Below are 144,179 nucleotides of genomic sequence, written 5' to 3'. Positions count from 1 at the left end.
ATGTAGCCTAATGTACCATCTCTAAGTATGTGTGTTGCACTGGATTTTTATATCCTGATCATCAAGAGTGGTGAGTATTCCTAAATTTTTTTAAGGCAATCCAACTATCCTGAGTCCATTTAATTTTACCCAAGAGTGGCCATGTCTAATTTTCATCAAGTTGATTGCATGTCATTATTTTTAATAATTAAATTGATATACAGTATCAGTAGTCAGCAAAGCAGTAGTTATTAATGAAAGATGGGCATAAGAAGAATGTTTCTAGTGGCCACTAGGAAAATGTTTTTTTTTTCTGAAACAAAGCTAGCTGACTTCTGGACTGTGCATTCATAATAATGTGTTGGCTGACTATTTCTCAAATGCACCTTTTTGGATAGCACCTGGGCATTGGTTTGATTTAACTAACATATGCATATGCTATCTTGTTATATAGGCCAAAGTCTGTAATTTAAAATAAATGAAGCAATTTAAAGTATACAGCAAGTGTCATGGTCTCCAATTTCCCTAACTAACAAGAACCAGAATTGGGATTTGAAGTTGTACCCATAACCACCGGCACATCAAGCACTTATTAGGAGTGGTAATTCAGAACAAATATAAAAAATTACAAGCATAATTTAACTCTACAGCAAAATTGTGAAGGATGTCTTATAAGATGGATCCTTAGTAGAGACGGATCTTTAGTAGATGTTTGTCCCAAGAGTAGATATGTAGTGCTGATAGTGAAGAGGCAAGGTTATCTTAAGTAAACTAGCGCAATCCCACAGGACCCTCTGTTCAGAAGCAGGCACCATGTTTGTGGTTAAATGCTCAGTGTTGCCATCTTGAAGCCCTTGGTAATTGTATATTGGAAGTTGCACTTTTTAAGTGGAGGGAGACCGATGGGGCAATGGAGTGTGGCAGGGCACTTGGAGCCTCTGTGTATGTGTGATCCCACCTCCTACTTTTTCTCAGCTCTCGAGGACGGATTCTCAGGTTGTGGCCTCCCTGATTTTACCCAGTAACCACCACAGCGCTCAGTCCCTGGCAGAGGTCGGGGCACAGGTGCCGGGGGCCCGGGCTGGGTGCATGCCACCAGTGCCATCTGTAAGGTGCAGTCGCTCTGAGAGTGGCCTTCGACCTCAGGTGCTGCAGCACTAAATAGATCTGCCTGTGGCGGGCTGAGATCATGGGAAGAAAGGAAAAGCTTTTTCCCTGTGTTTTGATCAAAGGGTAAAATGATTTCACTTGCAGTTTTCATTGGTCCTTGAAATTATGTAGCCAATTCTGTGACGAGGAACAAAAATCAGGTCTTCTAAACTAAAAGCAAGGTCAGTATTCTTTCCAATATCCCCTGTTATAAAATTTCCCAACAAAGAGAGATACTGTCAAATTGTACATCCAGCTCATATCATCCCACTTGGAAAAGGAAAAAAAAAAATTAGGTGGGACCAGAGTAGGTTACTAGGTTAATGGTGAATGGATCATCTAGGCAAGAGAATGGAGGCTACAAGGCAGAGGGCATGCCTGGTCATTGTGAGCAGAATTAAAGTACTCTAAAAAAGTTTTAAAATGTTATGAAAACATAAAATATTATGGAGGTAAGGTTAGCCTAAGCTGTTATTAGAAAATAACTAAAGTAAATTGGAAAAGAAGAAGGGCCAAAGATTCACTGCCATTTTCATTCATTTCTTATTTCAATATGCAGCTGTGGAAAGCCTATGATATGTGTTCATAAAAAGATTCACTGGAGCTTTGTTTGGAGTTTGAGGGAGTCAATGAGGAAAGAGTGCGATTGGATGGCAGGTGCCATCTGTATCCACAGCACTTCCTCTGCGCTGCAGGCAGCAGCAGGTAACGGTGGGCAGCATGTCCATTCATACAGCAAACACTAAGTATTTCATGCCAGTTCGTTCCTGACCAATAGCACTACCCAAAGGGAAAAGACTCATATTATGTTATGCGACTTTGCATGGAAGGCAGTCTTAGAAATAAATAATGAAAATTCAAGTGCTATGTTGGGGGCATCCTGCTGGCTGGAGAATTGGAAGAGGGAATCACCAGCACTGCTTGAGAAGGATAAACTGATTCATTGAGGATTCACCAAGTTTTTCAAGGTACTCGAGGGGTAGCAATGAGCACAGGGTGGAGAAGCCACTGAGGGCTTTGCCAGGGTTGTTTGTAATCACTTCCTGATCACCCTCTCTTGGTTGATGGAATATTCACATTCTCTCTAACTTGCTAGCAGTTGGAGTGGGCAGTGGGAAATCTTCAGACATGTTTTAAGAAAGGGAATATTGTGACCAGAATTGCAACCAGGCAGAGGTCAGACAGACTTCAAGTGTTGGAAGACTGGAGACAGGGAACCTTGGAGGCACCATTGCAAATGATAATGAAGTCTAACACCCACAATGGCTGCTCAGAGAGGCACTTTATTTGAGGGATATTTAATGATCAATGACAACTTTAGTTCTTAATATAGTATCAATATAACTTCATCAACAATAGTATTCCATTCTTCTATAGCATATTATTCTTTATTAAGTGGCATCCTGCATTGTTCTATTTGATTCTTACAAGCCCTTGTGATAACTGGTAGATAAAATAGCCATTATCATGGCCATTGAATTCAGGGGATGAAGCTAAGTTAAAGTCTTTCCTGGGTCAGAAGCTTAGACTTCTTGATTGTCATGAGACTTTACAACTTAAGTTTTCACACTTTGTGTGCTAATAATCTGTGAACTATATTATTCTACATTCTGTGTACTATTAAATATTTCAGTATTGTATTCCTGTATGTCTCTCCAAATTCTGAAAAGACACATTATCTAAGGAAGTCTTTGGGAATCACAGCTTCTAGTTTCAGTGGTAAAAATTCAAATATATGATGAGGTATTCCCAATGCCATGAACTGGGCCCTTAACCCAGATTAGATTTTTAAATCAAGTATGAGTATGTTCTTATTAATACTATAGCTATTTTGAGTTTCTCATAGGTAAAAATCTTAGTGTTATTTTCTTTTTGGATGAATAAACAGTTTCTCAAGGAATGATTTTTAATTTAATCAGTATTTTAAGCACTCCCATATGCATTAACTCAGGAACAGTACAAGTCTGCAAAGGGAAAAACAACATTGCCCACAGTAGTTCTGTTTGTGAGCAAAACCCATAACTGCAAGGAAAGGGGACTGAGATTGAACCACAAATACTTGTTCAGATTGTAATTGTTGTTTAGTCCTTACATCATGTCCAACTCTTTTATGGCCCCGTAGACTGCAGCCCACCAGCCTGCTTTGTCCATGGGGATTCTGCAGCCAAGGATACTAAAGTGGGTTGCCATTCCCTTCCCCAGGAGATCTTCTCGACCCGGGGGTAGAACCCTGGTCTCCTGCTCGACAGGCAGACTCCTTACCACTGAGTCATCTGGGAGGCCACTTAGTCTTCCCTAAAACCTCAGCTTAAATGAATGTGGACAAGTTAAGTGATTCTCCATTTTTCCTTCCTAAGGGAAGTTAATTTCTTTATGTGGTTATCACAAGCCGATGCACACTGAATTACAGAGCTCCTCACTCTGCTAATTGTTGGTGTGTATAATGATGCACCTGTTAGTCAAGAAATCCCTTGGACACAAAACTATTCAGCAAAATAGACATCCTCAAACAGACGGAAAGGCCTTCAGAATACTCTTGCTGAATTATGCAGGACTTCCTGGTTCCTGGTCATTAAAGGCAGTGATAAAGCAGCTGTCACTGAGTAGGATGTTGTCAAATAGCCCCACAAAGAATAGAGATGATCACCTGAGTGCTTTGTGCTCGTCTTCCCCTTATAAATCCCTCTTTTGATAAGATTATAATTTGCCTGACTAAATATTTGCTCCAGGCATCACCTTGACATTAAAGATCTAAAATAGGATAAAAGTGTAATAAGTGTCTAGGAATTCTAGTTTTCTTTCTTCTTCTTTTTTTTTAATGGATTTTCAGAAGGAAAGCCTTGAAAGAAATGCTGCAAATCCTGGGTTGATTTATCAATGAAAAAAAAAAAGAATTGAGCTGCTTCTTACAAATGAGTTTATTCTATTTCTATTTAATCTACCTAACAAGTGAACTGGTTTGAACTGGTTTGCAAGGGATGGGGAAAGAAACTAAAATAACCGAGTGTTGAAACCATTCACATCTTTTCTATTTCAATAATGACACCGGCCTGGGCTTTCAAAGATTATTTGTGTTGTGTGAAGTATGACAGTTGGGAGAGGGAAGTAGGTATGAACACAGGGAGACACATCATCCAGCTGTGAGGCAGGCCTGGTGCCAGTGGGCACCCACAGGGATGGGGCGGTGCGTTCAATAAATAATGATTACGGACGACGATGGTGGAACAAATATTTGAACACTTCTGAGGGGAGAACCACACACAGAGGTAAATGTTTATTGATACAAAAAAAAAAAAAGATAAAATCCAAAGAACGGATTTTAGCATCACAGAAAACTGAGTGGAGAGCTGAAGACTGAATACTATAGCCTCACAAACTGGTCATCACCTCTGATAGATATGAAGGAGTGCATTTGACTGACATTTTGTTTCAGTGAACGGAGGTTTTGTCTTTGCGGACATCAGTGAACTTTGTCGTATCGTGGGATAATGAAAGAATATCCCTAGAGAGCAGCTCCATTATGTTGTTCCGTCTCTAAGTCGTGTCCAACTCCCTCCGACCCCGAGGACTGCAGCACACCAGACTTCCCTGTCCTTCACTGTCTCTTGGAGTTTGCCCAAGTTTATGTCCGTTGAGTTGGTGATGCCATCCAACCATCTCATCCTCTGTCATCCCCTTCTCCTCCTGCCTTCAATCTTTCCCAGCATCAGGGTCTTTCCCAGTGAGTCAACTCTTTGCATCAAGTGGCAACATGAAGGTCCAAATGATAGGAACGTTCTCTCCTTTTAGAGAGTATGGAGATTTAAAGGGGTGTGCTGGGATGACCCAGAGGGATGGTATGGGGAGAGAGGTGGGAGGGGGGTTCAGGGTGGGGAACATGTGTACACCTGTGGCGGATGCATGTTGATGTATGGCAAAACCAATACAATATTGTAAAGTAAAAAAAAAAACAAAACCAAAAAAAATAAAGTTCAGTGTCAGGCTCATGCTTCCAGGGACATTGATTCTTAAGCCAATTAAAAGGTAAAAATGCAAGTATTTTAAAACATAATTTGCTATTTATTCATCTTTAGTTATGGCTGCACAGCAAGCAGGATCTTAGTTTCCCAGCCAGGAGTTGAACCTGTGCCTCCTGGAGTGGAATCGTGGCGTCTTAACCACTGGATCACAAGGGAATCCTTTCTTATTTTTATGTTTGCAAGTAATTTAATAGGTAATATTTTTTATTTGTTAAAGCATAGAAGCCTAGAGACATCATAAAATGAATCTTTGAGAGCATAGCATTTTAAAAGAAGGAACTGTCTGCAGTTTTGTGACAAGTATTTAGTACTTATTTATGAATAAGACCATGCTATTTCCAAAATGGCTTTGTCTAAGCATATAACGGGGGGAGAGAGAGAGACATGTGAAAAAATCCACCTATTTCTAGCAGACCATCTATATAGAATATTTTAATTCTTTCAAGACTTCTGTTTGTTTCTGTCTTTTAGATAGTAAATCATGTTTGCTACTGTGTTCTTCGTGTGGTTTGCATTCGGCACTGTATACTGTAGGTACTCAATCAATATTTATGTATGGACTAGATGAAAGATCTGAATAAAGAAAGGGGAGCAGTAGTATATGCAAATGCAAGGACCTGATTCTGCCTCATGAGCATCTCAAGAAATATAGGAAGGGAAAAAGAGGTTCAGGAAGAAAAGGCATTTCCTTCAAGGCCAGCTGAGTCACAGTGAGAGCCTTGTGTCCTGGAGGTCTTGGAAATTCAATTCCAAAGTTCATTTTCTGCAATTCAGGAGTACAAAGAGATTGCAGACATAGGGACAAGCTTTTTCAGTGGTAAAACCTGATCTGATTCCTCTGAATTGATTTTAAAATTTATTTCATCTCTTGTAAATATTCCAGGAATTTTCAGTAGATATGTTTATGTGTTTGACTACTAAGTATTGTACTAGTCCCCAACTGGGGATATTATTAATATTAAAATACACTGTACATATATGTGCCTTACTATATTTCTAAAATAAAAATGATTTTGAATTTTTAAACACTTTCTCACCCCATTTAAGATAAGGAATTGTGGACATATTGAAGTTCACAACAGGATCTAGACTTTAAGTAGATTTGGAGAGTTGATTAAAAGACTTGCTCAGGTCAAGCAACTCTTCATCTGGGAACCCAAGGTTTGCATCTAAATCTTTCTGTCTCCATCCTTGTGAGGATTCCCTCTCTTCAAAGAATTATAGTAACAAAAAAGAAAGAAGTCAACGTATCTCTGATTATATGTTTAGTGTTTGTTAGCAATTGCTCTAATTTCAATTATTCATTTGATCCTTTATAGTCTTATGATATAGATACTATTTTTATCTGAATTTTACAGATGAGCAAAAATCCAAAGAAATTAAGCAACTTGTGCACAGCCACAGAGTTGGTAATTGGGAAAGCTGGAACTGTAAACCCAGGTAGATCTCCATACCAGTGGTCATAGCCCTCACAGAGTACACTTAAGACAGGAACATGTCTAGGGCAATAAGCATAAAGCAAATCAATGCAAAGCTTCTTGAAAAAAATTTATATATATATATATAAAATAAAGAGAATGAGAGGAACACATGTAAAAACAAGGGTGAGAAATAGCAGAATTTTTTTTTTGAACAGAAGGCTGAGGAGACCTTAACTGAATTCCTAAAAAAAGAAAGGCTTAGTGGTTAAAGCCCAGTGAAAGCTGTGTGGATTAGATACACATAACTTTGAAAAGCTTGAAGTTATCTGTTTTGCATAATTGTTTTATACATTATCAAGGGCATGAGTTAGCCATTCTTTTTTTTTTTTTCCAAAAAACCTTATATTAAGCGTTTCAATGAAATATTATTCTGAAAGTACTTTTATAAATTATAAAACCATAAAAACATCAAATAGATATAATTAATACAACATAGAAATGTCTCAGTAAGCCTCGATTTCACAGAAAACAGAGCCTGAAGCAAGTGTTATGTTCTATTGCTTGGTTAGGGAGCATGACCCAAGGGAGCAGGCCTGAGGGACAAAGAAAATGAGGTCAAGAATGAGGGAGGCCGGAGGAGGTAGCTGATTGCTGGGTCTTGAGACAAACATCTCAGTTTAGTGGAGTGGGTGGGTGAAGAAGTAATCTGTTCCCAACTTCTGGTGGTTAAACTTTTATCCTTTGGGATGTCAAGTCCCTACGATTTCTAGGTTGAGTTTGTGTAGATGTCAACAGGGACTTGTTTGTTGATGCCCACACCTTGGAATCAACAGGAGGGCAGAAGGTTATGCAGCTTGAGCAGGAAGTGAGGTGGGGTCAGTCCTGACACTGGTTGGAGCTCACGTTGGGCAGGGCGCCCAGTGGGAGCTGGGGCCATGGATGGACGAGAGGCACACAGGATCTGAAGTGGCTGGCGTGCAAGACAGGGGTGACTCACGCTTTAATGGGCCACTGCAGCATTCTAAGTGGTGCTTTCCAGACTGTGGCCTGTAGAATTACACAGGGTACAAAGTTAGGCCACTTGTCAATGCAGCGGGGAAGGTGTTTTGAGACAGAATCATTACCTGCTCTCTTTCAAATAAGTAGTTGTTTATTCTGTACAACTTTTAACTTTAGGTAAATAACCTTTTTTATTTCCCCCCAAACAAACATGAACTAATAAAACTTTTATAATAAACATTATAAATAAAATGCTTTTAAAGATGGATTTTTATTAGTTAATCTATCTTTTATTCTTTCTATTCCTTGTTTTTTTTTCCTTAAACTTTGTTTCCTTATAATTTATGAAGTGACTGTTATAAACAAAGGAAAGTATATATTGAAAAGATAAAAGAAACATAAATGGCTACTAATTAGTACCTTTGTGTTTTAGCACTCTGACATACCAGATTATATTTTTTAAAGGGGCTTATTTTATTTCCTCTGGATCTTAATTTCTTTTATGATGATTTTTCTATTTGTCACCACATCAAGGGCATCAGAATTAAGAACAAGGGTCATTTGAGTGCCTGAAAGTAAATATTTAAAATACATCTTATTTCTCTTCCAAAAGAAATCAGAAATTATGGTGAATCCTAGGATATCACTTCTGATCTTTACCATACCTGGATTTCACTGGTTCTCTTTGCTTGGCTTTTCCCAGCAGTCCTGGTTCAGTTCAGTTCAGTCATTCAGTTATGTTCAGCTCTTCACAACCCCATGGACTGCAGCACGCCAGGCCTCCCTGTCCATCATCGACTCTCAGAGCTTGCTCAAACTCATGTTCATTGAGTCAGTGATGCCATCCAACCATCTCATCCCCTGTCATCCTCTTCTCTTCCTGCCCTCAATCTTTCCCAACATCATGGTCTTTTCTAATGAGTCAGTTCTTTGCATCAGGTGGTCAAAGTATTGGAGTTTCAGCTTCAGCATCAGTCCTTCCAGTGAATATTCAGGACTGATTTCCTTTAGGATGGACTGGTTGGATCTCCCTGCAGTCCAAGGGACTCTTAAGAGTCTTCTCCAGCACCACAGTTCAAAAGCATCAATTCTTCAGTGCTCAACTTTCTTTATAGTCCAAATCTCTCATCCATACATGACTACTGAAAAAACCATAGCTTTGACTTTTGTGGGCAAAGTAACGTCTCTGCTTTCAATATGCTGTCCAGGTTTGTCATAGCTTTTCTTCCAAGGAGCAAGTGCATTTTAATGTCATGGCTGCAGCCACCTTCTGCAGAGAGTTTTTAAAGAATTATATAAGTAGATAATAATAGGAGTACATTACTGTACTAAGGGTAATTCCTTTTTTCTCCCTTTTTTTATATATAGAAGAAGAAGTGAAGTTGCTCAGTTGTGTCCGACTATTTGTGACCCCATGGACTGTAGCCTACTAGGTTCCTCTGTCCATGGGATTCTCCAGGCAAGAATACTGGAGTGGGTTGCCATTTCCTTCTCCAGATCTTCCTGACCCAGGGATTGAACACGGGTCTCCCGCATTGTAGGCAGATGCTTTACCATCTGGGCCACCAGGGAAGTTTGTTATACGTAAGCAAAATTAAATCATTAGGATTTAATTAAATCCTAAATAAAAATTTATCAAATTTATTAATGCTAAGATATTTTAAAGAATCAAAGTATACACTTCTTAATAAAATTTCCTTAAGAGATTACAACTCCTATTTGGAATCAGATATAGACAGGCCGTCCGGTGTATATACCACTGCATTAAGTTTGCAATCGTTCTGACCACGTTTCCTTATCTGTGCAGCAAGGCAAAATAATTTCTACCTGACTTGGTTGTGGTGAGCATGAGATACTCTTTGTAAAGTGGTTATCACAAGATATATATGATTTATAAAGTTTGAGAGTTAGAAAGATTGCCTAGGAAGAAAAGGGCAGATAGAGAACATCAAGCTCAGGATGGAATCCTGAAGAATAAACATTTTGAGGTCACATGAGAAGCCTTCAGAGATAACACAGGAGGAAAGCCAAGCCAAGAGAGGATATTTCTTGAAAGACAGAATGGTTAATTATGTCACGTGTTGCTGATTGGCATAGCAAGAGGAGTACATCGTAAGAAGTGAAGGGAGACGTTAGGAGGGGTTTCAGTGGAGTAGTGAGAACAGAAGGAAGAATGAGAGTGAACTGCAGAATGAGTTGGAGTTAAGTACAGCCTGTGAGCACTGACAAGTTGTTTGGCATCTTCTGCTATGAAGCGAATGCTGACATTGGGCAACAGTGGGCCAGTGTGGGAATGAAGACCAAGAGGTTTGATGAGCCTCAAGAGGGTGAGATGATTGAGGGAGGCAAGAAGGGATGGGATACAGCATAAGTGGAGGGTTTTTTTTTTTTTTTTTTCCCTTTAAATAGCTGAGATATTTAATCTATTTTAGCTGGAGACAGGGAGATAGATTTCTGCATTGTAGTAGAATGAGATGGGAAGATATTGCATCTAACTGCTTCTATTTTCTCAACAAAATACGAATGATAGTCATCAACTGCATATTACAGGCTGGAATGGGAGTATTATGTATAAGATGAGAAAGGTTTGTGGGAACAGAAGACTAAGACAGTTACATTAGGGAATGAAAATTTGAACTGATAGGGAGGTACCAGTTGATATTTGTTGTATACAAGGTGAAATTCTTCAGATTGATTATGTGATATTTTTCCCCCATGACTTCTTTGACCCAACATTGTTATTTATTTATTTTTTTCTGATGCTAAAGTAAATGATTTAAGCCTGGATTTATCGCATACCACTCGTACAACTTTTTGAAATGACGTGAATTTTAATGACGTTATATCAATGATATTATTGAAGATGCAAACTTTCATGAATATCTATGGTATCTATTCTTTTATATTTGTAGATTGTTAGCTCACATTATTTTGCTTTTTCATCTTGACACTGATCTATTAAAATATCCCATTCAGTGTTCTTCATGTGAGTGTCCCTTTTTATTTCTAGCACTTTTGAACTATAATTGAAACAAGATAGTCACTGCACAGAATGTTGGTGCTTTTGTATAGTGTTGTAAGATTTAAGAAATAAAATATATTTAAAAATTTTTTGTGAAATAACATGTGATGCAATATATGTAAACAGGGATCAAATTCTTTTGCACTCAAATTTTATCTTTAATATTGTGTGGCTTGTTTTGTTTAGATTTAAGAAAACTTATTTTATTTTTGGCTGTGCTGAGTCTTTGTTGCTGCATGGGCTTTTTTCTAGGTGTGGTGAGCAGGGGTACTCTGCAGCTGGAGTAGGTGGGCTGCTCAGTGAAGGTGGTGTCTTGTTGGGAACACAGGCTCTCGGGCACCCAGGCCCCAGTAGCTTCAGCCCCCAGGCTCTAGAGCACAGGCTCAGTAGGTGTGGAGCAAGGACTGAGTTGTTCTGCAGTCCTAGTAAACAGAGCCTGTTCATCTGTGTGGAAGGGACCGTAGCTCATACAGGAAACTAGATGATGCTTTCAAAGGCTCAAATGACAGGCCATGCTTGACACTGGAAAGAACCAGTGAAATTAAATATTGCAAGAGTGGGGCGGCACGAAACTGTGCTATGTCCTTACAAATGCCCTCTCCATGTGTTCTGAATTGTGCTAGACGATTCCCAACTGTGAGGATTTTTGCTTGTTTTTTTTTTCTGAATGATGGAATATGTTGTGTACAGAGCAGGGCCAGGGAATGGGGGAGAGGATCTGACTCTATGACATGGTAGTTAAGAGTCTGGGTTTTGGTGTCAGGCTGAGCTGGGTTAGTACTCCAAATTCACCTACTTAATAGCGCTTCATCTTGGGCAGCCTATTTAACTCTCATGACGCTTTATAACAAGTTGTCGTTTGAAATCATGCATCCACCTGTATGGATTTCCCAGGTTGCTCAGTGGTAAAGAATCTACTAGCCAATGCAGGAGACACAGGCAATGTGGGTTTGATCCTGAGTTGGGAATATCCTCTGGAGTAGGAAGTGGCAATCCACTCCAGGGTTCTTGTCTGGGAAATCCTGCGGACAGAGGAGCCTGATAGGCTACAGTCCGTGGGATCAGAGAGAGTATAAACGACTGAGCAGCCGAGCATGCACATGCACGCATCCACCCGTGTAGATGCAAATGTGGTAATGCATTCAAAGTTTTTCGTGATCCTCAGCAAGTGGTTGTGAGCATAAGGTTGTTATAACTCCCAACTTTATTTAGATGCCTCAAAAGCAAACCTCAAAATTCGTCTTTAGTGGTTTTCAAGATTTTGATTCAATTCTTCCCTTCTTATAATAAATAATAAAAAAAAAATTATAGCCAACAGGCAATGATCAGTTTCACAACATTGAGGGATGATTTTTAATTTACCTTTTCCCACTTAGACTGAGAATGTGTAACATAATGAAAAAGCCTGTAAAACAATTCATTTCCTTTTTGGAAAATAGCAAATACAATGATGCTCTCCATCCCAGCTTCAACTCTCCTGAAAAATACTTTAAAATGTATTATGAATCCACAGTTTACAGAACATGTATATGAAATCGAGAAATACAAAATTCTTCAAAGTAAACCTGTGCCTTACCATCTGCTATCAATTTTTTCCTCTTCCCCAATGAACCTCAGATTTTATTCTAGATGGCACTTATATGAAAATATAAAATCATTTTGAAGCACAGTCATCCCCCCCTCCACCCTCCTCAAACGTATCCTGAAACCACTCAGTGGATCCCTACTCCACCTAGGATGGAATCTGAACTTCTTTACCTGATCTCAAGACTGCACATGGTGACATCCTGCCCACTTTGTCAGCCTTTACAGCAGAGGACCGGATACCTAGGAGGTGTTCACTAAATATCTCAGTTCAATTCAGTCGCTCAGTCATATCTGACTCTTTGTGACCCCATGGACTGCAGCATGCCAGGCCTCCCTGTCCATCACCATATCTTGGAGCTTACCCAAACCCATGGCCATTGAGTCGGTGATACCATCTCATCCTCTGTCGTCCCCTTCTCCTCCTGCCCTCAATCTTTCCCAGTATCAGGGTCTTTTCAAATGAGTCAGCTCTTCACATCAGGTGGCCAAAGTATTGGTGTTTCAGCTTCAGCATCAGTCCTTCTAATGAACACCCAGGACTGATCTCCTTTAGGATGGACTGGCTACATCTCCTTGCAGTCCAAGGGATTCTCAAGAGTCTTCTCAAACACCACAGTTTGAAAGCATCAATTCTTTGGTGCTCAGCTTTCTTTATAGTCCAACTCTCATATCCATATATGACTGTGGAAAAACCATAGCTTTGACAAGATGGACCTTTGTCAGAAAAGTAATGTCTCTGCTTGTAATATGCTATGTAGGTTGGTTATAACTTTCCTTCCAAGGAGTGTTTTTATTTCATGGCTGCAGTCACCATCTGCAGTGATTTTGGAGCCAAAGAAAATAAAGTCCATTACTGTTCCCATTGTTTCTCCATCTATTTGACATGGAGTGATGGGACTGGATACCATGATCTTAGTTTTCTGAATGTTGACTTTTAAGCCAGCTTTTTCACTCTCATCTTTCACTTTCATTAAGAGGCTCCTCAGTTCCTATTCACTTTCTGCCATAAGGGTGGTGTCATCTGCATATCTGAGGTTATTGATATTTCTCCCGGCAATCTTGATTCCATCTTGTGCTTTACCCAGACCAGCATTTCTCATGATGTACTCTGCACATAAGTTAAATAAACAGGGTGACAATATACAGCCTTGACGTATTCCTTTCCCAGTTAGGAACCAGTCTGCTGTTCCATGTCCAGTCCTAACTTGTTTCTTGAACTGCATACTGATTTCTCAAGAGGCAGGTAAGGTGTCTGTTATTCCAATCTCTTGAAGAATTTTCCACAATTGTGATCCACACAGTCAAAGGCTTTGGCATAATCAACAAAGCAGAAGTAGATGCTTTTTCTGGAACTCTCTTGATTTTTCTATGATCCAATGGATGCTGGCAATTTGATCACTTGTTCCTCTGCCTTTTCTACATCTAGCTTGAACATCTGGAAGTTCATGGTTTACATACTATTGAAGCCTGTCTTGGAGAATTTTGAGCTTAGCTTTACTGGCATGTGAAGTGAGTGCAATTGTGTGGTAGTCTGAACATTCTTTGGCATTGCCCTTCTTTGGGATTGGAATAAAATATCAGTAGATATCTGGTGTCTGTCCAATTGTCTTTCTCTTCAAACCCTTCCATGCTGTGCACCCCATTCATAACAAACCCCCTTTGACACTGAACTTCTCAGAGATATTTTTGAATCTAAGTTGTAACATGTGCTGTGAGCTCTGCCTTCCCCTCTATTCATTCCCTATTATACCTTTGCCTCTTACAACTCTTGGGACTCAGTTTATATGGTATTTCAAGGAAGCGTTCTGTTTTCTGGTCTAGATCAGGTCCTCTTCTATAAACTCCATATAGAATCCCCTACCATCCTCACTGTTGTATTTTATGGCAATTACTGGTTTATCTATCCTCTGACTCTCTGTTATGCAGCAAAATCCTTGCAAATAGACGTGTAAACTCGTCTTTTTTGTTTTTTATTCCTTCCTACTTTGACATACAGTACTTTGCCAACACTGAGGCTTCCTCTCTTAAGGGCTGTTGTTGTTGTTCAGTGGGTCAGACATGTGTGGCTCTTTGTGACCCCATGGACTGCAGCACGCCAGACTTCCCTGTCCATCACCAACTCCCAGAGCTTGCTCAAACTCATGTCCATCAAGTCGGTGATGCCATCCAACCATCTCATCCTCTGTCGTCCCCTTCTCCTCCTCCTAAGAGTTAGGCAGCTCCTAGAGATAGTAGACAATTCCTGTGAGTGTGCCTTTTATATGCAAACCCACCATTCCAGGGTCAGTCCCTCACCACTTCCATCAGGCTCTCAAACTCAGGGCAACTATTCCTCTGCACTCACCACCCAAGACCAGGTACCAGAGAGCTAGGATTTGTTCTTATAGTCTGCTGAATTTATTTCAACTAACCAATCTTAAACCTACTTACTCTACCGCATCCATTCTGTTTCATGGAAACTATAAACAAAGTTTTGTGTCTCTCTTTTCTTCCCAATTCCTCTGCTTCCTGATGGATTCTGATGCTTTCCCCTGTGGCCCTGAAGAGCACGGCATGCCCCCTTCTCCTGGAATACGCGAGCATAACAATCTGTCTTTTCAATTGCACTTGTTTCCAGATCTGTTGGCCTTGTTATGCCCATATATTAATAAAACATATATTAAAACAATAGAGACCAAGTGTTTTTTGCTCACATCGAATTTTCAGCTCCTATCATGGTATGTGGAATGCATTAAATGCTATATATACATATTAGTGAGTGAAATGTGAATATTGACACTGATTTAGTACTATATTATTGGAATCTGGTTCCTGCTGCTTCATTTCTATTAAGTATTAAAAAAAAAACAAAACCCAGTGGATAGGATATTTTGTTTGACAGTAGAATTAAGTTTTTGCGTTTTCTTCAAAATTACCAACATTAAATATTATAACTTGCTTTTAATAAAAATTGTTCCCTAGTTAAACATTTATTTTTTCTACTTAGTTTGATGTCTCCTAAGAGCTTCATCCTGCAACAAAACATTTGGTTGTGAATAAAATGTATTTCCTGCTGACATATCTTTCTAAATCCCGCTCATTGTGATTATATCTAAATATAATTAAATGTAACTTCAACTGGCTTGTGATCTGACATAGTTGTGGGTGATTTACATGCTCAAATATTTTAGGATATGAGAAAAAGCAGGGGTATCTATTTTGGACTTTGGGTTGGCAACACTCACATCTCTGCTGGTCACACCTGCCATATGTTGCCTTCTCTTTTCCAGCAACTGTTCTTCTCAAAAAATGACTTCAAGGCAAGAGACATCACTCCCAGCTTCTAGATCAGAGAAGTGCTTGTGTTTGCATATCAATCAGTTTGCTTTTTCCTGAAGCATCTCAATGCTCTGTTTTGGATCAGGGTGTTTTCTTGAGGAAGGTGAAGTGTTCATCCTCCAAGGCACTTTTCCAAGTATCCCAAAACAGGTCTCTTTGTTCCTGAGAAAGGTTGACATGAGAGAAGAGGAGGATTGGGGTTGCTTTGGAAAGCAAAATGAAACTCTGAAAGCCATGTTGTAAACAAAATGAAAGCTCTATAGCAACCACCCTATAAAATGAGCTTTATTTCTACAGGACCAGACACAGAACAGAGGTGAGTGTTTGATTAAGGCAGTTTGGGTGTTTGATTAAGGCAGTTAGAAGCAAGGCTAAAAAAAAAAAAAAAGAAGCAAGGCTAAAGAGTAATATTAGAGTTCCTTTCTCTGCCTTTTTTTTTTGTTGTTGTTCAAACATTGTCAATGACCTAATTTGTTACAAACTCAAAGTAAAGCTTTAGTTACAGACTAAGATTTTCCTCAGAACGATTTTCCTTGATCCTTTTCATTTTCTGTATAACTCTAGTTTTCCCATTCTTGTGACTTCTCTTTTGACTCTTTGCTTGGTACTTGTCAATAAGTATAATATAATTTCCCCTAACACTTTAGCTACTCCGAGTAACAATGAGATCTATATTGTCTGTGTTTTACACAATTGACTGTGAGAGAGCTCATACCATGTAACTGAAATCTCAGTTCATTTACCTATAAGATAATAATATTGCACCTCACACATGCTCTATGAATCAGGACTATTACTGAGAACTAATAATAATGCCAAAAAAAAAAATCACACCTTAATAGAGACTGATAGTGATCCAGATAAAGTCTTCCACACAATGATATTCATTGGTATGCTGCTGCTAAGTCACTTCAGTCATGTCCGACTCTGTGCGACCCCATAGATGGCAGCCCACCAGGCTTCGCCATCCCTGGGATTCTCCAGGCAAGAACACTGGAGTGGGTTGCCATTTCCTTCTCCAATGCATGAAAGAGAAAAGTGAAAGTGAAGTCGCTCTGTTGTGTCTGACTCTTCGCGACCCCATGGACTGCAACCTACCAGGCTCCTCCATCCATGGATTTTCCAGGCAAGAGTACTGGAGTGGGGTGCCATTGCCTTCTCCATTCATTGGTATAAGCAATGTTAAAGAATGAAACATATAAGAATGTAAACATTTTCATAAATCTTTGGAAAGCCAGATGGAAAAATGGAAATTCAAGCTCAAGTTAGAATTTAAGAATCATAAGCATTTCTCCATTTGCTTTCCTTACATATATCTTTTAAGATTGATTTATATAATGTTGGAGGGAAAATGGTTTAGGGAAACTTTTTAAGGGCAGCAAATAGAATAGATCAATAGCCTTAGAGATATACAGGATGATTAAAAGGATGTAAAAATGTAGTGGAAATGATATGAACTTGAATTATTAAGGAGAAAGGAGAACATTATGGTTTTGTCTGACTTATTAAAACCAAATGAGGCTAGGGGAAGGGGCTGACTGCACTACCACAACTTCTAGGAGATGTAAGAAAAGTCTTCACACTACAAAAAGGATCAATAAATCAAACAGATATAGGTGGTCTAAAGTGGCTTTAAAGTTGAGTAGTCAACGTTCCAAAGAAAAGATGCAGAAAGGACTTTTTAAAAATAAAATTAACTATTTTATTTTTATTTACTTTTTAAATGTAACTTTTATTTTACTTTTTGGCTGCACTGTGTGACATTTGGGGTCTTAATTTTCCTGACCAGGGATCAAACGCACGCTCCCTGAAATGAAAGCATGGACTCTTAACCACTGGACCACCAGGGAAGGCCCAGAAAGGATTTTTCAAAACCTCTTTTAAATACCTGCTAAAAAGAAGTTCAAATAAGAATATCCTAAATATTTTCCCAAAGAGAAACCTTCAGAAAGGAAGACCTCTAGTTGCAAAATTGATGGGGATTTTGGATTCCCAAGTGGCACAGCAGTCTGTAAGGACAGCCTCTGAGAACCTACTGATGCTCTTGGATAAAAGGATCTTGTTTGAATTGTTGGGATGGTGGGGATCTGATTGTTGCTGGTGGAGAAGATGTGGCCTCAGTTCAAGATGTTCCAACTCATTTCTACATTGAGAACAGTTGCAGCTGAAATGTTATTAAACATCTTGGCAGAGTTTGAAGAGCAAACAGATACTAAACAGAGACAATGACAGGAGGAATCTGTCCACTTACTGAATTTGATTCTTATACTTCTTGAACTTTCATGGGATTATTGTTGAAGAAATTGGGTAACTGTCCTTTACTTTAAGTTGTGTGCTCTTGATATCGTTTAACTTGTCCCTCTTGGCCATACACTTTGTAGCCTGGTGTTTACATGTAACACTTGCTTTTAGAAAAAAAAAATTAGATATGGTGCTGTGACTTTATATTCATAACTCATTACTTTCAGAAGCACATAATGGCTGAAATTTAAATGTCAATGGCCCCAGGTGGATAAAAGCCACCACAAAGGCTCTCTTATTATAGAGGTCCCTGTTAAGTTTGACCTAGTAGTTTTGCCGTCTGTGTGTGACTGTTGACTGAATTAGTTATTTCACCAAGGAGGAAAGCAGGATTTTCTCTCTTTTTCTAATTCTAAAATTTTGTTGTGTTATTAGCAGGAATTCTATACAGAAGTTTGTTTTTTAATACACTGAAGATGGCTTAGAGTAGGAAGTGGTAACCGGCTCCAGTATTCTTGCTTGGAAAATTCCATGGAGAGAGAAACTTGGTGGGCCAGAATCCACGGGGTTGCAAAAAACTTTGGACACAACTGAGCACCTGAACACATGCACAGACATAAATTTAGTTTCCTTGAAATACAGTTCAAACCAGAAAGTAAAAATAAATATCTGTATTATTTTCCTTCAATTCATCAAATTTCAGAGTATTAAGTAGGTACCCTAGTGATCTCCAATAATCAGAGTTTTGTTTCATTTTCTTCTTTAAAATTTTTTTATGAATTTATGAGTTTTAATAAATCACATGTATTTAAATTTGTTGCCATCATTATTCTTTAATCATGAAAGTTTTAAACATATAAAATATGTAAAGAAGACTACTAAGGATATACATTGCCCAGAATCTAGTTTCAACAATTGTTGACTCATGTTTGACTTTATGTCATTTCTGTAATCCTCACTGCCTCCCCACTGCTCCATTTCAGCAATTCGAAGGACCACAGCATTTTAATCTACAAATATTTTTATTAGATAAGGCCTCCATCAAAAAATACAGCATTATTATCCCACATAAAATTTAGCTATTGTTCTTTAATAACATCAAATAATTAAATTAGTGTCACATTTCCTAAATAGTCTCATCAGTTCAGCTCAGTTCAGTAGCTCAGTCGTGTCCGACTCTTTGCGACCCCATGAAGTGCAGCACGCCAGGCCTCCCTGTCTATCACCAACTCCCAGAGTTTACTCAGACTCACGTCCATCGAGTCGGTGATGCCATCCAGCCATCTCATCCTCTGTCGTCCCCTTCTCCTCCTGCCCCCAATCCCTCCCAGCAGCAGAGTCTTTTCCAATGAGTCAACTCGTCGCATGAGGTGGCCAAAGTACTGGAGTTTCAGCTTTAGCATCATTCCTTCCAAAGAAATCCCAGGGCTGATCTCCTTCAGAATGGACTAGTTGAATCTCCTTGCAGTCCAAGGGACTCTCAAGAGTCTTCTCCAACACCACAGTTCAAAAGCATCAATTCTTTGGCACTCAGCCTTCTTCACAGTCCAACTCTCACATCCATACATGACCATTGGAAAAACCATAGCCTTGACTAGACGGACCTTTGTTGGCAAAGTAATGTCTCTGCTTTTGAATATGCTATCTAGGTTGGTCATAACTTTCCTTCCAAGGAGTAAGTGTCTTTTAATTTCATGGCTGCAATCACCATCTGCAGTGATTTTGGAGCCCCCCAAAATAAAGTCTGACACTGTTTCCACTGTTTCCCCATCTATTTTCCATGAAGTGATGGGACCAGATGCCATGATCTTAGTTTTCTGAATGTTGAGCTTTAAGCCAACTTTTTCACTCTCCTCTTTCACTTTCATCAAGAGGCTCTTTAGTTCTTCTTCACTTTCTGCCATAAGGGTGGTGTAATCTGCATACACCCAAGAAAATCAACAATTTCACAATAACTTTAAAATATCTGATGCATATTCAAATTATCCCAATTGTTCCCTAAATATTTGCTTATATCAGTGTGTTTGAACCGGAGTCTTACTAAAATTGACACAATTTGATTGTTGTGTTACTTTTGTCACTTTTAAAAAATTAATTTATTCATTTTAATTGGAGGCTAACTGCTTTACAATATTGTAGTGGTTTTTACCATACTTTGACATGAATCAGCCATGGGTGTACATGTGTCCCCCTTCCTGAACCCCCCTCCCACCTCCATCCCCATCCCATCCCTCAGGGTCATCCCAGTGCACCAGTTTTACGTGCCCTGTTTTATGTATTGAACTTGAACTGGCGATCTGTTTCACATATGGTAATATACATGTTTCAAAGATGTTCTCTCAAATCATCCCACCCTCACCTTCTCCCACAGAGTCCAAAAGTCTGTTCTTCATATCTGTGTCTCTTTTGCTGTCTCACATATAGGGTCATCATTACCATCTTTCTAAATTCCACATATACGCATTAATATATTGTATTGGTGTTTTTCTTTCTGACATGCTTCCCTCTGTGTAATAGGCTCCAGTTTCATCAGCCTCATTAGAACTGATTCAAATGCATTCTTTTTAATGGCTGAGTAATATTCCATTATGTATATGCACCACAGCTTTCTTATCTATTCGTCTGCTGATGGACATCTAGGTTGCTTCCATGTCCTGGTTATTATAAACAGTGCTGCAATGAACATTGGGGTACCCGTGTCTTTTTCACTTCTGGTTTTCTCAATGTGTATGCCCAGCAGTGGGATTGCTGGATCATAAGGCAGTTCTATTTCCAGTTTTTTAAGGAATCTCCACGCTGTTCTCCATAGTGGCTGTACTAGTTTGCATTCCCACCAACAGCGTAAGAGTTGCTTTTCTCCACACCCTCTCCAGCATTTATTGTTTGTATACTTTTGTATAGTCTTTTCTTAATTTTTTTACCCTTGCAATCTATTTGTTCAAAAAACTGAGTCATTTGTCCTGAAAAATTTTCTTGTATAAGGATTTTGGGGTTTATGTCTTCATTGTCTTTTTTTAAATCACCTGTAAATATTTCATTATATAACTTTATATAAGTATTTCTCTTCAAGGTTAAGCTTCAGTAACACAACCATACCTAAGAAAATTTAGAGCAATTCTAAAATATCATCAAATATTTAGACATTGCTGATATCTTCTTAGTTGTTTATAATCTGTACATTTTAAAAAGCAGAATCCAAATAAGTTATATAAATTGCAATACGTGATGTGTTTCTTCTTCACATTTTGTCCTGGAATTTAGCTTGTTGGAGATTCAAGATTGCTGTCCTTTAAAGTTTTCCATAGTCTCTGAATGGGTCATTGCATGTCTGTGGTGTGGGTTAACATGTAACCTTGTCTCCTGTATTTCCTATTAATTTCAAGTGGGAATTGCAGGTTTGATCAGATTCAAATGTAATTTTAGTGCTTTTCTTCCTTGCAATAAAAATTCATTGGTAGGATTTTTGTACTTATGCTTGGAAGCATATAATGCCTTCTTTCCTCAAGGTCTTAGAGTAAGACTAGAAAAATATCCAAAACCAAACCTAAAAGGCAGGAGGAAAATGAGGGAGCAATAAAGTTGACAAGTAATATGTGACCAGACAGATGAGAGGGAAGCCAGGAGACAGGGGTGTCCTAGAATATAAGGGAATGAAAGGAGTGTGTCCAAAAGAGAGGGGAATGGTAGATGCATTTATTTTTATCTTTTTATTCTATCTTATTTTTTTGAAAGTTGCAGAATTTATTTAATTACTTTCAAAATTTTATTTATTTATTTTGGCCATCCTGTGCAGCAGCACGCAGGATCTTAGTTTCCCAATCAGGGATTGAACCCATGCACCCTGCAATAGAAGTATGGATTAACAACTGGACCAAATCAGGGAAGTCCTAGGCAGATAACTTTTAAATGCTTCAGAAAATGCAGCTCAGTTGAGACCTTCTGCTTATATAGGGAAGATGGTTTAACTGTGGTTTTCTTCCTGTGCTATCTGGGTGTAGAAATCTAATTGGGGATTATTTTAGTTTATCATATCACTGCATATGTTTTAGAAAAGTGGATCCCCTCATGATTCAAATTTTAGTTCAGTCTTTTTAAGTAACTACCTATGTGGCCTTTGAGAAGTTTCTTAGCCCCTCTATGTTTTCTTTATATAAAGAGGGAGTTGGTCAAATTACCTCTCAACTTATTGGCTCTAAAAGCCTGCAAATCTAAAGTATATTTCTCAAAACAAATGGAAGAAGAATGTCACTGTACTCGTACCAGATTGCTTGTTCATCCTTTTCTGTCCTGTTTCCTAAATTAAGGGCACTGCTATGCCAGTAAAAGTAGAATGACAAAAACATTTATAGAATGCCAGCTATACGTTTGGAAGCATACTAGTTGTTTTATGGAATTAAATGCATTTTTCAGGCCTGTGCATCCTGATATCTTTAAATACAGGTTTAAGAACAAGACATTTAATTAGAAAATGCATTGCAACAAAGTTATCCCATGGATATTCATAGAGCGTACATCAGGTTCAATCATACCGTGTGTCACTTCCTAAATTTTTATCATCTGTATTCTTCCTGTTGGCTTTTTTCCTTATCTTCATACTAATATGTTCTATCATATTGGTTTCATGATTTCTTTTGACAAGATGTCTTTTTATAATTACATTTATTTTGAAGGAAATCTTTCCTCACTTTAATAAATATACATCAGTGCCACTTTCCCTAATTCATTGTTGTTGCATTACAACCAAGTTGTAATACATACAATGCATATATTCATATATAAAATAGCTAGAAATATTATGAAAATAAAGCAATATAATTAAATTCTAGACAGATCTACTCTCTCTCTCTCTCTTTTTTTTTTTTTTTAACAGAAAGAGATCAGAGCTGAGCCGATTTTAGCAAGAATCCTGTTAAGCCAGTTTAGAGAGAATTCATCCACCCTTCATAGCCAGTCAAGTTTCCCTTCCTCCACTCTTGATATGTAGCCAAGTTCCCCGTAAGAGGAAAAGCTCTCTCTTATATTCAAATTTGAGTTCAAGCTCTCTCCCCTATTGCAGTAGTTTTGAATTAAATCTTTCCTGTCTATTAAAAAAAAAATGAATAAGTGTTGGAAAAGTAGTGCTTCTAAAAATAATGGTACTATTTTTTATAATGGCACCAGCTGAGACTTTCTAATATCTTGAGAAGGACTATGAAGGGAAAATGTGCTCACCATGTTCAATATTAACTAATGTCTGTTCATGTATCACAAAGTGCCAGCTTTTCTGAGTGGTATATATCCCACATGTGTTGGATCCGGTTTATGCACCTCCCCAGGGCCACTCAAACCTCTCTTCCCATGGTAGTAAATCTCCAGCACCCTTTGCCTTGAGTTCAGGGATCAGCAATGGCAGAAACTCCCTATGAGGCCAAACTGAAAGTCTCTCAGTGTGTCTGACTCTTTGCTACCCCATGGGCTGTAGCCTGCCCGATTCCTGTCCATGAAATTCTCCAGGAGAGAATACTGGAGTGAGTAGCCATTTCCTTCTCCAGGGGATTTTCCCAACCCAGGGGTAGAACCCAGGTCTCCCACATTGCAGACGGATTCTTTTCCATCTGAGCCAGCAGGGAGGCCCAAGAATACTGGCATGAGAAGCCTATCCTTCCTCCGGGGATCTTCCTGACCCAGGGATCGAACCTGTGTCTTCTGCACTTCAGGCAGATTCTTTACCAGCTGAACAACCAGGGAAGGCCAAAGACTGGGCTAACTAGATCATAGTAGCTCTGCTTCCCCAAAGTCTGCCATAAGGGGGTTGACTGCACCACAAGAAACCGTGAGAGCTAATACCCCATGAGGAAGACTAAATATCAAAAGGCAGCTGAAAAAAAAAAAAAAAAGAAGAAGAAGAAGAAGAAAAAAGAAATAAAAAAAGAAAAAAAAAGGAAGATAAAGAAGAAAGAAAGATTTGTTGCCAGGTATAGGAGGAAGTTCTGGGTGGTCTATCTCATAGAACCAAATAATGTGTTATATTTATTTTTGTTGAAAGGTAGAGACCAGCTTGATAATGCACCACCTCTACTTGCTTTTCCTCGTTTCTGTTCTCAGCTTTTTTCTTTTTTGCCTCACTCTGGCTGCCTTGGGTTTGCACCTCTCAGTGAACTGCTTACTGTTAGGTTTGCATCAGCTCTCTTTTTCAATCTGGAGGAAGACATGGCAACCCACTCCACTATTCTTTTTCTATATTATTTCCTACTCTTTGGGACTCAAAGAGATTCCACACAGCTTTGTGAAACTTAATTCAGAATTTATGTTATAGATATGTCTCCGGTGAATATTAGTTGGTCAATACAATGAAGAGAAAAACAGCGTAGTTTTCACTAAAGGTGATTTATGGTCAGTTATGTGCTCCCAATTCTCCATACTCCACAGTGAATTCTATAGGAAGAGTCTCTTCACACTCATAACCCTAAAGATTAGCACAGTCCCTACCATACAGTGACCAAAAATATTTTGAATTAAAAAAATATTTGTTGAATGAATGGACTCTGGGAGGACTGTCTACCTGAAGCAGTAGAATATTTCCCTCTACTTGTACACACTGATTTGTACACTGTCATTGTGTTGCCACTGTCTTCAGGCACACAGCCAGATACCAGTAAAATGACTTGTTTGTATTTTATTTTAATGCATGTTTTGCATAATTTTCATTTTTTTCCCTTTAATTGAATTGTTATTGGGGCTGATGGGTAACAGGATAGAGATCTATTCACCTGTGCTTCTCTCTAAGAGACAATGTTCATTCCCCTCAATTCTAATACTAGTCAACTGCCTCCCTTTACAACTCAGTGAATAGATTTGTCCAAGCGTCCCCTCTCCCTTCTCTATACCTCTAACACTGGTGTGGAACCTGCTGTAGGGCACCAGGGTTATTGACATTTTTTACAATATTTCAAATGCAAACCCAAGTTTTCACATGATTCATCATGCTACTTGTTTGACAAGAATCTTAAATGCTTGGATAATTTGAACATTTTAGCAATTTGCAGAAACTCTGACTAGGAGATACATCTTTGTATTGAAATAAAAAGTAGAGGCATCATAAACCATTATGAAACTCCAATAGATTGTCTTTTTACTAAAAATATGGAGTCTGTCCAATGCATGATCTCAGATGATTTGAACCCTGTAAAGATAACATTCTAAACATTTTAAAAATATACTACAGAGAGCTTAGAATAAGCCAAGCATTACTGCATTAGAAGATTTGGTTAGAAACCAGGAATGTGAAGTTGAGTCAGCCCTGCCCTCACGTAGTTTTCATTATCATAAGGGAAATAGACTTGAAATTTCAATATAGTGAAGCAATCTTTCTCTTATCCATCTGGACTAGGTGTTATGGGAATGCAGGAAGGGAAAATAAGTCAGACTACAGAAGAAGATGAGAGAAGCTTCCTGGAGGTCAACATGATTATAAGTTAGCCAAGTGAAGAATGGGGTAGACTGGAAACTCAAGCAGAAGGAAAACATGAACAAAGGCCCAGTGGAATGAAATAGCGTGATGAGAGGGGAACCAGCAGGTGTTTGTCATGGCTGGAGGATAAAGACCAAAGAATAAAAATGAGTTAAAGAGAAATGAATTAAAATTAAAATTGCAGGTAAATAACTTGCCTGCAATGCAGGAGACCTGGGTTTGATCCCTGGGTCAGGAAGATCCTCTGGAGAAAGGAATGGTAATCCACTCCAGTGTTCTTGCCTGGAGAATCCCATGGACAGAGGAGACTGGAGGGCTACAATCTGTGGGGTCACAAAGAGTCGGAAATGACTGAGCAACTAACACTACATTAAAGAGAAATTTGAGAGTCAGTTCATCACGGAAATCCCTGCTTTTCGGGATAAGTAGCATGGACTTTATTTTGAAGGAAAAACCTGAAATTGTATAAATGAAGGGAGCTATAGATGATAAAATTAGGAAAGAAGCAAATACACTATGATGAGCCTCTTTTTCCTGCTGAAAATTCTAAACTTCATCCTATGGGAAACAGTTAGACATTGAAGGCTTTTAAATAGGCAAACAAGATATGTTTTGTTTTTTATATAGGCAACTCTGACCACATTTTAAAGGAATGATTTCAGGAAGAAAAAGAGCAGAAATAGGAACACTAGTTAGAAGACTGCTTTAAAATTTCACATGAATTATAGTTTGATTGGGTCCAAATAACATACGGTAGAGATTTAAAAAATGTAACACTAATTATTATTTTAAAAATTATTCTTTACTAAGGAGGTGTGAAAGAGAAAGTGAAAGTCACTCAGTCCTGTCCAACTCTTTGCCACCCCATGGGCTATCTAGTCCATGGAATTCTGCAGGCCAGAACACTGGAGTGGGTAGCCTTTGCCTTCTCCAGGGGATCTTCCCAACTCAGAGATTGAACCCAGGTCTCTGGCATTGCAGGTACATTCTTTACCAGCTGAGCCACAAGGGAAGCCCAGGAATACTGGAGTGGGTAACCTACCCCTTCTCCAGTGGATCTTCCCGACCCAGGAATTGAACTAAGGTCTCCTGCATCGCAGGTGGATTCTTTACTAACTGAGCTATCAGGGAAACTGTGCATCAGTTTAATATTATTCACATTATTTTGTTCTCTATAAAATAGATCATCATTCCCCATGCCTCTGTTCCAATATATTTCATCAAAATATAGTTTTTTCATCACAAAATTCTGCAGTATATCATTTGTTTCCACTAAATAAAATTTAAGATTATGATTCCTTTGCATCAGATGAAATTCAGGTGTATTGGGAATAGTTTTGGATACAGCATTGTTTATAATGGCACAATTTATATTGATTGTTTTAAACCATACCTCAATCTATGATTCCTCTTAGCATATTTTGAAATTCAATCCATTTCTTAATGATACTGAGTTTACAATGTAATCCATTATTCATTAAAAAATTCTTCCCTCTCTTATTTTTAAATTAAGAATATTTCTGATAGTGTCAAAAATGAACAGTCCTTTTTGGTATAAATCAACCAAAACTTATTTCAATTTCTAATTTGTTAAAATTGATTTCTCTTTCTACAATGCTTTGGCATATAGGAACAGATTAACGGAAAAGCAAAGGGCCCATAACTTCAGTTTTGTTCTTCAGATGATTATTTCAAAGACTCACACTGCTTGGGGACGAAATCTAACTTTCTTAAAATAGCATGTTTTCAAGTGTTGCCTTGAATTCCTCTACAGTTTATAATCTCAGATTTGAGGACTGTGTGGCCCATTCCAGAGGCTAATTTACTGTCCCAGCTCAAAAGTGTGTGTAGCAATACTCTACCATGGCTGTCAATCATCCGTGCTTTGGCATCAATATTATTTATTAAGATAAAAATCATTCTATGAGTCTGTCATTGCATTTTCTGTGAAGATCTCTTGTCATGTACATTAAGCCAGAAATAAAAGTGTCTGAAAATAGCCTACTGACCTACTTAGAGTAAAGGTATCTAAAAATACGACAAATCTTTGTCAGCCAGATATATGTTCACAGTTGAAATCAGGAAGCTCTTATAAACAATCTGAATAGTTCCAGAATAAATTTTCTCAAGATATTCCAAGGCCAAATCATTGCTATTGTAATTAGAAAAAACTGTGAAACTCTTGCATATAAGAAGTTAGCCTTCATTTCTAACGATGATGTAACAGGCATGATTCTTTTTATGATGAGGGGAAGCAATCGTTGTTTGCTTCTTATAGGAATACCTCAGCTCTCCCAAAAGATGGCACACATTTTCGTCACAGGGTAGAAGCCAGCAACCAATCATAGAAAGGGAAAGGAAATATACTGTTTTAAGGAAACAGCTCTAAAAGTATGTACATTAGGGAGGAACAAAATGAATTCTGTTGTATGAATTTTCCTAATTCATAATGGGAATTCCTCATGTCAAAAGCAGTTGCCAAGAAGAAAATTTCCAAAAGAAACTCTTGTCGTAAATCAATTTCTCCAATGTTTAACTTGGAATGTCTGCTTTGTTCAGTCAGTGTAACTGGCAAATGAGGCATGAGTGTGAGACTGATGTTGCATTTGACTTGTGATTCCCATTCCATGAAAGTATCTGGTTATGCCTTTCTGCTTCTGGTGAAGAAAACTTCACGGAACAGGTGTCATATCATAGGGATTTTGGAGATCCCCACAGCTCCCTTCACAGTTGGGGGAAGGCCATTCTAAGTCACAGATCACAAATGCTATCAGATGAATATGTAAATGAATGAATGGGCATTTGTGATATTTACAAAAAAAAAAAAAAAAACCCACACACCATAGTTTCAACATTTTTCTCAGTCATTGTACCTATTAAAACTAAAATTCTTTGATGGGACCTCTTCCTAAATTTTCATAATTATGAATCAAATTCATGAACTATGCAAGATCTAAAATTTTCTGTCTGCTACCATTGTCCTCTCCCACCACGGCCACTCCAAAATGGCATTTGCTGACTTATCCCTGTGCTATGCTTATGCATAGACAGTAGGAAAAAAGAGCAGAAAAATAGATGCTGAGTCTTTGCTGAGGTTCTCCAAGGTTGCATAGAGAGAAAGAAAATGTAAGGCTTAGGGTTAGCAACTTATTACTAATAATAGTTACAACACCAAATCACATGATTAGTGAATTATATACCTCTAATTTAACTATCTTGTTTTTCAATAATGAAAAGAATGGAAATTGCATACTACCAGGGAAAACGAGATGGAGAAAATGATTATGAAACAGAAGCATGAATCTGTCTTTATTTAGAGACATCAGAATACATCTTTTTTTCAAAAGAAAAAATCATACTCTACCCTTATCATGTGCAGGACATTGAGGCGTCATTTCTACCAATGAACACATAGACATAATTTGAGAGTATATTTGATTAAGGTTGTCTTTTCAGTTCATTTCAGTCTCTCAGTCATGTCTGACTCTTTGTGACCCCATGGACAGCAGCACGCCAGGCTTCCCTGTCCATCACCAACTCCTGGAGCTTGCTCAAACTTATGTTCATCTTGGTGATGCCATCCAATCATCTAATCCTCTGTTGTCCCCTTCTCCTGCCTTCAATCTTTCCCAGCATCAGGGTCTTTTCTAATGAGTCAGTTCTTTGCATCAGGTGGCCAAAGTATTGGAGTTTCAGCTTTAGCATCATTCCTTCCAAAGAAATCCCAGGGCTGATCTCCTTCAGAATGGACTGGTTGGATCTCCTTGCAGTCCAAGGGACTCTCAAGAGTCTTCTCCAACACCACAGTTCAAAAGCACCAATCCTTCAGTGCTCAGCTTTCTTTATAGTCCAGCTCTCACATACATACATGACTACTGGAAGAGCCATAGCTTTAACTAGATGGACCTTTGTTGGCAAGGTGATGTCTCTGCTTTCTAATATGCTATCTAGATTGGTCATAGCTTTTCTCCCAAGAAGCAAGCATCTTTTAACTGCATGGCTACAGTCACCATCTGCAGTGATTTTGGAGCCCAGTAAAATAAAGTCTCTCACTGTTTTCATTATTTCCCCATATATTTGCTGTGAAGTGATGGGACCAGATGCCATGATCTTAGTTTTCTGAATACTGAGTTTTAAGTCAACTTTTTCACTCTCCTCTTTCACTTTCAACAAGAGGCTATTTAGTTCTTCTTTGCTTTTTGCCATAAGGATGGTATCATCTATGTATCAGAGGTTATTGATATTTCTCCTGGCAATCTTGATTCCAGCTTGTGCTTCATGAATCCCGGCATTTTGCATAATGTACTCTGCATATATAAGTTAAATAAGCAGGGTGACAATATACAGTCTTGACATGCTCCTTTCCCAATTTGGAACAAGTCTGTTGTCTTTTCAATCCACCTATAATTTGAATACCCTGTGAGTAACTAGACACTTCGTGAGGGTCATTAACACCTTGGGAAGATTAATAAACACAGTACAATTAAGAGACAATGCCTTATATTAAACCACTACAATATTGTAATTAGCCTCCAATTAAAATAAAGTAATTTAGTTAAGAAAAAGAAAAAAAGTACAAAGTCTATAGTACAGACAGTAAGAGCAATATGTAATCAGAAGATTGCAGAGATTACTTTAGGCCTAAGGAGCGGGAGGAAATTTGGTAATAGATCTCTTTACTTAGATTTGTAAGGATGAGTAGGATATAGTGGGTAGAAAGGCTGTGATGGAGAACATCATAAAAAAAGCTATCAGTAGCTTTCACAGACTCAGAGAGGATGGAATGCCAGTGAGAATTTGGGGGAGTAGTTCAGATCAGATCAGATCAGATTAGTCGCTCAGTCATGTCCAACTCTTTGCAAACCCATGAATCGCAGCACGCCAGGCCTCCCTGTCCCTCACCAACTCCCGGAGTTCACCCAGACTCACGTCCATTGAGTCAGTGATGCCATCCAGCCATCTCATCCTCTGTCGTCCCCTTCTCCTCCTGCCCCCAATCCCTCCCAGCAGCAGAGTCTTTTCCAATGAGTCAACTCTTCCCATGAGGTGGCCAAAGTACTGGAGTTTCAGCTTTAGCATCATTCCTTCCAAAGAAATCCCAGGGCTGATCTCCTTCAGAATGGACTGGTTGGATCTCCTTGCAGTCCAAGGGACTCTCAAGAGTCTTCTCCAACACCACAGTTCAAAAGCATCAATTCTTCAGCGCTCAGCCTTCTTCACAGTCCAACTCTCACATCCATACATGGCCACAGGAAAAACCATAGCCTTGACTAGACGAACCTTTGTTGGCAAAGTAATGTCTCTGCTTTTGAATATGCTATCTAGGTTGGTCATAACTTTCCTTCCAAGGAGTAAGTGTCTTTTAATTTAATGGCTGCAGTCACCATCTGCAGTGATTTTGGAGCACCCCCCCCCCCCCAAATAAAGTCTGACACTGTTTCCACTGTTTCCCCATCTATTTCCCATGAAGTGGTGGGAGCGGTTGCCATGATCTTAGTTTTCTGAATGTTGAGCTTTAAGCCAACTTTTTCACTCTCCTCTTTCACTTTCATCAAGAGGCTTTTTAGCTCCTCTTCACTTTCTGCCATAAGGGTGGTGTCATCTGCATATCTGAGGTTATTGATATTTCTCCTGGCAATCTTGATTCCAGCTTGTGTTTCTTCCAGTCCAGCGTTTCTCATGATGTACTCTGCATATAAATTAAATAAACAGGGTGACAGTATACAGCCTTGACGAACTCCTTTTCGTATTTGGAACCAGTCTGTTGTTCCATGTACAGTTCTAACTGTTGCTTCCTGACCTGCATACAAATTTCTCAAGAGGCAGATCAGGTGGTCTGGTATTCCCATCTCTTGAAGAATTTTCCACAGTTTATTGTGATCCACACAGTCAAAGGCTTTGGCATAGTCAGTAAAGCAGAAATAGATGTTTTTCTGGAACTCTCTTGCTTTTTCTATGATCCAGTGGATGTTGGCAATTTGATCTCTGATTCCTCTGCCTTTTCTAAAACCAGCTTGAACATCAGGAAGTTCATGGTTCACATATTGCTGAAGCCTGGCTTGGAGAATTTTGAGCATTACTTTAGGCAACTGATTATCTGAGGCAGTAACTTCATGTGGTAAAAGGGGACTCAAATCCGTGGAACAGATTTCCAAAATACACCTACTTTAGAAAAAATATTTTAGAAAAGTTCTTTCTCTGTGTGTCTCTTTATCTATCATCTATCTACCCTCTAAGAGTACACTAATATCCCAAGCCTAACGGCAGACAGAAAAGGGTTTAAGAAGGAAATGTGCAGGCAGTGGCCTTTAAGGTGTCCTTGAGGGCAAATATTTGTAATTTTTTCTACAAGGCCAGTCATTCAGTCCTGAGATTTCTGTACCCAGGATTTATTCTTAGTCACAGAGGAAGTCCAAGAGGAAGCTGGGTGAAAATAAAAGCCTCCAAAAAAGACATAGATGAATTCTAGTGAAAGCCACATGGTATAACCAATAGAAAAGAAGCCAAATGTCTAACCCCATGAGGTTGAAAAGCATGTGTGCTTGGGCTGTATTCTAAAAGGCATCCCATGAGAATACTCTGAATGAAATGATATCCCATGAAAGTATTTCCTGCAGATTAGTTTAGCAGAGTTATAAAAATGATTAAATTTGTTGCCTTTGCCAAGTTAGAAGAAAATTAATGAAGAATTTCATGTATATACTTTAAAAATTCCCACTTTACCATTAATAAGTAAAAGGAAACCAATGTGAGAACTTTCAACTAAAGGTCCATTAAGAAGACTTCATGTGTTATAACAAGTAGAATCTTGACATCTCCTGACTTATTCCACCAAATCAATGCCAGAAGAAAAGTTCCAGAGCAAGATGGATTATGCAGCCCTCATGAGCAAAAGCAACCCTCTCAGGGAGGTTGCAGTTTTTGGACTCAAGCTCTCCTGTAGCCCCACTGGCACACCAAGGCGGAAACCTGATGGCCCATGAGAGTAATGGCCAAGTCTCTCTCTCCTCCAGTGAATCAGAGAAATACGCTCTCTGGCTCAAAAATGAGGACTGAAACATTTACCTGGAATCTTTTTCCTTCTTGTAGAATTCCAACTTGTCAGCAAAATTGACTGAATCGGGACTGAGGGGGAGAAAATCTCACTCTGTGGTCAAATGAACTGGGGAATAATTTCAGCTCTTCTTGAGTTTGACATTGATCAGAGGGATAGGTTACTATTGCTGCCTATTCTTCATTTTTCCCATTTTGTTTTGGTAGGGGATAAAAAAAGATTCAGTGCTAAGACTCTTGAGAGTCCCTTGGACAGCAAGGAGATCAAACCAGTCCATCCTAAAGGAAATCGGTCCTGAATATTCATTGGAAGGACTGATGCTGAAGCTGAAACTCCAATACTTTGGCCACCTGATGCGAAGAACTGACTCACTGAAAAAGACCCTGATGTTGGGAAAGACTGAGGGCAGGAGGAGAGAAGGTGGGAGAGGATGCCATTGTGAGAAGCCATCACTGACTCAGTGCACATGAAACAGGGCAAAATCCGGGAGAGAGTAAAGGACAGGGAAGCCTAGCATGCTGCAGTCCATGGGGTCACAAAGAGTCAGACGTGACTTAACAGCTGAACAACAACAACAACAAAGAGATTCTAAACCTTGAATGTAATGACTTGACATATTAAATAACCAAATCTATCTGTATGTGTAAATCTATGTGTATGTGTGTGTGGAGGGGGTAATATGTGTGTGTATATGTGTGTGAATCATATTAAAAACCATCATGAAAATCTGTTGGAATTTGCTCTTTGGATTCATCTGGTCATTTTTCCATGAAGATAAATAGAACTACACACATCCAACCTCTGGCCTTACTTTCCACATAAAGTGTCAGTGTGAACTGTGGGTCTGTGAGCTCTCTGTCCAGAAGAGATCTTATGATGAGCACAATTTGATGAGCAGGCTCATGTGCTATTACCAAGAATGATGGTTAACTGTCCTTGCTGACTTGGCCAAGCCACTGCAGCCAGATGTTTGATCATAGTGTAGATGATGTTGTGAGATTATTTTTTGAATGAGATTAATGTTTGCATCAGTATACTTTGTGTTAAGCCAATTATCCTCCCTAATGTTGGTGGGGTTCATCCAATCAGTTGCAGGTCTTTAAGAAAAGACTGACTTTGCCTGAGGAAGAAATTCTGTGTACAGACCGGCTTTATACTTAAGCTGCATCATCAACTTTTCCCTCAGTCTCCAGCCTCCTGGCCTGCCAAGCAGATTTTTGACTTGCCAGCCCCCACAATGGCATAAGCCAGTTCCTTAAAATAAACCTCTCTCTCTATTTTTCCCTTCCTCTTTCTCTCTATGCATGCATCCTATCGGTTCTGTTTCTGTGGAGAACCCTGACTAATACATTAAAGGTGGACAGACATTGGTATATATTTCTGTGTCTGTTGTATGGTGGAGGGGGAAAAATAGGGCCTGAGATTTTACTCTTGTCCCTGGATAGTCTGGGCACAGCTATTAGACTATAGTAATCATCCCAACATGGACGTAGGGAACAAAGTGGTTTTCTGAGCCTCACATCCAAAGATTCTACTTTAATAGTTCTGAGGTGGGGCCTCTGCCCTTCCTATCAAAGACCCTGAGATTGTTCCAATACATTTCTTTCACACAATTTAGTTAGAAACAATATCCATAAGAGTGTCACTTCCCAAGACAGGTGCTATGGTCTGTATGTTTGGGTCCTCTCAAAATCAACAAGTTGGACTTCTAGTCCCCAGTGTGATATATCAGGAGGTGGGGCTTTGGGGAGGTGATTAAGTTATGAGTGTGGACAGTCTTGAAAGGGTTAGTGCTTTATAGCAGTGTGCGCTAAGTCACTCAGTCATGTCCAACTCTTTGTGACCCTGTGGACTATAGCCCACCAGCCTCCTCTGACCATGGGATTTTTCAGGCAGGAATACTGGAGTGGGTTGCTATGTCCTCCTCCAGGGGATCTTCCTGACCCAGGGAATGAACTCGCATCTCCTGTGTGTCCTGCATTGGCAAGTGAATTCTTTACTACTGAACCAGTCTTATAGAAGAAGCCTCACCAAGTTCCAGCCCCTCCCATCACTTGAGGATAAAGTGAGAAGTTAGGAATTCATAACCCAGAAGAGAGCCTTCACCAGAATCTGAGCATTCTGGCACCCTGATCAGGGACTTCTGTTGTTTATAAGCCATCCAGTCTGTGGTATTTTGTTATAGCAGCTCAAACAAACTAAAACAATAGGGTGGGAGATTATACTTTATTGAAGTAGGGTTTTTGGAACAGAAAAAGATTCTCTGAATTTTGAAAGAGTAATGGGACAATAGCATGGATTTTTTTTTTCTCTCAGATTCATATTTATACTTTTTAGGGTAAGAAAAGTTACTTGAGGATAACATAAATAAAATTCTAAATCTCTTGACACTTGTAGAAACAAGTTGACAATAATTTCATTTGCACAAATTTTTTACATCATCATCCAGGACAAAATTTCCCATGATTTAGTAATTCTTTCCAAATCATCCATGACAGATGACCACACAGCTTCAGCCTGAGCAGTTCTAACAGGTAGAGACTGAGATTTCACAAGCAGTGTGTTTTTGCTATGTATTTCTTCTGGAATCATTCACTCACTATCTCACCAAATATCTATCAAACAGGATTTCTATCTCCAACATTGGGGAAAAAATTAGGATATATGAATTAAACAGTTCTCATTCTTATGGAGTTTGTCACTAACTAAAAATATAAAGTACTTTACAGAAACTCATATAAATCGCAGTAGAATTCTTGTAATCAGGGCTTTAAAAGTACTGATGCTTTTAAAGTGGTGAACATGCTTAATTTAGTAGTAAAACAGTAGCATAGATTTTGAGATAAGACAGACATGGATTACTTGTTATCATCCTGGATGAGTGACTTACTTCTGTAAACTAAAAAATGGGGAGACTCATAGTCCTTGTCTCACATGGAATGGATGGGGATTAACCAGATTAATGCCTGTAAAGCCTCAGACAATGTAGGAGATAAACTGAGTGCTTCATAAATAACTATTAAAATTCATAAGCATATTATCATTTTTAAGTGTTATGGGGAGGAAAGAAATGGACTTCTATCAAGAGTTTACTACAGTCTAAGCATTATGTGCAAGGCATTTTACATGCATAACACAATCAAAGTGAAGATTCCATAAGACTGTAGAAATAGACACTTTTTTTTTCTAGAGTGAAAATGGAATAAATGAAGTAGGCTTCTTTGCAGAGTTTCATGAAGGCTAAAACATATTGAAAGTTTTTAACTTACCACAGTTATTTTATCATACAGAATAAAATAGTGGTGTCCTTAAATTCATCTTTACAGCATTGATTTCCTACATGTCAGGGTAACAATGAACAAAGAACTGTCCCCAGGCTGTGAGAAAGCTTTTCATGTTCCCTTTCGGTTTTCAGTTTCATGCATCAGAGAAGGCAATGTCAACCCACTCCAGTACTCCTGCCTGGAAAATCCCATGGACAGAGGAGCCTGGTGGGCTGCAGTCCATGGGGTCTCGAAGAGTCAGACATGGCTGAGTGACTTCACTTTCACTTTTCACTTTCATGCATTGGAGAAGGAAATGGCAACCCACTCTAGTGTTCTTGCCTGGAGAATCCCAGGGACGGGGGAGCCTGGTGGGCTGCCATCTATGGGGTTGCACAGAGTCAGACACGACTGAAGTGACTTAGCAGCAGCAGCAGCGGCCTGCCCCTTCTAGTACTGCTTGTAGCAAAAATATCTCAATTTTGTGTGAACAATGTGGGTAGAATACGGAGCTACGAAGCTGACTGATGTTAACTGGGTTAAAAAGTTCCAACCTCCACTTTCAACATTAAAGAAACCATCTGCTTGTTAAATTCCCAGCCAGAGACTCTACTCCCTGTCTAATAAATATTAATTAAAACCTGCCATATTCAGAGCAAGATCATTTTCATACTTGTATTTTGGTTATTTGATACATAGCCCAAAGAAAATCCCTTGATTCTGTGCATTATTATATAACTCTTAATTTTACATTCATTTATGTAATTGTCTAATCATTCAAATATCTATGCAATAAATAATACCAATAGCTTGTTATATCTAAAACAGTGTACTGTGTGATGCTAAAAAATGGAGTTGTTCCTTGGATAGCAATACTCATTAAGTTATATAAACAGCAAAAAACTTCTGCCATGCATTTGCATGGTAATTCAAAAATCAGAAGAAAACCAGACTACTTGGCACAAAGTCAGATTCCTAAGATCCCTTTGGATTTACTTTTTCTTTGTGCATGAAGGAAAGAAAAGACCTATGTGATATCTAGTAATATTTGCTTGAGGGCTTCAAAAGAAAACTTCAGGAAATATTTCAAATCCTCATTTACTTGTTCAATTATTAAGTGTTTTCCATTGGTCCGTTCTCTGATGACCCAGTGGCAAATGAAGGAGACTTTTGAAATTAACAGCATGGAAAGACAGGCAGGAAATAAACATAGAGATAAGTAAATGAATATAAATATTTGGTAAGCATTCTGGGCTTCCCAGGTGGCTCAGTGGTAAAGAATCTGCCTACAGTGTAGGAAACATTTGGGTTTGATCCCTGAGTTGGGAAGATCCCCTGAAGAAGGAAATGATAACCCACTCCAGTATTCTTGCCTAGAAAATCCCATGGACAGAGGAGCTTGGCAAGCTACAGTCCACGGGGTCATAAAAGAGCTGGACACTGCTGAGCGATTAAATAGTAAACAACAACAACAACAAAATTTTTCTAGAGGAAATAAGATTCAATGATAGAAAGATCCAACCTGTATTAGCTGGACAGGTCAGGGAAGTGTCTCTCAGAAGGCGCCATTAAAATCAAGACTTTAAAACTAGAAAGAAGCTGGCGCTGTGCGGGACCACTGAGAGAGCTGCACATGGAGGGGATGAAGGTGGTACAGACCGTGGGGTGGAGGCAGCGGTGAGCATCGGATACCCGCACGAAACAAGAGCAAAGAACGTGTGAAAATGGAAGGAGAAGTTAATGTTGTCTGAAATTTACGGCTGTTTATCCACCTTTCAACAAGCTCGTATTGGTTTGCAACTGTGCAGCCCAGCAGCAAAGGACTTCTGATAAGTGAGGATATTTATGTTTAGTTAATTATAAAGGAATGAAAGCTTTCCCTGTAGAAGATGTAGGGAATTCAATACTCCTCCCAGTGTCATTGGTCCAACAAGGCATGTCCTCTACCAGGTGACCTCCCTGATGTCTTTAGATTTGAATTACTGCACACGTTTCTAAGATTCAGCCTTGCTCGAGAATTTGTGTTACAGCTCTTTATTGAAGCATCATTCTTGGCTTTACTTCATTTTGCTCCAAGGCCACTCACAATGTTTTCATAAGGTCAAAGCCAGTGTAAATGGAACTCTAGCCTGAAGCAACAGAACACAGGGTTTGGATGTGTTTGTATTCCAGACCTGTCACAAGTGACTTTCACCCAAAGCCACCCATTCTCTTTCGTCAGTCAACAGCCTCCTCTCTGGGTCGATAACAAGAGCATATCTTGGCTGGAGATACAGCTTCCCATTTTCTTCATATGTATTTATAATCACTGCAGGCTTGCATTCAATTGTTTCCTCCAGAAAGAGGATCCCTTCAAACTGAAAAACTTGGCAGTTAGCTCCTGACTTCCTATAATCCTATCTATTATTCTGATGACTGGATTTTGGTTTATAAGTAAAGAGCAGCAGCTACAATGATTAGCTCTTTTGTTTCCTTAATGGCATCATGCATTTAATCCAGAAAGTTCTGCATTACAATCTGATGGATTTGTGCCTACAAACGCTGTTGCATAAGCAAATCCTCCCTTGCCTAAAATATTATCCCCTGTATATCCGGATCCCAGCCATCCTCCCTGTAAGTTTTCTGGGATATCTCATCTCACACAATTATGTCCCAAACTTTAACGACCATAGCTCTTTCAGCACTGACACTCACTGGGCAATGAGCAAACTCTTTTTTTTTTTTTTTCTAAGCATGATTTCTAATAGACCATAAATTCTAAGAATATAAGAGTGCAATCCCCTACTCTATCTTGCTTAGCATCTTCTTATACTGTATAGATGTTCAACGGGAGACCTACTCATACCATGTTGCTCTAAAAATTATGCACTTTCTATAATGAAACTTCCTGTAGAATTTATTGCCACTGACTGAGTTCCATGTAAAGATTGTGTAGCTTTGATTCAGACAAGACCTGAGCCTGAAAAACCTCTGCTCACTAGTCCTGACATCTTGACAATGATGTCCATTTCCATGCTCATGAGCATCTGAAATCTTTTCTAAATTGGGGTGGATACCCAATTCTTAAGAGTCTATGTGGGAGGCATGAAGCTTCTTTCTATTGGAGAGCTGAAGAAGAGCTAATACTCTCTTTCTCCTTATTCTGGGCCAACAACCCATGGATTATCAAACACTCTCACCTATCATTCTGGATTCTCAGTGGGTGCCAATGAGATGAAGGAACAGTTGGTGATGAATTCATTGCATAGTGTTCAGGGGCAGCTGGGGTGATTGTCCAGAGCTTAGGGGCATGAAAGTGAAAGAAGAGAAAGAAAGTGAAGTTGCTCAATTGTGTCCGACTCTTTGAGATCCCATGGACTGTAGTCTACTAGACTCCTCTGTCCATGGGATTTTCTAGGCAAGAGTACTGGAGCGGGTTGCCATTTCCTTCTCCAGGAGATCTTTCCAACCCAGGGATTGAACCTGGGTCTCCTGCATTGTAGGCAGATGCTTTACCATCTGAGCCACCAGGGAAGTTTGGAAATGTCTCTAGGGGCCTGAGTGTTGAGCAAAGGGGCATGCTTACCCTGTGGGGTAAACTTTGCTTTGGGTCTTACATCTAGACTTTTTTGATTTCCATCCACTTTTTAGAGTAAGTTCTCCCAACTTTCTTGTCAACTGCTTTGCTGTTTAAGTTAACAGATTTGGCTTCCTGGGCTGGCACTGACAAACATGCCTGCATATCCATTTAGTAAAATGAGATGATCACGTCTACCTCCTTTCCATCTAAATGAAATACTATTTATAAAATACCTAGCAGGAACCTGCATCACAACAACAAATCGGTTTTGTTATTATTTGCCAGTTTTCATGTCCTTATTCACAATAGCTACCTTCTAAGCATCAACCTGCTCCTTTAGGAGTTGGCAGATAATTTTCCTTATTGTTTAATCATTTCCTTATAATGCTTCCCCCAGCCCTGCTCATGTTTGGCTCGAGCCACCTTGTTTTATGGGAGCTGTTTGGCTGCACTCACTGCTGGCCAAACACATTTCCTTAGCCCGGTTGAGCCCTGGAGCTTCTCTTCATGGCAATGTTGTCACGGTTCTGGCCATGAATATTCATCGTAGCCTAGTAGCGATGCTAATGAAACAATGAGATCTGCACTACGTGTGACTATTGCAGGAAGTCAGATCAAGGAATTCCCCAAACCCTCATCTGACAGTTACCACCTTCCTGCCAATGTTCACGCTACTTTCTCTGTGCCCCTCAGAGACCATGAGGCGTTCTCTACTTTACATTCTAGTTATTTGAAATTATTTGTTAATCTTTTTTTAATTGAACTCTAATCTCTTTAGGGTTGAATCTTTAGCTGTATCACATTGTAATACGTATAGTGCTTATAATCAATGATATATTTGCTTGGCTGACTATGTTAATAATTACTTACAAATTAATGTGATTGGAAATTACAGAGGATTATGTTGAAATATTGCTGCAATGCTCAGAATATTTCCTATTTTTCCCCTTAATATTATATTGGTCAGAAATCTGAATATGTCTCTTTGTGGCCAATAAAAAGAAAATTTAAAGGAAATATTCAAATTCCTAGAAAAATGTATCATATGAAAATTGAATCAAGTAAAACAAAAAGAATGCCTGGATTCTGGACCTAATCTATGAAGAATAGGCTATATAATAAAACCAATTAAAGTGCTTAAAGAACAAAATATGTGTATTTGCAGCAAATTAACTGCAAAAGGTAAAAATGACAAATGAGAGCTTTATCATGATCATGTGTAAACATGGACTGATAAAATGTATTAATAATTGTCCTTTCTCCCTCAATAACTTCATAGATTTCATTCAATTTCCATAGAAATCAATCATGGTTTTGAGGATAATCTGAATATAAAAGATATTGAAAAGAACAAACCGCAACAATCAGTTCAGTTCAGTCGCTCAATTGTGTCCAACTCTTTGTGACCCAATGGACTGCAGCACGCCAGGTTTCTCTGTCAGTCACCAACTCCCAGAGCTTATTCAAACTCATGTCCACTGAGTCGGTGATGTCATCCACCATCTCATCCTTTGTCGTCCCCTTCTCCTCCTGCCTTCAATCTTGCCCAGCATCGTGTCTTCTCCAAAGAGTCAGTTCTTTGCATCAGGTGGCCAAAGTATCAGAGCTTCAGCTTCAGCATCATTCCTTCCAATGAATATTCAGGACTGATTTACTTTAGGATGGACTGGCTACATCTCCTTGCAGTCCAAGGGACTCTCAAGAGTCTTCTCTAACACCACAGTTCAAAAGCATCAATTCTTTGGCAATCAGCTTTCTTTATAGTCCAACTCTCACATCCATACATGACTACTGGAAAAACCATACCTTTGACTAGATGGACCTTTGTTAGCAAAGTAATGTCTCTGCTTTTTAATGTGCTGTCTATGTTTTTCATGGCTTTTCTTCCAAGGAGCAAGCATCTTTTAATTTCATGGCTACAGTCACCATCAGTTGTGATTTTGGAGCCCAAGAAAATAAAGTCTGTCACTGTTTCCATTGTTAGGTTGCATATAATATGGTACCAGTATTATGTCTCAAAACAAGCCCATCATGAGATATATATGGAAATACTGTGAACATAAAACAAGTGAATAGCAGATTCTTGTTAAGTTTTTTCTCCTCAGGAAAATGAAAAGTGGTGGGATATGAATGTAGCACTCAAGTGTGTATATATGAAAGTAATTGATAGCAGTCTAATTCCACAGAAGAGTGTTGCTTATATGACATTCATTTTGTCACTATGACTTAATATTGACATATAGATGTACACACACACACACACAAATAGTGTACAAAGCACAAATTATTATTATTATTATTTTAAATAAGAGCTTTTAATGATTGTAATGTATACAGTTTAGGCTGTTTGGCAAAACCGTGCAATGTGCATTAATGATGCTTTATTAAAAAAGCAAAATCTAAAACAAATAAAAAACCCCCAAAACAGTCCCCACAGGGGTACATGTGTTCTGCATCCTGAACCTCCCTCCCACCTCCCTCCCCATCCCATCCCTCTGGGTCATCCCAGTGAAGCACAAATTATTAAAAATAAATAAATAAATAAACCTAAAAATAAGAATTGCTTTCCTGAAAGACACTAAAGTGGGTGTCTTGTGAAGCATACGATGACCTTTTGGCTGTGTCTTTCTAATCCTCCTGGCCTCCTCCCAGTGTAGACTGCTGAGCCAGGTCTACAGTTTGGGCATCACACTTTGAAAAAGATCCCGAGAAAAAGGAAAGGCAACTCACCCCAGTATTATTACCTGGAGAATTCCTTGCTACAGTCCTTGGGGTTGCAAAGAGCTGGACACGACCGAACCATTAACGCTAGTGTTATGATAGCTCTTGTATGCTTTGAACTGGTTACTTGGCAAGTCTATGTAATAATGCAATTTTATGCCTCTTGTGTTCCCTATCTCAACAGAGAGTGCAAAGACTTTCCAAGTTGCATGAGGGAGAAACATGGATATTATCCATAACTCTCGAAACACCCTCCCTATGTACTTGTACTAAATCACAAACTGCTCTCACTAAAACCTATTCAATATGCACTGAATATATTCATTTTTCTCCATCCTCCACATTATTATTTAAGACAAGATAGCCATCATATTTATTCTTCTGTATTATCATAACATAATTGCTCTCATCATCTGCCCCCGCTATACTACAAACAGAGTAGCAGATGCCATATTCCAAAAATCACAAATCTAATCATGTTTCTCTTTTACTGCAAATATTTCCCACTGGTCTCAGGATACAATACAACTTCCACAAAGTATAGCACACATCCTTGATTATTTATCTGGCCCTTGTGTACTCTTTGGTCTCATATGTCAATATTGTTATTTTATTACTGCCCAGATATTAAAAGCTTAGGACTTTCCCCATCTTTCTTTTGTTTGCCAATGCTGCTCTTCCTAGAATGCCCTTTTACAAATTTTGGACTGACTGCTCTCTTTCTCTCTTTTCCTTAGAATAACATAACTTCTATTTATCTCCTAACAGTGGCCTTTTTATAGTGGTTAGTATCCCCATCTGTCACGTGGGAGACTGGGGTTCAATTCCATGATGGGGAGGTTGGCAGCTTCTTTGAGCTTCCCTATTGGCTCAGAGGATAAAGCGTCTACCTGCAATGTGGGAGACCTGGGTTCAATCCCTGGGTCGGGAAGATCCTCCGGAGAAGGAAATGGCAACCCACTCCAGTACCCTTGCCCAGAAAATCCCGTGGACCGAGGACCCCGGTAGGCTACAGTGCATGAGGTCGCAAAAAGTCAGACACGACTGAACGACTTCACTTTCACTTCTTATACATCTTTGCTCTATGGTGTGTACTTATTCTTACCACATACTTATTTCTGGATTTGGATCTTACAAGCCCCAAGCACTAGAAAGTATACAGTTCCATGCTAACTCATCATGTATAATTTAAAAATGAAAATGATGTTGAATCTACAGTAGGTGTATGGGAGTCTAAAAGAGTGTTGATTTCTCCTAGTATGATTATGTCTGGCTTATGTTGAAATATCAACTGCACAATCTAAGAAATTCACGTCCCTCGATTACTGTGACTCTAATGAAAACTGGTCTTTATACTGAGTGGTTCAGTGATATGTACTTACTCTGGTGTTTCAAAATTGCCTTTCTATATCTCTCTACCTTGAGGACAAGGATTATGCCTTGTTAACTAATAGACCCTCCGTGTCAGCTCCAAAATGGTGCGTCATACTCATCCATTAACAGAAAGAAGGAATAAATGAGTCAATGAGGGGCCACAAATCCACTCTTCTTGCCTTGCTTCTAATTACAAAAAGTGGCCTCTTGCACGTCTCTATTCCACTTTACTCTTCTTGACTACTTACCTAATTTACTGGACTGGGTCACCAACTAAATGAATAGACAATTATTCCATGGCTGCTTTTTAAATAGTCCTGCGATAGAAGTCTCCTAAGTGGCATTTATTTCAGCCATTAATTCAAAAGTGAGTTTGAGTTCTCCAAAATTCACAAAAAGCCATCAGAGATGGGAAAACATCAGATGGCAAATACATCTCATCTTTCCATTTTATTTTCCAAATAGAACATCTAAAGCCATTATTTTTCCATTTACTAGAAATTAGTTATCTACTGATGCATAATAAATTGCTCCAAACAGTAGCAGCTTAAAAAGCGTAAAACAATAGGTACTTTTTCTTTTGTGATTTCACAGTTGAGTCATGAATCAGGGCAGTTATTTAGATGGTCTTCTCTCAGGATCTCTCATGTAGCAGCAATCAAAGTTTCAGCCAGGGTTGCAGTCATCTGAGATTTCACTGGATCTGGATGATCAATTTCTGAACTCACATGGCTGTTAACAGAAGGTTATGATTCCTTAATATCTGTGCCTCTGCCTAGGACTTCTGTCTATGGCCTGGCTCCCCTCAGATGGGTGATGTGAGAGAGGTGAAGGGAAGCAGGGAGCAGGAGGAAAAAGAGAGAATCCATAGTCTTTTATCAAACAGAATCCATAGTCTTTTATCAATATAATCTTATTTTGGATGTGATGTACCATCAGCCATATTCTAATGGTCATGTGAACCAGACCCTGATGCAACATGAGAAGGAATCCTACAAAGGGGCGAAGACTAGGGTGTGAAATTATTGGGGACCACTGCAGGGGTGCACAGGAAGAGTTCTGAGCAAGTGTATAGGGTGAGCTGACTTCCATACATGTGATAATTCTACTGGTTGCTTTGTAAAAAATAAAATGGAGACAATCAAGAGTGGAAACAAGTAGATCAAATCCAAGGCTGCTGAAATTGAAGAAACAGATAATAAATTGTTACTTGAGCAAGGGCTGTAGAAATTATGGTGTTAATAAGTGATCAAAGAAAATGGAGTTGCTCAGTCATGTCTGACTCTTTGTGACCCCATGAACTATAGCCTGCCAGGCTCCTCCATCCATGGAATTTTCCAGGCAAGAATACTGGAGTAGGTTGCCATTTCCTTCTCCAGGGGATCTTTCCAACCCAGGGATCAAACCCAGGTCTCCTGCATTGCAGGCAGACGCTTTACCATCTGAGCCACCAGGGAAGTGATAAGTGATCAAGCTATATGCATATTTTGAAGGCATAACCTGATGGATCAGATGTGAACTGTGAGAATTAGAGGAATCAAAGACAGGCTTAAGTTTGGCCTAAGAAACCAAATAGATGGTGGTAACACTAAGAAAGAGAAGACTGGTAGAGGGGCCAATTTGGAGCAAGAGGAATCTAGTATTCTGGATGAAATATATAAAGTTTATGCAACCAAGTAGAGAAGTCAGATAGGTTGTTGAATTACAAGTGTGGGTTTTAGAAGGGTTGAGACTGTGGATACAAAAATAGGAGTCATAAAATTATAAATGGAGTCATCATAGTAAAAACAGCATTTAGAATCGTGAGTTGGCTGAGATAATCTAGAACAAGAGTGTAGAGAGAGAAAAAGATGAAGATCAAAGAAGTGAAGTACCTATATTTGGAGATAAGGAAAAAGTGAAAGATACAATGATATAGAAGAATTGCAAGGGAAAATATTGTTCTAAGAGCCAGTGAAAGTGAACGTCACTCAGTCCGACTGTATGTGACCCCATGTACTATGCAGTCCATGGAATTCACCAGGCCAGAATACTGGAGTGGGTAGCCGTTCCCTTCTCCAGGCGATCTTCCCGACTCAGGGATTGAATTCAGGTCTCCTGCAATGCAGGCAGATTCTTTACAAGCAGAGCCAGCAGGGAAGCCCAAGTATACTGGAGTGGGTAACCTATCCCTTCTCCATCATATTTTCCCAACCCAGGAACCGAACCTAGTTCTTCAGCATTGCGGGTGGATTCTTTACCAGCTGAGCTACCAGGGAAGTCCGAGAGAAGATATATTCTCTAAAAGGAGGATGATCAGGTAAGTCAATCACAGCTGATGAGTCATATAAGATGAAGATAAAAATGGACCACTGGATTTGGGAATGTTGAGGTCATTGCTGACCTTGTAGTGCAATGAAGGTGGAGAGGTAAGGGCAAATCCAAAATGGTAAGAAAGGAAGAGAAAAAAAATGAGTGTAGAAACACTGTTGAAACGTTTGTGAAAATATTGTAATAAGGAAACAAAGCATTTGGGTGGTAACTGAAGGAGGTTGTGTAGGCGAGGAAGAATATCTAAAGGCTGGAGAATATTGTAGCACATTTGAATCTCAATCTAACCAGCAAATTGGGAAACAGATGATGAATAACCAAATCCAACTGTTGTTGTCTGATCTCACAGATTATATGCAGCTTTCTCTCTTTATTCCTTTCCTGACTACATTATATCTACTTGGAGTGAATTTCTTCGTTTTTTTCCACATGAAAAGCATCCATTCTTCAAATTCCAATTCAAAATTTCTACCCAAAAAGAAATGTGCCTGATGTTGTTCTGAAAAATGGGTCTTCAAATATGTTTACATCTTAATCTCCAGAACCTGGAAATGTTATGACGTGATTTTGCAGAAGTCAAGGATCTTGGGATGAAGAGATTACCCCAGGTGGGTTTAATGTGATTAAAGCTGTGCTGATAAGAAAGATGCAGAAAGATTCATAGAGAAGGAGATAATAATGAGGGAAGCAGATATTGGTGATGCAACTTGAGGAAGGATGTAGGGGCCACCTACTAAAGAATAGAGTCAGTCACGAGAAGCTGAGAAAGGCAAGGAAGTCAGTTCTCCCCTCAGAGCCTCTGGAGGGAATCAACTCTATCAATATTTTGACTTTAGGCCAATGACACTGATTTCAGGTTCTGAGCACCAGCAGTGGAAGTGAATACATTTATGTTGTTTTATGAAACCAGATTTGTGTTAATCTGTTCCCGCAACACTATGAAAATGATGCAGATGTCCTCTAAAAGTTCTTCCTTCTTCTGTCTTCATCTTCCCCTACCTTGTGTGGAAATTTACTTTACAACAGCTTTCAGTTCAGTTCAGTTCAGTCTCTAAGTCCACAGCATGCCAGGCCTCCCTGTCCATCACCAACTCCAGAGTTTACTCAAACTCATGTCCATCGAGTCGGTGATGCCATCCAGCCATCTGATCCTCTGTCATCCCCTTCTCCTCCTGCCCCCAATCCCTCCCAGCATCAGGGTCTTTTCCAATGAGTCAGCTCTTCACATCAGGTGGCCAAAGTACTGGAGTTTCAGCTCCAGCATTAGTCCTTCCAATGAATACCCAGGACTGATCTCCTTCAGAATGGACTGGTTGGATCTCCTTGCAGTCCACGGGACTCTCAAGAGTCTTCTCCAACACCACAGTTTAAAAGCATTAATTCTTCAGTGCTCAGCTTTCTTTATAATCCAACTCTCACATCCATACGTGACTACTAGAAAAATCATAGCCTCAACTAGACAGACCTTTGTTGGCAAAGTAATGTTTACAACAGCTTTACATGTAATTTATATATTATAAAATTGAGTATTTGTGTGCAATTAAATGACTATTAGTAAATCTACCAAGTTATGCAATATCACTGTAAACTAGTTTTGGATGATTCTGATCACTCCCAGGGAATTCCCACTCCTAGCCTCAGCCACAGACAATTAGCAGTCTACTTCCTGTTCTTGTGGATTTGCCTTTTCTGGACACTTCATGTACGTGAAATCACACTCTACACTTTCTTCTGTGCCTGGCTTCTTTCACTTACCGCAATATTTTTGAGATTCATCCATGCTGTGGTATGTATTAGTACTTTGTTCCTTTTCATCACTGAATATTATCCCATTGGGTGGATATGTCACATTTTGTTTGTGCAATTAAATGTGTATAGATATTTGGGTTGTCTTTCATAATAACTTAATATTCACTTTTTTTCATACAACATTTATACCTACTTCTTTATAGCATGTGGCATAGTCGTGAGTTGTGAACAGGGAAAGACATGTATCCAATTCACTTTTCTATGCCCATAGCCTACACTTGTATCTGGCAAACTGTAGCTGTTCATGGAGCGTCAGTTGCAACCTTGCACTGTTTCCCAACCCAACCTCTAGTTCTCCAGGTCATCAGTGTTTATAGTCCGTGTGTGTGCGCATCTCAGACACTCAGGTGTATCAGACTCTTTGTAACCCCATAGACTGTAGTCCACCAGGATCCTCTGTCCAAGGAATTTTTAGGCAAGAATATTGAGTGGGTTGCCATTTCCTCCTCTAGGAATTGAACCTGTGTCTCTTTCTGTTCGTGCATTGGCAGGTGGATTCGTTACCCGTGCACCACCTGGGAAGCCACCAGACTTCTAAACAGGCCACGTTTCCATTTTTTGCACTGATTCTTGCCACTTGCACTTTTTTTAATGCTGCACTTACCACTGGCAGATGTTGAAGTCACAGTCTGCTCAAAACTCACCCTTTACAATTCGTAGTGCAAAGGCCACACGCTTTGCAGAGGTGAGGTCTGGATATGGGTTTTTTGGGGTTTTGGAGAAAGAGCAGTTATTTGAGTAAACTTTTACCTATGTTTGTCTTGTTCTTTTGCCAGACAACATTGTATTAATACATAAAAGTAGAGACAAACGACAGTGAAGACATAAAACTAAATGGAAATCCCTCAGTCTCAATAACTCTAAGCATTTAAGGAAAAGAAAATAAAAATCTTTGTGAGGTGCAGTTAAATTCCTTTGGATGTTTCCAATGTTCCGCTTTGAATCCCAATAATCTTCTTATATTGGGATTAAATATATGGGAATATATTTAATTCTTCTTATATATGGGAATAAATCCCAATATTCTTATATTGGCATATGATTCCTAGGAGCCTTCGATGAATGCCTCTTTTTAAGGATTTAGTTTCTCTTTCATAGCATTTTAGTAATCACTCATGCTGCTATGAAAATCGGATAATGGCCCACAATACATCCTGGAATGAAGAAGAATGCAAAGGGAAATAAAGCGAGAAAACCCACAACACGCATGCATTATCAATTCAGGCTCAATCAGGCTTTGCAGGTGGAATCAGTCTTAATTCAAAGGGCCGTCTCCTCCGAGATGGAGGCAAGTGATACTTTTCTTTGTGGCCTTTCAGAGCTTTTCATTCCACACAATCATAGCATACACCAACTTTGAAAGGCGAGCTTTCAGAAATATGTAACAGGATGTCGAAATGAGAAAAGGGAAAGAGGCAGAGAGACATTTTATTGAAAAGCGTAGTGTAGAGCTTAGCTTAAAATTGGACACTTGCCTTTGATGGGTCTGCTTTTAAAATAGGAAATTGATTTTCAGTTAACCAACTGAAAGAAAAATGCCCAGCTACACTCTGCTCTTAATTCTGCAGGCAGTCCTTCCTTCCTAACTGACTTTCCTGGTAAAGGCATTTGAATACTTTGCAAATAGAAGGTGCATAGGGTTTAGCATGCTGCGTCCTGAGTAGTTCAGGCTAAGTGTATGTTGCTGTGCCTTCTGTTTTCCCCAGGACTAAAAAAAGAGCACTTCCATTAAGACGGGGTACAGCTCAGTGGAACCTGCATGTGCAGGCAGCTCTTTGAATCATGACAACGTGTAATAAGTGAATTGCATTCTAGTATATGAAATGTGACACGTGTGAATTAATTAGTTACTAAATTGATTTACAATAAATTGCCAGTGATTTGTCATTTTAAATTATCTATGGAAAAATTATTTTGGTTTATGGTCCATTTCAAATGAGGAACTTTAAGTAGGCAAGATAAGATAGTATTGTGGAGTGGAAATACCCAGGGGAGGTTCAGCCCTCATCCTGCCGCTATGAGTTTTAAGACCACAGGGACAATGTCTTCTTTCTCAACTTTCAGAGCCTAGCAGAGTGCCTTACACATACTAGGCCCTCAAAAAATATTTGTTGAGTGTAATTGAATGAACGCTCAGTTGTGTCTGACTCTTTGCAACCCCATGGAATATAGCCTACCAGGCTCCTCTGTCCATGGGATTTTCCAGGCAATAGTACTGGAGTGGGGTGCCATTGCCTTCTCCAGGGGATCTTCCCGATCCAGGGACTGGACCCAGCTCTCCCGAATTGTAGACAGACACTTTACCATCTGAGCCACCAGGGAAGTCTAACTGAATGAGCAGTACATATTAACTGGTATTTGACTTCACAAGACTTTTGTTTCTAAATATGTAAAAACAAAACAAAATAGAACAAAGTTGGGTGTGCTTGTTGTTGCTGTCCACTCTCCCAGTCGTGTCCGACTCTTTGTGACCCCATGGACTGCAGCACGCCCAGCCTCCCTGTCCCTCACCATCTCCCAAAGCTTGCCCAAGTTCATATTCATCGCATCGATGATGCCATCCAGCCGTCTCACCCTCTGATACCCTCTTCTCCTTCTGCCTTCAATCAGGGGTTTTTCCAATGAGTCAGCTGTTCTCACCAGATGACCAAAATACTGCAGCTTCAGCCTCAGCATCAGTCCTTCCAACAAGTACACAGGGTTCATTTCCCTCAAGATTTACTGGTTTGACCTCCTTAGTGTCCAAGGGACTCTCACGAGTCTTCTCCGCCACCACAGTTTGAAGGCATCAATGCTTCAGCACTCCACCTTCTTTACTATCCAGGTCTTACAACCATGTGTACCACTGGGAAGACCACAGCCTTGACTATATGGACCTTTGCTGGGTGTGCCATCTAACCCTAATACTCATAATATATAGGATGGGAAGTCAACTTATTCAATGAACATTTAATAATATTTGAATGAATAGTCATCTTGTCTCTGCTTAAACATTACAATTTATAGGAGATCTATCATCTCATGAGGAAGCCTATGTCATATTTGGTTAGCTTTCTTTCTTTAAAATATCATATCTTATATTGAGCTCAAATATAGCTGCCTTCCCAGGTGGCACTAGTGGTAAAGAACCCACCTGCCAATGCAGGAGGCATAAGAGACAAGGGTTTGATTGCTGGGTTGGGAAGATCCCCTGGAGAAGGAAATGGAACTCACTGCAGTATTCATGTCTGAGAAATCCCATGGACAGAGGAGCCTGGTGGGCTACAGTCCATGGGGTCCTACAGAGTCAGACAGGACTGAGGTGACTTAGCATGCATAGCTCCCTAACACACACACCATTGTCTTTGTGGATAATATATGTAACAAGCTGTTAGGTGTAACTCTTCATGTTTTATTGGTATTTTAACAAACACTTCAACAGTCAAGAACAAAATAGTTGGTATACTCTTATCCTATCATAAGATTACCTAGATCTCTATTCAGGACTTGTAGTGGAGTGGCTGCAAACTAGCTCCTCATTCACAACTGGCAGCATGAACAAGTATTAACGATGCGCTGGCAGAGAGTGAAGAGATTGCAGACTGAGGATGCTTTGCTGCAAGTTTGCAGAAAATTATGCTTGTTATTTTCTTTTTGCCACTTCAAGTCGAGTAAGTGGGGTTTTAAAAGAACTAAGTGCTTGACATGCTTTCCCTGGAGTTTGGAAGACAGAGAATCTGGCATCTAACATTTGTCCAAGAAGTTTACTGGTAGGAAGGTGTGGCTAAAGAACCTGGTTTGGAAACAGCAGAGAGAAGGGCTTGCATTGAGAATGGTACCCGGATTCTGAATACGGCACTGGTCTCCGGGAAGGCAGACGTGGCCATCACAGCAAAGAGTTTGTCTACTGAGAGGGTCTCTTCCTTAGAATAACAATTAGGAATTAGGATGCCTCTAAAATAAAAGGAAACTTCTGGAAACCAAGAACTGAAGAGGACAAAAGAGGCAAGGTGGAAGTGACAAGACCCCCATCACAAGATGCGGAACTGCAATACATCATGCCCACAGCATTCCAACCCCTGATTCCAGCTCTTATCAGTCAGGCGCACCTCTTCTTCCTTGAGCTTCCTTGCCTTCAACATGTAAGACCCAAAGCATCACCTACCGAATACAAGAGAAGGAGGAGCAGAAAATAGAGGTAAAACTGATCACTTTCTGTTTCTCTTCCAGAGATTTCCAACTCAAAATCAGGCCTGATACAGGAAAGGGAAAAGCATTTCATTTTGATGACATTTAGAGGTTTCGTGATGTCTGAATCTAGATTTTATTGCCAGGAGAAGAAAGAGTCTTCGCAGATAGCCTGACAGTCATTGGTCAAGCTTCCATCCATAGTGAGGAAGGAGGAAGGACAGATTTAAAAAGTGAACTAAAACAAGTAGTAGTGGAAAAGAATAGTTGTTTCCTGATAACATATTAGTAAATCCAACTCACTCAAAAATATGTTTACGCATGGAATATAAAATTCCTTTTCTAAGTAGCCAATGTTCAAATATTTATTTGTACATAAGACAGTTTTGCTATATGTAAATTTTTATTTTCTTTTGCAAAAGAGGTGACTCACTGAGGCAAGAGTTTAATTAATTGTGCATCAGGAATAAATGTGGAAGACTTCGAAGTGGGCAAAAGAGATATTGCATCTCCCTTTACTTCAATGCTGGGTGTTGCCTAGAAGACAGTGCTGGAATGATCTGATTCTACAGCTGTCTTTGCCTTTGACTGTGTGACCAGGTTATCCCACCACTCTGTAGGGAGAAGAGGTAACTACTGAAAACTGGCAGCTATGCAAGTGTTTGCTGCCCATAGCTCTGTAAATAATTGCTACTCATAGAAGTACAGAAAGCTCTTTTCTGGTTGACAAGGTAAAAGTCTCTAAGTCAGATCTTCATTTGCACGGTTCCAACGTGTACCAGTGCCCTCATTAGTGAGTGGGTTATGCAAAATCTTTGACAACAGTTCATTTTATATTTGTGTGAAAAGCATGTTCATATTCTCTTTTAAAAAATTCCCTCTGACAGAAGGCTGGGGGAGTTGGCAGAAGGTATGTTACTCAGAGGTGTGGATTCTCTGAAAATTGCCCAAAGTAAAGAAGTCTATCTAGCTGGGAGCTGAGTGGGGAAACAAAGTTACTAATTCAGAGTTTAGTCCAGTGACCTATGCAAATGGAGTACTCAGGGGCAGAGGGACTGGGCAGAAGGCTAGTATATCCAAGACACGGCAATGTTACAGGCAAAGAGTATGCAGCAGACAGCAAGCTTTTATAAAATTCTGGTAAAATTTATGAGAGAGAACCTATCTATCTGTGGCTGGTACTTACATTCTTACTATGGTATGGAGCTCAAGGAAGCTGACTGTATTAAAGGCAAGTAATTGGATAGACAGACCCAGTGAAAGCTTGTGGATTGCACCGGTTGTATCTCATTCATTTTTATAGCCTCAGCTTTTATCTTTTAGACATTTTCATATGATAAAGGCTTGCTGTATACAGACATATATATATATATATATATATACACACACATCATATCATATGAGAAAATATATATGTATATATATGTATTCCATTTGATATAATAAAACACAATAGCAAATAACACATACACATACTCGGGAAGTTCTGTTTCCTAATCTCTTACCCTAAAACTGCGGGTTCCTAAAGCATTTGCTTCTCAAGTTGTTGCAGGCCACACTTTTTTAATGCTTTGCCAAGGTATTACATGGATCATCATTATTCCAGCATGCGTTTCCTGTCAGTTTCCTCTCCATGTCCACCATGCCAATGCTACATATTTTAATGTTTGTCATGGTTGCATGTCTTTCTCTTTATGCTGATTTCTATATTCATTAGAAGAGACTAGTCATGTTGCAGTCACTAACAAAATGTCAGTTGCAACATAAAACTGTATTTCATTCACATCAATTTCCAGGTGGCTCTCTACAGCAACTGACCACTAGGAAGGGCTTCAACATTTGATGCTTCTTTAATCTTATACCTCTCCTATTGCTTCATGGAGCATTTTCAAAGTCACTGTGGCAAGGAAAAAGACTGGAAAACTGTTCAGTTAAGTCACTCAGTTGTGTTCAACTCTTTGCGATCCCATGGGATGCAGCACGCCAGTCTTCCCTGTCCATCACCAACTCCTGGAGTTCACTCAAACTCATGTCCATTGAGTCAGTGATGTCATCCAACCATCTCATCCTCTTTCATGCTCTACTCCTGCCTTCAATCTTGCCCAGCATCAGAAGCTTTTCCAGAGAGTCAGCTCTTTGCATCAGGTGGCCAAAGTAGTGGAGTTTCAGCTTCAGCATCAGCCTTTCCAGTGAATATTCAGGACTGATTCCCTTTAGGATGGACTGGTTTGATGTTGCAGTCCAAGGGACTCTCAAGAGTCTTCTCCAACATCACAGTTCAAAAGCATCAATTCTTTGGCGCTCAGCTTTCTTTAGAGTCCAACTCTCACATCTTGACATGACTACTGGAAAAACCATAGCTTTGACTAGATGGACCTTTATTTGCAAATAATGTCCCTGCTTTTTAATATACTGTCTAGATTGGTCATAACTTTCCTTCCAAGGAGCAAGCAGCTTTTAATTTCATGGCTGCAGTCACCATCTACAGTACCTTGGAGCCCCCAAAAATAAAGTTTCTCATTGTTTCCACTATTTCCCCGTCTATTTGCCAAGAAGTGATGGGACCAGATGCCATGATCTTAGTTTTCCAAATGCTGAGTTTTAAGCCAATGTTTTCACTCTCCACTTTCATTTTCATCATGAGGCTCTTTAATTCTTCTTCGCTGTCTGCCATAAAGTTGGTGTCATCTGCATATCTGAGGTTATCGATATTTCTCCTGGCAATCTTGATTCCAGCTTGTGCTTCTTCCAGCCCAGCGTTTCTCATGATGTACTCTGCATATAAGTTAAATAAGCAGGGTGACAATATACAGCCTTGATATACTCCTTTCCCAATTTGGAACCAGTCTGTTGTTCCATGTCCATTTCTAGCTGTTGCTTTTTGACCTGCATACAGATTTCTCAGAAGGTCAGGTGGTCTGGTATTCCAGTCTCTTTCAGAATTTTCCACAGTTTGTTGTGACCCACACAGTCAAAGGCTTTGGTATAGTCAACAAAGCAGAAATAGATGTTTTTCTGGAACTCTCCTGCTTTTTCAATGATCCACAAGATGTTAGCAATTTAATCTCTGGTTTCTCTGCCTTTTCTAGATCCAGCTTGAACATCGCAAAGTTCATGGTTCACATACTGTTGAAGCCTGGCTTGGAGAATTTTGAGCATTATTTGCTAGGTCTGAGATGAGTGCAATTGTGTGGTACTTTGAGCATTCTTTGGCATTGCCTTTTTTGGGATTGGAATGAAAACTGACCTTTTCCAGTCCTGTGGCCACTGCTGAGTTTTCCAAATTTGCTGGCATATTGAGTACAGCCCTTTCACAACATAATTTTTTAGGATTTGAAAGAGCCCAACTGGAATTCTATCACCTCCACTAGCTTTTTTGTAGTGATGCTTTCTAAGGCCCACTTGACTTCACATTCCAGGATGTCTGCTCTAGGTGAGTGATCGCACTATTTTGATTATCTGGGTCATAAAGATCTTTTTTGTAGTGTTGCTTTCTAAGGCCCACTTGACTTCACATTCCAGGATGTCTGCTCTAGGTGAGTGATCGCACTATTTTGATTATCTGGGTCATAAAGATCTTTTTTGTATAGTTCTTCTGTGTATTCTTGCCACCTCTTCTTAATATCTTCTGCTTCTGTTAGGTCCATACTATTTCTGTCCTTTATTGAGTCCATCTTTGCATGAAATGTTCCCTTGGTATCTCTAATTTTCTTGAAGAGATCTCTAGTCTTTCCCATTCTATTGTTTTCCTGTATTTCTTTGCATTGAGCACCGAGGAAGGCTTTCTTATCTCTCCTTGCTATTCTTTGGAACTCTGTATTCAAATGGGTATATCTTTCCTTCTCTCCTTTGCCTTTTGCTTCTCTTCTTTTCTCAGCTATTGTAAAGCCTCTTCAGACAACCATTTTGTCTTTTTGCATTTCTTTTTCTTGCAGATGGTCTTGATCAATATCTCTTGTACAATGTCATGAACCTCTTTCCATATTTCTTCAGGCACTCTGTCTATCATATCTAATCCCTAGAATCTATTTGTCACTTCCATTGTTTAATCATAAGGGATTTGTTTTTGATCTAGTGATTTTTCCCTACTTTCTTCAATTTAAGTCTGAATTTGGTAATAAGGAGTTCATGATCTGAGCCACAGTCAGCTCCTGGTCTTGTGTTTTCTGACTGTATAGAGTTCTCCATTTTTGGCTGCAAAGAATATAATCAATCTGATTTCAGTATTGACTATCTGGTGATGTCCATGTGTAGAGTCTTCTCTTGTGTTGTTGGAAGTGGGTGTTTGCTATGACCAGTGCGTCTCTTGGCAAACTCTGTTAGCCTTTGGCCTGCTTCATTCTGTACTCGAAGGCCAAATTTGCCTGTTACTCCAGGTATCTCTTGACTTCCTACTTTCATATTCCAGTCCTCATCATGAAAAAGATATCTTTCTGGTGTGTTAGTTCTAGAAGGTTTTGTAGGTCTTTATAGAACCATTGAACTTCAGCTTCTTCAACATTACTGGTCAGGACATAGACTTGGATTACTGTGATATTGAATGGTTTTCCTTGGAAATGAACAGAGATCATTCTGTCATTTTTGAGATTGCATCCAAGTACTGCATTTCTGTACTGGTAATTATGAGGTATGTCTCATGAATGATTTAAGTAATTTCTTTTTTGAGTCCATTACCTCAACTAGGCACTTGTTCCACTGAATGGGAAGTCACTAGAACCTATATGTTTAGACTAAAATTTCTTGAGTTTTCAGACCTCTGGGAAGGAGGTGCTATTTATCTCTATGTGGTATTTTAGGATCTGAATAGAGGGCCTTATAAAGCATGTTATCAAGTTTTGAACAGGGAGCTCTGTCTGACTCTTTTGGTATGACTTGAGACACAGTGAGGCTGGTTACAGAAGCACCAGAAGAAGCTGGTGGTTGAAGCCAATGGCCACTGATGGAGGATCACTGATGGGAATGATGACCACAAAATGCATGTATATGTGTATACATTAGCAAGGATGTCCTTTCCCCCCACTTTCTCCTATATTCTGTTTTTCTGCTGGAAAAATCTAAAAGTAAACCAGTTAGCAACCATGTCTGGCATGCATAGCTTACAGAATTCTAGTTTTAGTTTTGTAAAGGAGAGTCAGTTCAGTTCAGTCACTCAGTCATGTCCAACTCTTTGTGACCCCATGGACTGTAGCTCTCCAAGCTTCCCTGTCCACAACCAACTTCTGGAATTTGCTTAAACTCATGTCCATTGAGTCGGTGAATTTGGGCATCAAAGGTAGTAGGTAAGTATACCAGCGCAGTCTACCTTCTTGGCTGCTCAGAAAACTTACAGGTCATACTATACATATTTGACTCTTCATACAAGAAAATAAACCAGTCAGTCCTAAAGGAAATCAGTCCTAAATATTCATTGGAAGGACTGATACTGAAGCTGAAGCTCCAACACTTTGGCCACTTGATATGAAGAGCCAACTCATTGGAAAAGACCCTGATGCTGGGAAAGATTGAAGGCAGGAGGAGAAGGGGACAAATGAGGATGAGATGGTTGGATGGCATCACCAACTCAATAGACATGAGTTTGAGCAAGCTCTGTGAGTTGGTGATGGACAGGGAGGCCTGGCGTGCTACAGTCCATGGGGACGCAAAGAGTCGGACATGACTGAGCAACTGAACTGAACTGAACAACATAATAAAAATGACTTCCTCTGCCAAATAAGATGCAAATCTCTTTGGATACATGGAGATGCTCTCATCACATGTCTAACCAAGGTAGGAACCAAATCACAAAGTGAGGTCAATTTTTCTTTTAATTCAGTCACAAAATTATTTGGATATTCTTTATCACAAACATTCAATTATGAAAGTATCACCAACTATTCTTATATAAAATAATATGCAAAAAAATTGAAAAGGGAGGAATCATATTATCTATGTCAAACAATATAAGGCACCCTCCACAATTTCTGTGACAATTATGTGCATATAATTGCTATAATCTTCATATTTTTATCATTTCTGTAGCTAATTATAAGGCTATGTTATGTGTTTATTTCTATTTTTCCTGGGTACTGTATCCAGTAAATTTCCTGGATTTTACTATACAGTAAAATAGGTACATCACCTTTGTCCTTTGTCTTTAGCTTCCATTTTTCTTGATTTTATATGTGGCAAAATGGCCAAACCATCAGTCCTAGAGTGTCTAATTCTTATTAGTTTAGTTTTTTATTGGTTTTCTCCAGTTTTTCACTAGCTTTTACTATGGAGACATTGGGATACTAAGAGGCACCCTAGGGAATCATCTGGACTCTAGACACATATTTTCCCAACCTCTCAGAGTGGTAACAACCCAGCTTTCCCTTGCTAAAAAGGGTCAATCCTTCAGCAAATACTGTAACCTTATTGGTGCTGTGGCATAAGAAACACAAAATTATCAACTGTCAAATTCAATTTTCAACTCAAATGAAGTGTTATATCACCTGTTGGCAGCATTCTGCCCTTAAGAACTAAGTGAAGTCAACCCGTAGAATCCAAAGATTCTAAAAAATAAAAGAAAAATTTGCAAGGGAATTATTGCTGTATGTGTGTGTTTTGCCTTCCACTACCATCAAGCAATTCTCCAATACTCAGTGGAACTGACTGCTGCTGCTGCTGCTAAGTTGCTCAGTCATGTCCGACTCTTAGCGACCCCATGGACTGCAGCCTACCAGGCTCCTCTGCCCATGGGATCTACCAGGCAAGAGTACTGGAGTGGGTTGCCATTGCCTTCTCCGGGAACTGACTGGGTATCCTATAATTTAACAGATAGACCTGGAGATAGTGTCAGATGCTACAGGTAAAGGGTTCAGTCTTACAAGAATACTCTCCACACCCAAATTCAGACACCAATTGCAAGTCCAGATTGACATCTGTGCTTCTGATCAAGTGGCTATAGTTGGGGTTTCCATGACCTCCTCAGGTTTGATTAATTTGATTGAGTGTCTCACAGAACTCAGAGAAACATTTCATTTTCTCCATTACCATCTTATTTTAAAAGGCTGTAGTCAAGGAATGGCAAAATGAAAGAGAAGCATAGGGCAAGGTATGTGAGGATGAGTCTTGCTCTCCTGCTCGCTCTGGGCTGACAACTCTCACCTCATCTTCATGGCTTCACTAACCCAGAATATGGAGGTTTCATTACTTAGATGTTAATGTTTAAACCACTGGCAACTAATTCAACTCAAGCCCCTCTCTGGGGATGGAACTGAAAATTCCAACCTTCTAAGCACATGATTAGTTCTCCTGGAAACCAGTTTCCACCCTTAAATATTATCAAGCTCATTTACGTAAACTCAGTTGTAGTTGAAAGGGGTTTAGAATGAATATCAAGACACATGTATTGCTCTTATCACTTGGGAAATCCCAAGATATTAAGAAATCTGTGCCAAGAATAGGGGTGAAAACACATATTTCTTATTGTAAAGTCACAGTTATTAAGTAAAAGAGTGAAAGAAGTCACTCCTATTTCCATCCCTTGTTTCCACTACTTACGGATTCTGGCTATGAGAGAAATCGCACCATTACTGAGTTTGTTGTTGTTCAGTCACTCATTTGTGTCTGACTCTTTGAGAGCCCATGGACCGCAGCACACCAGGCCTCCCTGTCCATCACCAACTCCCAGAGCTTACTCAAACTCATGTCTATCGAGTCGGTGATGCCATCCAGTCATCTCATCCTCTGTCGTCCCCTTCTCCTGCCTTCAATCCCTCCCAGCATCAGGGTCTTTTCCAATGAGTCAGCTCTTTGTATCAGGTGGCCAAAGTATTGGAACTTCAGCTTCAGCATCAGTCCTTCCAACAAATATTCAGGACTGATTTCCTTTAGGATGTACTGGTTTGATCCCCTTATTGTGGTGGTTTATGCAAACACATAACCCATTCTTTAAAATATTCTGCTAATATTTCAGGGCTTTTTATCCCCATTAGCAGTGCATCTAAATCTTCACTAGGCTGTTTCATTATTGTGCCAGTCCGCTTCTTCTGTGTAAGGAGATACCTGGTAGGTAATTAGAGTAAACTCTTTGGGCATGAGCCCGTCGTCATGCATCTTTGTTGATCTGAGTCCTTTTGCTAGAGGCAATGTTGATGGGAATGTCCTGATAATGAGTAAAATAATCTTAGAAGTCTACAGGACAGCAGAAACATTATAGGCATGGAAAGCCAATGCTTATCCAGAATGCATGTCTATTCTACGAATAAAGAGTTGTTGCCGCCTCCAAGAAGAAAGAATAAATACAGCAATCAGTGTGCCACCAGGGGGCTGGCTCCTCCCGCAGAGGAATGATGTCATCAGGGGGCCTTCTCTGCTGAGGCCAGGATGTTGTCTGTGCTCAGTCATGCCCAACTCTGTGACCTCATGGACTGTAGCCCACTGTTCTCCTCTGTCCATGAAATTTTCTGGGCAAGAATACTGAAACAGGTTGTTATTTTCTCCTCTAGGGGATCTTCCTGACTCGGAATGAACCCACGTCTCCTGCATCTCCTGAATTGGCAGGTGAATTCTTTTTTTTTTTTTTTTTTTTACTTATTTACCATTTATATATACTCTTTTTTTTTTTTAACTTTACAATATTGTATTGGTTTTGCCATATATCAACATTAATCCACCAATGGAGTATTACTCAGGTGGATTCTTTACTACTGAGGCATTCACTAAAACTCATGGCTAAATTAGCCTTGATGAAGACATGTCAAGATTTCTGATCCTATTATATCCTTATTATTCACTTACTGATATATTGTGGACAATTTTTTTTTCCTTCTGTGTCTTAATTCTATAAATGGGCTTCTCTGATAGTTCAGATGGTAAAGAAGCTGCCTGCAATGCAGGAGACCTGGGTTTTATCCCTGGGTTGGGAAGATCCCCTGGAGAAAGAAATAGCAACCCACTCCAGTATTCTTGCCTGGAGAATTCCATGGACAGAGGAACCTGGTAGGCTACAGTCCATGGGGTGGCAAAGAGTCAGACACAACTGAGTGACTAACACACACAATTCTATAAAATCTATTGAATATTTTATTTTTAATGAGCACTTTTATCTTTGACATGCTTTCTTTGTGACTACAGAGCAACATCTTTTTGAGTAAGCTGTAAATTTGAGTCCCAATCAAATGAGTTTTATTTTTGAATTTAGTATAAGACTAAAGTACTCTCTTTTTATAGTCTGGGCTTCTAGAGAAACAACAGCCCTGGTAATCTTAATTATTGGCTGCTGTGTGCCTTTACCTCTTACAGTTTTATTGACTTGTATTGAATTGGGTTTGCAATTTTTATTCAATTTTGCCCCTTTCATTAGAAACACTATGACTGAGTATTAACTAAAGTAGCTTCAGGCTGTATTAGGCAAAGTCGAATTGACTTTGCACAGCTTGGAATCTTCAAGTCTTTGGATAATTAGCTATGAACAGCTAGTTTCTGGGGCCTGTGGTCCATCAGGCTATTTTTAAAGGTATTCACGTGTCAAAAGAAAACTCATGGGGTAGAGCCCATGCGTTGCCTTCCATTTCATGTTTCCTCAGGCCTTTAAAATAAACTCCAAATCCATCTTCTATGAAAACACTCCCTAAAGAAACTTCTTCTAGTAATGGCATTTTGTGTTCTTACCTGTAACCAATTTAGACATCTGTATTGATCCACTGGGTATGTTTGCTCTGTTTTATTTTGTTTTTCATTGCTGTTGCTGTTTATTTGCTCCTCCTACTCTTCTCCTAATTTTGGATTTTTTATTTATTCATTTGACTCTTTATTATTATATGAAAGCTTATATGCTGGGTTTGGCTTAGTAAAAGTGGTATTGGAGCAAAAAACCACTAGCTTCAAAATCTGTCCTATTTTCATTGTAGACCTTCATTTACATTATATCAGATGATTAATATTTATCAGAAGAAATAAACCTTTAAGAGTGGGCTGTCATATATTAGCATTTTTTATGTAGAAGGGGTACACATTTTGTAAAGGGGAGCTTTCAGCAATGTATCACAGCAGATTTGTAGCTAGCTATTTATGCAATGAATAAGCTTTCCTGCCACTCATGTTTGACCTTTATATTTCTCTTCTTATTCATTGTCCTCCTCAATGCATCAGATGGACATTTTTTTTTCATAGTAGTCACTCATGCAAAACTTCTCAAATATACATGAACTTATACAATTTTCTAAAGCTCTTTTTTTATTAAAAAATACATTGATAGACTTTACATTCTTCCTAACAGATTTCCCAGTATCAGTTCAGTTCAGTCACTCAGTCATGTCCGACTCTTTGCGACCCCATGAATTGCAGCACGCCAGGCCTCCCTGTCTATCACCAACTCCCGGAGTCCACCCAAACCCATGTCTATCGAGTCAGTGATGCCACCCAGCCATCTCATCCTCTGTCATCCCCTTCTCCTCCTGCCCCAATCCCTCCCAGCATCAGAGTCTTTTCCAATGAGTCAACTCTTCACATGAGGTGGCCAAAGTATTGGAGTTGCAGCTTTAGCATCATTCCTCCCAAAGAACACCCAAGGCTGATCTCCTTTAGAATGGACTGGTTAGATCTCCTTGCAGTCCAAGGGACTCTCAAGAGTCTTCTCCAACACCACAGTTCAAAAGCATTAATTCTTTGATGCTCAGCTTTCTTGACAGTCCAACTCTCACATCCATACATGACCACTGGAAAAACCATAGCCTTGACTAGACAGACCTTTGTTGGCAAAGTAATATCTCTGCTTTTTAATATGCCATCTAGGTTGGTCATAACTTTCCTTCCAAGGAGTAAGTGTCTTTTAATTTCATGGCTGCAATCACCATCTGCAGTGACTTTGGAGCCCCCCAAAATAAAGTCTGACACTTTCTCCACTGTTTCCCCATCTATTTCCCATGAAGTGATGAGACTGGATGCCATGAGCTTCGTTTTCTGAATGTTGAGCTTTAAGCCAACTTTTTCACTCTCCTCTTTCACTTTCATCAAGAGGCTTTTTAGTTCCTCTTCACTTTCTGCCATAAGGGTGGTGTCATCTGCATGTCTGAGGTTATTGATATTTCTCCCGGCAATCTTGATTCAAGCCTGTGCTTCTTCCAGCCCAGTGTTTCTCATGATGTACTCTGCATATAAGTTAAATAAGCAGGGTGACAATATACAGCCTTGATGGACTCCTTTTCCTATTTGGAACCAGTCTGTTGTTCCATGTCCAGTTCTAACTGTTGCTTCCTGACCTGCATATAGGTTTCTCAAGAGGCAGGTCAGGTGGTCTGGTATTCCCATCTCTTTCAGAATTTTCCACAGTTTATTGTGATCTACACAGTCAAAGGCTTTGGCATAGTCAATAAAGCAGAAAGAGATGTTTTTCTGGAACTCTCTCGCTTTTTCAATGATCCAGTCTCAAAGCAAGCAAACAAGCAAGATAACAAAGAAACACAATGTCTTTTAAGTGAATTCTTCCTATATAAGAAGGGAAGGAACAAAACATTGTCAGGGTAATTTCAAGACAAGATTATATCTAGAAACAAAGAATGCATGCTATCCTGTGCTGATTTAACAACACAAAAGAAAATTTAAGTGGGAGAGAAGTGTCTGCCCAGTTTTCAAACTCATATCTTTAAGCTATTTGCCAACAAAATGTTGATATGCTTTCGGAGGGATAATCTCACTTAGGCAGACTCCCAAGAACCTTGCCTGGTTCATACAGTATGGAATTGAAATGCCTGGCTAAGGCAGACTCTTGAGAGTCCCTTGGACTGCAAGGAGATCAAACCAGTCCATCCTAAAGGAAATCAGTCCTGAATATTCATTGGAGGGACTGATGCTGAAACTGAAGCTCCAATCCTTTGGCTACCTGATGCTAAGAGTCAACTCATTGGAAAAGACCCTGATGCTAGGAAAGATTGAGGGTAGGAGAAGAAAGGGATGACAGAGAATGAGATGGTTGGATGGCATCACTGACTCAATAGCCATGAATCTGAGCAAACTCCAGGAGATAGTGAAGGACAAGGGAGCCTGTTGTGCTGCAGTCCATGGGGTCACAAGTAGTTGGACATTACTTAGAGACTGAACAGCAACAAAGGCAGTCTAGTAAACAGCTCAAGGAGTCTTAGAAGACCGGCTGTCACAGGTTTCCATCCTAAAGCAGATGACTACCATCCCAGCTACTCTTGAAATCTCATTCCCTCTCACGCTGCCAATGTTTATTTCAGGTGGACCCGGAAAGTAGACAAAAAGTTTTCTAATGACAGAAGAGAAGTCTGAATTTTCATATAGATTACTATGAATTTTCATATAGATTTTATTTCAGCATTTTGTCATATACTGCTGTATTTCTTTCACTCTTATTTTATTGATAGAACTACAAGCTGATTGGATATACAGCACTTGATTTATATATCTTTTGATGGCTTCTTATTTCTCCACCTTTGATATCTGAGTTATTATGAACTGGTTTGAACTGTTATTGTGGAAAAAATGGCATTTCAGTTCATTTTCTTCAGCCTAAGTGCTCTAAGGGAAGATGTAATTTATCTTTCTATCTCGAGAACCTATCATGGTCCTCCTGCATATTAAGTACTCTACACATACTCTTTGAATGAAAGGAAAATGTAAACAAGTGGCTAGATGTATGTACAAAGGGAAGATAAATAAGTCTAAAACAATACTATTTTGGATTATCAAAGACAGTGATGAAAATAAATGCATGGCAGTGACAATTGCAGAGGGTCTAGCCTTCCAGGACCCTGCTATGGCTAAACTTGAATCTTGTCTCCTCTGCTTGGAATACAGGCAATTGATGATGGGCTGTGTTTCTCTTAATGTCTGGTTACAATCTTGGCCTTGGTCTATTGGGATTAGAGAAGAGTAGGAAGGATTTAGGTCTTTGCCTTAAACAAAAGGCTCAAGATGAACAGAAAAAGACATGTCCATGCTTAAACTGAAACTGTGGAACAGGCAAGGAGCTGCCTCTTTTTGCACAGAGGTGTGGACTTGGGCAGTTCAGGACGATTTATAGGAAATAGTAAGTGGGCTTTATCATCAGAATTGGCTGCCATAGCATTGAGTTAGTGGCTTTGCTGCTCTCATTTGGACTTTTTCCTGTAAGTCATGGAGATCCTTTCAGCACATATGTGTCTGTGTTACAGGGGAATGGTTACCAATGAATGTTTTGGTCACATGCATGATAGTAGTAAGTTTCACTGATTTTTTTCATGCCATATTTTAAGACAATATATTCACCTTTTAAGACAATACATTCAGAATGTCTAAGCAATTCTGAGATATTGTTAACCCTGGCCAAGTGGCCATGTTAATAAGACTAGAATATTAACAATGATTTTGGCTGCTTATTCATATTAGGTGGCATGCTCAGAGTCACCCTAGAGTTTGGAAAAACTACAAGTTCCATTCTGACTTTGACACACCAAGATGCAGTGTTCAGTGGATGCATACAGAAAATTTTATGCCAGTGGGCAATACTATAAAATGCCTTTGACAACAATTTTAGTACACACTACCTATTTTCAGCTTTCCTCATTTGTTTTCCTTCCATTTATATAGAGCTGTAATCTCCAACAAGCAGTACTGGCCTCCTACATTATTTATTGTTTCAATATAGGGGACAATTACACATAATTAGCTGGATGACATTACTCGTTTGCTGGTGGAATTTGCTATGAGTGTATTTGCTTCTTCTGGGAGTTGCTTTCTATTTCCTGCACCACTGCTCTGATGCTGTTCAGAGAGACCTACCTTTTTTTTTTTTTTTCCTGTTTATTTATTGCTTCACTGGTCCAAGGCAGGAAGAAAGCATATGAAAATCGGTATGGAACAGCCTGTGAATAACCATCACGGGAGGCAGAGAGAGTTGCATACCAATTAGAAAACACCCAATAGGCACAAGGTAAGTTTTCAACACCAGGTTTATTGTAGGTGAAGAAATCCAGATGCATGTGTCAATTCCTTGTGAAATTTATGAAAACAATCATTGGGTGCCATGGAAGATATAATTCACCTAGTGTCTTATTTCTCCTCCATGATATGTTCTGCATAATTTGATTTTCTGAATGCTGAAGGTCACTCCCTTGGTATGAAACCCTAAAGTAATTAGCATTTTTTAAAAAGACAGTTTTCTCAACTATATTAATCTTCTTCCTATCTTCTTAGAGTTTGCAGAATATAACTGAACCTACTGAAAGTTCTGCAGTACATGACCTTATGCCAGACTATCTCACACGACCCACTGAAGACTGAGGAACTGTGATAAATAATGCAGTATTTCTGAGTCCTATCCATGCGACAGGCTCTGAGTGCAAGGAAAGCTCTTTAAAAAGTTAGAGCGGAGACATCTGCTGTCAGTGGTGTGCTGTAGGCCACAGCTGTCCGTCTTGCCATCCTACATGTGCACGCAAGAAATCTTACTTACGTTGAACTCTCCAAAGTGCTTGTCTTGGTTCCCTTTCCATCCATCCCAGATTCTGACCTTTGGTTTTCCTTATCCAAAGTTCCTTTAGATTGTAGTCATATTCATTTTTGGCCTCCTGAACTGACTTCTTGACTCAGACACAGTAATCTCACTGACCGTCTTTATAAATTGGGGCTCTGCTGCTACTGTTAAGTCGCTTCAGTCATGTCAGACTCTGTGCGACCCCATAGACGGCAGCCCACCAGGCTCCCCTGTCCCTGGGATTCTCCAGGCAAGAACACTGGAGTGGGTTGCCATTTCCTTCTCCAGTGCATGAAAGTGAAATGTGAAAGTGAAGTCGCTCAGTCGTGTCTGACTCTTAGCGACCCCATGGACTGCAGCCCACCAGGCTCCTCCGTCCATGGGATTCTCCAGGCAAGAGTACTGGAGTGGGGTGCCATTGCCTTCTCCAAAATGGGGCTCTAGTGCACATTAAAGGAGCTTATTCCAGTTGCTGATCTTCCTCGTGGTGCTAGAGGTAAAGAACCTGCCTGCCAATGCAGAAGACATAAGAGATGCAGGTTCAATTCCTGGCTTGGGAAGATGCCCTAAAGGAGGAAATGGCAGCCCACTCCAGTATTCTTGCCTGGAGAATTCCATGGACAGAGGAGCCTGGTGTGCTACAGTTCCTAGGGTCACAGTCAGACGTGACTAGAGCAATTTAGCCATCAGCAGCAGCATTCCAGTTGCTTATGATTAGGGTATGATGACTTACCATCCATTCCATGCTTATGTAAGCAAGGAGATAGCATTTTAAAAAATCACAAGGAGCTTATTCCTACTTAAATGAGTGTACTTCATTCTCTTTTCCTCCATTAGGACATTTAGTGCTATTGATCCCTCCTACTCATAAGATGTCATTTATGAAAGAGTTGGAAGAAGTCACAGAAATTATACAATCTTACAATCCCATTTTGTTCATAGAAAACGTATCCCAGGGAAATAAAGTATTCAGCCCAGAGATACAACAGGTATCTGGGATTAGATTCCATAGTTCCTAATTCATGTTGATGCTCTTTCCACATTTTGTTTTTTTTTAAACCTTTGTCCCCTAATTTCTGTGTCCTTGGATCCTGCTCTTATACCTCTCCTGTGACTCCTTTGCGGTTTCTCTTCTGAGTCTTACCGTTCACACATACATACACACATACACTCATGTCTCTGAGAACCATTCACAAGCAGAGAATCTGCTATGTAGGCTTTGGTGTTAACAAATCTGTTTTTACAGGTTCACTCACTTTTTGCGTCTCCTCTCTTGAACTGGGGGCTTCCCAGTTTTCACGAGTGGGAGACAAATGCGGATTGCCAATGAGGGAGACATAAGAGAGGCTGGTTGGATGCCTGGGTTGGGAAGACCCCCAGAGGAGAGCATGGTGACCCACTCCAGTATTCTCACCTGGAGAACACCACGGACAGAGAAGTCTGGTGGGCTACAGTCCATAGAGTGGCAAAGAGTCAGACACAAGTGAAGCAACTTAGCACACACTCCTGCATTGACTACTAGGACTTTACTCAAATGTCCTTGAGATTTAAACACAAATTGTAAGGAAATTCAATCTTCTACACTGGTTTTACCAGTATTTGTCATTGGTATTTATGTTTTTAAAGGTTATACATATTGCACAAGTTTAACAAACACCTAATGATAATTGTGGGTATGCTGTTTTTATCTTCATTTTTAAAATTGTAGCTGCATAGGTGATTCTATAGGAAATAAGAATGAGTAAGATGGTTGGTTGTATGTGACTCTTCCAGTGTTTTACATCTATTCCTATTTAGGCAGATTAATATTTCCTGGGTGAATTCTTTTTTTTTTTCCCCAAATGTAGAAAAAGGATACACTAAATTCCATCCAATATTCTAGTATATTAGTTTAATATCTATAATATCAGTTGGCTAGATAGTAAATGGCTAGACATGCTTTTTAAAGGTATCAACAAATATATTCTGCTAAATGATCTCTTCAACTTTTCACATCATGAACAAGAAACTCCAAACTACTCAGCATATTTTGATAACCCTCTCAACTACAGAGTTAAAGACAGCTGACTCAAATCCCAGCTTTGCCCTTCGCTAGCTGTATAACCTCAAAAATCTAAATAATGTCTTAGTGACTCTATTTGTAAAATGTGGGCAATATTGTTTCCTAATTTATTGTGGGGTTAACTGAGGAGATGTCAGTAAAACCCTTAGAACAATTTTTGCTTACATATGAGAAAGAACAGCTTTTTATTTCCTTTAGTGTTAGACTTCTTTAAGAAGTATGCAATTCTTAACAATAATAAGCTCTGATTAAATTTGATATAAATATGACAAAATGTGCAAAGCACTGTGGGAAGAAAAACACCAAAAAAGTGGCCTGGATCTTAAGAAACTTAAAAGCAAAACTATTTCTCTATTTTCCTAACAATTTTGCTTTTTTAAATAGACCTCAGAAACAGTTGATTTTATTATTTTGATTTCAGCTTCTCACTAGGACAATATTATTTTTCATCATTAATTCATTACTTTTTCCTTCCTATTTCTCTCCCAGTCCATGGCCACTTGGCATGATCACAAAATCACTTCTCACAGACACTGCTTAATTTCCTTGTATGATTTCAGTCTGCACACCTTTCCCTTGGCCAGGAGTCTTACCTTTGCATCTGTCTCTGGGAAGTAGAAATGGAGTGTGGATGGCAGAAGACGTGCCTTCACTTCTAACAACCAAATGACTCAAATGCCCTGTGCTTTTAATGGTAAACCCAGTATTTACCATTACCCAGCTATTACCCACTAGCTATTAATGACAGTCCTTTATTTGAAGCTAGGGCAAAGCAAAGTATTTAATAATATATCTCTCGTGCCCATGAATACCAGACTAAAAGCAGAAAGAATTTAAATACTTCATTCAAGCATTTATTAAAATGAAAGCAGCATCCGGGGTCTACTGGAGCATGGAGAGCCATTGCCATGTTCAGTGTATTTTTAGCTGTTGTCAATTGTACATGAAAAACATCCTAGGGTGCAGTCCCGTCCTGCTGACATTTCCACCAGGTAATTTACCTTTTGCTTCACTCTCGCTGGAAAACCCTCCAGTTATTTTGTGAGATAAACAATAGGTGCCTTTTCTTCAGTGAACTTTTGCTTGAACTTAATGACCTGCTCTGACTAAATGCAGTGGCCTCACTCCTGTAAAAAAGAAAATGTTTTTACTAACACCCCTTTGCCTAGCAATTGCTTCTCAGTGCTCAGTGTATTTTAGCATTGGGACAGTTCTCTGCATTGGTTTCTCTGATTTTTCCCTTGCAGTGGGTCACAGGCACCCACATCTGGAAGGTTTTAGTGGTAGTCCGTGTAACTCAAGGAGTACAGAGTAGGGCAGTCTACATTTCAATCATGGTTCTGCTAGGTTTATGATTATGAACCGGTGATTTATTCAACCTAAGACTCAGCTTCTCCACCTGGAAATGAGAAAAATAATTATGCCTACATAATATGACTTAGAATAGGGGGATTTAATGAGACAATCTAAGCCACCAGGGAAGCCCCAGTTTCTTATATATTCTTGGTACAAGTTCTATTTTGGTCTCTGTATTGCATAATAGTGGAGCTTCCCTGGTGGCTCAGTTGGTAAAGAGGCTGCCTGCAATGCAAGAGACCGGGGTTTGATCCCTGGGTCAGGAAGATCCCCTGGAGAAGGAAATGGAAAACCAATCCAGTATTCTTACTTGGGAAATCCCGTGGACAGAGGACCCTGGCAGGCTACAGTCCATGGGGTCACAAGAGTTGGACATGACTTAGCAACTAAACTGTTGGGGGCCAGAGTGAGGCACTCTGCCCGTGGCAAAGGTCATGAGGAAGGAGGCTCGATATATGCAAAGGCGGGATCAAGCCTCAGGAGTCCCCCTGGAAATCCTCGAGCATCTACTCCCATAACCAGAGCCTGCCTACTTTACTACTTTTTGCTCTCACCTACACCTCTGACTTTACGGGGGGCTGTCCCCCACCACCTCTTTCAGAGAAGGAGTTAACTTAGAGCTCCAGTTAATAATAATTCCTGGGCGTGACAGGAGTGTTTCAACCTACAAACTCCTCTGAAGGTTCTCTAGCCTGCCTGACAGGCTTGTCTGGCCACATGTGATTGCTCACAGCCTCCCAACCATGAGAGGCATGAGAGGCTTTAAACCTTCTAAAAACAGGTTCCTTAGAAAAGTTAGAAAACTATTAGTATAAGTATAATGGGCTGATTAGAAATTGTATTGGTGAAGGGTTTTTCATTTGTTGAGCCAATGCTTGTTGCTAAGTCTCCATATCCCCTGCCCTTACACACATTAATGAATATATAGAAGAAATAAGTATTAACCTTTGATATTAATCACGTTAGACCTTAGGCTAAGTAAATTCTTTCCTTAACTAAAACCCACTACACCCTCACCCTATAGGAATGTAACTTTATTTGGGTGGCGTCTGTTTTGAGAATAATCACCCCTGGAGAAATAAGTGTCCTTGTTGACTGACCACTGTCACAAGGAGAGGGTCATAAATTGTCAGCAGGCCCCCTGGCCAGAAGATGATGTAACACCCCTAAGACCTCTGTATACATTTGTATGAAGCACCTGACTTTGATAAAAGTCAGGACTGCTGACCCCGCGTGACTTTTGCATAACATCTCAGTGTACAAAAGTAGACCATGGAAAATAAAGAATTGGGATCAGTTTCTCCAAATACTGGTCTCCCCATGTCGCTCTCTCTCTCACTCTGGCTGAGTCTCCATCTGGAGTGCAGAACCCGCCATGCTTACTAATTATGCCTGGGCTTCTAAGATCCGACTGGGGAGGCCTCAGTGTCTCCTCTCCTTTGGGAGAAAGGAAGGACACCTGCGGCTTCCGTAAGTGGTGCAAACTTCTTGTCTTGAAGTTTTCTAGATCTCCCACATAAACCAAGCTACTCAGCCTCTTTTCTCCACTGAATTTTCCTACTGAGCTATCCTTATTCTATTACTCTTTGTATCTTTAATTAATATCTAATTGAAGCTATTGTATCCTGATCCTCGCCGATGCCATCCCCACTTCAAATACCCTGGATCAGCCGGGGCTGGACCCTGGCACTAAACCATCGCCACTATCAATGCATAATATCTTTTACTATGCTTAAGTTTCCTTTTCACTGTCTTAATGTTACTTTTTAATATTTGGAAGTTAACGTAAAGCAATCTATCCATATTTTAATTTTTGTTAGTATATTTGTGGCATAATTTTAAAAATCTTCCCCACCTTAAGGTTATGAAGATATTTTCCTATTTTCTAGTTTTGCTTTATTTTTTCTCATTTTTATCTATGATTCACTGGGTTTGATTTTTGTGTTCATTGAGAGGGAGGGGTAAATGTAATTTTTTTCTATCTGGATATCCAATTAACCAATACCACACATGATTTATTTCATATCCGTCTTTTCTCTGCTGCTCTATGGAACTATTTTTTGTATATAATAATTGCTTGTATTTAGAGGGACTGTTTCTTGATATGTTTATCTTTACATTAATATCACACTGTTTTAATTAGTTATCTTTACTAGTTTTCCTATCCAATGTAATGAATCCTAAAATGTTATTCTTAGAGATTTTCTTTGCTCTTTTGCCTCCTGCATTTCCATAGTTATTTAAGTGTATATATTATGAAAACTTTTAAGCATAGGCAAAAGTAAAAAAAATAGCATAGTGAACTCTTATGTAACAATTCCTTAGCTTTATGAATGTTTGGTCATTCTTGTTCTTGGAAGACCAGAACAATTTGGAAGCTAATTCCATCTGTAAATATTTCCATATGAACCTCTGAGAGAAAAGGAAAGGTTTTTTTTTTTGACATTTATCTACACCAACATGTCATGTTTAACATTTTCTTTAGCATCATCAAATATTCACTCAACGTTCAAATTTACCTTAATTTTAAAATTTTGTAGTGTGCTTGAATTAAGAGCTAATAAAATTGATCTATTTGTAATTGGTTGATGTAAGGTTTTCCCAGTGGTCATGTATGGATGTGAGAGTTGGACCGTGAAGAAAGCTGAGCTCTGAAGAATTGATGCTTTTGAACTGTGGTGTTGGAGAAGACTCTTGAGAGTCCCTTGGACTGCAAGGAGATCCAACCAGTCCATCCTAAAGGAGACCAGTCCTGCATGTTCATTGGAAGGACTGATGCTGAGGCTGAAACTCCAATACTTTGGCCACCTCATGCGAAGAGTTGACTCTTTGGAAAAGACCCTGATGCTGGGAGGGATTGGGGGCAGGAGGAGAAGGGGACTACAGAGGATGAGATGGCTGGATGCCATCACTGGCTTGATGCACATGAGTTTGGGTGAACTCCGGGAGTTGGTGGTGGGCAGGGAGGCCTGGCGTGCTGTGATTCATGGGGTCGTGAAGAGTGGGACACAACTGAGTGACTGAACTGAACTGATGTAAGGTTATAGGACTTAAACTACTTTTAAGTAATAGCTTCCCCCACCATCACATTTTTCCTTGTGATTTATTTTTAAAAGACATCTTGTTATTCTCCCTTTAGGATTTTCCACTATTTAAAACAAAATGGTTTATTTAAGAATAATTTTAGATGTGCCAGAGAGTTGTAAAACTAAGAAATTCCTGTATTTCCTTCACCCAGATTCCCTACTTGTAAACATTTACAATGCCATTATTATTCTTTAATTCTCTCTAACTTTTTATTTTCCCTTCTTTTCATATTTTTCTGAGACTTTGGAGAATAAGTTGCAAACATGATACCTCTTTACTACAAAATACATTTGTGTACTTGAATACAACATGAAACAATGATCACATTCAGAAAATGATCATTGATACTATACTATTATCTAGTTGACTCATTCTAGCCCAGTTTCACCAAGGGCTTCACTAACATTTCCTATCTTCCAAGACACAATCAAAGAGGATATACTGTATTTAGTTGTTAGGTCTCTTTAGTCTCTTTTCATCTGAAACGTGTTTTCAAAATGACTCTGTCTTTCATAATCTTAGTATTTATTTTAAAAGAGCTGAATATCAAGAATTATGAGAGTTTACTGTACTTGCAAGCTAACTTGCCACAGTTCATGGATTCGAATAGAAGAGACAAGATTACTGGAGCAGAGAAGACAGACCATATTATTGACAGCACAGCAAGCAGCCTTGACTCCGTGTTTGTGTCAGTTTCTCTGGTCCATATGTCTAGTGGGGCAATGCAAAAGAAAAGTGGTGAATGATGTTTGTGTAAAAGATGAGGGACCCCAAAATTAAGGAAACCAAATATTTTTAAACATACTACAAGTAAATCGATCCATTGAACCAAAGGGAAATATAGTATTTATTATGTTGAGCACTAAAAAAAATCTCTTGCCTGAATCTTGAATGAGACATTGTCACTATCTTCCAAAGCTTTTTTATAAAACATTTTTGAAAATATCATTTACAACAACAACAAGAACAAAAATGTGCGCTTTGCTTGAACACTGTGCAGAATTTCAAGAAACACATATAAATTTGTGTCCCTGAGAAATCCACATCTATCTTCTTGACTGTTTTTGCTCTCAGCAAACCTTCCCATGAGTATATGCTACTCTGTTAGCCACTTTAATTTTTTTTTAATTTAAGTTTATTTATTTTAATTGGAGGCTAATTACTTCACAATATTGTATTGGTTTTGCCATACATCAACATGAATCCGCCACGGGCGTACACGTGTTCCCCATCCTGAACCCCGCTCCCACCTCCCTCCCTGTACCATCCCTCTGGGTCATCCCAGTGCACCAGCCCCAAGCATCCTGTATCCTGCATCTAACCTGGACTGGCGATTCGTTTCTTATATGATATTATACATGTTATGTAGTTAACAAAGGTTGGCTACAAATCCATTCACGTTGTCTCATACAGTGTTAATTAAGACTACAATCAACAGGGTTCCAAGAAGGAACCCTGTTTGGAAAAACCAGTCTGCAGTATTGCCCTCAACTATGCCAATCAGGGTCATGGGCTGACGCAGCTGGCTAAACTAACCCCTAAAACCATCAGTCTATTTTGCGAAGTCAGGTTGAATTTTCCTTACATTTCTTTATTGATTTTTCCACTTGGTTCAAGGCATTAATTGAGGTACTGTAGGATGTATTAGTCAGAGAAGGCAATGGCACCCCACTCCAGTACTCTTGCCTGGAAAATCTCATGGATGGAGGAGCCTGGTAGGCTGCAGTCCATGGGGTCTTTAAGAGTCAGACACGACTGGAGTGACTTAGCAGCAGCACAGCAGGATGTATTAGCAATTACACAGACTATACCTTGGGCTTCACAGGTGGCTCAGACAGTAAAGAATCCACTGGCAACATGGGAGACCTGGGTTCGATCCCTGGGTTGGGAAGTTCCCTGGAGAAGAGAATGGCTACCCTTTCCAGTATTCTTGCTGGAGGATTCTATGGACAGAGGAGCCTGGCAGGCTACAGTCCATAGGGTCACAAAGAGTCAGATACAACAGAAATCAACACACACAGACTACACTGTAACCCACCAGGAGGAAGTCTAGATTCATTCTGTCAGCCATAACAATATTGGCCAGTGAGTTGAAGTTGACCTGAATGCCTTTCAGGAGTGGTTTCATTGATGGCTTCATCTAAAACCAACAACATACTTTTGTATCATTTCATTCTAATTAGATTATTATTCATTGTAGAAGCAATTCCCCAGAGACTGTCATAAATAAAAATTCTATTTAAACTTAGACATAAAATATTTAAAAATTAAATTTGTTGGCAGTTATTCTACCAGTCTTTGTACTTGAACATGATTTTACTTCTATCCAACTTGAAAAGCACATGTTTGTGTAAATACATGGCGATTGATATGATTTCACTTGTATATAATTAACCTGCAGAGATAGAGTTTCTCTTTTGATTTTTCTAACTCTTCTCACATTGTGGGTTTGATGAATAGGACAGCTCTCACAATAATGTTGAGTAAATTAAAAACATGAAAAGATGCCAAACATATCTACATATTCCTATCCTTTTCATTTTGTAAGATGAGCAAGCTTATCTTTGGCATTGCTTGGAGGTAGTTTGGGCAACTCTAAGGTTAAGTTGAGGGTACAAGATAGCTAATTACTGTGATTTGGGGGTCTTAATTTGAAAAAGGTAATATCAAAGCAATTATGAAAGCAGAAAAAAAATGGGATATGTCATAGGTGTGTAAAGAACAAGTTTAAGGTAATATTTAAGATAAACATGTTTTATTGAAGATAAACACTTGCTTACTTTCCACCAAGCAACAAAGAATTTTAAGGTTTCTAAAGTGAAAATGTTAGTGATTCAGTCCTGTCCGACTCTTTGTGACCCCATGGACTATAGTCTGCCAGGCTCATGTGCCCATGGAATTCTCCAGGCAAGAATACTGGAGTGGGTTGCCTTGCCCTTCTCCAAGGTATCTTCCTTACCAGGGAGTGAACCTGGGTCTCCTACATTGGAGGCAAGTTCTTTACTGTCTGAGGTTTCTAGCTTTTCCAGAAATGACTTGTTAAAATACTGTTCAAGAGCATGCAAAAAAGTCACAAAAATTGTAAAAGCTCTCATCATATAAAAAATGTTTATTATCCAAGGAAAATATACAGAAGACACAAATTAGAAAAAAAGAAAAATCCATTTTAATGGAAAGTAAACTGAATTCCAATTTTACCCATTTTTTTTACAACTGCTATAACATTTTTCCCACTGTATTAGCAAGCCAGTTCTTCATCTTATGAATAAAGTCATAAAAACTGAACCAACTTTGCAAAAATTTTACGCATTGTAATGCTTCTTTCAAGCTCATTATTTGCAAGTATTTTAAATCAAGGTGAATAAATGTCACAACTCTTAAAATCTTCTACAACATAACTATGCTATTTACTGTCTTTTCTTTTTTACCTACTGCCACAATAACATAATCATTTTATTTTTATTCATATATTTATTGCAAATTTAAGAAGCAAGTTCCATTCAGACATAATGGCTACAACTTTTAACCAATGTAATTAACTTCTGTTTCCCTACAGAACAGAAGAAATCTGGGAGGCAGGTAGATGAACACTCTGTCATATTTAAGTACTGATCAGAGTAACAGAACTTCAAGGAAGACTATTTGAAACTCTATGGTTTTTCCAGTGGTCATGTAGGGATGTGAGAGTTGGACTTGAAGAAGGCTGAGGGCCGAAGAATTGATGCTTTTGAACTGTGGTGTTGGAGAAGACTCTTGAGAGTCCCTTGGACTGCAAGGAGATCCAACCAGTCCATTCTGAAGGAGATCAGCCCTGGGATTTCTTTGGAAGGAATGATGCTAAAGCTGAAACTCCAGTACTTTGGCCACCTCATGCGAAGAGTTGACTCATTGGAAAAGACTCTGATGCTGGGAGGGATTGGGGGCAGGATGAGAAGGGGACGACAGAGGATGAGATGGCTGGATGGCATCACTGACTCAATGGATGTGAGTCTGGGTGAACTCCGGGAGTTGGTGATAGACACGGAGGCCTGGTGTGCTGCGATTCACGGGGTTGCAAAGAGTCGGACACGACTGAGCAACTGAACTGAACTGAACTGAGCACACATATTATGAAAAGGCAAAAATATATGACACTGAAAGATGAACTCTCCAGGTCGGAAGGTGCCCAATATGCTACTGGAGAAGAGTGGAGAAATAACTCCAGAAAGATTGAAGAGACAGAGCCAAAGCAAAGACAATGCCCAGTGGTGGATGTGACTGGTGATGGAAGTAAAGTCCGATGCTGTAAAGAACAATATTGCATAGGAACCTGGGATGTTGGGTCCACAAATCAAGATAAACTATAACTAGTCAAACAGGAGATGGCAAGAGTGAACATTGACATTCTAGTAATCAGAGAACTAAAATGGACTGGAATGGGTGAATTTAACTAAGATGACCATTATATCTACTACTGTGGGCAGGAATCCCTTAGGGGAAATGAAGTAGCCATATAGTCAACAAAAGAGTCCAAAATGCAGTACTTGGACACAATTTCAAAAATGACAGAATAATTTCTGTTCGTTTCCAAGACAAACCATTCAATATCATGGAAATCCAAGCCTATGCCCCAAGCACTAATGCCAAAGAAGCTGAAGTCTTATATGATGACATATAAGACCATATAGAACTAAGAAAAAAAAAGATGCCATTTTTATCATAGGAAACTGGAATGAAAAGTAGGATGTCAAGAGATATCTGAAGTAACAGTTTGGAAGTTTGGCCCTGGAGTACGAACTGAAGCAGGGCAAAGGCTAAGAGTTTTGCCAAGAGAAAACACTGATCATAGTAAACACCCTTTTACAAAAACACAAGAGACGACTCTACACAAGGACATCACCAGATGGTCAAACCAAAATCAGATTGATTATATTCTTTGCAGCCAAAAAAGGAAAAGCTCTATATAGTCAGGAAAAACAAGACCAGGAGTTGACTGTGGCTCAGATCATGAACTTCTTACTGCCAAATTCAGACTTAAATTGGAGAAAGTGGGGAAAACCACTAGACCATTCAGGTATGACCTAAACCAAATCCCTTACAGTTATACAGTGGAAGTGAGAAATAGATTCAAGGGACTAGATCTGAAAGACAGTGCCAGAAAAACTATGGATAGAGGTTCATGACATCATTTAAGAGGCAGTGCTCAAGACAGGGATCAAGACCATCCTCAAGAGAAAGAAATGCAAAAAAGGCAAAATGGTTGTCTGAGGAGGCCTTACAAATAACTGTGAAAAGAAGAGAAGCTATAGGCAAAGGAGGAAAAAGAAAGGTATACCCATCTGATTGTAGAATTTGAAACAATAGCAAGGAGAGATAGGAAAGCTTTCCTCAGTGATCAGTGCAAAGAAACAGAGGAAAACAATAGAATGGGAAAGACTAGAGATCTCTTCAAGAAAATCAGAGATACCAAGGGAATATTTCATGAAAATATGGGCACAATAAAGGGCAGAAACATTATGGACCTAACAGAAGGAGACAATATTAAGAAGAGGTGGCAAGAATACACAGAAGAACTATACAGAAAAGATCTTCATGACCCAATAACCAACATAGTGTGATCACTTACCTAGAGCCAGACATCCTGGAATGAGAAGTCAAATGGGCCTTAGGTAGCATCTCTATGAACAAAGCTAGTGGAGGTGATAGAATTCCAGTTGAGCTATTTCAAATCCTAAAAAATGATGCTGTGAAAGTGCCTCACACAATATGCCAGCAAATTTGGAAAACTCATCCCTGGCCACAGGACTGGAAAAGGTCAGTTCTCATTATAATCCCAAAGAAAGACAATGTCAAAGAATGTTCAAACTATGGCACAGTTGCACTCATCTCACATGCTAGCAAAGCAATGCTCAAAATTCTCCAAGCCAGGATTCAACAGTATGTGAATCAAGAACCTTCAGATGTTCAATCTGGATTTAGAAAAGGCACAGGAACCAGAGATCAAATTGCCAACATCTTATGGATCATCAAAAAAGCAAAAGAGTTTTAGAAAAATATCTATTTCTGCTTTATTGAATATGCCAAAGCCTTTGATTGTGTGGATCACAACAAACTGTGCAAAATTCTTAAAGAGAGGAGAATACCAGACCATCTAACCTGACTCCTGAGAATCTGTATGCAGGTCAAGAAGCAACAGTTTAAACTGGACATGGAACAACTGACTTGTTCCAAATTGGGAAAGGAGTAGGTCAAAGCTATATATTGTTACCCTGTTTATTTAACTTCTGTGGCAGAGTACATCCTGAGAAATGCTGGGATAGATGAAGCACAAGTTGGAATAAAGATTGCCTGGAGAAATATCAATAACTTCAGATACACAGAGGATATGACCCTTATGGAAGAAAGTGAAGTGGAACTAAAGAGAATCTTGATGAAAGTGAGAGAAGAGAGTGAAAAAGCTTTGAATGTTAAAACCCAGCATTCAAAAAACTAAGTTCATGGCATCCAGTCCCATCACTTCATGGCAAATAGATGGGGAAACAATGGAAACAGTGAAAGACTTTATTTTGGGGGGCTCCAAAATTACTGCAGATGGTGACTGCAGCCATGAAATTAAAAGACACTTGCTCCTTGTAAGAAAAGCTCTGACCAACCAAGACAGCATATTAAGGAGCAGGGACATTACTTAACCAACAAAGGTCTGTCTAGTCAAAGCTATGGTTTTTCCAGTAGTCATCTATGGGTGTAAGAGTTGGACTATAAAGAAAGCTGAGCGCCGAAGAATTGATGCTTTTGAACTATGGTGTTGGAGAAGACCCTTGAGAGTCCCTTGGACAGCAAAGAGATCAAACCAGTCAATCATAAAGGAAATTAGTCCTGGTTATTCATTGGAAGGAGTCAGGGTCCATCTCAGGGGAAATGGTTACTCCTAAAACATACTGCTCCCTTGGGAGCCATGGCAGGATTTATGTCTTTTTCTTCTCATCAAGTCATAGGCTAATCTTTTCCTCAACTCTTGCTCCCTGTTTGTTCTGCAATAACATTCTCGCGTAGGCATCGTTGACCTATTTCAAGGAATTTTTTGGGTACAACAACTCAGCTCCTTTCAACCTTTAATGTATATAGGAAACACTTGGGCATTTTTTGCAGAGGCAGATTCTGATTCAGGATGTCTCGGGTGGGGCCTGAGATTCTGCATTTCTAACAAGCTCCAAAATGGCACTAACGATGCTGGTCTACAGGTCAAACTTGGAGTAGCAAGTTCCAAACCCAGGTGATCTCCAGAGTCATCTGGGAACTTCTGAGGGATTTATACATTTTCAGTAAAATGCCCAGACCAGCTAAATCAGATGTGCTAGCAGTAGAGTCTGGGCGTTCTTACTCTCAAAAGCTCTCCTGTTTGAAATTTGCAAGGGTCTAAGATAATGCTAAAGATAACCAACCAATGGGGCATGTCAAGAGACAATGAGAAAACGTGCCAAGTGTAGCCCTAGTTCCAGGTCCTGCTGTTCTCCCAGGAATTCTTATTTTAGTTCCTGGATATGGCGTAGCGGAGGATATTCTTGCATAGATCTTGAGGAACCAGGGTGGTCATTTCTTAGCACTGGCACTCAGAGCATGGGGTGTGGCAAGCTGTCATTTACTATGTATTTAGTAATTTATTAACTGGTTCAATCAGCTTTGTTCTCTCCAGCATACTGTCAACTTAGGAGTAGAAAGCTTTCAAAATTCAGCCGAGGAGATGCCTGTATCAATAAAAAAGTGAGTACTTGGGAAAAACAGCAGATTCAAGCCAGTGTCATACAATCACTTGAATCAGAGTCTTGGGAGGTGGAGCCTATGAATCTGCACTTGAGCTAACATTAAAGGTGGACCTGGGGCACGGAGATGTTTGAGGACCACTGGCTTAGTCCTCAAACTACTTTGCTCCAGTCCTCCTGCTCTGCCAAGTCTCTCCTGACGTCCGGATGGCCAGCGCTCACCAGACCCAGTAGATACTTCTTCTCCCACCACCCTGCTCACAGAGCACTCACTTTCTTGACCACCGTGGAAAGAATGGCTGTGCCATTCAAATTCATGCATTGTAGAATTGAAATAAGAGGGGACTCTGGCAAAATAAGTACTCACCCTTCTTCCCATCTCAAGGAATCCTTTATAAAGCAAGTATAACGTGACTGGTAGGGCTTCATGATTGCTGAAAAGAGTTCACTGTGATTTTCTTCAAATTTAACAACACTCATACAGCTTTGTCACAGAACTGCTTCTCTTACCTCAGCCTTGTTTGCTAGGTCTTCCTCTCTGTCTGGTGGCTCAGATGGGAAAGCGTCTGCCTGCAATGCGGGGCATTCGGGTTCGATCGCTGAGTTGGGAAGATCCCATGCAGAAGGAAATGGAAACCCACTCCAGTACTCTTGCCTGGAAGAGCCTTGTAGGTTACTGTCCATGGGGTCACAAAGAGTCAGACACGACTGAGCGGCTTCACTTTCCTTTTCTCTATGTCTGATCACCGAAGCACAGACATTCCTTCTAATTTTAACCTCCCTTGGGAGTTCAGCAATTAGAGAAAAAGATCATTATTTTTCTAGAAGTTTCCTCCCATGGCCCTCTTACCATTACTTCCTTCCTCTCTCAAGGTTCTGAACTCCAGCTTGAAATTAAGATAGCATGAAATCTCTTGTTTCCTCCAAGGAAAAATATCACAACTCTTTCTCATTGTCCCTGGACTTATATTACCCGGTCTTGACTTTTAAACTTTGGCTCCACGCATGATTTATTCCCATTCTGCAGCCTCTTATTTTTCTCATCAGTTGTCTAAGTCTTGAGGAAAGTAGACTACATTCTATGAAGACTGCATGTCTGCACATCTTTATTATTTTAAACTTTATTTCTATGAAATTCTCTGAAATATTGGTATATTTGGGCCACATGCTCACCTTGTGTTTTTCAGCTTTGCTTTTGTTCCCTTGTATCACGTTCTAATTCCTCTGCCTTTCTGGTATCTTGCTTGCCCTGAGCACATTCTACAAATGAATCAATGGCTTTATGATTAAAGCTGGGATGGTTTCAGATCTCCCCAGAATATTCCAAATATACACATATCATCTCACTGCAAGATCTGATATTTTCTCAAATGTTCGGTTACTTATTTCAAGGTCTTTATGATTTCTTGGTGTGTGCTTGTGTTGTTTCTCTCTCTGCCTAGACTTCCCACTTGCATTGCCTGAAACCTGTATTCACAGCTCAAAACAAAGAGACACTTTTCTTTCCCTGCCTGAGAGAAGAAGTAGCAGCTTTCATCAGGTTGAGAATTAATTACTCCTGAGTGTGACCGGTGCCTAGCAATGGATTCAGAAGTAAATGACTGCCATAAATTGTTATCATTAAGTGATGTTTCCATGAGTTGTTCTGAGGCATGTGGTGATCACAACTGAATACTAAGTCTTTTAAAAAGCCTCATAAGGTCTGGTGCAGCAGTTCTTATGGAAGAGATTTCTGTCTGTACATCTGTGGATAAATGTCTCAAAAAATCATTCCTCAGCACATCTTTGACATGCAACAAGAAAGTTTAAAAAAAAAGAAAAAGAAAAAAGAAACTACTCTATCCTAGTTCATAAAAACTAAATATTCAAAGCTGTCACCAAGAACAAAATGATAACACTTTGGTCTGATCAGTGAACCAAATTATGTGTGACATTGTTTTCCTGCCCTTCTACCCAGAAATGCAAAACCTAAATATGTTTCGGGTAAACTGATAAGTTCTAAAATGGACTTTGCCCCCACTGAGCAGTGGGAGTGGGTAGAGAGGATGGAGAGCAGAGAAGGGTGACTTGCTTGCTTTTCGATTCACATTCACATTCAGAATGCTTTTCATCATGTGGTGTAGGACTTAGAACATAATATCTTTTCACTTTTTCTTATCTTAAAACCTACCTAACTCTGCTTTTAAAGGGCAGCATAAGAAATCTTGAAACATTTTAATTCCCAGACTGCATTGCCTTTTACTTTTTATTTTGAAGGATGAAAAGATCTCAGCTAGGAGGCACCTGGAGAATTTTGGAGGATCCCTCACTCAGAACAGTGTTTAATATATTACTCCTTTAACACGCTGGGTGTGCTTTCGTGCCATAGAAAATATTACCTTTGAGAGGTCATCTGCGCTTACTGTTCACTCACACAGATTTTCAACTGGGCAGCAGCATTTCATGCTGTTTGGAACTTACAGCCTGCTTCTATACTGTAAAGGGTGGGTTTTGAATATTTAGTGCCAGACCTGCCGAACAGAGCAGAGAATAAGGAGCATGCAGGGAAAAAGTTGGAGAAGGAAATGGCAACCCACTCCAGTATTTTTGTCTGGAGAATCCCATGGATAGAGGAGCCTGGTCTGCTATAGTTCATGGGGTCGCAAGAGTAGGATATGACTTATCATCAGATCAGGGAGAAAATAGTGGGCGAAAAGGCAATCGGCTCCCTGCAGCCCTGAGCTACCTTGATCCTCCTCCGTTCTATCAAGTCTGTCTTTACATTTCTCACCTGTACCCTCTTCTGTTTCTACAGCCACCACCTTTAATAAAATCTGCCATATAGTCCATTGGTACTGCTTCTCAATTTATCAAAGGGAAGCCCCGCTCTAAGCAGGGCACTCCTGCTTTGCATGGCTTCCATTTACTTCCAATCTGAGGCTACCTCTCCACCGATTTTAGTGCAAAGAAATCCTCCCTTCCATGTTCCTCTTATGCTCTGTGTGTGTGTGTGTGTGTGTGTGTGTGTGAGAGTCGCTCAGTTGTGTCTGGCTCTTTGCAACCCCATGGACTGTGGCCCACCAGGCTCCTCTGTCCATGGAATTCTCCAGGCAAGAATACTGGAGTGGGTTGCTATTTCCTTCTCCAGGGGACCTTCCCAGCCTGGGGATGGAACCATGGTCTCCCATATTGCAGGCAGATGGTTTACCATCTGAGCTACTAGGGAAGCCTCTATTCTTCAGTAAAACTCAATGAGTCCAGGCACCATGACATGGGCTGCCTTTGGGGTGGCCAATTCTGCAATGATTAATAGTGGCCCTTTCATTCTGAAGGACTCACCTTAGAGAATAAATTACATGGTTGCTGAATATATCCTCTATATATGATACTACATACTCCAGGAAGAGTTTTCTAAAAACAGACTCTCATCTAAACATCCACAGAAATTTATCTATGTTTTTTTTTCTCATACTTTTATATTCTTTTGTTTTTCCTCTGTTGTGTTTATCTTGTTTGTCCCTAATTGTTATACGATAGGGACCTGATCCTTTAAGATCAGTATCCCCATAAGAAGAGATACTAGAGAGGTCTCTTTCTCTCATGTTGTGAAGACACAGCAAGAAGACAGCCACTTGCAAACTAGGAAGAGGACGCTTTCCAGAACCTGACAACGCTGGTGTGCCAACCAGCTCCTAGCTTCTAGGAGCTAAAAGCTCCTAGCCTCCAGAGCTGTAAGAAAACAACGTTATCTTAGCCACTCAGCCGGTGGCATTCAGTTATGGAAGCCCAAATTAACTAATGCAGTAGTCTAGATTAAATTTTTTGTGGGAGAGAATTGGTTTTCTATAAGTGTGTTTACATACTTAAAATATCAAGTACATATTTGTTCCTTGATATAGTAGTAGGCTAACTACACACACACACACACACACCACTCCCACACACCATTCACCCACCCATTGACACGCAGGCGTGCGCACACACACACACTATGCTGATCAAATTAAAAGATTTTCAGGTAGCTTTAGTAAAACTGGAGTACAGTTGATTTACAATGCCAAGCTAGTCGCAAGTGTACAGCACAATGTTTCAGACATGTATGTATATTCTTTTTCAGATTCTTTTCCCTTATAGGTTGAGTATCCTTCCCTGTGCTACACAGTAAGTCCTCCCTGGTTATCTATTTGATACATAGTTGCATATATCTTTTAATCCCAACATCCTAATTTTTCTTTCCTCTGCCACTGGAAACATAATGTCTATGAGTCTATTTCTGTTTTGTAAATAACAGAATGACACATTACATAAGGAATCTTTAAAAAAAATGCAAATGAACTTATTTAAAACTGTCATAATTTAATAATTGACTTGAATTGATTGGACTTGATTACCTTATTTGCTGTCCTGAGGGGCTTCCCTGGGGGCTCAGATTGTAAACAATCTGCCTGCAGTGTCGAGATGCAGGAGACCCGGGTTTGATCCCTGGGTTGGGAAGATTCCCCGGAGAAAGGAATGGTTAACCACTCCAGCATTCTTGCCTGGAGGATTCTATGGACAGAGGATCCTGGCAGGCTGCAGTCCATGGGGTCACAGAGTCACACACAACTGAGCGACTAACATTTTCACTCTGCTGTCTTGATGAAGAGATGCCTTCTTTTCAAAGCAGTGCAGTTAAAATTTATATCCTTATGTAGAAGTGTGACATGAGAGACTGAATGGATCAGTTTCTTAAGATATAAATGTAAAGAACATGCATTTATCAGAGTCAGTTACGTGGATGAAAGAGAAGCATTCTTTTTATTCCCTCCCAACACTTACCATTTTTTAATCTCAATGTTTTGAACCCCTGCGGAAGAACACTGCTGAGAGACTGGTTCTGCCCCTTTGGTTTGTATCCAACTCCTTGCGACCCCATGGACTGTAGCCCACTGAGCTTCTGTGTCCATCAGATTTTCCAGGCAAGAATACTGGAGTGGGTTGTCCTTTTCTTCTCCAGGGCATCTTCCCAACCCAGGGATCAATTCCGGGTTTCCTGCGTCTCCTGCATTGACAGGCAGGTTCTTTAACTACTGACCCCCAGGGAAGGCCAGATGTGGCCCTACTCCTCACTAAATCCCTCATAATTTCCGTTTGTCATAGGAACATTTTAAGGTGACTTAGTCTGGAAAGTGCACGTTAGATTCGGCTTTTGCTGTCCCTGGAATGGCATTTGCTTTGCCTCTTGCTGTATCATTATGGACATTCCATCAAGATGCCACTGCCCACTGACCACCTGAGACCAAGTCAAGCCACTTTAGACACCACTAAACTGTTTCAGCACACCTTAGGAACATTAATACCTGGTTAAAAAAAAAAAAAAGATCTTAAGGTGCATCAGATTTCCCAGAAACTAAGCATTTAATTCTCCAGGTTTCCCATCAAGTTCTGTCTTCATAGTGATGTCCTCAATTCATGGAGTTTGATTTAACAATAGGAAGATTCAAATACTGGCTTTGTGCGTATTCACATTTATACTCCAACTTTTGAACTTGTAGTATAATAGAATCACTGGCCTAATAATAGAAGATACAATTTCAATAGATTGTCCATGAGTTACTAATTATTAGTAACTAAGTGCAGCAAAATTTACTGTTAACACTACAAATTACAATTTATAAAAATTCTTTGATGATTTGGAAGGCAATTGTGTGCTACCATAAAGAATCTCAAGGTCACGATTTTGACTATATTTCTTCCTGTGCTACAGATGTGAATCCATAGTTTTCCTTTAATATGGAGTTTTTCTTAATTCAGCCTATAGAACTTTATAGACATTAATCAGGATTATGCTAAAATGGCATTGCTTTCAAATATCTTTCTATCACTAATGCCTAATATGTTATCTAATTGATGAGGAGAAGAAAGATAGTTTCAGTAGAATATGAACATTTCCCCCCAAGTAATTCTATCTAAATCTGGCATAATGTGAACTATATATCTTTAGTATTACTGCAAAAGATTATAGTAACCTTTTCTTTAAAATGTTCTTTGCATTTTCATGTGGGTTCACACTGCCAGTTCCTTGGACCTGATTCAAAATGTCAAAACTCTCCTTGTGTTTCAGTCCTGGACTTAAGATAAATTGTTTCTTAGAGAAACCTTTCTTATAGGTCCTAAAATTTTTCTCTAAGTTTCTAAAAATCAGAGTGTGATTTTAAGTGAAACATAAAGACCATTAGCTTATTGACACAGATTTTATTAATAAATCAGAATGTCAAGGCTATGATTAGGATGAGGTTAAAATTAAATTGCTTAAATTGTAACATACTATATTTATTACAAAATAATTATTCTAATTTTCAAATTATATTATCACAAAAGAAAAAAGTTAGGGTTTTTCAGCACACTGTGTTATCTTGGATAAAATTTTATAATTTCCCACAATTTCTTAAAATACTAATATCAGTTAAGTTCAGTCGTGTCTGACTCTTTGTGACCTCATGGAATGCAGCATGGCAGACTTCCCTGTCCATCACTAACTCCCAGAGTTTACTCAAATTCATGTCCATTGAGTTGATGATGCCATCCAACCATCTCATCCTCTGTCATCCCCTTCCCCTCCCATGCTCAATCTTGCCCAGCTTCAGTGTCTTTTCCAAAGAGTTGGTTCTTCACATCAGGTGGCCAAAGTATTAGACCTTCAGCTTCAGCATCAGTCCTTCCAATGAATATTTAGGGCTGATTTCCTTTAGGATGGACTGGTTGGATCTCCTTGCAGTCCAAGGGACTCTCAAGAATATTTTCCAACACCTCAATTCAAAAACATCAATTCTTTGGCACTCAAGCCTTCTTTATTGTCCAACTCTCACATCCATACATGACTACTGGAAAAACCATAGCTTTGACTATACAGACCTTTGTCAGCAAAATAATGTCTCTGCTTTTAATGCACTATCTAGGTTTGTCATTGCTTTTCTTCCAAGGAGCAAGTGTCTTTTAATTTCATGGCTGCTGTCACCATCTGCAGTGATTTTGGAGCCCAAGAAAATAAAGTCTGACACTGTTTCCCCATCTATTTTCCATGAAGTGATGGGACCGGATGCCATGATCTTCGTTTTCTGAATGTTGAGCTTTAAGCCAACTTTTTCACTCTCCACTTTCACTTTCAAGAGGCTTTTTAGTTCCTCTTCACTTTCTGCCATAAGGGTGGTGTCATCTGCATATCTGAGGTTATTGATATTTCTCCCAGAAATCATGATTCCAGCATGTGCTTCATCCATCATGATGTACTCTGCATATGAGTTACATAAGCAAGGTGACTATATATAGCCTTGATGTATTTCTTTCTCAATTTGGAACCAGTCAATAGTTTGAAGTACAGTTCTAACTGTTGCTTCCTGACCTGCATGGAGATTTCTTAGGAGGCAGGTAACGTGGTCTGGTATTCCCATCTGTTTCAGAATTTTCCACAGTTTGTTGTGATCCACACAGTCAAAAGCTTTGAAGCAGAAGTAGATGTTTTTCTGGTATTCTCTTGCTTTTTCTATGATTGCTTCAATGGATGTTTGCAATTTGACCTCTGATACCTCTGCTTTTTCTAAATCCAGCTTGAACACCTGGAAGTTCTTGGTTCATGTACTGTTGAAACCTAGCTTGGAGAATTTTGAGCATTACTTTGCTAGCATGTGAGATGAGTGCAATTGTGTGGTAGTTTGAACATTTTTGGGCATCACCTTTCTTTGAGATTGGAGTGAAAATTGACCTTTTCTAGTCCTGTGGCCACTACTGTGTTTTCCAAATTTGCTGGCAGACTGAGTGTAGCACTTTCACAGCATCATCTTTTAGGATTTAAAATAACTCATCTGGAATTCCTGAGTGTCCAGGAGTCTCCAGCATACATGTGGGTCAGTGGTGGCTGCCATGGGATCGGGGGCACTGAATGCAGCAGTCCTCACATAAGCCCTTTTGAAGGAGGTTGTCATGACTGCCATGACCCCTACCATAGTTTGTCCTCAGGCCAAATTGTAGGGAGGGAACACAGCCCCATCCATCAATAAACAATTGGATTGAAGATTTACTGAGCATGGCCCTGGCCATCAGAGCAAGACTCAGATTCCTCCATAGCCAGTCCCTCTCATCAGCAAGCTTCCACAAGCCTTTTATCCTTATCATCAGAGGGCAGACAGAATGGACACCACAATCACAGAAAACTAACCAATCTGATCACATGGACCACAGCCTTGTCTAACTCAGTGCAACTATGAGCCATGCCGTGTAGGGCCATCCAAGATGGATGGGTCACAGTAGAGAGTTCTGACAAAATGTGGTCCGCTGGAGAAGGAAAGGGCAAACCACTTCAGTATGCTTGCCTGGAGAACCCCGTGAACAGTATGGAAAGGCAAAATACTCATATGAATATGAGCAAAAGAAAAGTTAGTGATATTTTAAGTTATCCTGCTCAAGGGGATAGAATAAGCCCTTATAGAAAAAATGGATTAGCCATTCATAAATGGAAAAATGTGATTCCAGCCATTAGAAACAGACCCATTAGAAAAAGACAAATTTCTTTGATTTAAGAATATTTTTATGGAGTCTCTGAACTGACAAGACCACACATTTCAAAGGTTGCTAGAAGAGTCCTTCCTCCAGGTATGGTGCCTGGAATGTGTTATTATACTGCAAAGACTCTCCACAGTCTCATTTTTTTTTTTTTTTTTTAAGGAGAAAAATATATTTACTTCCTCTAAGATTTAAAAAAAGGGCTAGCATTTTCTTGGACCAATAATAGTACGGCATCAAAATAGGTTTTGGTTTTTTTTTTTTTTAAGTCTTAAAGGGAATATGTAAAATGTTGATTACACCATGCTTGCCATCTATGACAAGCAATTTTTCTCTATGATAAAATTTACATTTTGTGACTATTTCATCAAGGTATTTACCAATCCATTCCTCAGTCTCAGTAGCAAGAGAAGAAATATTCTAATGTGGGCAATTCAATTTAATCTGTTTTGTCAGACCATGCTTAACATTGGAATAATAGCCCCTGAAATTATTTTCTTTTAATTCTGTAGAAAGCTTCTTATTTTCCTAGGCAGTGGTGAGTCTGAAATAATGTTCTCAAGGCAGGTTTTTTTTTTTTTAATAAATGTCTATTCCCATAGGTTAATTAAGAAAATGCTCTTGCAGCAAAAACAGGCAGCAGAGATTACAAATTAATTGCTAAGAAACTTCTAGAAAAAATGATGGAGTGAATTAAATTGTCAGAGACCTTGTCTTCAAAGTTTCCAATGATGTGGCCATAAAATCATGTACAAAAGAAAAAAAAAAAGCTTCAGCAGCCACAGTTGATAAGAATAATTCAGTGTATGCCAACCATTAGACTTCTATAAATTTCTACAGCAGTGGTAAAGGAGGATTAAGAGACAATACTTATAAGAAATATGAAGAATGCCAGAAAGAACGCCATTTGGTCAGGACTCCGTTGAAAGATGACAAGAGTACCCCGAATGACATCTCCTGAACTAGACAGTGGGAGGACTCTGTGGTCAGCCCTAAAGTCTAATTCCAAATGCACTTTCAACATCTCTACTTTTTATGAGAGAAACATGTGTGTTCAAGACTTGAGGTGACTTATCCTGAGGCATTATACTATTAATGTCTTTACTAATCCAAGACTTTTGTCAAAAATCCGGTAGATCTTTCTCCTTTCATCGGGAGTGAAAAAACACATCTTTTTCCCCCTACATTTTGCGTGTTCAGTTTGCAGTGGAGAGCTAAAAATTGATGCCAAAACTGCCCTAGTTCCAAAGCTGCTGAAGAAGGCAGAAGCTCCCTCTGCAGAAACTTGGCATTGGCCAAGGCCTTTGGATTCTTGAAATGAAGCTGAAAGAGTGGTAAAAGATCCTTGTAAACTTCAGTCGTGCTTGAGTAGGAACTGATAACAAATGATGTTTAGCAGGGAAAGACTGTGTTCTGACATCCCAAAGAGTTTCTACTTTGAAGTAAATGGCTCACATTCAAACCCAACCTTGCCAGTTACAAGCTGTATGAGACTTGCATAAATTACTCAGTTTCTTTGAGCCTCCAGTTTAATATTGGTAGAGTCGCAAATCCCTTAAGATTATGGCCAAAAACAAAGTGAATACATTTGTAAAGGATCAGTATGATGTCTGAAGCATAGTAGGCACTCAATCTGTATAAATATTTTCATGTATCTAATCAGGTGTTCATTTAAATCCTGTCATAAATTTGTTATGCAGGTATTCAATAGCAGCTGTGGACTGGTTTTATAATTATTAAAGACAGGTATAAAACTTCAAAGCTTACGTTTCATGGGAGTTTTGGAGGAAAGATGATAAATGTAACTTTATTTGTCTGAAATAAATCGATTTCCTCTCCATCTAAAACTCTTACTTCTTTTAGGATGAAAACAGCCACTCCAATGTTTTCTTTTGCTTCAGAAAGAAAACTCAAGCAATATATTCTACTCTTTTATCATTTCTCATTGCAGAAGCATTAAATTGGAGGTTTGGAAGAGTGCATATCATCCTGTCCTCAGGCTTTGCATCTGATCATTGACTTGAGCTACGTTATGACAATATCTGCAGAAATACTTTGCCGTTTCATCTTTGGCATATGGCCTTTACTCTATTTACCAGGAAAAAACTACTGTGACTTGACTGGTTCATAGTGTCTTGTCTACAACACTTTGACTCAATGAGATGATATGGGTGACAGTTAATGCCCCTTCGACAACATGTATGAGAACTGCTGCTGCTGCTAAGTCGCTTTAGCCATGTCCGACTCTGTGCGACCCCATAGACGGCAGCCCACTAGGCTCCCCCGTCCCTGGGATTCTCCAGGCAAGAACACTGGAGTGGGTTGTCGTTTCCTTCTCCAATGCATGAAAGTGAAAAGTGAAAGTGAAGTCGCTCAGTCGTGTCTGACTCTTAGCGACCCCATGGACTGCAGCCCATCAGGCTCCTCCATCCATGGGGCTTTCCAGGCAAGAGTTCTGGAGTGGGTGCCATCTTCCTCTCCTGTATGAGAACTAGACAGGCTATTCCAAGCCACCTCTGTGAGATCTCCATGCTGTCGTGTACACTCCACTTATCAATGCCATAATGGGAAGGAACACTGGGAGGCTTGTCAATACTCAAGGCAGTCAGACAGGATGGGGTATATATTCTTCCATTCTTAATACCCAAATCTCTCCGTGGTTCTATTCCCCCTCTTAGCAAAGAGCTCTGGCTGCAACTTCCCCAACATCTAATAGTCTTGATTCTCCTCTGAGACTTGCTTTTCTTTTTCAGGTTAAAGCATCTTTTCCTAGCCTGGGTGGTGGTGAAGGATTTTGGTTATGTATTCTTTAAGTTGTACTTACACTTGAATGTAGTCCAAAGAAACACAATAATTTGATGTTAGTAACAGTTCTACATGATAAGATTTCCTTGGAACAAACCAAAGCCTTGTGTGTCTTGGACAAAAATATAACAGGGATTATAAGAGGGTGAAAAAGGAACTGGGGGAATTTAAATGTGATATACATAGACTAATACTTCAGAATATTAGCCTTTTCCACTTTTCTCACTAGAAAATAAGTTAAATATATCTTGAATTAGGACAGTTTTATTTCATCTATCAGCAACTGGAAGTCAATTCAGTTCACTCGTGTCCAACTCTTTGGACCCCATGGACTGCAGCATGCCAAGGCCTCCCTGTCCATCACCAACTCACAGAGTTTACTCAAACTCATGCCCACTGAGTCGGTGATGCCATCCAACCATCTCATCCCCTATTGTCCCCTTCTCCTCCTGCCTTCATTCTTTCCCAGCATCAGGGTCTTTTCCAATGAGTCAACTCTTCGCATCAGGTGGCCAAAGTATTGGAGTTTCAGCTTCAACATCAGTTCTTCCAATGAATATTCAGGACTGATGTCCTTTAGGATGGACTGGTTGGATCACCTTGCAGTCCAAGGGATTCTCAAGAGTCTTCTCAGAAACCTCAGTTCAAAAGCATCAATTCTTCTGCACTCAGCTTTCTTTGTAATCCAACTCTCACATCCATACATGACCACTGGAAAAACCATAACCTTGACTAGACAGACCTTTGTTGGCAAAGTAATGTCTCTGCTTTTTAATATGCTGTCTAGGTTGGTCATAACTCTCCTTCCAATGAGAAAGCATCTTTTAATTTCATGGCTGCAGTCACCATCTGCAGTGATTTTGGAGCCTCCCAAAATAAAGTCAGCCACTGTTTCCACTGTTTCCCCATCTATTTGCCATGAAGTGATGGGACTGGATGCCATGATCTTAGTTTTCTGAATGTCGAACTTTAAGCCAACATTTTCACTCTCCTTTTTCACTTTCATCAAGAGGCTCCTTAGTTCTTCTTCACTTTCTGCCCTAAGGGTGGTGTCATCTGCATATCTGAGGTTACTGATATTTATCCCAGCAATCTTGATTCCAGCTTGTGTTTCCTCCAGCCCAGTGTACTCTTCATATAAGTTAAATAAGCAGGGTGACAATATACAGCCTTTTCCTATTTGGAACCAGTCTGTTTTTCCATGTCCCTTGTTAACTGTTGCTTCTTGACCTGCATACAGATTTCTCAGGAGGCAGGTCAGGTGGTCTGGTATTTCCATCTCTTGAAGAATTTTCCACAGTTGATTGTGATCCACACAGTCAAAGTCTTTTATAGTCAATAAAGCAGAATAAGATGTTTTTCTGGAGCTCTCTTTCTTTTTTGATGATCCAGCGGATGTTGGCAACTTGATCTCTAGTTCCTCTGCTTTTTCTAAACACAATTCACATATTGTTGAAGCCTGGCTTGGAGAACTAAGGTCAGGAGCAGTGGCTGCACTCCAGTAGACCAGCCATGAGGAGATACCCCACATCCAAGGGCAAAGGAGAAGCCTCAGCAAGATGGTAGGAGGGGCGAATTTGCATTTAGAATCAAACCCCATTCCCACCAGAGGTGCTCAGAGGGCTCAAACAGACCTTGTGCACATCAGGACCCAGAGACCCCACAGAGGCTGAGACACAACTGTGTTTGAGCGTCTCCTGTGGAGGTCCGGGTCAGCAGTGGACTGCCGCAGGGGCAGGGACTCTGGGTTCAGCAGACTTGGGTATGGCATAAGCCCTCTTGGAGCAGGTCACCATTAACCCCACAATAGAACTTTCACAAGACTGGGAAATAGACTCTTAGAGGGCACAAATAGAACTTTGTGCCCCAGGACCCAGGAGAAAGAAGCAGTTCAGTTCAGTTCAGTTGCTAAGTCGTGTCCGACTCTTTGTGACCCCATGAACCACAGCATGCCAGGCCTATTAATAATATTCCATTAGGTATGTGTGTGTGTGTGTAAAATGTCACATTTTTTTATCCATACCTTCATTCATGGATGTGGGTTGTTTCCATGTGTTGGATTTTGTAAGTAAGGCTGCAATGAACATAGGGACCATTATATCTTTTCAAGTTACTGCTTTTGTTCCTTTTGGATAAATACCCAGTTGTGGAATTACCAAATCATAGAAATCATAGGGTGGTTTTTAGACTTTTTGAGGGATGTCCATACTGTTTTCCATAGTGGCTGCATCAATCTACGTGCTCACCAACAGCACACAAGTCTTCCCTTTTCTTCACATCCTTGCCAACACTTATCACTTCTTGCCTTTTTGACAACAATTTTAATAGGTGCGATGTGATAGCTTATTGTGGTTTTGATTTGCATTTCCTTAATGATTAATGACTGTGAGCACATTGTTATATACTTGTTGGTTATCTGTATTTTTTTTTTTTAAATGTCTATTCAGATCTCATGCTTAATCTTTAGTTGGACTGTTTATTCTTTTCCTGTTGAGCTGTATGTGCAGAATATTTAATAAACTTTCTGTAGATGGTAATTCTGTAATATTTACAACAACCAGAGAATTCATAGAGGTATCTTAAGTGTAGTAATAGATTTAATCCCAAATCCTATAAATTGCTGTTTCTTTGAAGTTCTCTTAAAACAAAGTTTTCTTGATAATGTTTATATTATAGAAGCTCTTTTTCTATGGTTGTAGCCAGAGTTTCACAAAGTACTTTATGAACTGGTGAGTGTGTTTTAACATTAGTAACATTAATGATTTTCCTAAAAGGTTTTTGTCTATTTGGACATATGTTCACAAGATAAGCAATAAACTGTTTTATCTGTAAATGAATAACTCTTCTGAAAGCCAGATTGAAAACACATTTAAATGCACAAATCCTTCACTTCCTCTTTTATTTCAATATTTATTTAAGTTTGCCTAAATAATGAGTATTATATTCAATGTACATCAGTTTTGAGGACCATCCAATGGAAATTAGCATTTTAAGTTTAGTGCATGCATATAGATAATAGACAGAAGTGTTTCTGATGCTTTTTGCCTTATTACAGTGAAATTCTGATTATTTAGATAATATGTATAAAAGGGAAATTTGCATTTAAGAATTTGAGGTTTAAACTCCTGACTTTGTAATTGAGCATGATTCCCCCATACACATATAACCCCAAGATAAAGATAACATCTATGGTTTATGAAAATTGCAACTGGGAGACAGTTAAAACCACTTTTATAAAAGGAGCTTGAGCTCCTCTCATGGAAAGCCTTTAAAATCAAGCTCAGAGTGTTTTTCCTTTACTCAGAGTGTAAACAGAGTTAGTATTTATTACAAAAAGCAATTTAAATTGTTGTGTAAAATATTTACGAGTCCAATCAATGTAGGAAACAATTTCCTCTAATCAAAAACCCCAAGCCATTGACACTAGAATCCATTTGGGAAGAAAACCAAGCCTAGGAAATTGCAATTACACTTGTAAATAAGGGAGGAATCCTTGAAGTGATGTAGTTGTACATGTGTTTCATACTTTGGAAAATATGGAGCAGGGTCTCCACATATTCATTGTTTGAAGATCAGTAAGTATATTTGTGATCCTTTGGACTGTAGCCGATCAATCTCCTCTGGAGAAAATCCACAGGATTTTCCAGGCAAGAGTAAGGGGTGAGTCACCATTTCTTTCTCCAACAAAGTACATTAAATTATTAAATAAGGGACTATTGACCCTGTTTAAAATATGTGAATGTGTGAGAATTACAAAGTAAAATCTTCCAAAAATCTACCCCTTTATTAAAAAAAAGTGAGAATAGCTGAGGCCAGAAGTAGAAGCCCACCCCCAACTCCCAGGGTAAAGCAATCGGAGACTCATTCCCTGTGAACCAAAACTCCAAGACGAAAACAGAACAATTAAGGGAGGAAGCTGGTCCCTGCCCAGACCATACGTTTTTCATTCTTGAAGCCAGGAGACCTTCCCGGCCACACACGCACAGAAAAGCTCCTTGGGGGTCAAAGGTGAGTGATGTCAAGAGATGCTCTACCCACAGGCCTCTTTGGTAGAATCCATCTTGCCTAAGAGATGTATGTGAACAGTTGGGAGGATTCTGAGATATAATAAATGTGACTGTGAACCAGGCAAATCAAAACGATTGGCCAAAGGACACCCAGAAGGAATGTCCTAAAAGAGTGGTTTAAGCTGCCATGCGGACGCGACTCAGGGGCTCTCCCTCTGAGTCTGCCTGTGTGTCTATCCACATGTACTGCTCTCTTTTTCCTCTTAATACATTCTTTACTCACTTCATGACTTTCCATCTTTGTGGAAGTTCTTTTTTTGCATAGCCGAAGGGCCAGGACCTTTGTCACTGACCACTGGTCCAGCGGTTAGGATTTAGTGCATTTACCGCTCCCGCCAGCCTCAGTCTCTGGCTGGGAACCCAGGTCCTGCTCCAAGTCACTGCAAGCTGAGGCCACCTGAGAACACACTGGCTGGCAAAATTGTCCAAATCAAGTTTTTCAGAACTCTGGAAATGAATCAAAGGCTTGAAAAAAATCCAAGGAACATCTACTTGAGAAATATAACTGAATCTTAATAAAAAGCAGTGAGCTTTGCTGTATTTTAACATGTTCCCATCCCTTTCTAAAGTGGTTTTGAAAACAAAAGGCTTTTAATCATGGTAGCCTTGTAAGCAACAGCCTCACAGATGCTGGAGTGGCAGAAGGAACATCATTTTTCTCATCACTGCCGGACCTGGAGGCTTTGCACATGCTGGAACAAAAAGCAAAGGCAAAGTTGTAAACCGCATGCCAGAATCTGAAGGCTTGTTGTACACAGAGGCCCTCAGCAGACTGGAAAGTGTGGGTTTAAAGCATTTAAGGAAATCTCTGATCGATGTTTAGCTCATCATTTGCTAACTGAGCAGACACTTCAGTGAACACATATGACAAAGAATTTTGATTTTACAGAATTAATTCAGAAAAGTCAATAAACAAATACCACTGCTACCAACAGCAAACTACAACACAAAATACTTCTGGGGAGATGATCGGAGATATGTATTCGCCACTTTATACTATTTTGAATTTCCATCTTCTATATCAAAAACATGAGATAACAAAAAGATAAAAACAAGAAAATACAACCTATATACTGGGGGAAATATAATAGTCAACAGAAACTGCCCCTGAGGATTTCACATCGGACTTATCTAAACAGATTTTAAACCAACTCTTATAAATATGTTCTAGGAACTAACAAAAGCAACATCCAAGGATAAAAAGGAAAGATTAGAATGATGTGTCACAAAATACAGAGTAGCAAAAAAGAGATAAGAATCACAGAATAAAGGGTCAAATTCAAATTCTGGGATTGAAAATTACAACAATACAAACAAAACTTTCCACATATGATTTTATACACACACACATATATGCGTGTATGTGTGTGTGTATATATATACATATATATATATATATGTTTAGGAAGCTTAACAAACTCCAAGTAAGATAAGCTTAAAAAGTGCACATCTAATATGCAAATGCTAAAGAATAAAATTGGACCCTTATTTTATAATATTATATATAGAAATTTAATTTGAAATGTAGCTAAGACCTAAATGCGAACTCTAAAACTCAGACTTACAGAAGAAAATAGAGAAAGCTTCATGACATTGAACTTGGCAATGGCTTATTGACTATGACACCAAAAGCACACACACAAAGGCATAAATAGACAAGTGGGTCTACATAGGATTTAAATACTTTTCTGCATCAAAAGACACAATCAACAGAAGGAAAAGACAGCCTGCAGACTGGGAGAAAATACTTTCAAATCATATATCGGATAAGGAGGAAATATTCAGAATATATAAAAGACTCCTATAACTCAACAAATAAAAAACAGAATAACCAAGTTAATAAATGGACAAAGAATTTATTGTCTAAAGTTGATATTCCAAATGTTAACAAGCATTTTAAAATTGCCTAAAGGCTGCAAAAATGACTATACTTGTATTTTCAGGTAAGGACAGCCAATAATAAGACAGCTCAGTAATTCATAAAAACATCAACAAATGGTGTTTACTCATTTTTATTTTCAAGACCGAGTGTCTGGAAATGTTAGCTGGTTTCCACATAAAGCAGCATGTTCAGTTCTGCATATGTAAACTTCGTAGTGCAATGGTAGCTTGTATGAAAAATAAAGACTTAACACCACAAAAGAGTCTTAAATTAAAAAAAAAAAAGTTATACAAAGATGTTTTCAGATCATAGTGAAAAAAACTACAAATCAGTACTGAGAAAGTCTGAGAAGTACACAAATATTTGGAAATTAAGCAGTATGTTTCTAAATAAGTAATGATCCAAAAACGAAATCAAAAGGAAAATTAGAAAATGCTTTGAGATGAAAGAAAATGGTGAAACAATATATTAAAAAAACTTCTAGAATGCAGTAAAAATAATGAGAAAATGATAGTTTTAAATGTCTGTATAGGAAATCTCAAGTTAATAACCTTCTGCCTTAAGAAACTAGAAAAAGCAAAATAAACTCAAAACAGCAAAATGAAGGAAATATAGATTAGAGCAGAAATTAATAAAAGAGAGAACAGAAAAACATTAGATAAAATTAATTTTAAAAAAATGGCTCTTTGGGGGGGGAAAAAAATTGACCGACTTTTAGCTAAACTGATCCAGAGGAAAAATCAAAGACTGAAATGACTAAAATCAGTAATGAAATGATTTTTGACAAGGGTGCCAGGATAATTCAAATGGAAGAGAATTGGCCCACCATTTTCTACATGCAAAAGAATGAATTTGAAATCCTCACAACACATACAAAATTATTTTGAAATGGTTCAAATATCTAAATGTGATAGCTAAAATCATAAAACTTTTAAAAGAAAACACAGATGTAAATTTTCATAGCATTGCATTAGGCAGTGATTCCCCTCCACCCCTCCCCCCAACCCAAGGAGGAGACAGTCAAGAAGAAAGAAAGAAAGAACCTGGGGTTCATCAAAATTTAAAACTTTTATGTTTCAAAGGATGCCAGTAAGAAAGTGAACTGAAAACCCACAGAGTAGAAAAAGATAGATTCGCAAACTATTTGTCTGGTAAAAGTACTTGTACTCAATATGTAAAGGACACAATCACCAGAGCAAAATAAAAATGACATACTTAAAACATAACAAAAAAATGGGAATACTTTCTAAAGACTATATGCCAGTGATCATTAAGCCCAGGGGAAAATGTTCAACATCATTAGTCACTAAAAAATTGAAAATTCAAATCAAAACCACAGTGAGATATCACTTTAAATCCACTGTGATGGCTAATCAAAAAGACCAAAAATGGCAAGTGTTGGAGATAATATAGAGAACTTGAATCCCTTATACACTGCTGGTGTGAATGTAAAATGCTAAAACTGCTTGGGAAAGTGGTTTGGTAATTCCTCAAAAAGTTATATATAGAGTGGGAAACACTAGAGTTCTCTTCAGGAAAATTAGAGATACCAAGAGAAAATTACCAAAGATGGGCTCAATAAAGGACAGAAATGGTATGGACCTAACAGAAGCAGAAGATAGTAAGAAGAGGTGGCAAGAATACACAGAACAACTGTACAGAAAAATCTTCATGACCCAGATAAGCATGATGGTGTGCTCACTCACCTAGAGCCAGACATTCTGGAATGTGAAGTCAAGTGGGCCTTAGAAAGCATCACTATGAACAAAGCTAGTGGAGGTCATGGAATTCCAGTAGAGCTATTTCAAATCCTGTAAGACGATGCTGTGAAAGTGCTGCAGTCAATATGCCAGCAAATTTGGAAAACTCAGCAGTGGCCACAGGACTGGAAAAGGTCACTTTTCATTCCAATCCCAAAGAAAGGCAATGCCAAAGAATTCTCAAACTACCACACGATTGCACTCATCTACGGTAGTCTTCCCTGGTGGCTCAGATGGTAAAGCGTCTGTCTGCAATGCAAGAGACCTGGGTTCAAACCCTGGGTTGGGAAGATGCCCTGCAGAAGGAAATGGCAGCCCACTCCAGTATTCTTGCCTGGAAAATCCCATGGACGGCAGAGCCTGTTGGGCTACTGTCCATGGGGTCGCAAAGAGTCAGACACGACTGAACGACTTCACTTTCACTTTCACACACTAGTAAAGTATGTTCAAAATTCTCCAAGCCAGGCTTTGGCAATACATGAACCGTGAACTTCCAGATGTTCAAGTTGGTTTTAGAAAAGGCAGAGGAACCAGAGATCGCATTGCCAACATCCGTTGGATCATCAAAAAAGCAAAAGAGTTCCAGAAAAACATCTATTTCTGCTTTATTGACTATGCCAAAGCCTTTGACTGTGTGGATCACAATAAACTATGGAAAATTCTGAAAAAGATGGGAACACCAGACCACCTGACCTGCCTCTTGAGAAACCTATATGCAGGTCAGGAAGCAACAGATAGAACTGGACATGGAACAACAGACTGGTTCCAAATAGGAAAAGGAGTACGTCAAGGCTGTATATTGTCACCCTGCTTATTTAACTTATATGCAGAGTACATCATGAGAAACACTGGGCTGGAAGAAGCACAAGCTGGAATCAAGGTTGCCGGGAGAAATATCAATAACCTCAGATATGCAGATGACACCACCCTTATGTCAGAAAGTGAAGAGGAACTCAAAAGCCTCTTGAAGAAAGTGAAAGAGGAGAGTGAAAAAGTTGGCTTTAAGCTTAACATTCAGAAAATGAAGATCATGGCATCTGGTCCCATCACTTCATGGGAAATAGTTGGGGAAACTGTAGAAACAGTGTCAGACTTTGTTTTTGGGGGCTCCAAAGTCACTACAGATGGTGATTGCAGCCATGAAATTAAAATTTGCTTACTCCTTGGAAGGAGAGTTATGACCAACCTAGACAGCATATTAAAAAGCAGAGACATTACTTTGCCAACAAAGGTCCATCTAGTCAAGGCTATGGTTTTTCCAGTGGTCATGTATGGATGCGAGAGTTGGACTGTGAAGAAAGCTGAGTGCCGAAGAATTGATGCTTTTGAGCTGTGGTGTTGGAGAAAACTCTTGAGAGTCCCTTGGACTGCAAGGAGATCCAACCAGTCCATCCTAAAGGAGATCAGTCCTGGGTGTTCATTGGTAGGACTGATGCTGAAGCTAAAACTTCAACAGTCTAGCCACCTGATGAGAACAGCTGACTCACTGGAAAAGACTCTGATGCTGGGAGGGATTGGGGGCAGGAGGAGAAAGGGATGACAGAGGATGAGATGGCTGCATTGCATCACCGACTCGATGAACATGAGTTTGGGTAAACTCCGGGAGTTGGTGATGGACATGGAGGCCTGGCGTGGTGCGATTCATGGGGTTGCAAAGAGTCGGACACAACTGAGTGACTGAAGTAAACTGAACTGAACTGAGAGTTACCGTATGACACAACAATACCACCTCTGTGTACACAGTTGCAGAGCATTGGAAACATATTTCCACTTGTACATGGATGTTCATAGTATCACTGTTCATCAGTTTAAGTATAGACAGGATCTAAATTCAGTTAACAAGTGGACAAAATGTAATACAGGCATACAATATAATATTATTTAGACATAAAAAGAAGTGATGTACTGATATATGATACAACAGGGGCAAGCTTTTTAAACATTGTGGTAAAGGACCCACACATTTTATAACTCCATTAATGGTTCTGGACATTTTGAAATGTCCAAAAAGGTAAATTAATAGAAATAGAAAATATATTAGCATTTGCCAGAGGCTGGATGAAGGTAGGGGTAGTGAGTATGCAGATATGCAGAGTTTCTTCTTAAAGTTATGAAAATGTTCTGGAATTAGATATTGGTAATGGTTGTACAACCTGGTGAATGTAAAATCACTAATAATTTACAAATGAAAGATATTGAAATTCATGTGTCCAATAGAAAAATATGTTATGACTTATTTAATGATTAGGGAAAAAAAATCAGTAACAAGACAAACTGGCTCAGCAGAAACTACTTCCCGATAAAATTGTGACATAGCATTTTCCTGAAAATATTAAGATCAGATAGATGATCAAGAAATAATGCCATGTCATATAAATGTAAGTTCATCACATCTTCTAGGTTTCCAAGATGTGAGTAAGACTAGCATTCATTTTCTAAAAGTAATCTTTTATAATGCATGTGCAGCCGATTAATAGAAATAGTCATAAACATACTACAACCTCAAATATTTGGTCCAGTTTAGTTCAGTTCAGCTCAGTCGCTCAGTCGTGTCTGACTCTTTGAGACCTCATGAATCGCAAGCATGCCAGGCCTCCCTGTCCATCACCAACTCCCAGAGTTTACCCAAACTCATGTTCATCGAGTCAGTGATGCCATCCAGCCATCTTATCCTCTGTCATCCCCTTCTCCTCCTGCCCCCAATCCCTCCCAGCATCAGGATCTTTTTCATTGAGTCAGCTCTTCTCATCAGGTGGCTAAACTATTGGAGTTTCAGCTTCAGCATCATTCCTACCAATGAACACCCAGGACTGATCTCCTTTAGGATGGACTGGTTGGATCTCCTTGCAATCCAAGGGACTCTCAAGAGTTTTCTCCAACACCACAGTTCAAAAGCATCAATTCTTCGGCACTCAGCTTTCTTCACAGTCCAACTCTCGCATCCATACATGACCACTGGAAAAACCATAGCCTTGACTAGATGGACCTTTGTTGGCAAAGTAATGTCTCTGCTTTTTAATATGCTGTCTAGGTTGGTCATAACTCTCCTTCCAAGGAGTAAGCGTCTTTTAATTTCATGGCTGCAATCACCATCTGCAGTGATTTTGGAGCCCCCAAAAACAAAGTCTGACACTGTTTCTACAGTTTCCCCATCTATTTCCCATGAAGTGATGGGACCAGATGCCATGATCTTCATTTTCTTTTTTTTTTTTTTTAATTTTATTTTATTTTTAAACTTTACATAACTGTATTAGATTTGCCAAATATCAAAATTAATCCACCACAGGTATACATGTGTTCCCCATCCTGAACCCTCCTCCCTCCTCCCTCCCCATTCCATCCCTCTGGGTCGTCCCAGTGCACCAGCCCCAAGCATCCAGTATCGTGCATCGAACCTGGACTGGCAACTCATTTCATACATGATATTTTACATGTTTCAATGCCATTCTCCCCAATCTTCCCACCCTCTCCCTCTCCCACAGAGTCCATAAGACTGTTCTATACATCAATGTCTCTTTTGCTGTCTCGTACACAGGGTTATTGTTACCATCTTTCTAAATTCCATATATATGTGTTAGTATACTGCATTGGTGTTTTTCTTTCTGGCTTACTTCACTCTGTATAATAGGCTCCAGTTTCATCCACCTCATTAGAACTGATTCAAATGTATTCTTTTTAATGGCTGAATAATACTCCATTGTGTATATGTACCATAGCTTTCTTATCCATTCATCTGCTGATGGACATCTAGGTTGCTTCCATGTCCTGAATGTTGAGCTTTAAGCCAACTTTTTCACTCTCCTCTTTCACTTTCTTCAAGAGGCTTCTTAGTTCCTCTTTACTTTCTGCCATAAGGGTGGTGTCATCTGCATATCTGAGGTTATTGATATTTCTCCCGGCAATCTTGATTCCAGCTGCGCTTCTTCCAGCCCAGCGTTTCTCATGATGTACTCTGCATATAAGTTAAATAAGCAGGGTGACAATTACGGCCTTGAAATACTTGGTTATATCTGTGCAATTCAGGGCAGAAGAAAATAAAAAAACACCTGGGACTAGGCACACAAGGGCAGCAAATTGTCTTATAGGAAACAGATAAAGATGTAAAGGCTTAAGAAGCTATATGAATGGGTATCATTGGTATCACCGACTGGGTCAGAAGAAAGTAAACCTATTCTAGGCTTGAATGTTTGAAAAAGATTACAATGTGTTTGCTTCTCTATCAGAAAATTTGGAAAGTAAAAAAAAAGAAAAAAGAAAGAATTGACCTGCTCTCCCCTTAGAAAATAACTATTCATCATAAGCTACAACTTAGGATTTGTCTTTGAAACGTATATGTTAGCATTCCTTTAGGTTGTTTTACTTGAGTTGATGGCTTTACCTGTCTTTATCTTGTCAGTCAGCTTCTTACTTTACTTCTCTTTTTATAAATCAATTTGAATGTCAGCCCAGGCTGTGTAGTGGACATTATGTGTTTGGACTAATTAATATTCATCTCCATGTCTTTTAGAAACAGCTCCCTGATATTCCTTTGAAAAACAGAGACTTTCCCGGAGTCTGTGCTCATCAAATCGTTACCAGAGTCTCAACCTTCCGTAACCTAGGGCGGGTGAGTGAGGGGAATATGGCCATCAGACTCTCCAGGAATCAGCTCTGCATCTGGGAGGCATAGGGTAGATAAATGGTAGATGCATTCATCTCTTCAGCTTGTCCTCAAGAGGAATGAGGACTGGCCCACTTATTTTTTATAGGTCCTTAAAACAAGGGGGCTTCCCTGGTTGGCTCAGTTGGTAAAGAATCTGCCTGCATGCAGGAGACTTGGGTTAGATCCCTGGGTCGGGAAGATCCCCTGGAGAAAGGAATGGCAACCCACTCCAGTATTTTGGCCTGGAGAATTCCAAGGTCAGAGGAGCCTGGCAGGCTACAGTCCACGGGGTCCCAAAGAGTTGTACAAGACTGAGTGATTAACACTTTCACTAAAACAGGTGCCTGTTTTATAAAATTCTAGTTCTTCTGTATATTCTTTGATCCTCTGCACATCTTATTCTTTCAGTAAATGTCTTCTTTTGGCTGAGTTTACCCATACTGTGTTTCTGCTGCTTCAGTTACCTTACTCCATCACTTCAATACAGGGTTTAGAGACTGCTCACACCATCTAGGCTTATCTATCAACACAGCAAGAGACTGGGGAATTATTCTACCATCCTGGGAACAAATCTGCAATTAATATTGTTATTTCAGGATTGCCTTTCCCTGTTGTCCACCTCCTCAGTACACACAGTTAAAGGAGAGGCTAGAAGAGAAATCAGACATTCCTTTTTTTCCCTTTTATTCCTTGTGGTACATTCTTATCCTTTCATTGGTTTGAAAACCAAAACCCAATTATCTATGTAGGATAGAGGAGTGTATGAATATATATATAGTATATATGTGTAACATATATTCACTAGTTTCCCATGACAATATAGAACTTAATCAATATATAAAGTATGTTTCTTTAATTGATTTATTCATTTAAAAATAATGGGTTCATTTTGTCCAGAGTCATCTTTCAGTCCCATTCCTATAATTCTGAGTAATGTCCTGGAAAGTTTTGACAATCAAATTGTCTCTTAAATTTTACCAGTGTTATTTTGTTCAGAATGTTCACTATTCAATGCAAAGGTTTTACATTAGTTCAAATGGCATTTCTCCAGGACGATTTCCTAATAATGGAGAAATCTAGGTGACTTATTCTATCTTATTCTGAAAAATTAAAAATCTGCCCTTATGATAAAGAAGTTGTGCTGCATGTATACCGTGGGGTAGTACACAGCCATAAAAGAGAATGAAATGATGTCATGTGCAGCAACATGGATGGACTTGGAGATTGTCACACTGAAGAAAATCAGCAAGAGAAAGACAAATACCATGCGATAGCACTTACATGTTGAATCTAAACTACGGGACAAATGAGCCTATCTACAAAAGAGAAACAGTCTTGCAAACGTAGAAAGCAGACTTGCTGTTGCCAAGGGGGAGGGGGGATGGTGGGGGGGTGGGGTGAAAGCCTGGGGTTAGCAGTTCTATAGAATGGATAAACAGCAAGGTCCTACCGTACAGTACAGGGAAAGGTGTGCTATCCTATGATAAACCATAATGGAAAAAATACAAAACGGAATATATACATACATAAAACTCAATCACTTTGCTCTATAGCAGAAACTAATACAACATTGTAAGTCAACTATATATCAATAAAAATTAAAAAAAAGTAAAGTAAAAAGCAAACAAGCCAAAAAAGTTCCATTAAAGTAAGTTTTAGTAAAAGGCATTGGCACAGAGGGTGCATTAAAATAAAAATAAAATATAATGGGGAAATAAATAAGATTGTGCAAAGATGACTTTAATGGAGACAAAGATTTTATTGCAGCAGGCCAGAAAATTAAGCTATAACTTTAATTATGGTAACTAAAAAAATGGAAGTATGCTATATTATCTAATTGACATTACCTGAACCAAATAAGAATAACCTCAGCGTGAAAGAAGAATTTCTCCCTGTCTGTGAATTTTTAAAGATATTTTTGCATTAATTTTATATGAGGCAATGGATCACATAATTGACAATGTATTCAGTCTTTCTATCAGTTCGGAGTCTTTCAAGTACAAGTGGCAAAAGTAGCTAAGAAACAAAACGAAATTTACTGCCTCCCTTAACTGCAAGTCAAAAGGCAGATTGGCTGGATTTATGCCTTAAGCTGGGTAAGCAAGATACATTTCTTCATTCTTTTCCTTCTCTGTGTTGTTTTAATTCCTCTGTCATCACAAATGGCTTCTAGGCATTTCCAGGTTGAAACCCTGGAGCCAAGTGTCTTTCTAGTAAAAAATCTTCATTAATCTCATTAAGCCGGAAGTGCTGGAGAAGACTCTTGAGAGTCCCTTGGACTGCAGGGAGATCCAACCAGTCCATCCTAAACGAAATCAGTCCTTAATATTCTCTGGAAGGACTGATGCTAAAGCTGAAACTCCAATCCTTTGGCCACCTGATGCGAACAGCTAACTCATTGGAAAAGACCCTGATGCTGGGAAAAATTGAAGGGGATGACAGAGGATGAGATGGTTAGATGGCATCACCGACTCAATGGACATGAGTTTGAGCAGGCTCTGGGAGTTGGTGATGGACAGGGAAGTCTGGTGTGGTGCAGTCCATGGGGCCACAAAGAGTCAGACACGACTGAGCAACTGAACTGAAGCCTGACTGGATACTGGTCTCCCCTGTGACCACTCCATCCAGGAGGGGACACTCTCTCTGCAGGGATGCTCTGGCTCCACTTCAGGAATGAGGCAGAAGAAGAGAGAGCCTCCCCACGAGATATGAAGAAATTAGGATGAAGGCAACCCATTTCTGTGTCTCTTACTTTTTAAATTTTTGGTAAAGCTTTCTATAATCCCAAATATTTCATGTTACTGTGTGTACGCACTCATTTTTTTATTGTTGTTTTTGCAATGAAAATGATGTTGAATTTCCTATCTAGGGCAATGTGACACAACACGACAATGCATGAGAATACTTGTATTTAAGATAGAGACAAAGGGTGTCAGATGAGGGCTTGGGACCATAATCGTCTGACAATTTGCACCAAACTTTGGGGAAGGCTTTGGATTTCTGCTGGCCATAGAATGTTCTGGTTCTTGACAGGGGTCAGGGGTCCCCAAGCTAAATTGCAATTTTTGCTTATATTTTGAGTCATAGCTATATTGACAAATGAAGAATATGACAAATATGAGGAATTAGACTTGATAAACTGAAAATACATTTTCTGAACAACTGAAACTAGTTTGAGGAACTCAGAACATATATCATTCCTCTTTTTTCCTCAGTTGATATTTGAAGTCATAAAAATTAAGTCTGGGTAAAACATAGTAATAAATTATAAAACATATCCACCAATACTTGAATCTTACTATATGGCACAATAGCTGTACAGTAAAAGTAGATTTTGTTAAATTGAGTCTCGATCAAGTGTAATTACTTATGGAGGTGATACAAGATCATTATTAAAGGCTGGTTTTGTCAGTAGGATGCAGGAATTCTAGAAGTTATGACCTCAATATATATGTAAATGTGCAAGTTAAATTCTTAAATGTAGCTATCAGATCTGTCAAAAGTCAGAGCTATCTTAAAAAGAATGCTGACTACATTGAATAAAATATTGTTCTTAGGTCTTCTTGTCTTCTACAGTTATACAACATGCAACATTATTTTTAATATGTCATTTTCATATTTTCCATTAAATATCTCTTAAACTTTTTTCAATTGGAATATGTTCCCTCTTATTTTATTTTTTTAAAAGCAACAGATGATTTGTGATATGCTGAGCGACTGAACTGAACTGAAAAGACACAAATACCAGCTCTTTACCTCACTTTAAATTGTGAGCTCACAGAATGCAGGGTCTGCATTTGTATTTCTAACACTTAATTGGTGCCTTGGACATCACAACAGTGCAATAAATGGCTTTGAACTGAACAGAACTAAGAGTAAGCAGCCAGTTGTACACTCTTGTTCCTTCATACTTAACAACTGAATCATCCCATTTCTTATACATTGTGTTACCTGGTACTTTCTGTATGTCTATAAAAAATCAATACCCAATTTATGGTATTTTTAATGGATATTGAACTAATAAAAGTTTTACTTTATCAGACAAATTAGGGCCTGGGATAGATTTACTAAATGTTTATTGAATGAATTCATTTCAAAGTTACCTTGAATCTGGAACAATCATTATTTTGTCAAATTCCTAGATACAAACAAATCAGGCATAAAAGAGATACAACTTATGCAGTTTTTTATCTTTGGTCAAAATTTATGGCATGCCAAAGCAAACACAAACCAAGTCACCTTGCAAGGCCATGAATTGGAGGACTGGATAAACCTTAATTATAATTTGATTTAATCTATGTAAAATTTCTTCTCTAAGATGTCTGAGTTTCATTCATTAGAAGTTAGAGTCCAGAGCAAATAGACTCTATTGTAAGAAAAATTTTATTCTACACAAAACCCCAAACCTATCAGCCCAGTGAATTTCCTGGGACAATAAATTATTAAATAACTCACTTTTCCATAATGAGGTTCCTTAATATAATGAGCTTCCACTATATTTGAAAGATTTCATTCTATAAGAAATTAATTTCTACCTCAGTTCTTCTAAATTTTATTTTGATTAAAATGTTTCATCCAGTCTAGTGATCCCCACATATGATGGATCATCAAAAGCATTGGGAAAGCTTTTTTGAAAGTAAAAAAAATAATAATAATAAAATAAAAGTAAAAAAAAATGTGTGATCCTTCCCTCAGAGATTCTTTTATAGTAGATCTGGTTGGGCCCCAGGGGTTTCTTTGGATGTGCCAGAGATGTGGGACCATCTAGGTGGGTTCAGTTATGAGTACAGAGTACTTGCCCAAGATTGGAGTCAAAGACTGGATTTATGCCTGGATTATTTACAAGCTAACTGCAGCCATGAAATTAAAAGATGCTTACTCCTTGGAAGAAAAAGTATGACTAACCTAGATAGCATATTGAAAAGCAGGGACATTACTTTGCCAACAAAGGTCCGTCTAGTCAAGGCTATGGTTTTTCCAGTGGTCATGTATGGATGCTAGAGTTGGACTGTGAAGAAAGCTGAGCACCGAAGAATTGATGTTTTTGAACTGTGGTGTTGGAGAAGACTCTTGAGAGTCCCTTGGACTGCAAGGAGATCCAACCAGTCCGTTTTAAAGGAGATCAGCCCTGGGTGTTCTTTGGAAGGAATGATGCTAAAGCTGAAACTCCAGTACTGTGGCCACCTCATGCCAAGAGTTGACTCATTGGAAAAGACTTTGATGCTGGGAGGGATTGGGGGCAGGAGGAGAAGGGGACGACAGAGGATGAGATGGCTGGATGGCATCACCGACTCGATGGATGTGAGTTTGAGTGAACTCCGGGAGATGGTGATGGACAGGGAGGCCTGGCATGCTGCAATTCATGGGGTCGCAAAAAGTCGGACACGACTGAGCGACTGAACTGAACTGAACCGAACCAATTGTCATTATTTTCTTCTGGAAAATCTTAGCTTCTGAGTTGTTTGTTTAAATGATGTTAACTCTCTAATCAGGCAAAGGTTCCTGATCCTTCATCTCAATCTCTAATAATGTGTTTTCTAGCCACACATAAAATGTTGACTTTGCAGCAGATTCTGCATCCTAGTAAAGTTCCTGTACTTGTACTGGGGCAGCGGGGAAAGAACCGCATTTAGAATTATTTACAATGCTCATTTCAGAGTAAAATAAAGCTTACATATTATTTATTTCTGCACAAACAACAAGTTTTGTATTTCTATACTGAAAGGCATGAATTATTAGCAAGCTGGGGACTGGATCATTGTTAGGATATTACAGATGATCCAAATAATCTTGTTTCAAATGCCAAATACCATTATAAGCAGATGTACTGGAGCTATTTTCTAGTGTTTGGCTTGCTTGTATAATGGCAAAAAGGGGCCTCCCCTGACGATCACTGTAATCCATTTTCATCTCAATGAACTTCCACTCAACCACATCAAACTTCCAACCCTGGAAAAGTACTTAATCGTTATTCAAGTTAGGATACCAGAGCCTAGAGCATTTATAAATAAATACATGCACATCCGCAAAAATCTCATCCTTTAGCTTTCATTTAATGTCAGCTTGTGATTAAAATAAAAGAAATATCCTCAGTTGCCCAAAGCATCAATTTCTGTATCACTACTTTGCCTCCAGCATCCCCGATTCCTTTCTTGCCTTTCTTTTCACATTGTTGTTCAGTCACTCAGTCATGTTTGGATCTTTGTGACCCCATGGACTGCAGCACACCAGGCTTCCCTTCCTTCACCATCTCCCAGAGTTTTCTCAAACTCATGTCCATTGAGTCAGTGATGCCAGCCAACCATCTCGCCTCTGTCGTCCCCTTCTCCTGCCTTCAGTCTTTCCCGGCATCAGGGTTTTTCCAACAAGTCACGTCTTCGTCTCAGTTGGCTAAAATACAGAGCTTCATCTTTAGCATCAGTCCTCCCAATGAGCTGATTTTCTTTAGGATTAACTGGAATATTCAGGGTTGATTTCCTTTAGGATTGACTGGTTTGATCACCTTGCTGCCCAAGGGACTCTCAAAAGTCTTCTCCAGCACTACAGTTTGAAAGCATCAGTTCTTCAGTGCTAGCCTAAATTTCAGATTTTATTTTTGGGGAAAAAAATCCAATTCTGAATTCAATTGAATTACTTCAACCTCTGATGGTGGAGAAAGACAGATTTAATTAAATTTCAAACCCAGTTCTTCATGTGAAATAAGACATTTGGACAAGATTATACTTAAGTTCTTTCCAGTTGTAAAGAATTTTTAATTCCATGTGTTTTTTTTTTCAGATTAATAGAAGTCTTCAGACTGATAGAAGATCTACAGGAATATTTAAATAGAAATAATATTTTTTAAATTCAGATAAAAAAATATAAATTGCTGTTTTATCCTTGGCATAATGACCTTCCTCCATTTGTTTTTCTTTCTTTTACATCTTATAGTCTTCATTTAGTTTTTTTTCCTTTTATTTTATTCAGATATTTTACTTCTGTATAGAAATATGGTCTATTCATAATGTTTGCAGTGGGTTATGAGTAACTCTGCATTTCAAGCATTTGTTGGTGCTACTACTCAAAATTGCTTCCCATATGCATTTCTTTATTTTAATATTTCAAATACTAGTAAAATTTCAGCAGAAATAAATAAATAATTTTTTTTCATTTTACTTTCACTTGTGTATAGGATTTTACACTGCAGGGATTCCAGATAAATTATCCATACCAGCATGAACTAGACTTTTTTATGAAACTTATTATATTCTTTCCACTTTGCCCTCTTTTAAAATTTCTTCTCCAACAGTTGCTATAATCTCAAGATAAGAAGAAGCAAATAAGCTACCATATTTTCAATTATGTCCAATAGAGGGTCTTGCATTTAAGAAGCACTAAATGCAAGGTTTTTAATAAGTGGATGAGATAATTTTAAATGATAATAATTAGAATCTCAAGCTTTTAGAAGAAGGAGAGGGAAAATACAAGCATGAGCAGGAAATGTAATTTCCAAGAAATATCATTCTTCTTAGAATGTCTAGTTAAGAAAGGGGTTATCTTCATTTTCTAGAAGTGGTTTGAAAGAGTTTATACCACATAGTAATGTTCAAAACTATCATTACATTCTATAACACCAAACAGATCAAAGTGGAATGATATTTCTGTTTTACCTGAGTCATTAAATGATGGAAATTATGTTTAGAGAAGTTTCAGGAATCAAATATAATACCATGATTCAAATGAGTTGCTGCTCAGGCTGACTTCTCATGTTAATATTCTTTTTCTCTCAAACACTTTTTGCATTTTTATGAAGATTTAAAATTGCAATTCTCAAAAGAGAATAGGCTTATGTATCACTGGAAACTGTTCTTCAGAACCAACCTAAACCATGCAAAACATGGTGTTAGAAAACAATGTTTTCAATCCCTCTGAAAATGAACCATAGTATTTTAAATGATTTGCTAACTGAGGTCAGCTGCTTAACTCACCTCAGAGCTGAGTATTTCATGTTTTTACCCCAGTGGTAGCATATGCAATGGAGAAGGCAATGGCACCCCACTCCTGTACTCTTGCCTGGAAAATCCCATGGGCGGAGGAGCCTGGTAGGCTGCAGTCCATGGGGTCGCTAAGAGTCAGACATGACTGAGCGACTTCCCTTTTACTTTTCACTTTCATGCATTGGAGAAGGAAATAGCAACCCACTCCAGTGTTCTTGCATGGAGAATCCCAGGGACGGGGGAGCCTGGTGGGCTGCCGTCTATGGGGTCGCACAGAGTTGGACGCGACTGACGTGACTTAGCAGCAACATATGCAATCTAGGCTCCCAAAATCTTTGAAATAAAACAAGTGTCCCTTCCAGGGGCTTCCCTGGTGGCTCAGCAGTAAAGAATCTGCCTGGAATGCAGGAGCCATAGGAGACACAGGTTCGAGCCCTGGGTCAGGAAGATCCCCTGGAGAGGGGACTGGCTACCCACTCCAGTATTCTTGCCTGGAGAACTCCATGGACAGAGGAGCCTGGGGGGCTACAGTCCATAGGGTTACAAAGAGTCAGACACAACTGAAGAGACTTAGCACACGCACATTCAGAACGATCGCATTTACTATCCGCTGATGTCCCTTCTCATCCAATAACTCTTGAAATATCAGTGGAGTCTTCCAGAAATAGAATATAATAGAGATCCACAATCCCAGTGATGTTAGAACAAACAGCTTCTTTAGTTTGTTATAGACAAAACATTATGAGTAGCTTATTCTGAGAACAGGGTAATTTAATTGCATTTTCTTGCTCAGTAAGAATGGGTTATTCTAAGTTTGAAAGAAACTCCTTGGTGTTTTTCCATTCACCTTAGGGTGGCAGGTATTTAAACTTGGAAGCAGGTTTTACCTCATAAAGCTCCAGACCACTGGGTACATCTACGTGATTCAGTAATGTGGTGGGTTTCACATTGCACTGCTTAATTTTGGTCTTATAAAAAGGTCTCTGGGTGATAGCAATCTGCCAAAGCTGTGACTGATTGGTACTGTTCTGGAACTCTGCACAGAGGTGTCAGCCAACGTAAAATGGCACATTTACCAACTCTTTGAGCCAAGCACTGAAATCATATTCTAGATCTTAAAGTGACTGACATTTTGTTATTAGAGTCCATAAAAATCGTCTTTTTTTTTCTCTTCAGATAGAACCAACATACTTTAGAAACAAATTGGAAATTACCTCTCTTTTCACCATATAATCACTATTACAATGCAGAGACTACTGATTTAAAATCCATGAATTGTGGTCTTTTAAATTTTTTATTCTATGTTTCAACTCATGAATTCATCTTCTCAGTACCTTGAAAGTCCCTCAGTCGTGTCTGACTCTTTGCGGCCCCATGGACTGTACAGTCCATGGAATTCTCCAAGTCAGAATATTGGAGTGGGTAGCCTTTCACTTCTCCAGGGGATCTTCCCAACCCAGGGATCCAACCCAGGTCTCCTGCACTGCAGGCAGATTCTTAACCAGCTGAGCCACCAGGGAAGCCCTCTCAGTACCTTAGGTAGGTGGAAAGAAACCTCATTAGATTCTTCTGCACCTGCAATCTTACCTAAATGCTGGTTCAGATGCTAAAGAAGTTCATCTGAAGCTGATGACATGAACATGACTCTTTGATAATCTGGTTTCAGTTAAAGAGACAGCCAGAAAGCAGGACGAGAACTGAACGCTAGTTGGGAAGTGGGAGGAACTGTCTCATTGCTGGTGGGAGATTGCATATTCTAGCAGGAATTAACAGATCTCTAATGTTTCATAAAGAAGAAAGAATTGGTCCGGATGTAAGTGAGAAAAGGAAACCAAGAATTTTCATTTAGTTGAGCCTTTAAATTCTGTTTTTGGGGAATAGTTGACCAGCATTATTGACTTTTTAGATTAGATAATTACCTGTTAGGGTCTGTCCTGCACATTTAGGATGTTTAACAGCATCTCTGACCTCTACCCACTAGATACAGAAGCAGCCCTCTGTCGACTGTGACAACAAAAATATCTCCAGGCTTTGTTAAAATGTGTGTGTTTTGGGGGGTGGGAGCAGTGGGATTGACCCCACTTAAGCAGAAGCTCCGGGGTTGCAAAAAGTCAGACATGACTGAGCACTGAGAATGCACGAAACACACAAGAAGACCCTCTCTAGGGAGAGAGCCCAGGAAGGTTTATTTCCATTGCTATATTTTCTGCTTCAGTTATGTCCAACAAGTTACAAGGTATTAAAAGAGGAAAGAGAAATAACTAGAAGCTAAGAGATGATCAGCACCAATTCAACAAAATTGGATAGTCCACTTTCAGCATTCTTAATGTTTAAAGAAGTCATCACACACTGGATGTGCATGTAACATACGTGGAAATAAATACATCTTAGAAGTTTTACATACAAGTTACTGAGTAAAGGTTTAAGCATCGTTAGGGTGCATCAACACTTAGAGGGCAACACTCCCTAAAGTCGGAGGAGTGGTGTTCTCTCACTAGCTATGAGAAACCATTAACCACACAAAGTCAGCCTCCCAAACTCTGTCTTTTTTTTTCCTGAATAACTATTCATCTTTTGAGTCATTAGCTTCCTCATAAAATTGTTAGGAACGCAAACTTATTTTTCAAAAAATCATTAGCTACAGGGCATTGCCTTATAAAAAGCATGTATCTATTACTCTCTTTCTGCATAAAAAATGTGTCAGACATGCAAGATCATTTATGTGGATAAATAACTTTTTAACTAGACCTATTGTCTCATGGTCAGGTTGATATTAGCTCTTTCATTTCAATGGTGATTTTTATGGCAGGACCATTTCTTAGATATGAAAAATCCTCAAATGAAAGAGAGCAAACAGCATTTTTCATCCAGTTGAAAACAACATTTTAAGAAAGCAGTTTTGTTCTGTGTAATCCATGGCTCAGAAACTAACTAGACGCAGCTGCTCTTCTCTGCCCACAGTTTGTTACTGCCTGGGTTCTACTGAGTGAAGATCTTGGCTTTCTTCCTTCCCTTCTCTGACTTTTTTAAGCTTTAAAACAAGTGTCACATTCTCCAGGAGAGAACTTTTAGAGTACTGCCTAATGATTTTCACCCAAGACACTTTGTTATAGAAGATACACGTCACACCTATTGTTGGCCTCTGAAATGAGCTGTAAAATGCCATCTCTTCCCTTTCCCCCATTACTCAAAGTTCCCACAGTTTTGAAAGAATTTGAAGTAAATGTTGAAAGGTTGGGTCATACATCGCATTATCTATTTTGTTGCTCTTTGGCTATAGGAAAGGAGAGTCTGTTAACTCTTAGATACTGATCACTGTGCCCTCTAGTGGGGTCATTATTTCACTGATTCCTCTGAAGTTTGTTGATAACATACGTTAGTAACAGGGAATTTTTTTTAGTAGCAAATAAAACGTAACCTAAACCGCCACTGCTGCTGCTGCTAAGTCACTTCAGTCGTGTCCGACTCTGTGCAACCCCAGAGACGGCAGCCCACAGGCTCCCCCGTCCCTGGGGTTCTCCAGGCAAGAACACTGGAACTGGTTTAGGGTAAAAGGGAACTAATTGGCTCATGTTGCAGAGAAAGCTGGTGGCCAGGGGCATGTCTGGAGGGCGCAGAGTGCATAGAGTTCTTGGTACAGAGGCCAAAATGATTTCTCCAGGAATCAGTCTTTCAGGCCAACTTACTCTTTTGCTTTCAGGTTGGCTTTATTCTCAGATTCCTTGCACTAGTAGAATAGCTGGACACTTTGAATCCAAGCCATCCCATGTCCAAAGCAGACGGAAATGAAGAAACGGCAGTGGGGCAGCAGTTCCAACAAGAGTCTGCCTCCTTGACTCTGAGCATGTGCCCATCTCTGAATCAGTCACTGCTGCTGGGGAGAAGGCGGTGCTGTGATTGTCCAAGACGGAATTGGGGGAGCCCCCCTGGGTTCCTGAGTGGGCTCCATTCTACATGAAGCACAGACCCTGAGTGAGTGGAAGATTGGGCTTTAGTTGAACGGATAATGGGTGCCAATGGGCAACGCCATAAATGTCCACTGCATCTGCTGTCTAGATTTACACCAAAATGTTTGTCAAATAAACAAAGCCAGAAAACCAGATGCCATGGATGCAAACAAAGGCGTCCTTGCCCCTAAATTAGAAAACCAATCACATATACAACTGAAAAAAAAAAAATGGCTAGAAAGACAGTCAGGCAGTATGTCACAGACGCTGAAGGAATTCTTTACTATTATACTAGGATGCTTAGGGAAGATGTTTAATGGAGTATCCTTGGGAATGAATCCTGAGTAGGACTGGACCTGCAGAAACAGAAGGGGTAGCATGAAGGATGCTATGGAAGACTGAGTAAATTCACTCAGCTTATCAGGAACAATAATCTGTGGTCTTGGGCTTAGTCTTGTTTTTGTAAATAAAGTTTTATTGGGACACAGTCTCACCCACACATTTACATCATATCTATGCCTGCTTTTATAGATCTGAATAGCTGTGACTGAACTTCTGGTCTGCCAACCCTAAAATATTTACTACCTAGTCCTTTACAGAAATACTTTACCAACCACTGAAATATAGGATAAATTATACAAGTGACATTTGGTTAGCCTGGAAAAGTTGTACTGGCATAATACTGAAGAAGGCTATTTGATGTTTAAAGCAATAGAGAAGTACTGCAAGGTGTTGAGAAGCAGATGCTGTGATTAGAACTGACCTTACTGATGCTGATCCAGGGGAGGTGTCCAGGATGCTCTGGAGGGAGGAGGTGCTTCACCACCAACTTCACAGGCAGGCTTGTGAGTGAGGAATCAGAATGATTTGTGTAGTAATGACCTGCAAGAACTGATAAACGTGGAAGGGAGGTTAGAACAGGGATGTACAATCTGTTGTTTACAGAATGAGCTGACTCCATTTACTTATTAATAAATTCTAATTTGTTCTAATTGTTTTAGTCCTTTATTATCTCGACTAATTTAAATAGACAAATTACCAGTTATCACATACTCAGTAACACTGAGATAGAATTCATAAAAAGTACCATAAATGGTACTCACTATTTGTAAATTTTTGAATAATTCCTTTTACTTGACAGTTTTCCAACTCAACAGTAGGAACAGTTGGAAAATTGACTCAACAATCAATTTCCTAGAATTTTCTGAAAAGCAACTTAAAAGGATTTATTTTAAAAGGTAAGAAGTAAGGTTTTTTTTGTTTGTTTTTTGTCTTTTTTTCCTTTCTGTTAAATGGAGAACTCCCAAATCTAACAGGTAAGATTATTTAAAGTATTTCAATCCATTGCAATTGTCTTTACTGATATTCAAATTATGCCATATGTGGCTAATGTGGAATTCTTTGAGTTGACTCCTGTGTCGTTTGCCACTATTGGGCTTTCCTCACTATTGGGCTTTCCTCATAGCTCAGTTGGTCAAGAATCCACCTGCAATACAAGAGACCTCGTTCAATTCTTCGGTTGAGAAGATCCACTGGAGAAGGGATAGGCTACCCACTCCAGTGTTCTTGGTCTTCCCTTGTGGCTCAGCTGGTAAAGAATCTGCCTGCAATGCAGGAGACCTGGGTTCCATCCCTGGGTTGGAAAGATCCCCTGGAGAAGGGAAAGGCTTCCCACTCCAGTATTCTGGCCTGGAGAATTCCGTGGCCTGTACAGTCCATGGGGTCGCAAAGAGTTGGACACAACTGAGCGACTCTCACTTTCCATAGTCTAATAGCTTCCTTGTTAGTAAAGCAGTTTGCTGCTCCTTTCTATCTCAGACCTGGATTTAGGTGTTTCTCCAACAAGCCTTGAGTCCATTTAATGAGCTATATGCTCTTTAGAGATATGAAAAGAAAAATACTTCTTGCGACTGGTCTGCCATTTGCCATTAGTCTTTTTCCATGCATAGTTCTGGAAAGTGTATATTTTTAAAAAGGAAAAACTTGTAGTAGTTTAATACCAAGACACCCGATTCAATATGATTTTTACTCAACCTCATCAGTCTTTCTGTGTGTGTGTGTGTGTGTGTGTTTCTCTCATTCCCAAAGCCACAGTGGTCAAGTGCATCAAGATAAATGTTCATTTATTTCAACCCCCAGTACAGGTGCCATAGGCCAACATGAACACTGCCACCTCCATCAGCTAGAAAGTCAGAGGGTTATTAAAATGAGTTTGAAGGTTTTTGTTTGTTGGTTGGTTTTGTCTTGTGTGCTTCTGCATTTAATGCCATCACAATGTTTGATCAAATTATTGGCTTTAAAGTGGTTTGAAATGTTGTGCAGTTATAACAACCGCTTTCTATATGGTTAGCTTCTTTCATTTCACTTTCAAACTTTACAAATCTCTTTTTTGTTAATTTATTTTTATGTATTTTTAAACTTTTTTTAAATAGATTTAAAATATTTGCCTAACAAATATTTCCAAATTCAAGTTTGCAAAAGTTATATTCAGAAGAGTTAAGCTTGTATAACTGTCTTCAAATTCTTCCCTAGTCTCACTAATTGGTAGCTATTTAATTTTTCTTGGTTTATTCTTTCATTTTTAAAGTAAGTAAATATGTGTATATTCTCTAGAAACTCTGAACTCTCTTATGGGATAAACAGTATATATATATCCTTTTTTTTTTCATTTTGTTTTATTCCCATTTGTTGGTATATCCTGGTGATCACTTCATAGCATTATATAGAATCTTTCCTTATTCTTAATTGTAGCTGCATGGTGTTCCATTATGGGGATGGACTAGTTTATTCCACTGATCCTTTATTGGCAGATATTTAGGTTGTTTCTAGTATTTTACCTTTACAAATAATGCTGCATTGAATTCCTTGTTTATATATACTTTCATATTTTACCACTGTATCTCTGCAATATATTACCAGAAGTAGGAATGCTAGATCAAAAGGTAACTGTCTGCATAATTTTTCCAGATATTATCAAATTCCCCTCTGTGTGACTGTGCCATCTACCTTTCCTAACAGCTATGTGTAAGAGTGATGTGAGTTCCCACAGACTCCACAAGAAAGTATTATGCAAAACTTTTGCATTTTTGACAATCAAAAAGATAAGAAGAATTATCGAAGTACAGTTTTAACTTGTTTGCTGTTTGGTCTCTAAGTTGCGTACAACTCTTTGAGACCTCCTGGACTGTAGCCCTCCAGACTCCTCTGTCCATGGAATTTTCCAGGCAAGAATACTGGAGTGAGTTGCCATGCCCTCCTCCAGGGGATCTTCCCAACCCAGGGCTCAAACCCACGTCTCCTTGGTCTGCGAGAGGATTCTTCACCACTGAGCGACCAGGGAAGCACACTTTTAGTGTTAACTTACCTTTCTCTAATTTTGATTTAAGTTGAGGATTTTTTCTATGTTCTCAAACTGTTTTGTTTTTTCATTTTCCTTTTTTTTTTAATGGAATCATGTGTTTCTAGGTGGTACTGGTGGTAAAGAAGCCACCTGCCAATTAGGAGACATAAGAGATGTGTGTTCAATCCCTGGGTCAGGAAGATCCCCTGGAGAAGAGTATGGCAACCCTCTCCAGTATTCTTGCCTGGAAAATCCCACGGACAGAGGGGCCTGGTGGCTACAGTCCATGGGGTCACAAAGAGTCGGACACGACTGCAGTGGTTTATCCTGCACACACACGTTCCTATCATTAACTCACTTCTTCCTCTTTTTTTGACATTTTATTTTATATTGGAGCATAGCCAATTATCAGTGCTGTGATAGTTTCAGGTGTGCGGCAAAGCAACTCAGCCATGCTTCCATATAATACCCTCACAGTGTGGCCCCTGCCCTTCCACACGTAATCTGTGACTGGTGCTCACCCACCTGAACCACTCAAAATGCTTGCAGTTCCTTGAATGACAGGTTTTGCTTCGTGCCTCTCACTGCAGCCCGTACCTTTCCCTTTGTTCCACCTCTTCTACCTTCTAGATGCCCCCTGGGGAATGCCCTCTCACTCTTGCAAATTAGCTCCCTTAGGGGGTCTGAAAGCATTCACGCTGAGCTCTTCAACAGCACCTGCCTTTGAGGAGTTGCACTCAAGTAGAGCTTTCATGATTTTATATTTTGTATGCCTTCTACATTGTCGTAAACTTAAGTATGTATTGCATTTATAACCTAAAATGGGCAAATCAAAAAGGAAACATTCTCGAAACTCCTTTTGAAGACATCCTTATCACCCAATTACAGCTTTAGATAACCCATCCTGATTCCAAGTTATTGAAAGTGAAAATGAGATCACTCAGTTCAGTTCAGTTCAGCTCAGTCCTTCAGTCATGTCAACTCTGCTACCCCATGAATTGCAGCACGCTAGGCCTCCCTGTCCATCACCAACTCCCGGAGTTCACTCAAACTCATGTCCATCGAGTTGGTGATGCCATCCAGCCATCTTATCCTCTGTGGTCCCCTTCTCCTCCTGTCCCCAATCCCTCCCACATCAGAGTCTTTTCCAATGAGTCAACTCTTCACATGAGGTAGCCAAAGGATTGGAGTTTCAGCTTTAGCATGAGTCCTTCCAATGAACACCCAGGACTGATCTGCTTTAGAATGGACTGGTTGGATCTCCTTGCAGTCCAAGGGACTCTCAAGAGTCTTCTCCAACACCACAGTTCAGAAGCATCAATTCTTCGGTGCTCAGCCTTCTTCACAGTCCAACTCTCACATCCATACATGACCACTGGAAAAACCACAGCCTTGGCTAGATGGACCTTTGTTGGCAAAGTAATGTCTCTGCTTTTGAATATGCTATCTCGGTTGGTCATAATGTTCTTTCCAAGGAGTAAGCGTCTTTTAATTTCATGGCTGCAGCCACCATCTGCAGTGATTTTGGAGCCCCCAAAAATAAAGTCTGACACTGTTTCCACTGTTTCCCCATCTATTTGCCATGAAGTGATGGGACCAGATGCGATAATCTTAGTTTTCTGAATGTTGAGCTTTAAGCCAACTTTTTCACTCTCCTCTTTCACTTTCATCAAGAGGCTTTTTAGTTCCTCTTCACTTTCTGCCATCACTCAGTCATGTCCAGCTCTTTGTGACCCCATGGACTTGTAGCCTACCAGGTTTCTCCATCCATGAGATTTTCCAGGCAAGAGTTGTCATTTCCTTCTCCAGGGGATCTTTCTGACCCAGGGATCAAACCCGGGTTTCCCACGTTGCAGGCAGACACTTTTCTCTCTGAGTCACCAGGGAAACCATGTTATTATCTATTCCTATGTCCACCGCTCTTAGTGTACTTGGCTTGTCATAACAAAGTGTCATAGATATCCACGGATATCAGATACCGAGATAGCCACAGGCTGGGTAACTTAAAGAAGAGGCATTCATTTTTTCACAGTGATGGAGGGCAGAGATCTAAGATCAGGGTGCGGCAAGGCTGGTTTCTGGTGAGGGCTTTCTTCCTGGCTTTCAGAAAACCACCTTCTCACTGTGACCCCCCCCATGGTCTTTCCTCTGTGTGCCCTGAGAGAGACTGCTAGCTCTCTGGATCTCTTCCTCTTCTGATAAGGACACCAATCCTATCAGACTAGCGCCCTATTAGTATCTACCTGGAGGGGCTTCTCCGGTGGCTCAACAGTACAGAATCTGCCTGCGATGCAGAAGATACAGGAGAGGCGGTCCGTAGGGAAGGTCCCCTGGAGGAGGGTGTGACAGCCCCTTTCAGCAGGCTTGCCTGAAGACTCTGATGGAGAGAGGAGATTGGCAGACCACAGTCCATGAGGTCACAAAGAGTCAGACATGACTGAAGGGACTTATCATGCAGGCTTGCATACATATATTAATATTTTAATACTGGAATTTTGATACTGGTAGATAGCTAATTCATTCTTATTAGTGAGGTAACATAATATTTTGAATTTAACTTAACCTTAATTGCCTCCTTGAAGACCCTGTCTTCAAATATGTCACATTTAGGGAATTAGGGATTCGACATATGAATTCCAGGGGCACACCATTCAGTCCATAGCATCTTGTAGTATCTGTCTGTCCATTGTCCTCCCACCTATCGGCCTAGTTATCTGCTTAGGTGTGATGCATTGGTTTGTTTGTATAAAACTACCTGATCAATTATCTGTTTCTCCTTTCTAAGTTTTTCCTTCCATCAGAGTAGGTGTTATATCTTGATAACTTGGAATGCCCGAAGTCTAATGTATAAACATATTTGCTAAATAATGTTTCAGATGCTGGTCACTGGGCATGTGATTGTGTAAATATCGCATATATTTCTTTATTCTTTTCCTGAAGATTCAAATTAAAAAAGGACAAGCTTTTTCTTGACTGATATCCTGTAGATACCATAGAAACTTTTTATGTAAAAGCAGGCAACACAAATACAAAAATTAGCAAAGTTTTTTGAAAGTAGCAAGCGATGTTAAGTCTTTACATAAATTTTTTAAGAGTTTGTGAATATATGATGATTTTCAGTAACCATTGCCTATTGATTAACTTGGAAGTTTAAATACTTTTTGAAAATTCTCTAACTATATTACTATATTGTAGCTTATAAAATAATCAGTTTTCTAGCTTTCATCATGTGGCTTATGTGCTGATAGAAAAATGTACAGAGAGCTGGAGTCTTTATAATTTATGAGCAGTTGCAATTTTCTTAATTTTATTAGACTGTTTACTTGGGCTTTTAAAGCTGATTTTGGATGTGAACAATAGACACAACAGGCTGGTATTTTGTGCACTGATTTACCGGATGCAATGGGAAGTTGCCTTCTGATCCTGCTTGGTTCATCAGGACCTGGAAGGGCAGCAATAATTCATTTAGCACAATGCTGCCATTTGCACGTACAACATGTGAGACGTCTGGCCTGGAACTGGAAGGACATCCAGTTGGACTTCTGCCAATAGAACCATCTGGGCAGGAAATAATGAAGTCAGAATAAGAAATGATTCCTAGGACAGCCTTGATTTCTCCACTAGTGGAACAGCACTAAGTCTGGGTTATTCCAGGTTTTCTACAGTGTAGAATGGATGTTGAATATGTGTTCTCAGTTGTGGAATCGTTTGTGAAATGTTATGTCTGTAAGACCAGTGTTTTGGAAGCAAGTGACTTTGGTCATTGAACCCTTCACCAGAGCTTTACTATTGAAAGAAACATGTTCTAAATAAGCATCTTCTCACACGTGACACTCAGGGAACAACTAATATCATTGGCTCCTGCTTCTGTCAGAAGAGTTCCACTGAAAGGAAAATTACATGGGATTTGAAGGCAGCCATGGGCTTGGGGGCTTCCCTGGTTGCTCAGGGGTAAAGAATCTGTCTGCCAAGCAGGGGTTGCTAGTTCAATTCTTGGGGTGGGAAGATCCTCTGGAGAAGGAATTATAACCCATTCCAATACTGTTGCCAGGGAAACCCCATGGGCTGATGAGCCTGGCAAGCTACATAGTCCACAGGGTCAAGAAAGAGTTGAACCCAACTGGGTGACTCAACAAAAACAACAAATTCCTGGGCTCACAAACCATGTCTGCCATCACCAGCCATGGGTCATTGTGGGCAACTGACAATTTTCTTGAAACAAAAAGGATACACTTATTTTCGATACTATCTAATGGATTGAATTAGCTTACATATCTAAAGAGCACAGCACAGTGCTTTGCAAATCAATAAAGTTACTTTCATCTTTCTTTTATTCATTATTTACACTTCCATATTTAGAGCACTTTTACTTCTAGCAAAGACCGGATAATTTTCTAATGTAGCTAATTTTTTTCTATGCCCTTTCATATCTTTTCAAATCTATAAATTTATTAGCATGATACCATAGCTACTGCTGGAATCTCTCACTGATTATCTTTCTTGGGCTTTTTGCTGGTTGCATTTAATGTCTCTGTGTATCTCTCTTCTTGTCTTCATCTACTCAACAATTCTGTGAACCTGGCCAGTGTTAACTAAACAAATATAATTGCAGAATAGGGGCAAGAGTTTTGCCATTTGCCACGTACGTGAAGTTGAACTCAACTTGCTTCACATCTGTATTAACTGTTTTGTTATTATCCTTAACTTGGATTCCCATGATTTTGAGCCTGAGTTTTCATAGCAATCTTTTGGTTTGTTGGACAGATTCTGGTCAATCTGCCTTCAAACCCACTTTTCCTATAATTCAGGCTGGTTCACCAACACACTCACTTTCCTGCTCAAGAAGGTGATCAGGCATTGCAAAGCCTCTTCCTGCTCAACACCTGTTACCACATCGATTCTGTTTCTGCTTGGCTTCCAACTCTTGGACTACCTACTTGAATTTGGCAGTTTTAACTAGTTTTCTTTTTTTTTTTCCTTCCCATTTCTGACTCTCGACTTCAGCTTAGAGGTTCTAGCTGGAGTGAGACCAGCTCTTTCCAGAAATAGCTAGTTCATGGGTCTGAAAACAAGGCAATGTAAAATAGGAGTTTAAATCCCAGCTCTATTGCAGTTTGCTACATGAGCATCACTAAATGACTTCATCGGCCATATGTAATGTTTCATTTTGTGCATCAACTTGGCTAGGCCACAGTACCCAGATATTTGGTAAGACACTATTCTAGATGTTTCTGTGAAAGCATTTTTTAGATAGGATTAAGTAACATTTGGGCGTCCCTGGTGGCTCAGATGGTAAAGCGTCTGCCTGCAATGTGGGAGACCTGGGTTTGACCCCTGAATTGGGAAGATCCCCTGGAGAAGAGAATGGCAACCCACTCAGTACTCTTGCCTAGAAAATTCCATGGATGGAAGAGCCTCGTGGGCTATTGTCCATGGGGTAACAAAGAGTTGGACAAGACAGCCATGACTTCACTTCACTTCAAGTAACATTTAAACCAGTAACATGTCAGTAGAGCAGATTACCTTTCATAATGCGGGTGGGCCTTATCCAATTAGTGATGGCATTAAGAGAAAAGACTGTCTTTCTTCAAAGAAGAGGGAATTCTGCCAGAAGAAGGTCTTCAAGCTCTAAACGCAAGTCTTCCCTGGGTCTCTAGTTTGCCAGTCTACCCTGCATATTTGGGGGCTTGCCAGCTCCACAATCACATGTTTGGATTTCTTATAATAAATCTCTCTGTCTCTCTCTGCCACTATCTCTACATCTATCTGTTTCTCTCTCTCTCTCTCACTATACACATGCACACACACACACACACACACACACACACACTTTATTTCATATTGGTTGCTTCTCTAGTGAACACTTACTAACTTATCATAGTTTCTTCTTTGGTAAAATGGGAATCATAAGTGTACCTAACTCCTAGGATTATGGTGATGATTAAGCAACTTAGCATAGCACCTGACATATAATAAGTGACTAATACATGCCAGTTATTCTTCTAGTTATTATTTATCATAACTTAGTGCTCTGATTATGCTTTCTCCCCCAATTTGGTTGCCATTCTAAACCACAGCACCTGGAAAACTCCTCCAGGAGTCAATTCAGGTGCTACCTCTCCTGTGAAACCTACCCAGACGCTCCTCAAGTATAGTTGTTTATATCTATGGCATACACTACAGCTTACCAGACCATTTGTTCTCTCTAAATGTCATCTTCAAGAAGAGGAGGCAGATGTCTCAAAGCCCTCCAGGTCAGACTTTAGTATTTTTATTTCTATCACCAACCCCAAATGCTGGCGATATTTGCTTTTCAAAAAAAAATTCCCTGAATAAATATTGGGAGATGTCTCTACTTCCTGTATTAAGAATACAGTCTTTTTGTCAAATCTGTTTCTATGTGTGGAGTTGAAGAGTCATTGATTCTTAAAACATTTATCAAATGCCTATTGTGGGCAAAGATGGTATCAGTTGCTTCAGTTTCCGTTTTTGGAGGCAAGTGGTTTGTGGGTAGAAGTGGGGCAGAAACCAAAATAAGTGAGCCATTTGGAAGACATGAGAAAACATCAAAACCTGGAGGGAAAAGTTATTTTTTTCTGCCTGTGTGAATTGAAGGATCATCTTTCATAGGAAGTAACATATACATTTAGCCTGAAAGAAAAGGCGAGATTTGGAGGGGAAAGTCATTCTAGATGGAAGGAACAGAGGTCAAAATGCCCAGATACGTGTGAGGAATAATAAGCAGTCTGCACTGAGTATAGCTTAGGGAGGATGGTTTGGTTAGAATAGCAGGGAAATGATGTGTCGAAAAGGTAAGGATCTTGTTATTAAAAGGTGTGAATGCTAGAACCAGAGCCCAAGGAATTGCAGCGTCATTCAGTGGCTGATGAAAACTTGGCGCAGGTGATTTTCTCAGTGTTTGATAAATGTTTTAGTAAATTCTGACTGTTCACATTTTTAACAGGAACTTTCACCACACTTTGAACCAAGATGCAACAGAAGAAAAACAAATTTTGTTCAACCACCTTTGGACCTCACAAACAGTATTTAACACAGAAAAAGACTGCTGTTCTAAGCGTTTTACCTATGTCAATTCATTTATTCCTTAGAAATAAATACATTCTCATCCTTTATTTTGGGGTCTTCCCTGGTGGCTCAGATAGTAAAGAGCCTGCCTGCAATGTGGGAGACCTGGGTTCGATACCTGGGTCGGGAAGATCCCCTGGAGAAGGAAATGGCAACCCACTCCAGTACTCTTGCCTGGAGAATTCCGTGGATGGAGGAGCCTGGGGGGCTGTGATCCATGGGGTTGCAAAGAGTCAGACACGACTGAGTGACTAACAGTGTCCTTTATTTTACAGATGGAGTTGAAACAACAAAGACATTAAGTACCTGGTCTAAACTTCCACAGCAGGTGAATGATGGAGCTGCCAAATGACACAATTTTGTACTTTGCCACCCAGGATGAGAAGCAGTGAGTGGTGAGCGCACATCTCTTTAAACACTGCAGCTTAAAAATAAAGATCAGATGGAATAAAACATACAACCTTTTTTTTTTTTTTTAAATATATCTCTTGCTTGACAACAACTTTTTTTTCCTTCTCCTCCTCTAAATAGCACATTTCAAAAGCATCTTGGAAGCCATAGAGACAAGTTAAACTCCATATGAGCAATTGCTCCACCATGGGAAAAGTGCCTGCCTGAAATTCTCACAATCCTCCAGTAAGCCATCCTGAGCAGGTAAATGACTCCATAGCTCCAAGGAGCCAAAATACTCCTTGCAAGTGATTCTCTTTCTAGAATACAGAGGAGAATTCAATATGTCTTTGCAGGTTATTACAGAAGACACCTGCTGTTGCCTAGTTCATTCTATGGCAGCTGACACCAGATTTTAAACACAATAAAACAAAATAATGTATACCATTATATTTAGTGACAAGAAAATCCTTTCTTGCTTTGTTCTTTGATATTATGCTGCAGGTATATCTGCCACTTCCCATCATCTGATTTCAAGACCATACTTGCTTGTGTATGCTTGACTTGGACCCAAAGAAAATCAAGGGCTATAAATATTAAAAAAAAAAAAAAAAAAAAAACACAAAACACAAAACTTGGAACTAAGAATAAAAAGTTTTGCAACAAAGGCTGTATTTACTTTTTATGTTTGTGTTCTTAAGGAAACCATATCTTCTCTAAACTTTCCATTTTCTATAGCACTTACTGATGCCAGAGTGTCTTAGTTCAATGAATGAAGCAGACTTTAAGCAGAGCATTATAACCCTGCTATGCTGTATGGCAATGTTTCTTTCTTTATTCACTCATTCACCACTTATTTCTTTAGGGTCTAATATATGCTATTTTCTGCACTCTCGAGTTCCTGGAAATTGTGGAATATAGATACATTAATGAGATGGTTTCTGCCTTGAAGGAACTTAAGTCACCTAATGAAAAAGTCATATGCATGTGCTTTAACACAAAGGAAACACTGATGATGTCTCAGAAGAAACCTTTTTGGAGGCTATAGGAGTGGACGTTTAATAAGGGGAGATAGACTATGCCTCCAGGTAAACTAAACATTTAGCCAGGTTAAGACAAATCACTCCCTGGGAAGATGTTGAGAACTTTCTCTGAACATTTGACAGATATGCAATCTATGTTTATAAAGTCTTCACTTCCTATAATTTCTTTCAATATTGTCTTTGCCCCTGTCTCCCATTCTAACACTGCCCAAGGAGTTGTGACATGAGCATTCTGCTGAGTAAGGACAAGGCTTAAATCAGATGCAAATGTCTTCATGCTTCCTTTCCACTTATACTTGCCTTTAACATGCAAATGTCAATCTTTTCTCTGATCTCTTTGCAACACTTTGTCCTGACAGACTTGGCCCTAACCTGGCCTTAGATAATGGAGAGCTGTATTTGTGACATCCAGATCCTTACTGAGCTGCTTGTCCACTCTGTAAGTCAAAAACCAAATGTCCTGGATCATAATTCTTCAGGAAATTGCCCTCCATAAAAATGCATATCAGAGTTTGGGTGATAATGTAATCGTAAACTCTGGGCGTTAGTCGAAGTGCTTAAAGGTAAATTTCCTGGCTGGATTCCCACACTCATGAAAGATGATCATTTTTCAAAACCTCCAATTTAGCCCTCTGATGCCTTTGGCAGACATGTGACCTTGTGGGTTCCTAACAGACTTGTTGAGCGTGTACAAAGCCCAATTATGACGTTTCACTAATATATGCATCAGCATTGATTTTTCAGTTTTCCTTAAATGCTTATTTCAGACGAAATCTGTCCAGCCTGCTCAGAGGCTAGAAGCTGAGTTCTGCATTATTCGTAGAAGCTTACGGTGAAATAAATGCTTGTCTCCTACTATATGGCTCAATGCCCCTGTGTCATATCTATGCATGCCATAAAAATAGCGATAAACATGATATATTTTTATGACTCTGAATGCTCTATGTGTCAATAAAATATTTTTTAAACTGGATGAAGGCTGCAGTGAACCTCCCTCCCTACTGAAGTACAGAGTCCCGGTGTCCGGGGCCTGATGCCACCTGGATGGCAGAATCATCAATCGTCTGTGATAGAATCAGGTGCCTGGAGCTTGTGGCATATGCAGGGTTTTAGTCCTAATGGTCTCAGAGCTTTTTCCTGATACACGTTGAGAAACGCTTCCCCTGCTTCTCGCTGGGGAAATGGATCACCACTATAATCGACCCAATGAGCTAAATGACCTTTCCTTCTTTGAAAGGCCCTGGGATTTCACAAGAGGAAAAGATCCATATATGCAAGAGAAACGGTAGTAAACTTTTCAAAGGCACTTTAAGAGGCTGCTTTAAAATATAATTTAAAGGTGGAGGAATCCTTTTATAGAAGACATATTGACTGAACACAAGATGTCGTTCCGACTTTGGAGGCATGGTGTTATTTATCCGGTAGCAAACAGCAAGTAGAGGATGCTGTCCGTAGTACTGCTTGTACCTACACAGTGCTTTACATTTGCTAAAGCACACTTTGTTTAGTGTTTGCAATAACGTCTAGAAGAATGAGTAATGTCTTATTGCATTTTATAGTACATAGAGTTTAATAAACTCCAAAGTAAATACAGAGTACTTAGAGCTCACTAGCAGACCAGAATGGTTCTTTCTGTTGCCCCTGATTATCTGCCTAATATTTCAGAAGGAGTAACAATAAGCCATTCCATAAAAAAAACATTTTGCCTGTAGAACAATGAACAAGGAAGTAAACTTTAAACTGTACTCCAATCACAAATACTCCATGCCCTCTCCTCTTCACATACAACAAACAACCAATGCCCAGTCATACTTTTTAAATACCTGATAAGACATTTTTATGTTTAAACTTTCCAGTTTCCAAAATAGGCTAAATAAGAACACTTTCTCTGTGTTGATTATAAAACCTGTACATTTCCTATTTGCCTTCACCAACTCTCCGTATCTGGGTGTTGTTGTTGTTGGGGATTTGATTTAATTTTGTCTTGTTATCATTGGAGCATCAACTGACCATAAAAGGAATTAATATTTATTTAGTACAATTTATCATCCTTGGTCTAGGCACTTGACATCTATTAAAAGCTCAGAGTCTCCAAACCACTTCCTAAATTGATCTGCTTTCCAAAAGCATCCTCTGATTCACCTTTCACGGGAAAAGAAATCCTCCAGTTCTCTGGGATAGTGCTCATTAGCATATGGCTCATGTAGACACAGCAAATCTCCTCAGATTTGCTGGTATTTACATACTGATTTGACATGCATTCGAATTTTAAGGCTGGGCACTCTAAAATGTTAGCCCATTGAGCACATGAACTGGAATCAAACGTGTAATGTTAACATTGCTTTCCTGCTCAATTACATAGCAGTTCGGTTAAAAGTTAAGTTGACACAAATCTGCCAATCCTCATTTTTTTTTATGACAACCAAATGTCAAGTACATTGCAAGAGAGCATTGGTATATGACAAATCGATAGGAAATCAATGCTAATAAGGCCTTTACAGAGGTCCAGATTATACATCTAGATAAGAATAAATAAAATTTTGTGAGAAATGAAGTCAGAAAGATTTTAGCTTTAGGTTTTTCTGATTCTTCTTAGATAATATGCTGCTTTCATTCTATTGTGCTGCAATACCCTTTCTGAAAATAAGGCAGTCAAGCCATAATAGCATCCATCGTACACATGTCCCTAAGCTTCCCTGTACTATGCACCTGTATGTTCAGTCATGTCTGACTTTGTGGCAGCCTATGGACTGTAGCCCGCCAGGCTCCTCTCTCCATGGGATTATCCTAGCAAGAATAGCGGAATGGGTTGCCATGCCCTCCTCCAGGGGATCTTCCCAACCCAGGGACCAAGCCTGTGTTTCTTGTAGCTCATGAAGTGGCAGGCAGATTCTTTACTACTGAGCCACCTGGGAAGCCCACATTGCAATATATTTAATGCTGCTTATTGTTGTACTGCAATGCACATTTGATTTACTTCCTTATTGGTAACAAATTCCAGGTATAGAGGAATGAAATGTCTTGACTCAGGCCCCAGAGAGAGTGAAAAAGTGTGACAGATCAGCAATACAATCAAGGGTTGTTAATTATAGAATTTAGAGTTTTCTTATTTTTGGTCCATGATCTTCCATGGTGGGTGGAGTTTTGACACTTTGCCAGAAATGCTCAGAATGTCTTCAGAGCAACAGAAACACCATTTAAGTTGAAGAGGAGTCTTAGGGCATGTCATATTCTGGGGAGTCCCTAACTGCAGACTTGATCAAATCATTTGATTTCTCTGAGACTATTTTAATTTTCTCGGGTAACAGATGCAAAACATTAAGCATCATGTTTGACACCTGTCAGGAATTTTGGTATTTTCTAAACAGTCAAGAGCAGATATGGCAGCAATTATCCTTAATTTGCTTTGATGGAATTCCAGTTGAGCTATTCCAAATCCTGAAAGATGATGCTGTGAAAGTGCTGCACTCAATATGCCAGCAAATTTGGAAATCTCAGCAGTGGCCACAGGACTGGAAAAGGTCAGTTTTCATTCCAATCCCCAAAAAAGGCAATGCCAAAGAATGCTCAAACTACCACACAATTGCACTCTTCTCACACGCTAGTAAAGTAATGCTCAAAATTCTCCAAGCCAGGCTTCAGCAATATGTGAACCGTGAACTTCCTGATGTTCAAGCTGGTTTTAGAAAAGGCAGAGGAACCAGAGATCAAATTGCCAACATCCGCTGGATCATAGAAAAAGCAAGAGAGTTCCAGAAAAACATCTATTTCTGCTTTATTGACTATGCCAAAGCCTTTGACTGTGTGGATCACAATAAACTGTGGAAAATTCTTCAAGAGATGGGAATACCAGACCACCTGATCTGCCTCTTGAGAAATTTGTTTGCAGGTCAGGAAGCAACAGTTAGAAATGGACATGGAACAACAGACTGGTTCCAAATAGGAAAAGGAGTACGTCAAGGCTGTATATTGTCACCCTGTTTATTTAACTTATATGCAGAGTACATCATGAGAAACGCTGGACTGGAAGAAACACAAGCTGGAATCAAGATTGCCGGGAGAAATATCTATAACCTCAGATATGTAGATGACACCACCCTTATGGCAGAAAGTGAAGAGGAACTCAAAAGCCTCTTGATGAAAGTGAAAGAGGAGAGTGAAAAAGTTGGCTTAAAGTTCAACATTCAGAAAACGAAGATCATGGCATCTGGTCCCACCACTTCATGGGAAATAGATGGGGAAACAGTGGAAACAGTGTCAGACTTTATTTTTCTGGGCTCCAAAATCACTGCAGATGGTGACTGCAGCCATGAAATTAAAAGACACTTACTCCTTGGAAGGAAAGTTATGACCAACCTAGATAGCATATTCAAAAGCAGAGACATTACTTTGCCAACAAAGGTCCATCTAGTCAAGGCTATGGTTTTTCTTGTGGTCACATATGGATGTGAGAATTGGACTGTGAAGAAGGCTGAGCACCGAAGAATTGATGCTTTTGAACTGTGGTGTTGGAGAAGACTCTTGAGAGTCCCTTGGACTGCAAGGAGATCCAACCAGTCCATTCTGAAGGAGATCAGCCCTGGGATTTCTTTGGAAGGAATGATGCTAAAGCTGAAACTCCAGTACTTTGGCCACCTCATGAGAAAAGTTGACTCACTGGAAAAGACTCTGATGCTGGCAGGGATTGGGGGCAGGAGGAGAAGGGGACGACAGAGGATGAGATGGCTGGATGGCATCACTGACTCGATGGACGTGAGTCTGAGTGAACTCCAGGAGTTGGTGATGGACAGGGAGGCCTGGCGTGCTGCAATTCATGGGGTTGCAAAGAGTCGGACACGACTGAGTGACTGATCTGATCTGATCATCATTAACCATGGTATACTCGAAAGGAGCTGGACCACTTTGTCAGACATCAGGATTCACATACGAATAACTCTGCAATTTTTTATGTGTGACTCTATAAAAATCTTTTCCTCCTAGAATCTCCATACTTTTATCTAAAATTTGAGGATAAAAAATTATCTAGGAGCAATTTAAAGAATAAGTATGAGTACAGTATAAATTACATTACTGCTGCTGCTGCTAAGTGGCTTCAGTCGTGTCTGACTCTGTGCGACCCCATAGACGGCAGCCCATCAGGCTCCCCAGGTCCCTGGGATTCTCCAGGCAAGAACACTGGAGTGGGTTGCCATTTCCTTCTCCAATGCATGAAAGTGAAAAGTGAAAGTGAAGTCGCTCAGTAGTATCTGACTATTAGCGAACCCATGGACTGCAGCCTACCAGGCTCCTCCATCCATGGGATTTTCCAGGCAAGAGTACTGGAGTGGGTTGCCATTGCCTTCTCCGATAAATCACATTAAAAATCAAGAAAAATGAAAGTTATATTTATTATTTAACAATGCATACTTATAAATCTATAATTTGTAAATATACATAATATAACCTATTGCATGTATATGCTATAATATATAAATGAAGTATATGTATCATGCATATTATATCATATTATCATCATTGTCTATATGAATGAACACATGTACTTTTTCCAGCAAACTATTACTAGTCATATTTTAAACTGCCGAACAATTGGGAAAGCAATTATCTTCATAGTAGCAGTTGTTTTTTTTTTTTTTTTTTTACCAAAAATGGAGTAAAGAAGAGAGACTAAAAGTTAATGATTAATGAGGATCAACTTCCAATTGAAAAATAAAGAAAGAAAAAGACTGAAAAGTTTAACTATCTGGGAGTCATCCCATTTTACCTATATTCTGTTTTCAATTCTATTTCCCCTGTAGATTAAAAAAAAATGCAAACAGTTTCTCTTTTCTGTTATTAACATGGGAGCAGAACTGTATCATTCTGTTCTTCTTGAGACCCACCTCCATGGAAATCATCAGGGATATTAGAGAAAGGGTGATATTATTGACCATCACACTTTACATCTCTATAGTGATATATTCTTTACAAATCTGATATTCATCCATTTAGCAAGAACTTCATCGGTTTGGTCTTGTCTTCCATCCCATTTGTTTTTACTAATTGGTGAAAAAGACGCTCAGATTTTTTAGTCAGAAGTTTTTGTTTTCCCACAATCTGTAGTAGTAAGCTTATTTTTAAACTTAGCTAACATAAAGCCATTTTAAATTAGGGGCTTCTTTTGTGGCTCAGATGGTAAAGAATCTGCCTGCAGTGCAGGAAACCGAGGTCCAATCCCTGGGTCTAGATCACCTGGAGAATGGGATCAAACCATTTTAAACTAGGCATGAAAAGTGAAAGTGAAAGTGAAGTCGCTCAGTCGTGTCCGACTCTTTGCTACCCCATGGACTATAGCCCACCAGGCTCCTCCATCCATGGGATTCTCCAGGCAAGAATACTGGAGTGGGTTGCCATTTCTTTCTCCAGGGGATCTTCCTGACCCAGGGATTGAACCCAGGTCTCCTGCATTGCAGGCAGACATTTTAACCTCTGAGCCACTTAGGGAAGCCTAAACTAGGCATATTTAACTGCAAAATCATTTTAACAAACTGATTTCCACTTCTCCCCAATGCTTTCATAATAATAATAATAGTAGATAACATACACTGGAACATTTCTTCTATGGCAAAGACTTTAGAAAGTGAAAGTGAAGTCGTTCAGTCATGTCAGACTCTTTGAGACCCCATGGACTGTAGCCTACCATGCTCCTCCATCCATGGGATTTTCCAGGCAAGAGTATTGGAGTGGGTTGCCATTTCCTTCACCAGAGGATCTTCCCGACCCAGGGATCGAACCTAGGTCTCCCGCATTGTAGGCAGACGCTTTGCCATCTGAGCCACCAGGGAAATTCAGGGAAAGACTTTATAAATTAGGCTTATTACAGATGAGAAAACTGAGGCTCAGAAATACTGAACAACATTCTGAGAATTACTCAGCTGGTGAAGATCAGAAGCTAGATTTGAACTCAAGTAATCTACATTCAGGCTTCCCTGGTAGCTCAGCTGGTAAAGAATCCTTCTGCAATGCAGGGGACCCCAGTTCGATTCCTGGGTCAGGAAGATCTCCTGGAGAAGAGAGAGGCTGCCTGCTCCAGTATTCACGGGCTTCCCTGGTGGCTCAGATGGTAAAGGATTCACCTGCAATATGGGAGACCTGGGTTGGATCCCTGGGTTTGGAAGATCCCTGGAGGAGGGAATGGCTACTAACTCCAGTATTCTGGCCTGGAGAACCCCCATGGACAGAGAAGCCTGGTGGGCTACAGTCCATGGTTTCGCAGTTGGACATGACTGAGCGACTGAGTACAGGACACAGCACAATCTATGTTCAGAGTTTAAGTTAATAATTTTTATAAAGTATGGTATTACCTTGCTCATCAGTCTCATACCTCCAAACAAACAAATGAAAAAACGCGATTAAGCAGATCACATAAAATACAGAGAAAATGCTTAGGAGACCTGGAACTTAAATCCAAAAATTCTAATTCTTTATATTAAAGATTCTTGATTGGGGGATGAGGACAGAATTAATGAGAGATATGATTTTACATAACTGCTTTTTTCTACTAGCTATGTAAGTACAACTTTTAGCGCTTTTTCACCACCAATATCCCTCACTGTTGTTTGCCTTGCAAACATATGGAATTGGCAATTAGCAGTTAACAGCCCTGATGTTTCACTTGCACTGTCATCTGAGCTTTTCCTCAACGTAGTCCTGTGAAAACCTGCCAAGCCTATAACAGGCTTTGAGAGATGGAGCACAGCACTCGGGGAAACAGCTGACAAGATCTCAGATCTGGTCTGTGTGTGTGTATCAGCCTGTCTCCTTTCTGTTGCAGCAACTTTCCTAGGTCCACAAATGTAAGTTTTTTACGTAGCTTGGCAAAGCACCCTGGCTACAATAATGTGCCATGTTGTCTTCACGAGGAGATGCTGAAGGCTGCATGGGCAATTCAGGCACAGGGTAGTAAAGAACTGGTTATATAGCATCAGTGACTCATTGGACATGAATCTGAGCAAACTCTGGGAGATAGTGAAGGACAGGGGAGCATGGTGTGCTACAGTCCATGGGGTCTCAAAGAGTTGGATATGACTTAGCAACTGAACAACAATAACAAAAAAAGAGAAATGTACCTTTTGGCCTCAGCTTCTAGGAGGTAACACATATCATACCTAATAGAAGTGCATTTGTTAAAGGGGGAGGCCTATGCCAGATTTTAGGGTACAGCCAACAATACCTGATAATCTTAGAGTGGAGGCAGAAAAAAACAGAATGAACCATCATATGATTTAAGTCATTCAGTATCAGTTGACCTTGAAACTGAATCCAAGCATGAAGGTAATTAATCAGTCAAGCATGTGTACATAATGAAGCCCCAGTATAAACTCTGACACTAAGTCTTGAGTGAAATTCCCTGGTGGGTAATAAATGCTCTATGAAAATCCTCACATATCAATGCTGGGAAGATAATGGGATAATGTTTAGAACCCTCCCAGACTCTGCCCTATGTCTGTCTTTGTCTGATTTTAGTCTGTATCTATTCCCTATAATAACTCATAACTGTGAGTCCTTGTAGTGAGTTATCAAATGTAAGAGTTATTCTGAGAACTCTTTGAACTTGGAGTTGGTGTCAGAAGTGAGAGCAGTCTTGGTAATTTTGACCTCAAATTTTGAAGTCTAAACTTCAAATTTTGAAGTTTAGCTAATTGTAGGTAGATATAGCTAATTGTAGGTAGAAAGGCAATGCCAAAGAATGCTCAAACTACCACACAATTGCACTCAACTCACACGCTAGCAAAGTAATGCTCAAAATTCTCCAAGCCAGGCTTCAATAGTACATGAACGGAGAAATTCCAGATATTCAAGCTGGATGTAGAAAAGGCAGAGGAACCAAAGATCAAATTGCCAACATTCGTTGAATCATCAAAAAAGCAAAAGAGTTCCAGAAAAACATCTACATCTGCTTTATTGACTATCCCAAAACCTTTAACTGTGTGGATCACAACAAACTGTAGAAAATTCTGAAAGAGATGGAAATACCAGACCACCTGGCCTGCCTTCTGAGAAATCTGTATGCAGGTCAAGAAGCAACACTTAGAACTGGACATGGAATAACAGGCTGGTTTCAAATAGGGAAAGGAATATATCAAGGCTGTATATTGTCACCCTGCTTCTTTAACTTATATGCAGAGTACATCATAAGAAACGCTGGGCTGGATGAAGCAGACGCTGGAATCAAGATTGCCTGGAGAAATATCAATAACCTCAGATATGCAGATGATACCACCCTGATGGCAGAAAGTGAAGAACTGAAGAGCCTCTTGAAGAAAGTGAAAGAGGAGAGTGAAAAAGTTGGCTTAAAACTTAACATTCATAAAACTAAGATCATGGCATCTGGTCCCATCACTTCATGGAAAGTAGATGGGGAAACAGTGGAAACAGTGAGAGACTTTTTTGGGTTCCAAAATCACTGCAGATGGTGACGGCAGCCATGAGATTAAAAGACACTTGCTCCTCGGAAGAAAAGCTATGACCAACCTAGACAGCATATTATAAAGCAGAGACATTACTTTGCAAACAAAGGTCCATCTAGTCAAGGCTATGCTTTTTCCAGTAGTCATGTATGGATGAGAGATTTAGAGTATAAAGAAAGCTGAGTACTTTTTGAACTGTGGTGTTGGAGAAGACTCTTGAGAGTCCCTTGGGCTGCAAAGAGATCCAACCAGTCTATCCTAAAGGAAATTAGTACTGAATAGTCATTGGAAGGACTGATGCTGAAGCTTAAACTCCAATAATTTGGCCCCCTGATACAAAGAGCTGACTCATTGGAAAATACCCTGATGCTGGGAAAGATTGAAGGCAGGAGGAAAAGGGGATGACAGAGGATGAGATGGTTGGATGGCATCACGGACTTCATGGACATGAGTTTGAGCAAGCTTCTGGAGTTGGTGATGGACAGGGAAGCCTGACGTGCTGCAGTCCTTGGGGTTGCAAAGAGTTGGACAGGACTGAACGACTGAAGGGAACCAAACTGTAGGTACACATATAGTATCTTCACAGAAAAAAAGCGTAAAGAGAGAGAGAGAGAGAGACAGAACTGATATCTAGATTTGAAATTTTTTGATAATATCTGAATCTTGGATCTCCTCTCTACTAGTCATGTCACTGTGGGCAACTTATTTTGACTCTGTAATCGTCCATCTATTAATATGGGAGCTGATACAACATATCCAGCAGAATTGCTGTGAAGATCAAAATGGCCTATTTACAGAAAATCCCAGCATCCTGTCTGACACCTGGCAGGTGCTTCAGAAACATTCATAAACACCAGGGCCTTCCCTGGTGACTCAGCTAGTAAAGAATCTGCTTGCAATACTGGAGACTCTAGATTGATTTCTGGGTAAGGAAGATCCCCTGGAGAATGGAATGGCTACCCACCCACCCCAGTATTCTTGCCTGGGAAATCCCATGGACAGAGGAGCCCAGCTGCCTATAGTCAATGGGTTTGCAAAGAGTTGGACACGACTGAATGACTAACCCTTTTCTATCCTTGACTGAGGAGTCATTTCAGACACAAACTTTGAAGAACTGTAAGAGAGTTTGGGGCAGTGGAAGGATGTTTGAGTTGCAGGTGGTAAATACTTAAGTGTGAAGCAACTTCCCCCTTCATGCATTCCCCCAGGGAAAGATTTCAGTACAGCTTTTGGAGAACTGCTTTTGAAGGTGGAGATTAAGGTTCTCAGGATTAGAGTGACCTCCTCAAGAGATCACAAGCCACTCAGTGGAGGCATACCTTCAGTCATTTATTTCTTCAAAAGATACTTATTAGAATTTTTGATGTGCCAAGTTGAGCTTTTATCAGGTAACAAAATTCCTCTTCTCATGAAATGAATGCATGCATCATGTAAATGGCATGCAGTAATGACTGCTATAAAGAAAAATGAAGCAGGGCAAGACAATGGCGTGTGAGGACTGCAGCGTTACTTGATAAAGGGTGGTCAGGGGATGCATTTCAGGGGAGATGACATTTAACCAGAAGTCTGAGCCTAGTGAGGTGACAGCCTTGTCAATGTCTGGGGAAGAGTGTTGGAGGCAAGGGCATTCTAAAGTGAGGCATTGAAACATGTATAATATCATATAAGAAACGAATCACCAGTCCAGGTTCCATGCAGGATACAGGAAGTTTGGGGCTGGTGCACTGGGATGACCCGGAGGAATGGTATGGGGAGGGAGGTGGGAGGGGGGTTCAGGATGGGGAACACGTGTACACCCATGGTGTATTCATGTTGATGTATGGCAAAACCAATACAATATTGTAAAGTAAAAAAATAATAATAATAATAAATGATAAATGGTTAAAAAAATAATAAAGAGAAAGAAAAAATAAATAAATAAAGTGGGGCATTTCGGAAGAGCAGTAGGAGACCAGCACAGGCTTCTCTGGTGGCTCAGTGGTGAAGAACCAGTCTGCTAATGCAGGAGACATGGGTTTGATCTCTGGGTTGGGAAGCTCTCCTGGAGAAGGAAATGGCAACCCTCTCCAGTATTTTTACCTGGGAAATCCCACTGACAGAGGAGACTGAAGGGCTGCAGTCCATTGGGTCGCAAAAGAGTCAGATACAATTTAGTCACGAAAAAACAACAGCAAGGAGACCAGCACGGATACAGCATTTTACTTTAGCAAAACTCTCTCGTCAGTTTACAGATTTTAATTTAGTTCTATTTCAATGTAATATTTTAATTGAACAAAATATTTCTGAAGGAAAATATAACTAAGAAATAAAAGAATTCAAAGGATATAAAAAGAAATGAATGATAAAATAAAATTATGGGACAATGTAGTAAGAATTCCCCAATGAGTTATTAAAAGGCATTATGAAGTGACAGTGTAGAATCTATAGTGAGGATCCAAGAATCAGCATCCAGATTGGTGTAAGACTGGAAATACTCCCTGAGCTATTAATATGCTAACCAATACCATCACAGAACCACTGGAAACCACTAAGAGATAGATCCCTCATGAAATTATATTGGGAAATTTTGCTAATCAGAAAATAAATTAGTTAGGGTCTCCCCATTCTTTATGCACCAAAGTATCTTTTTTTTTTCAATGAGTTAATCTTAAATATAAGATTGTAAAATATATATATATATATATATATATATATCATCGTAATCTATAAAAAGGAGACGAAATCACGGGTTAGTATTAGGACCATCTTGGGGTAGAAAACGACCTGCAATATATTTAGTTAAAATATAACTATAAAATCCCCTGTCGGCTCAGATGGTAAAGATCCATCTGTACCAGGTTAAATATATATATATATATATATATATATATATATATATATGATTGTAATCTATAAAAAGGAGATGAAATCACGGGTTAGTATTAGGACCATCTTGGGATAGAAAACGACCTGCAATATATTTAGTTAAAATATAACTATAAAATCCCCTGTTGGCTCAGATGGTAAAGATCCATCTGTACCAGGTTAAATCCTTGGGTCAGGAAGAGCCCCTGGAGAAGGGCATGGCAACCCAATCCAGTATTCTTGCCTGGATAATCCCATGGACAGAGGAGCCTGGTGGGCTACAGTCTGTGGGATCACAAAGAGTCGGACATGACCGAGCAACTAACACTTATAAATATAAAAATACACACATTTAAATACAATAAACCCCTCCCAATATTACCTATAATGGATTTTTTTTTTAATCAAATGAGCCCGTAAAAGGGCCAGTAAAAGGGAAACAGACATTTTTCTGATATCTCAGCATTTCCTGGTACTTTTCAATTTCATTTGTATTCCAACCTTAAGTTTGTTGGTGTCATTTGATATTTGCTTTCTAAAAAATAATTTTATTTATTTATTTTTGGCTGTGCTGGATCTTTGGTGCTGCACTGGCTTTTCTCTAGTTTTGGGGAGCAGGGCCAGTCCATTTGCAGTGCCTGGGCTTCTTGCTGTGGGGGCTGCTCTTGTTGTGAACCACAGGCTCTAGGACACTCAGCTTCAGCAGGTGCAGGGTTCCATAGCTGTGGCTCCTGAGCTCTAGAGAGCGGGATCAATAATTGTGGTCCACGGGCTTAGCACCTCCACAGACTGTGGGATCTTCCCAGATCAGGGATCGAACTTGCACCTCCTGCCTTGGCAGGCTGATTCTTTACCACTGAGCCACCAGGGAAGCCCTAATATTTGGCTTTTAACCTAAAAATTAAAAGCTTTAGTCATCAAAATTCTTAAACTTAACATTATGTACTACTGATCATGTCTGAAAATATTTTAAAGTTGTGCTTCCCCTTGCAAGACACAGAAGAATTTAAATAGGCTTCAGAAAAGAATCATCTTGCTCTGACACCCGAACAAATTCTTTATGACTTGGACACCTTGTCCATCATAATATTTCTGGAGACCAGAATAGAATCCCCAACCATGGAAGGAGATGTTTGAGAACATTTGGATCCTACTTTGAAAGTAGGATGTTTTATTTTCCCCTCCATTTCACTCATAATCAGAAACATATGGAATGTTTTATTTGCAGGCTACAAAAGCAAATCAAACAGGAAATCCAGCATGGGAAAGAATTTATTCTTCCTGTGGCTCAGAAGCCTAGCTCTATGTCCACACTTCCAAGCTCATCACTTTCTCTCCAGAGTTATCAAGGTTAACAATGGCCACTTCTGTGCCCTGTGTCTCTGCTTCCACTCTGGGTGGTGTTGTCAGAGCCAGTTTCATTTACCCTCCTGATGTTAGTTCTTCTGTTGTCTTCTTCCGCTTCTTTGAAATGTGTCTTTTAACCTGATTATTGCCAGTTGCTCTGTCAGGATTACTGCCTGTGTGTTTGTTTTTACTGATGAGGTACCTCATTTTTCCTTAAATCCCCTGGTTCTCTATCCAAAGACATTCTCTGGTCAGGGGCACCTCATTTCTGTAGGATTTTTATTATATATCTGGAAGCAGGCAAATGAGGATGGATCCACTCTCAGCCCCAAGGTATCTATCCTCACTCACACACAGTAAAGTAGGTGCTGAAAGCAGTGTCAGCTGCACCCGACACAGATTTCCCCCACTACTGGGAAGTAGAATGCTCCTAGGAAACGTCGTAATCTGAGATGCCGTAAAGCAGAGAAGACATTACCTTATGACACATCTTGCTAAGGGAGTGGTCCCCACCCTTTTGGGCACCGGGGACTGGTTTTGTGGAAACATGGACCCAAGGAAGGGTAGTGGTGGATGATTTCAGGGTGATTCAAGTGCATTACATTTATTGTGCATTTTATTTCTATTAGTATTACATTGAGACACAACCAAAATGAAATAATTATACAACTCACCATAACGCGAATCACTGGGAGCCCTGAGCTTGTTTCCCTGAGCCCAACTGGTAATGTGAGCCATGGGGAGCAGCTGTAAATACAAACGAAGCTGGTTTGCCCGCTGTTCACTTCCTGCTGTGCAGCCTGTTTCTAACAGCCCATGGACTGGTCCCAATCCTTTGCTAGGGGTTGCACAAAAGATTGAGAAAAAGCACAGATGCTCACAGGCAGTCCAAAGCTCTGGTGGTTTGATGCTGAATGTAGTTCCCAGGGAAAGAGCCTGGCGGCACTCCATTCATTGTTCAGGGTGCTTCACTGCATCTCAGAGGGCTCCTTGCAAAAGCAACAGTGCCCGCTATTTTTGCATCTCACCTTTTTTTTGTTGGTTTTTTTTTTTTTTGTAAAAGTGAAAATCTTCGGATTTCTAATGGTTAGCAAAAAGCGGGTCTTTTGTAAAAGCGAAGAGGTGTAAAGTGATCTTTCTTCAATACAGGAATACCTAGAGTAGTTACCTCTTTCTGGGACCAGAATTTTCTGCAAAAGGACATCATGATTGAATGAAATAAGAAGACAGAGAAGGTTTTTTTAGAATTAGACACAGAATTTGCTGTATCAGTTTCAGCTAGTGGGTTAAATCTAATTACTGTGCTTTGACATGTTTTAGAGCTTGAGATCTCTTTTGTTAGCTACGTTTCTTAGCTGTTCAACAATATTTAGAAAACCTAAATTTTTATAATAAACTTGACACTTTTCCATCCTCCCAGGGACCATGTCTCTCTAGACTTCATTTTTACCTGAAGAATGCTAGAGAACTCCTATCAAAGATCCCTGAAGTCCCTTCTCTACCTTGAAAGTCAAAGTTGCTCAGTTGTGTCCGACTCTTTGCAACCCCACGGACTATGCAGTCCATGGAATTCTCCAGACCAGAATACTGGAGTGGGTAGCTGTTGCCTTCTCCAGGGGATATTCCCAACCCAGGGATCAAACCCAGGTTTCCTGCTTTGTGAGCAGATTCTTTACCAGCTGAAGCCCCTTCTCCACCTTAAGAATATTATATTACCCCAAAGAGGTTCTTTCAAGGTGGAAAATGGTGATTGTGAGCAACACAAAGGTAAATAAAAAAAAATAAGATTAATTGCAACATGAAATATCAGCAATTTTAGTCAAGGACTATTATCTTGCTTTAGATACTGGCACATTGGATATGCTGAACAATATATACTGGAGGGGGTTGCTATTTCCTTATCCAGGGGAATCTTCCCAACTCAGGGATTGAACCTGCATTTCCTGCACTGGCAGGCAGATTCTTAGCCACTGAGCTGCTAGGGAGGCATATATATATGTATGTATATATAGTAAATAATATAATAATATATAGTAACATACTATAGTGATATATTAAATAATATAATAAATAATATATAGTAAATAATATCTTCATGCTGCTGCTGCTGCTAAGTCACCTCAGTCGTGTCCGACTCTGTACAACCCTATAGACGGTAGCCCACCAGGCTCTGCCGTCCCTGGGATTCTCCAGGCAAGAACACTGGAGTGGGTTGCCATTTCCTTCTCCAATGCATGAAAGTGAAAAGTGAAAGTGAAGTCGCTCAGTCGTGTCCGACTCTTAGAGACCCTGTGGACTGCAGCCCACCAGGCTCCTCTGTCTATGGGATTTTCCAGGCGAGAGTACTGGAGTGGGTTGCCATTGCTGTCTCCGAATACCTTCATAGTGGGGGAAAAAAAGATAAGTGATCTGAGCCAAGCAAGAATCTATAGGTGTTTGTTTTGTTTGGTAGACCGTAGATAGAAAACCCAATCACTTACTAAACATTAAAAAGTATTCACATGTAGGCATGAGTATAAAGCTGCTATTAAATAGACAATTAAGTATCAGAGAATATGGCTGGTAAAAAGGGCTTTCTCTATGACATTAGAATTTCATTGCTTTGAGGAATTTTTAGTTTTGTGACCAAACCCATTCAAGCAGGTGTCAGAGGTTAGAAATTGTTGGGTGGAATATGGTTTAAAGCCCTTTGTAGCCCATTCTTACCAACTGAATCCCTGGTCTTACTCCATATCCTTGCCTTCTATGATACAGAGGATGCTGAATAATTTTTTTTTTTCTCAATGCAAAAAAACTTTTAATTTTTTCAAACAAAATTTTCAAATGGCAAATGAACAGAAATTTAAAAGTTGCAAATTTGCAGCTGTAGCCTGTGGGGAGAGGAAAACTCTACCCATCAAATCTGCAAAGTATACCAGAATATAGAAAAGTCAATTGATTGGCAGCTGTGGGTATTTACCA

At 39.5% G+C, this 144,179-nt stretch overlaps 1 non-coding gene across 1 annotated transcript; it reads right to left on the bottom strand.

The window, feature by feature from the left end:
• Nucleotides 1-38,943: 38,943 nt before the first annotated feature.
• TRNAC-ACA (transfer RNA cysteine (anticodon ACA)) lies at nt 38,944-39,015 on the bottom strand. Its single transcript has one exon. It is a non-coding gene; the product is annotated as a tRNA-Cys (tRNA).
• Nucleotides 39,016-144,179: the final 105,164 nt, after the last annotated feature.

Source organism: Bubalus kerabau, chromosome 10, assembly GCF_029407905.1.
Source record: "Bubalus kerabau isolate K-KA32 ecotype Philippines breed swamp buffalo chromosome 10, PCC_UOA_SB_1v2, whole genome shotgun sequence".
In the NCBI taxonomy this organism is placed as follows: Eukaryota; Metazoa; Chordata; class Mammalia; order Artiodactyla; family Bovidae; genus Bubalus; species Bubalus kerabau.
This window is presented reverse-complemented; position numbering and strand designations above follow the sequence as displayed.